Source organism: Eublepharis macularius, chromosome 5, assembly GCF_028583425.1.
Source record: "Eublepharis macularius isolate TG4126 chromosome 5, MPM_Emac_v1.0, whole genome shotgun sequence".
In the NCBI taxonomy this organism is placed as follows: Eukaryota; Metazoa; Chordata; class Lepidosauria; order Squamata; family Eublepharidae; genus Eublepharis; species Eublepharis macularius.
Genome location: NC_072794.1, coordinates 81600467 through 81744645, shown reverse-complemented (window position 1 = coordinate 81744645; position 144179 = coordinate 81600467). Strand labels below are relative to the sequence as shown.

The 144179-nt window shown below is 42.3% G+C and overlaps 2 pseudogenes; one reads left to right on the top strand and one right to left on the bottom strand.

Annotated features, from left to right (window-relative positions):
• Nucleotides 1-58576: 58576 nt before the first annotated feature.
• LOC129330357 (procathepsin L-like) lies at nucleotides 58577-102703 on the bottom strand (annotated as a pseudogene).
• A 34283-nt stretch (nucleotides 102704-136986) lies between these two features.
• The window catches only part of LOC129330356 (galectin-12-like), a 12281-nt pseudogene continuing 5088 nt past the window's right edge, over nucleotides 136987-144179 (top strand).

Below are 144179 nucleotides of genomic sequence, written 5' to 3'. Positions count from 1 at the left end.
ACTTCAGCCCGGCAGTGGGGCGCCCAGCAGGCACAGCGGACGCTTGGCGCCGCAGCGCAAGCGGCTCCAGTGGGCAGGGCCAGCCAGCCCTTTGCTTCGCCCAGGAGGTGGAGGACTGGGCGGAGCAGGGCGGGACTGCGAGCCGCGCACTGCACCCAGAGGAGGAGAGAGACGCAGACGAGGCAAGGCGAGGATGGGGGGAGGAACCGGAAAGGGGGAATAAAAGGGCCAAACGCTGAGAGCAGGGTGGTGGTGGTGGTGTGTGTGGGTGTGCGCACGGTGGTGGATGGAAAGGGGAGGGGAGGTCCAGGGTCTTTAGAGTGAAGCAGGGTAAGTGAACAGGGAAAGATTGAGAGGAAGCTGATGCCAGCTCTGGCAAGAGACACTGGGCGAGTGAACAGGGAGAGAGAGAGAGGAGAAGCGGACGCAAGCTCTGGCGAGAGAAGCAGGGCAAGTGAACAGGGAAAGATTGAGAGGAAGCCAACGCCAGCTCTGGCAAGAGACGCAGGGTGAGTGAACAGGGAGAGAGAGAGAGGAGAAGTGGACGCCAGCTCTGGCAAGAGACGCAGGGTGAGTGAACAGGGAGAGAGAGAGAGGAGAAGTGGACGCAAGCTCTGGCGAGAGAAGCAGGGCAAGGGAGCAGGGAAAGATTGAGAGGAAGCCGACGCCAGCTCTGGCAAGAGACGCAGGGCGAGTGAACAGGGAGAGAGAGAGAGAGGAGAGGCGGACGCAAGCTCTGGCAAGAGAAGCAGGGCAAGCAAACAGGGAAAGTTTGGGAGGAAGCCAACGCCAGCTCTGGCAAGAGACGCAGGGCAAGTGAACAGGGAGAGAGAGAGAGGGGAAGCGGACGCAAGCTCTGGCGAGAGAAGCAGGGCAAGTGAACAGGGAAAGATTGAGAGGAAGCCGATGCCAGCTCTGGCAAGAGAAGCAGGGCGAGTGAACAGGGAGTGAGAGAGAGAGGGAAGCGGGTGCAGCAGACCCCCCTCCTCTTTAGAGCAGCAGGGTAGGGCTGCAGGGGCACAAAAGGGGGGGTGACTGCTTAACCCCCTTTCCCGCCCGAAGGAGGCAGCCCCAGGCCCGGGCCCCGTGGCATCAGCCAGCCAGGAGGGACCACGCTGGCAACAGCGCCCCCTGCAGGCCCTGGCGACCTCAAAGGGGATCCCCACAAAGTGGTGGCCCGTACGGGGAGTGAGGGACGCCCGCTGCCACGGTTACCCACCCCTGTAGGGTGGACGCCACGCTACCTGAGGCTTGGCCCAGCTAGGTTGCTCCCCCCCTCAGGGGGACCCCCAAGGGACACAGAGGCTACGGCCACGGACCGCACCAGCCCGACCGGCCCTGGTATCGGCGCTATGGATCTGATGCAGTTTGGCCAGTGGCTCGCGGAGCGGCAGGAGCGCCTAATGTGGGACGTGGTCACCCAGCAGCAAGAGGCCCAGGCCTCTATAGTCAGGGACCCCTGCCGGTCCTGGGAGGTGTCCCAGGCTGACGCAGGGGCAGCTGGGCCCCAGGGCCTGCCCCCGCGAGCTCCCCCTTTTTCTCTCACGAAGTTGGGGCCCGAGGAGGATGTTGAGGCCTACTTAGAGATCTTTGAGAGGACGGCCGGGATGGACCAGTGGCCTAGGGCCCAGTGGCCCTATATTATCGGGCCCTACCTTACCGGAGGGGCCCAGGCAGCACTGAGAGCCCTACCAAAGGACCAGGCAGCCGACTATGCTACCCTGAAGACGGCCATTTTAGACCGCTACGAGATTACCAAGGAGACCTTTAGGCAGCGGTTTCGCTCGCATCCTTGGAGGAAGGGGGACCGGCCCCGATTAGTGGCCGCCGAGCTGGCAGAGTTGGCCACCCGGTGGCTGAAGCCCGCCAACCCTGGAGAGGTGGCTCTAATGGAAAAGGTGGTGGCAGAGCAGCTGGTCCAAATCATACCCCCGGAGGTCCGGGTGTGGGCCCTCCACAGCAAACCCGGGGACCTCAAGGAGCTCGTACGCCTCCTGGAGAATTTCCTGGCCGCCAAAGCCACTGGCCGGGTGGGGGAGGCAGGAGCCTCCGGCTCAGCGGGGCCTCGGTGCAGCCGGGTTCCCAAGGCCACCCACGAGGGACCACACGCTGGGCCTTCCCCCATAGGGGGGAGGCCTCGCACCGTGGCCCGAGAGTAGCCCCTGGTGCCGACATTTCGCTGGAGCCCCCCCCCTTTCCAAGGCCCCCGGGACCAGGGACCAGGGGCATGGGGGGAGGCCCTGCCCTGGGCCCGTCGGCACCAGAGCGGAGCCCCGGCATGGAGAAGGGCCCCTGCTTATCCTGCGGACAGCGGGGGCATTTCAAAAGGGAGTGCCCACTGATGGAGTGTGACTCAGGCTGGGAGATGGCTATGCCTGCGGGGGAGGGCCACATCCGCCCAGCCATAATGCTTGCAGGGGTCAGGCTTGGGGGCCGCTACCTACGCGCCCTTCTGGACTCGGGGAGCACGATCTCGATGGCCAGGGCCAGTCTGCTACCAGCCAGCCTGCCTGTGCGGCGCTGGACCCACGTGGCCTGCGTCTACCGCCACGCCCACAAATGGCCCATTGTGGGCATCGAGCTGGAGTACCGAGGGTCCTGGCACCCCCTGGAGGTGGCCCGGGTACCCGACCTGCCTTACCCTGTGCTGCTGGATCGGGATGCCCCGGAGTTCTCTCAGCTGATGAGAGAGGCGCTGGACTGGAACATCACCTGTTGGGGGGAAGCAGCGGAGACCACAGGGGCCTCCTGGGCTACTACAGCCGGTTCATTCCCCACTACGCCTCTAGGGCAGCTCCCCTTACCGACTGCTTAAAGAAAGGGGAACCCACCCCGGTACGATGGACGGGAGGCCGGGAGGCTGCCTTCCAGGACCTCAAGGGAGCCCTGTCCATGAGTACGACCCTCTGGAACCCCAACTTCGACAGGCCATTCACCCTAGCCACTGACGCGTCGGCCACCGGCCTGAGAGCCGTCCTCACCCAGGACCGAGATGGGGGAGCTGCCCCGGTGCTATTCCTGAGCCGCAAGTTGCAACCCCCTGAGCAGCGGTACGCCACTGTGGAGCGCGAGGTCCTCGCCATTAAGTGGGCCATAGGCGCACTCCAGTACTACCTGTCGAATAACCCCTTCACCCTGTTGATGGACCACGCTCCCCTCCAGTGGCTGCATAGAATGAAAGACCACAACCCCCGGGTCTTACGCTGGTATCTCTCCCTCCTCCCCTTTAGGTTCTCTATCCAGTACAGGGCCGGGCCCCGGCACATGGACGCCGATTTTATGTCGCGGATCTTCGAGCAGGACCGGCCCGATGACATCCCAGCACCAAGGGGGAAGGTGTGTCGGGACAAGGCTGGGCTCACCCCGCCTTACGCACCTGCAATGACAGAGGAGACACTTCGGCACAGCGGACGCTTGGCGCCGCAGTGCAAGCGGCTCCAGTGGGCAGGGCCAGCCAGCCCTTTGCTTCGCCCAGGAGGTGGAGGACTGGGCGGAGCAGGGCGGGACTGCGAGCCGCGCACTGCACCCAGAGGAGGAGAGAGACGCCCATCAGCAGACAAGGTGAGGCGAGGATGGGGGGAGGAACAGGAAAGGGAGAATAAAAGGGCCGAACGCCGAGAGCAGGGTGGTGGTGGTGGTGTGTGTGGGTGTGCGCGCGGCGGTGGATGGAAAGGGGAGGGGAGGTCCAGGGTCTTTAGAGCGAAGCAGGGTAAGTGAACAGGGAAAGATTGAGAGGAAGCTGACGCCAGCTCTGGCAAGAGACACAGGGCGAGTGAACAGGGAGAGAGAGAGAGGAGAAGCAGATGCAAGCTCTGGCGAGAGAAGCAGGGCAAGTGAACAGGGAAAGATTGAGAGGAAGCCGACGCCAGCTCTGGCAAGAGACGCAGGGCGAGTGAACAGGGAGAGAGAGAGAGGGGAAGCGGACGCAAGCTCTGGCGAGAGAAGCAGGGCAAGTGAACAGGGAAAGATTGAGAGGAAGCCGACGCCAGCTCTGGCAAGAGACGCAGGGCGAGTGAACAGGGAGTGTGAGAGAGAGGGAAGCGGGTGCAGCAGACCCCCCTCCTCTTTAGAGCAGCAGGGTAGGGCTGCAGGGGCACAAAAGGGGGGGTTGACTGCTTAACCCCCTTTCCCGCCCGAAGGAGGCAGCCCCAGGCCCGGGCCCCGTGGCATCAGCCAGCCGGGAGGGACCACGCTGGCGACAGCGCCCCCTGCAGGCCCTGGCGACCTCAAAGGGGATCCCCACAATATTGTATAAATTATCTTAAATGTGTTTTAAATCATTGTAATCCAGCCTGAGCCTGCTATGCAAGGAGGGTGGAATAAAAATCTAAAATGAATGAATGAATGAAGAGAAGATAAAAAGTGCAAACATACAGAAAACCAAACACAGCACACATACTAACTAAGAAAATCGAAGAGGAAAGAGGGAGAAAATGGCTGATTGACTGACACCCCTCTATGCCCCAGAGACAGACACACATAACTTAAAACAATCAGGCTCCCAGGAAACTCCTGACTTGTATTGTCAACTTCTAATCTCATTCCCTGTCACCCATCTACTCTAATCAAAGCTATTCAGCAAACCTGGTAGCTTTTCCAGTTCAGTGCTAAAAGGGTCATAATGCACCTTTCACATCTATTGTCCATTTTAGGAAACTTCTCCCAACTCCATGGTCTGCCTCTGGGGACAAACCACTAACTACTAGTGCAAATGCTGCACTAGCTAGACGGGGAAATAATATTTTCCCCAGCAACGTCATGTGTCAGGTTTAAATAATTAGGTAGCATTTGCTCTTAAAAAAAAAAGTGAATTTCCATAAAAGATGCCCCACACTTTGGAGTAAAACGTCTAAACATAAGCTTTGAGTGTGAAGGTCAAGAGACACACTTGCAACAAAATATAATTGTCTGAGTGATAAGAAAATGTGATTTTTCTGAAACAGATATTCTAACTGATAGTAAAATTGAGTAAAATATCTGAGTAACTATACTGATTGTCTGAAAATATCCTAAATAGCTGTACAAACGATTATTGTGTTTATGTGGTGGTGATTATAGAGCATCTTGCACAGAAAAAATTGGACAGATTTCCAGGAGTTGTGAATGCTTTTGATGGATAGTGATTAGATTCTAGTGAAAACAGAAGAGAAAATCCAAACAGCATTTCAGTTGCAGGAATAAATTAAATGATGATTAAAATATATGTTCCATTTCACGTAACAAACCTTGAATCATAAAGGAAATGTGCCACATGTCCCTTTTCCCATTATGAATAGGTTTGCCTGAGTAACTATGACAAGAATGCTGGTGAGAGTATAGCTAATGGAAATGTATTGACTGCAGGGCTGCCACAGCCAGCTGCTTTTAAAAACTGATGTCACCAGTGGCTTAGAACAAAATCTTCATTCTGGATGATGCACAAAAGCCAGATCTGCATCCTGTTTAAACCATGTTTATCTGATTTAGGCTTCTCTCATGAACCTGGAGCCTGGGATCTGCAATGTGTCCTGTGTATCGTCATCTCCAGAAAAGTCTCAAGAACTCTTTTTGAAAGGTCTCTTAATTGCTCAATTGGGAACTGTATAAAAACCTTCTGTATTGTATCTTCTACTTATGTATTCTACTGATTTCTCTTCCACTTATGCCTATAAACCTTCTTAAATGGTGAACTTAAACAAGTTCTACATCTTGGTACTTCTTATTTATTTACTGTATTTATATCCCACCTTTCTCCTCAAGGGAGACCCAAAGTGGCTTACATAATTCTCCTGTCCTCCATGTTATCCCTATAACAATCCTATGAGGTAGATTAGGCTGAGTGTGTGACTGGCCAAAGGTCAACCAGCAAGCTTCATGGCAGAGAGGGGATTTCAGCCTGTTTCTCCCAGATCCTATTATGATGCTCTAACCTCTATATCATGCTGGCATCACCAGCACTGACTAAACTGAACCTCAATTATTCAATAGCACTGAACCTTAATGCATAAGAATGTTGTCTTGACCTTGAATTCCTTCCTGTGGTCATCACCTAGAGGCATCTTGGAAAGCATAATCACTGCTTCTATTACTTTCCTGTTCTAGTCCTTGGGACTCACATAGCTGTTCAAGCTTTTATTAATTAAAAATCACAACATATTTGCCAGCCACAATTTAAGAGATTTTGAGGTCTAATTACATAATACACGAATATAACAAACAAATGTAAACATATAGCATGGATTTGGTTTACTGTCTACAACTCTATTACCACTTTGACATGCATACAATATTTCTTACACTTCATGGAATTAGCCAAAGGGCCTGTGATAGACTCCTATAAATCAACTGAGAGGACATACAATCTCTGAAGACCTTGTAGAACTGGGCTCTTTCAAAAGAGAATCTTCTTCTCAGTTGTTTCCCTCAGTTATAAGGTATAGTTGAGAATAACCAGGGCTTTTTTTCAGCTGGAATGCGGTGGAACGGAGTTCTGGCACATGGCTGGTGGCCCCGCTCCCTGATCTCCAGACAGAGGGGAGTTGAGATTGCCCTCCGCACTGCTGGTTCCAGCTGAACCAAACTCCAACTCCCCCCTTGTTCCAGCTGATCCAAAGTGATATCATTGTGCGGTCCTGGGAGCGTGCGCACACTTTCCGCACACACATGTGGTACCAGGGGCACCACCTCCTGCCAGGAGTTGCCCCCCACCCTGTGCTGGCAATCCACTGAGTTCCACCACCTCTTTTCCCAGAAAAAAAGTCCTGAGAGTAACTGGTATAAAAGATTTTAGTTCACTGCCATGAGGTAAATTTTGTTGTGAGCAAGGTGAACCTGGATATGACAGAGGCTGGAGTTGCATAAAATAATAAAGAAGTTTTATATACGTACAGGTTGTTTTTAGAGAAGAGTTCAGCCACACAGGTCTCCAGACAGTCATAGGAGAAGTCTGGTTGAGGAAAATAAACTTAAGCTAGTTATAGCTTCAGGCTGTGATTTAAATTTCCTTTAACATTTACAATTTCAAACAGGCTTTCACTGCCTAGCCACCAAGTTGGATCTTTTCTTGCGCTCATGCATGCACACACACACAGAGGATTTTGCCCAAACCAGCCTGCTCTTTCCTAAGAGTCAGACTAAACATTGCCAGGGCTGTTCATCACAAGAGACAGGTCTCACAACCAGGTGCTCTCCCAGAGGTAGAGTTAAACCACTCTGCTGTGCTGCCTGGCAAAGCTAACCTTTAAACTGATTGCTCTGAGACTTTCAGTCATAGAGCCCTTCAATCAAAGTAATCCAGTGAGGATTTCATGACATGTGGAAGTCTTCTAATAGCCTCTGCATTCCTGTGTGGCTTAATTAACATCTGATCCTCCTCCTTCTTCAGCATCATGACAAACTCATATCTGGCCTTCTAAATCAACATGGATCCAGTGCCAAATGTTTTGTTGTTCATGCTCACCTAGCATATCTTTGGTTGCTGTTTAGATCACAGTTGTAAAGCCATATTAGAAGCACGATTCTTTACTTAGACAGTTGTGGTTTCAAAAGACAGTGTGAAGTTTAACAATAGGCTTTACTTAAGAATGGCCTCCAGTTTGTACAATGTTGCACATATTATTTACAGCAGAAGAGTACAAAATATAATTCATCTTGGTTGAATAATACACTCAAAGTGAATATCCATTAGTAAGGCCGATTACACCCCAGAGCACCTCATTAAATCTTTGACTCTCTGGCATCATCCTAATCAAGACAATTGTGCATTATTGTAATGCTTTTCAACTATGACACCATAAACCACTCTTGAAAGAGGCCAGTTCTCGAAAACTTCAAAAGGTGTTGATCTCCGAGTAACTGGATCAAAAAAAAAATATGGGGGGATGTTCCATATCTTTCAATGTCTTTAAAGAATGGCTTTAAAAAAACACATATATGCAATTACTTGTATGTCTTATAATTGCATTTATGAAGGACAAAGGCACACACAGTTCCTTCAGAAATAATAAAACCAAGGAGAATCTCTTTGTCTACCTTTGCATACATTTTAAAAATTGTTAATCTTTCTGTATTTCATGCATGCAACATAAAAGGTCTTTAGATTACTGAAAGTAAAAATTCCTGTAAATGTGTGTGCCAATTCAGATTTCTCCATTTAATAAAGATGCAGTAGGGTGGCTTGTATATTTGGATACTGCAACATTTATTTCTAAAAGGTAGGAATGCCCTCAAGAAGTATGTCTTAACGGTAAATATTTTTCTCTGCTTTTTAAAAGATGACAACTTTTCTTGCTTACATGTATTATGATTATACATATATGAATCTGAACACCAGTTTGAAAGAATAAATTTGCTATTTTATAACAAATTATCACATTTATACTCATTTAATCTCTTTCCCCAAACTAATGATAGACCAGAAATAGGCTGCAACATTATTTGCTAGCCTTCCCCTCTCCTTCTTACAGTGCCATCGCACTCTTCTGTTGAAATCAATGGCCTTAGAATGGTATAACTCTGCTTCAGGTGGCAATGTTATCCTTCAACCTTGTAACCTCTTCCTCAGTATCTTATTTTCACCCTCTGTTGGTAACCATTGGCTGACTGTTCTGATGACACAGTGAATTTGGGAAACCTGGAATCAGTGTTGTGGCACTTGACATTTTAAGATACGTGATTTACTTTTGTTTACCTGTATCACCATTGCCTACCTGCAATCATTTTTTGAATGACATCCTGGTATGGATGGCTGAATGGTTTTGGAGCCTTACGTAATTAAACAATTTGGTTTCAAATGATGCCAACAGCACTGTTAGCTGGGCACTACTCTAAAATACCTCTGGCCCTTCGCTGTTGCATTTGTGGAGCCTGAGTTCTAGAAGATTTACCACACTATTTATTATCCTGTACTCTTTATGCAGAGCCAAGGAATAAATTCCTCACAGAGCTGTTAACAGTCTAAACTTTTCCTCAGATACAGAGAAGCTGCTTTTTCTTCACAGAGATACTAATCCATTTGTTTCTTATAGAGTGTCACTTTGGCATTAGTAGCCAAAAAAATCAGGCAAGAGCTGTATCTAGAGAAAGTAATGTTTTTATTTGGTCAGTACTTCCTGGTTAGATCATTTTAATCATTGATACTTGTATATATGATTCACTTATTTATGTCAGATTGTTGACAGCCTTTGGCCGCAGACAATAAACTACAACTACAACTATATATGTATGTGTTTTTGATTACTGAAAATCCTGAAACTGAACTTGAAAGAAAAACACCCAAACATTCCTACTTCTAAAAACACCATTAAAAAAACCCATCAGTATCTTGCATTTTTAACTAAGCCATGCTTTTGAGAACATGACTATTCAGTTAAAGAACATCACTAAAATAAATAGATGTGTTTTAGAAGAAGGTGGATGAAAGTGTGAACAGCATCAATATTAATCAATGGTGTGATAAAGATCTCATTAAACTTCCTCATTTAAGAAGCATGAAATTTAAAGTAACTGGATTTTAGCCAATTGTACAGCACATTCAGGACAGTTGTTCAGTGTTAATCATATTGATTTCAACTTGACATTTGATACATCAGTTTATATTCTTAAGCATTAAATAGGATTGTCTAAATCTAAGTGGTTTTTTTCATTCTTAATTCATGGAAAATCAAAAAAGAAGCATTGAAGCACACTGTTCTTGGTTGCATGCCCCCTCAGCCAGATGTACAGGGCATGGCAAATGCTACTGAGTTATGCTACTGAGTTATGCTAATGAGTTCCTGCAGCTCTTTTTCTACAAAATGACCCCTGCATACTATATATACTATATATACTCATAACCATCAACAGCTGGATCTAACATCAATAAATATAATAACAATAAGTATCAATAAATATTGAATATGACAAAGAACAGCATACAATATTGTTGCAGGACAAATGAAAAATAGGTGGGCTTGAAGTCTTCACCTGTCTAACTAGATGATGAATGAATACATGGATAGCTAAAGGCAACGTCCTCCCATCAGTGTAATGGTGCTTCTGTAAATCCTGCTTACTCAATATACACTGGAACAAACATACAAAAGTGTCTGTGATGGCTCTGTGCTATGTCCTGGCAGGGAAGTAGGTAGCTGATAGGTATAATATAATATCAATAACAATAACAACATTTGATTTATATACCACCCTTCAGGACAACTTAACATCCCCTCAGAGCAGTTTACAAAGTATTTTATTATTATCCCCACAACAATCACCCTAGGAGGTGGATGGGGCTGAGAGAGCTCCAAAGAACTGTGACTAGCCCAAGGTCACCCAGCTGGCTTCAAGTGGAGGAGTGGGGAATCAAACCCGGCTCTCCAGATTAGAGTCCCGTTGCTCTTAACCACTACACCAAACTGGCTATCTCATGTATGTCATGTATGTCATGTTAACCTCTGAAAATTTGTGTTGACAGGTGCAGCAGAAAGCAGAGGACCCAGTTGGACTGTGAAATGTCACAAAGCTGTCCAAACCCGCTCTCCAGGGGAATAAAGAATCAACCAAAGTTCATCCAACAGGCTGCTAGCTCAAATCCTGTTTCGTTCTTTGTCAAGGAAGTTATACATCCATATCTGTTCAATTCATCATCGTCATCTGTCAACATTCATGGCAATTTGCTCTATGATGTAAGTGGTCAATCAGAGTCTTGTGTGTGCTACCCACTAGATATATTGTGTTCATTGGTACTCCACCAGGGACTATTATTCCTAGTAGTTTGTTTGTTTATATCCATGGTGGCCTCTGGTTGATTTAAGGGGCTGGCCGCCTCTGTGGGAGTGAGGGTGTGAGGGTGTTGACAATAAGAAGTTGCCAGTGCCATACTGAGTAAGACCATTCATCTACTAGGTTTAATATTTATTATGAATAGCAACAGGTCCCTAAATTCTCAGGCAGAGAAAAGTGTTTTTGAACAAAATAGAAAAGAGTCCAGTAGCACCTTTAAGACTAACCAACTTTACTGTAGCATAAGCTTTCGAGAATCACAGTTCTCTTGGAAGGTGATTCTTGAAAGCTTATGCTACAGTAAAGTTGGTTAGTCTTAAAGGTGCTACTGGACTCTTTTCCATTTTGCTGCTCCATTTTGCTACTCCATTTTGCTAACGCCTCTGGATCTATGTTTTTGAACACTTGCTGTATGTTTTTACAAGCAGATGTAAGGGGCTGAACCTTGGGCCATTTGTGTACCAGGCTGCTGGATTAAATTGGCTCCATCCCTTGCACAATAGTGTATATTGCTTTAATAAAGAAATGAAATTACAAAAATTGCAAAAGGAGTTTTTTTTAAAAAAAACCATAGGTTTACATCATTTGTGGATAGTTTATTTCATGACAGACTCCTGCAATATCATGTCTGCCTCACAGATCAATCCTCTATAAAATATAGGGAATTTCTTGCTAGCTTGAAAGGTATACAGCAGGAATAGCTCAAAAGTTTCAGGAATACAATAAGCTACCGTACGCTCAGAAATAAAATTAAAAGACAAATCTATATCTGGGTTTCCTCACAGAAGGGAACTTGGTTGGTTTCATAACACATAATTAAATGCCATTCATACCTTTTATGAGGTGCAGAAGCTTGATCCATTTTTATAATAAAGCACTAAGAACATTTTTTTATTTAACAACATGAAGTTGATTCATCACTCAGATCAGAGAATGACAGCATAATTCATTCTAAAAGCAGAAAGTAGCACCGTCAGAACAAATTTAGATTCCCCCGACATCAACACTTGGTTCGCTCAAACTTTTGTTCACTGTTTCCCCAATGCTTGTTTATGTCTATTTTATCTTAAGTTGAAAGCATTCTTCAGTATTGGCTTATCTTATTATTGAGATAACATTGAGATTATTGATTATTGTTATTGAGATAACATTGAGGTTATAATTTGTTGCCAAACACAGACACAGACACAGACACACACAGAGACACACACACATCCCTAGGCAGCTTGGTTTAATAGTCTATCATATTAAACATTCTATCGGGGGTTAATATTAAAGGCAAATGCACTTACAATGTTACTGGTTTCAGACACCTGACCCTTATGAATAAATATGCACCAAATCTCATTTAACCTTCTAAACTGGAAAAAAATTCAAAAGGAGCACTATTCATAACATAGCTGAGCATTGTGAATCAGACAAATTCATATGTTGAACAAGTTAATTATTAATTTTGACACCTTGCTAATTGCTTGCATGATATGCTGAACAAACCACTAGAAAAACTAGATAGAGAACTGGTTAGAGGACCGTACCCAAAGAGTGGTGGTCAATGGCATTTCATCAGATTGGAGGGAGGTGTCCAGTGGGGTGCTGCAGTGTTCGGTTTTGGGCCCGGTACTTTTCAATATTTTTATTAATGATATGGATGAAGGGGTAAACGGGCTACTCCTTACATTTGCTGATGATACCAAATTGGGAGGAGTGGCAAACACCCAAGAAGACAGAGTTAAAATTCAACAAGACATGAATACTCTGGAGAAGTGGGCGGTTGTGAACAGGATGCAATTCAACATAGATAAGTGTACAGTATTACATCTGGGCCGCAAAAATGTGAAGCACAAATACTGGATGGGGGATACACTTCTGGGTAGTAGTGTATGTGAAAGAGATCTTGGAGTAAGAGTGGACTATAAATATGAGCAGTCAGTGTGATGTGGTGGCAAAAACGGCAGACTCAGTCTTGGGTTGTATCAAAAGGACCATTGCATCGAAATTCCAGGAGTCATAGTCCCTCTCTATACTACCTTGGTCAGGCCGCACCTGGAGTACTGGGTGCAGTTCTGGAGGCCTCAATACAAAAAGGATGCAGAGAAAATTGAGAGGGTGCAGAAATGAGAATGATCAAGGGTCTGGAGACTGAGCCCGACGAGGAAAGGCTGAGGGCCTTGGGTATGTTTAGTTTGGAGAAAAGGAGATTGAGGGGGACATGATTGCTCTCTTTAAATATTTGAAAGGCTGTCATTTGGAGGAGGGCAAGGAGCTGTTCCAGTTGGCAGCAAAGGATACCAGCTGGATATTAGGAAAAGCTTTTTCACCGTCAAAGTAGTTCAAAGGTAGAATCAGCTGCCTATAACAACAACAACATTCGATTTATATACCGCCCTTCAGGATAACTTAATGCCCACTCAGAGCGGTTTACAAAGTATGGCTGAATCCACACACTCTCGGAGTGTCCCGGCGTTGTGCTAAATGTTCGCTAAACACCAAGAAGTATAGCATCTTTCTAGCACGATTTCTGAACTGCGCTAGAAAGATGCTATACTTCCGGGTGTTCAGCAAACATTTAGTGTAACGCCAGGACGCTCCGAGGGCGTGTGGATTTGCCCCATGTTACTATTATCCCCACAACAAAACACCCTGTGAGGTAGGTGGGGCTGAGAGAGCTCCAGAGAGCCATGACTAGCCCAAGGTCACCCAGCTAGGTTCAAGTGGAGGAGTGGGGAATCAAACCCAGCTCTCCAGATTAGAGCCCTGCACTCTTAACCACAACACCAAACTGGCTCTAGGGAGGTGGTGAGCTCCCCTTCACTGGCAGTTTTCAAGAAGAGACTGGATGAATATTTGTCAGGGATGCTTTAGGCTCATCCTGCATTGGGCAGGGGGTTGGACTAGAAGATCTGTATGGCCCCTTTCAACTCTGTGATTCTGTGAAAAACCACATGAGTTTACACAGATAAAATCCAGCATGTGAGCAATCACAGAGGTAGTACCAGACACACAATTGAGTGACATGTAATAGAGGTCATGGGTTCAAAAATGCAATGTGGATCAGAACCAGAGATGCCAGATCTCCCACTCTGGCAGGAGACCTCCTGTCAGCAACCCTCTCTTCCTGCCACTGCTCTGTTGTGAGGCAGGAGAAAGAAATCTCCAGAGGATTGTGATTTTTCCATAGAGTTTCAGGTGGCTACTAGAGCAGTGTAACATCACTTCCGGTTTCCCCAGAAATAACATCATGGAATACACTCCCCCTCATGTCCTTGGTCTCCATTTCCCATAAGGTGCCTGCCATTGGCTAGCAAACCTAATCAGAACACATGATCTGATTTCTCAACTTTTAAAAAAATTAATTTGCATTAGAATATCATTGAGATATTTGACTCGAACAATCCTGGGAGGAAGGACTTTAATGTTCTCCATGTCATTTTCTTACCCCTAGAAGAGAGTTATTAGCCTCAGAGAGGACGAAGAAAACACGTGTACAATAGAGATGTATGGTTCCCTCTCCACCAGAACCCAAGCATTATTTTTTTTTAGCTCAGTGCAAACTTGTAGTACTGCCCACACACACACCAACACCACAGACCTTCATCCCATATATACAATTTCATGGTAGTGGAGAGTGCCGTCAAGTCAGAGTTGACTTATGGTGACCCCTGGTGGGGTTTTCATGGCAAGAGACTATCAAAGGTGGTTTGCCATTGCCTGCCTCTGCAGCCCTGTTTTTGTTAGAGGTCTCCCATCCAATTACTAACCAAGGTTGACCCTCCTTAGTTTCTGAGATCTGATGAGATCAGGCTCACCTGGGCTATCCAGGTCAGGGCATACAATCTCATAAACAATGGGGAAAGTTTGTTTAAACACTCAGATTACTGTTACATATTCTAAATTTCTGAAAAAGTCTGCTTTTGCTACTTTGGTTTAATAAAAACACAACAAACCAAAGGTGGGAACGGTCACAATTGAAAACCAAGCTGAAGTGAAAAAGGACCGTGAAAGGATGCAAATTCGTTTCCAAAATTCTTTTACTGGTTCATCTCAGGCAACGTGTTGTACATCCAATTTAGTAATAATCATACAGGGAGCAAACCCCCGCGAGCAGTTGGGGGTTTCTCCCGGCGGGAGAGTGGCAACGGGTGTGCCTGGCTAAGTATCCCGTTTCGCTATATACACGCTTCTTCAAAAGTCTCCATACATTTGCCTGGGAACACAAATTAAATGGATACAATTCAATGTATGTCCAAATACATGAATCTTAACAATTGCACTGGAGTTATAATGTAAAATGCAAAAGAGACCCACCGGTTCTATGTACTCACCGATGAAACCTATTTTTTTATATGAAGCAGGAGTCGTATAACATGTGAATTTCCTTATTTTAATCCTGGGCAAAACCTCAACTCCTCTTGAGGAGAGGAGATCGAGAAAGGATAGAGGTTTTGCCCAGGATTAAAATAAGGAAATTCACATGTTATATGACTCCTGCTTCATATAAAAAAATAGGTTTCATTGGTGAGTACATAGAACCGGTGGGTCTCTTTTGCATTTTACATTATAACTCCAGTGCAATTGTTAAGATTCATGTATTTGGACATACATTGAATTGTATCCATTTAATTTGTGTTCCCAGGCAAATGTATGGAGGCTTTTGAAGAAGCGTGTATATAGCGAAACGGGATACTTAGCTAGGCACACCCGTTGCCACTCTCCCGCTGGGAGAAACCCCCAACTGCTCGCGGGGGTTTGCTCCCTGTATGATTATTACTAAATTGGATGTACAACACGTTGCCTGAGATGAACCAGTAAAAGAATTTTGGAAACGAATTTGCGTCCTTTCACGGTCCTTTTTAATAAAAACACAGCCTAAGAATCTTACAAAGTTGCTAATTATTTTGTAACTGTGTAGTCATTAAAAAGAGATTATCTTGTCAATGGCTGATTCCGTACGGCTTACCTGAAGCTGGAACGTTGCGGAACATGCTGGCAAAAACGTGGAAGATCGCGTTTTCTCACACGAGTTTTGCGCGACATCGTGCAAAACTCGCACGAGAAAACGTGATCTTTCGCGTTTTTGCCGGCATGTTCCGCAACGTCCTGCAATGTTCTGGCTTCAGGTAAGCCGTGCGGAATCGGCCAATGTCTTGAGTCTTGACTTAAAAATTTGAATGGACCAATGGGGCCGAAAACATTAGGACAATTACCTGTAAAGCTTTATTTTTCTAGCCATTTTCATTGAAAAATCATGGCTTACCCCCCCCAACCCTCCACAAGTTCACACTAAATACACTGGATGGCTAGATGGCTTATCTATTCTTGCCCCAGTCCTTGTTTAAGTGCATAAGCACACTGTCTCTCGTATACAGAAGGGAGTTAGGCTGGGCCAGAAGACTCTGCAGTTCTAAATGTGGCTGTTCTAAGGCTGACTCTAGTATCTCTCTCAAGAGATCTGGACAATAGATGCATAGATACAAGGAAATAAGTTTCTGTAAACATCCTCAGGCATGATCCCCTGTTTAACCTCATTTTTTTCCTGATGGTAATAAGGATTGAAGCCTGAGCTGCCACCAAGGCCTTCTGGATCTCTGAACCACATTAAAGTGTACTTTTTCCACCCAGGTAGGAGTCCTCTGCAGAGTCCCTAAAAGATTTGAGGAAGGGTGACATTTAGAGCAGGAAAAAAAAACTTGGAAAGGGTTAAATATCCCCTCTCCCAGTACTACTATTCCAATTAGAACTAGAGTCTTCTTGCAGTTACTTTAAAGTTTAAAAAGTTGGGACAGCCAATCACAGAACTCCCATCTCACCTCTGTTCCTGACCTTAGTAATCATAAGATATCACAGTCCTTTTTGTAAAATTGTACCAAGAGAATGAGCAGTGAAAATCTTTTCCACCTTGGAATATAAGCTCTTCTCTTTAGGTATGACTGCCAAACCCAATAACAGGAAATTGAAAGTCAAATAACCTATATTAGTCTGTCAAAGGTTGATGAACCAGCATTCCATTTTTCTGCCATAAAAGATTTCTACCAGGTCTATGAAACAGCTTTAGAGAGAAATCTCAGCAGACTTCTTGCAGGAGCCATTTACAGTGACCTATGATAGTGCTGTATTAGTAACACACATCATTTATGATCTCAAGGAGATCATGGCAAATAATTTTATAACAGAGACACTGAAGTACTACATGGAAGGGAGTCTGAGCAATACCTAAGCAAATATGATCTTGATTATCTTTTCCCCCAAGATACTGAGATTCATATATAATGCAGTGGCAGCAGCATGCTGTTTAAAGCAGGAATTGAACTGTTCATAGTAGATGCTACTGCCCTCTTGTTCTTATCAGCTACATTTTATACTATCCAAATGTAAGTGATAAGAGGATATTTTGCTGTCTCATGAAAATGCCAACCGTCTCCTTGATAACAAGGTAACATATAAAAACAGAAAATTTAAAGAATATATGCAATAATACTTAGAATTTTAGAATGTTCATGGTACTTCATATCCTATCTCAGTACTACAACTATCCTGAAAGATAATTCAGTACTACTGTTCCTATAATGCAGATGGTTGGAGAGAGAGAACCATGCCTAAGGCCAACTAGTAATTTAATTGCAGAGGTAAAATTCGAACCAAAGATTCCCTATCACTTAGCTTAATTGGTTAGTGACTATTCTGTGGAAACTCACGTATTCATTAATGCCAAATGCCAAGAACCAAATGACTCTTCAACATTAACTGTACTTGCAACTAATATGGGGATGGAGGACTCTGGCTGTAAACTAGCCAGGCTTATTTCTCAATGGGATGGTCATTGTATTGTGGTACACATCTGAGCATACACAGCATTGCAAAAGCTATATGAAATGAGACCTATGTGGACAGCAAGGAACTTTTAAGTAAACATGCACCATATGCAAAGTGAGCATAAGTAACAGCTTTCCTACAATTTGCACACGGCACAGCCACACTTCTAAGGTGGCTTTTACTCCTTTCACAGTAGGAAGCAATTAAGATGTTATTTCCATTTGTGGCATTGCTAGGCAAGCTGTCAAGCCTTTTAGGACTAGTTTCCCATTTAACTTAAAAAGGATAGAAGGCACATTGCAGAAGAGCTCCATGAATAGAGAGCAACTAGCCTAAAATAACCCAATGAGGCTAATGGCTGAGTGAGGGTTTGGACCTAGCTTTCCCCTAGTGAGTCTTCTACTGCATTTGCATAAGTGATGGTTCCAGGTATGGTGTTTCATGGACCGCCCTCCTATGGCCTATCTCTACTTTCATTTTCACTGTCTCCACCACTCAGAGCTGTCCTTTAAAATGTATCTTAGATTATGCAGTATTGACTTTATTTAAGCTTATATTGAGTCCCAGTTTAGGGACAAATCACTTTCTGCACATTTCCCTTTTATGCCAGTAGTAGCTGTCAGAGATATCTTAACCAGTTTCTTTTTTAAAGAATTTATTATGAAGAAAATCATTTACACTGGAATAACTTTATTTAGGATTGCACTGAAACACACACTGCTGGCAGAAATCCTTCCCTCCTTTCCCTTTCTAATTTCCTAGACTTCATAACCTTATACTCTTCAGCATGTATGTGTGATTTCTCCAAGTACTGGCATTTCTTAAGTGTCTCTTCTTCTCCTCTGCAATTTTCTAACAGACACCTGTATTATTACAAATAAAGGGACGTAATGTTCACTCTAAATATTATCTATGCACTTAATACATCTAAATCATATACACAACTGCATGATGAAGTGATTTCACCACAGAATGTGTCAGAAATGAGATCTTCCACCAATGTAGTTTTACAAGCTCTTCAGAAAACAACCATTTTTGAGGGGGCATGGCTTCGGAACCAGAGAAGATGGAAGCCAACTGAACTTGCTCTCCAACCCTGAACCCTTAAACCTCAAAAACATCGCATCACACTCAGTCAATTTCGTGTACAATGGGAAAATCTGATTCAGAAAAAAGTAAACAATCTATTAAGACAGTAAGGAAAACTAAAAATCTATTTCAGTTACTAGACTTGCCAGAGACGGAGACCAGCTCTATCTCACTTCAAACTAAAATGGCAACCGCTCCTTTAACTGCCGTTTCACCACAGGATTTAACACCTGTGTCTCTAGACACTAAACTAGCAAGGCTAGAAAATAATATTTTGAATCAGATGTCACTAATTATCAAGCCCCTAGCAGATCAGATCGCTGAAATCCGACATGATTTACAGATAGTGAATTCAAAAGCTGATACAGCACTTAGTAAGAGCACTGTGGCAGAAAACGATCTGAGGGAGCAGCAGGCATCAGTTGATATGCTTAAAGAAAAAATGTTAAAATTAGACTTACTCTCCCGGCAGCGGAACATCAAGATTAGGGGCTTGAATGAGGAAGTTACACGTAATGTCTACCTTGCAGCCTTTATAGCCACATGACTCTCCCATCAACTCCAATAGGAGGTTTCACCAATAATAACAAAGGCTTACCGGATTGGCTGTCTTAAACACAAAAAAAGAAAGTCCAAGGGATGTGCTAATTGAAATCCCTGATCAAAGAGTACGAGTGAAAATCCTTAATGAAGCAAGAAAGAATGGCTCTATATCTTATAAAGGTACTCCACTCATCATTCTCACTGACCTTCCAGCTGAGATTTTAGAAAAAAGAAGAGCTTTGAAATCAATAACTGTGGCGCTGCGTGAGGCAAATATGAATTACAGATGGGTGAACTACACAAACCTGCTTGTCCAATCACAGGGAAAACATGTTATAATTGAAAATGAATTATCGGGGAAGCAATTCCTACAAACTCTGAACTTTGTTTCACCCATGGAGTATGACAGAGCTTCGCAGAAGTGCAAAATGCCTCCTTCATTATCACCTTCATCCATTAAATGGAGTAAAATCCCCATCAAACACATCTGACTCTTACTGAAGCTGTAGTAATCTTTGTTAATATACTTTTATAGATGTTATATGTATCTTTGTAAATTTAAATACTTCTTAGAGGTTATGGGATAGGGGTTGGGAGAACCAATTTAGAATAATTAGAATAGTTCTAAGCTCCTTTCACTAAGTAACAATTAAAGTAGTTAGTTTAGGCTGATAACTGTCTTGCTTAACCTGAGCACGACAGTTACGGATTGTTACTATTTTACCTTATTTAAGTCTCATTAACTTATAGAATAAGACGAAGGGGAGGGATTGGTGGGAGGGGGAGGTAAATTGGGGTGGGGTTATTTTTTTCTCTTCTGTTCAGTATCTCATAATTATTCTTTTATTTATCTAAAATTAAAATAAATAAATAAACATATAAATAACAAAAAGGGGACAAAATATTATTGAAGAGGAAATAGAAGGTTTGTCTGGATTTAGGGAGGGAACTCTACCTTCCCAAGAAGTCTTGCTGTGCGATTATTTCTCTATATTTATAAAATAGATTTTGACATAGTTACATTTCTACCCTCTGTCAATATAACTTCTAGTCATAACAATAATTCCTATTAATAATTAATTATCAATATTTTGGCAGTAGTAATATTTATTATTAATATTGTAATCGATAGGATTGCTCATTAATGTATTAGTAAACGTGGGGGGGGAAAAGAACTGGCAGGATAGGAACTTCACCTGGAATAATAGAATTTCCGTGGAATTCTAGGACAGTGTTTTCAGAGTGCAACTGCCAAGATTCTCTTATTTCTGAACAAGACATGGAATTTATGAGGCTCTATGACACGTAGTCGCTGATATTCACTGTAGCACCAAAGTATTTATTATTTTCTCACAAGTTACACAATTAAATTGTGCTCATTTTCATTGCAAAAAAAAAGAAATAAAAAAAAGAAAACAACCATTTTTGTAATCATAGCAGATGCAGCCTGAAAAATCAGTTACTTGGACTAGCCACAAAGAAGTCAAGGGTAGAGATGGGCACAAACAGCAATATGAACTTTAAAAAGCCACGAACAGCCCAATCAGCTGTTCGCGAAAAAGCTGTTCATGAGGCTCCATTCTAAATGAACAGGTGGTCATTGTAAACCCCATTCATTGCTGTTCGTTGCTGTTCATCAAGCCAGACAATCTGGCACCTGCAATCAATTCCCTTGGCAACCAGAGGCAGGGACTGCCTGAATTCTGTCTGAACTCCTGCTGTTGCCCTGGAAACCCCAATCTAAGCCCAATTTAGCTTGATAGGCAGGTCTTCCTTTCAAGTGTGGAGCTCCAAATTTGTTACAAGGAAGCAAAGAGCAGGGGGGAGGGGGGCTCCCAGCTCTGGTTTTGCAGACAGTAAGGGAGAGTCAGTTGCTGTTGGCATTTTGAGAGAGAGACAGGGAGAGTGCATTGGAGCTTGATTTTTGTGTGTGTGTGGTGCAATAGGGATCTACCTCTTCAAGTTCCAGGGCTGCTGCCAGGCTCTGGGCCAAGCTATTATTTATTACTGGTACCTTTCCTGTTGCTTGCTCAGGTAAGGTTTCTGGGAGTGGTGCGGTAGGGATCTACCCCTTCAGGTTCCAGGGCTGCTGCCAGGCTCTGGGGCCAAGCTATTATTTATTATCGGTATATTTCCTGCTGCCTGCTCAGGTAGGGTTTCTAGGAGTGGTGCAGTAGGGATCTTGATGGCTGGAGGAGAGCCTGCTGGCCCCCACGAACAACGAACATGTTCGTGACAGGATCATGTTCATCAGTGTTCATTGTTCACGGATGGCAATGAAAAATGAACACCATGTTTACTTGTTTTTCTGTTCATGCCCATGTCTAGTCAAGGGTAGCCCAATCTATGGAGGAACCATGGGGGAAGATATTGGGAATGGATGGTGGGGAGAAAAAACCAATATTGGTTTATTTCCGAGCTATTTACTATTTGTCTTGGTGCAGAATTCTAGTGAATTCTGAAAAATGTTTTATTAGAGTATCCTGAGAACTAACTGCATTATCTCTTGTATTAAGCTAGGCTGAATATACTTCACTAGCTTTGTTAAGTGAGTCATTAGAGTATTTCCAACCCCAAGATGTTTAAGCTTAAAATAACAAAATCATGAATCATATGGATTTAAAATGTAAAATTAGCCTTACAGCTAGGATTTCAATAGTAATCCAACTGAATGATATGCTGATTCAAATCTATTTTGAAGAACAATGGACTTCTATTTTCAGAGCCATACTGTCATTTAAAAATCTCTTGTCTATATAGTAGACAAACTAAAATGACAGTTGATCCCTTCTTTTTATCAGTCAAGAAGGTTTCTTTTATCATGTTTCTCCATAAAAACTTTAAAGTACTTTTGATGGTGATGAATTAATTTAAAATATATTTGATTAAAGGTCTTCAAACTGTTCTGTGAAAGTAATTTACTTTCTAAAAAAATACTTCCTTTAGGAAAGAAAATAGAAATAATAGTTTATTCTTAACAGAAACTTCTGACAAAGAATGAATGGAAATGCAATGCTTCTGTAATTAACATTTCAGTGGCAGACCTTTGAGAGCTATGCTTACCTGTGGATTTTTATGGAAGAGAATCTTTGTGGACAGAAGTGAATAGGCCATTTGTAGGGAGCCTCATTAACTGCAGAATGGCTTTCCCTACTGCTCTCATGATAAAATTGCAGTTTGTTCAAATGTCCAATGAAGTCAATGGGAAGCGAGCCCAAGCAGATTCTTCCTTAAAGCACTTTGCAGGCATAAGTCCTATTCAAGTGGTTGGGACATGCTCTGGCAAAAGGCCTTGGGGCTGAGATAATGGTTGGCAAGAAGGAAAATATCAGATGCTGAGTACAGCATGTTTAATTAATTATGAAAGCATTCCATTTTGTACAGCAATGACATTCACTGGGAGGTCTTCCTTTTATCCTCTTCCTGCAAACACCAGAGTGGGATTTCTTCGTGAGCTAAAGGGGTGTTCTAGCAAGAAATGTTCTTTTGCAGTGTTCTTTTGAAAATAGGGATGCCACGCCTCCTGAGTCTTGACTCATTGGGAAACTGCAGTGGGAGGGGGGCATACTTATGTCATTTCCAGTAAATAATGCGAGTGACATGGTGGACATTCTAGAATTTTACAAACCAGCAGTCTACACCAAGATTAAACCACAGAGTTGCTATGAATGTTAAAGCTCCTAAAGACATTGCTTCCATTTTTGTACCAGAAACGATAACAGCATGCTGGTGTCATGTTGGTGTGCTGGGCCTCGTCTACCCAATTCCTTCCAGAGTTTGCCAGCTGCAGCCTTGTAACCCTATTTGAAAGATACCCTTTTGCCATTTTATAGGCAGGATAGTGTAGCAAATGTGAAGGTCTGCTGGAAATTAGTGATGCATCCTTGGCCTCTGATCATTGTGACTTAGTCTATCCAACAGGCAAAATGTTAATACTCGATATTGCTTTTTAATGTCTGACCAAGCAGCCCTAGTCAGGACTAGAAGATGAGCTCCCTGCCCATCAGTTGAAGGGAGAAGGCCTCACGTGTGGATCTATGTGAGGACTGGAATAAGTGGGGAAGGGGAAGCAAGAACCATTGCTTTGTCTATAGCACTTAGAGGGTACATGCTCTCTCTCTCTCTCTCTCTCTCTCTCTCTCTCTCTCTCTCTGGGGAGTCAATCAGATGTGGAGTCGTGGATCTATTGCCATGAATCTATTGCATGGGTGCCTCTACCTGGGCCATACCTGTATATTTGTAAATAAAACAAATACTACAAAGGCACCACAAGTCTCAATTGCGCTCAGAATAAACACAAGACACTGAAACTTCTCATTGCTTGGAGAAGTGGGGCATGGGTAACAGTATTTAATGATGATGATGATGTCTGATCCATCCTCATCACTCATCTCCCTCACCACTCCTGTGTATACATGCATGAATGATTTAACCTCCCCTCCCCACCAAGTCTGTATAGCAAACAGGCTGCATCTGTCTTGGGAACAAAGCAATGCTTGTGTGAGAGTGTTGTCCATGCTATACCTTTGCCTCCTTTCTCTGCAGCAGGCAGACTTCCTATAAGGGGGGGGGGAGGGAGAAATGCAGACTAAATTTCCTTCTATCCCTGCCTCTGTCCTGCATTATGGCATAGAGAGCAAAAAATTTGCCCCAGCCTAGCAGCTCCAAGAAACGGAAATAGCTTATGCAAAAAAGAACTGAGATTATATAGAGTATCAGAAAGCTCCCCTGCCCCAAGCTGGTAAGTTTGTGCAATATTTGACTCTGTATGGAAGTGCTCTGCTCAGAAATTCCAGTCCTGTTTGATGGAAAGCTGATCTGGTTGGATGGTGCTCTTGTCAGGCATGGATCTGCTGAGTCACTCTCTCCACTCACTTCACCACCATACTCTCCTGCTTGGAAAAGTGGGAATGGACAATGAGAAGCCTGAATACATGATCAGATCAGATGGTTTCCAGTCACTCAAAGGTCAGAAATAATTCTGTTGGACTTCAGAACATTTAAGACTGGGTGTTGTTGGGCTGAATCTTGATCAGCAGATTACTGACTGCGCATTCCTAGTACATGCTTTTAACTACACCATTAAGCCAGTGTAGCTATGCCAGGTCAAAAAGCCAAAAGATCCAAACAAAGTAGGAAGCAAGATGGATCCTATAGGGAGAATGAACAAGCAGCAAAATATTTCAGCACAGTCTCATTTTCAAAAAGGCCTTTCAAAAATGTCTTTGTATTGCAGGTTGCTAATCACATTCTGAAAAGATATTTACAGTTACTTATAAATTTTTACAAGTCTATTTATTTTGTCATATATTATGACATTTTCTCAACAAGAATAGTGTGGCTTTGAATAAGTTGAAAAAAGACTAGGAAGTTATCTTCAGAATATAAAAGGTTATGCAGAAAATGATCACAGAAGATATTTGCTCATACTCAATGCTGCAGGATTTTGTCACCTCTAAGATACCTCATTAAATGTCAAAGCTTGGTCCATTACTTTAGTTTATGCTCTAGCGCTGAGCCTATAAATGTGACATGAAAAAAGTGAATGGCTAGTTTGTGGTTTTAATAATAAAAAGAGATGCAATAAGCTTATATTGGATCTTCACTAAGCAGGCAGGGGTGTGTGGGGGGGTATATTTCCTTCTGCAGTCTCAGGAGATTAACCTACACAGGAGCTGTGTCACACAGTACAATTTCATGGTATGGAAATGCAAAAGAGAGATAAAATTCCAGACATAAATTGTGACAACTGCCAATATTCTGTTTATCGGCTCACAGTGAGCACTGATGTTCACATGACTTTCATTGTGCTAGGAGTTGCAGCTCCATTAATTCATTATGAGCAGCGATATTTGGGATTATTTTTAGAACCTAAGGAGTACATAATATTTCCAAGCATTTAAACGGTCAGCTTTCATTTTTTTCTTTATAAAAGTGTTCAGTATTTCTAGACCCACCAAGGAAATATGCAGCATTTGACTAGAATAATTAGCATTCTTTAGTACCTTACTCCATCCTACACTTCTTTTTTGAGTTCAGCCATCTAGTGATATTTTCTGTTTTCCATCTCTATATTTTCACTGCCTTTCCCTTTCACATATATTAAGGTTCTGAAGAAATCAGGTAGGCCTAGCTTCTCTAGCCTATATTTATCTGTCTTGCATTCCTTTCTCCAAATATGAAGTATATTTAGTTCTAACATGAATGATCCCACCATTACATCACTGAGGTTTTGAAAAAAAGTCTCCTTCTCTTTATTTAATAGACCCTAATTATATACCTTGAAGTAATCATTACAAAGAATAGCTCCATAGTTCTGGGACACAATGGCTATCATCTGTCAACACCTCAGCAGAGACCCCAAATCACAACCCAACACTAGAAGCAGGCAGTGGAGAATTTTTCATAGTCAAAAGAATTTTTTAAGGACTCTAAGCACCATGTAGATTGATAAATATTTTATATCTTATTATTTTTATGTCTCAGAAAAATAATGAATTCATAAAGGTTTTTCAGGTTGTTGCTGCTTTTACTTATGGCAGGGGTCCCCATGCATTTTGAACCTGTGGATATTTTTGGAATTTGACACAGGGTGGTAGGCACAACCACAAAATGGCCATTGCAGGAAGTGGAACCAACAACAAAAGGCGGACCCACACATACAGAGGAAATGCAAGCACAAGAGAGAAGAGAGGCAATTTAAAAATACACTGGAAAATAAACTCCAGTGGCAGCTGCCACAGAAACAGTGTTATTTTTATCTGCTTAGCTGATCAGATCTTCAGTGGCAAGAACTCCACCTGGCCCCACCAACTTTCTAAAAATACATGGTGGGCACCAAGAAAGGTGCCACGGTGCCCATGAGAACCACATTGGGAACCACTGACATATTATGTAATGCTAAGGCAGAGTTATTGACCCTTTGGTACCTTAGACCAGTTTTGGCTCTGGGCAAATGAACTCTTAAATGGGTTATTCAAGAATCCCTATTATTTCTCTTGTATTTTCTTGCACCCTTCTTTATAAAGGCCATTTCCCCCGTACACTTTGCACTTAGTCTGGTTATTCCAACATCTCTTCACATGCATTGAATGGCTACCCATCATTTAGATCTCCAAAATGGTAAATACTGATGATTTAGTTATGACTGCTCTAGTAATTGAAGGTCATAAGGAATTACAGCTATCAGACAAACCCTTCCAGATAGTCCCGATATGACCACAGAGATGATCAAGGACACACTTTCAGAGTCTGATAAATCAAGTTAAAGAGCACCTTAAAATGTTCAGCTAGTTGCATCACTTGAATGGCTAAATAGTTTCACACATCTCTTGGTAAAAGATATTGGCTTGTTCAATGAAACAGATAATGGGCTATTTGGTAGGAACTGCTAAGGCTTTATGTTTGGAGCCCGTCTCCTTCAATGTCTTGGTAAACTCATTTATTTGATTGTTTATTTTTTCATGATTTTCCTTTTCCTTGAGGATGCAGTCTAAACAAGACAAAAGCTGGGTTTTTTCCCTCATAAAGGAACAGATCTCAAAGACAGGACCACTCCATAACCTGTTCAATGAGGCAATACTGAAACCAGAAAATGAAAGAAAAATATATATGCACCAAACACATTTCAATCACATAGACAGAAAGAGAGAACTGATCAAAACACGTTTCCTAAAGAACAAACAACAGCTTCTTCCCTATATTGTATAGGTAAACACTTCTGAAAGAGCTACAGAACCACGAAAGAGAGCTCTGTTTCAAAAATGTATGATTTTTCCAAGGCCAAAGCTTTTTTTCTAGGGAGGAAGGAGGGGATAGATGTATTTTACCAGAGGGCCAGGGCTTTCAGCATGAGCTGAAGGCTGATTATCATGATATGGTCTATTTATGTCATTTCAGAATTTCCCCCCTTAATTTATACGTCTATGCTGCCTCTCCAGAGAGCCTGCTCAATAGCTCATGAGATATTATTATGGACTAAGATCAATGAGGAGAGGAGGGAAGGAAGCCCTTGTTAACAAATTTGCCCAAGACCCAGCAAAATGACACTTGAGCCTTAGAGGACAGGAAAATGATGTAAGCTGTTTTGAGTTCCCACTGGGGAGAAAGGCAGGGTGTAAATGACATAAATAAAGAATTCTATCTATACAAGGAACAGAAAAAGCTCACCCTGCCAACCCCTCCTGCTAAAAGGAGTTGTCTTTAGTTTTTTTTAAAAACGCTTCTAATATGACATTTTAGCTCCCTAAACTAGAGCTAAAAGACTGAACGTAGACTTCAATAAAAAAAAGTTGCAGAGACCTGTATAAAATGGTAACAGTTGTATATTGTTTAATGCTGGTTGGTTTGCATGTTTTTGGGCTGATGTTACTATGAAACATCATCACTATTGTGTAGTTGCTTGTTCGCTACTGACTTAACTTGCACATTTGTAAAGGAAGCGGCTGACTTACCAGCAACCTGGGTTGGCACCTGGGGCCGGACGGAGTGGAGGCGGGACTGGAGCGGAGGTGGAGCGTCCATCCTATGAGGGTCCAGCCGCATGGTCAGCGCCATTGCTGTTTGAGCATCTGCCAGATCAACTTGCATCAGGTGAGGCAGGCAGATGCTCGGGTGGGATTCCTCCATCCCACTGCCTGGTGGGGGGGGGTTGAGCCTGGGGTCCCCCCCTTCCCCTCGTTCTCGGGAGAGGCCTGTGCCTCTCTGGGGGAGGGGGGTTGGGGGGAGTGAGGTGGTGTATGCCCCCTCTTCCTCCCTTCCACGCGGCCCCCGTGGTTCTCCCCCCCCATGGGCCTGGGGGGGAGGCTGGGTGGCAGGAGGGACTCGTGCCCATGGCCGCCGCAGGGGGGGCCCTCGCAGCTGCGGCGTGCCCTCCTCTGGACCCCCCTCTCCCCGGTCGGCGGATGCCAGCGACCGGCCAGCTCCCGGTTGGCCAGGCGCTCGCGGCCGGCCGCGTCGCGGCTCCGGCCCTGGCTGCTGGCCAGGTGCGCACAGCTGGCCGCGCTGCGGCCCCGGCCGCTGCCCGGCCGCTGCCCGGCCGCTGCCCGGCCGCCGCCGCGGCCATGGCCGGCCCGGCCTTCCTCGCAGGTGGCGCGGGTTGTGTAGTTGCTTGTTCGCTACTGACTTAACTTGCACATTTGTAAATAAACTCACTCCTCCAAACGCACCATAGATCTCTTGTGATCTTTCCATTTCCAAAGATGACAGGCCCTGTAATACATTGCCCTAAAATCCTGCTTGAAGATTGAAACAATACCTAATCCTACAGATTACCTTCCACCATGGCTGTCCAAGCAGAGCTAGGCCACCAAAATAAGCATGTATTGAATAATTCAGTATGACAAAAATGTCACAAAGTCCTTGCAGTATAGTTATGGGAAAATGTCTCCTTTCGATACAAAAAATACTCATGTGAGTACAACCTATCAGTGCATTTCAAGAGAAGCCATTGCATGCAAAAAGTTCCAGATTCAGATAATGGCATCTCCAGGTAAAGGATAATAAGCAGCAGAAAAAAGACCTTACTGTCTCTGAGATCTTGGATAGCTGTGGCTTGTTAGAGTAATGAATATTTTCATATACCCATGACTGTTTGTGTCACATCTGTACCCCTACATCCATGCCATAGTCTATGTGTTGAACCATTGCTAATGCTGTACCTTGATTTCATTTTGCAAATGCTCTAACCATTACTTTTGTTTCTCCCTCAAGCAGCCTGAGAACGCAGCTGTCTTATCTTTTTTTCTTTGAAGCTCACAGAAGTGACCTTGTACTGTCTGCAATGTTGCCATTGACTCTTATGCCACTTTGTCCTGTCTAGGTTGATGTATAAACTCCAGAAGTTCCCAGACCTTTTCTCACGCAAACCAGTGGTCTAAGTGGGAGTGGGGAAATGATTGAATATTTGGAGCTGTGCTTTCTTCAAGTTCCTATTCCTATCAAGGAAACATGTACTGCTTAGATGCTTTCTTGCCTCTGAGTAATTCTATGGACATATATATGGAAATGATTGGATTTCTGAATAAAACCATTTAACCAAGAGCTTGGACTTCTTGTTGCAGTGCTACAGGGACCTGATAGATAATAACAATAATGCAATTTTAATGAAAGTGCCAATGCAATGAGTGCAAAAAGTGCAAGGTAAGTATTCGAATATATATACTCCAAAACTACTAGGGACTATCCATCTTCACGCATGTAGCCCCAATGCACGGAATACAGTCCATACAACACATGTATAATAACATGCATATAAATACAAAGTTTGTCTTTCAAAATGTATGGTTCCAACAGGTTGTTTCTTCTTTCTTGCAGGCAAACCAGCCCATGAAGGGCGAAGAGGGTCTGACGGGAGCCAGAAGGTTGATAAGGAAGTTCCCGGGCTGTTGGCAATGGGTGCGCTAGCAATTTAGACAGCCCGTTTAAGACCAGCTGTCTTAAACGAAGGGCAGACCCTCTTCGCCCTTCATTGGCAGGTTTGCCTGCAAGAAAGAAGAAACAACCTGTTGGAACCATACATTCTGAAAGATTAACTTTGTATTTATATGCATGTTATTATACATGTGTTGTATGGACTGTATTCCATGCATTGGGGCTACATGCGTGAAGATGGATAGTCCCTACTAGTATTTTTGGAGTATATATATTGGAATACTTACCTTGCACTTTTTGCACTCATTGCATTGGAACTTTCATTAAAATTGCATTATTGTTATTATCTATCAGGTTTCTGTAGACCGTTTGGACCTTGTTTGGCAATATTTTGTTTGAAACCTCTCCCTACTTGTTTGTGATGCAATGGTACAGAGACCTGTCTACCATATCCTGTCATGCATAGCGTGACAGTTTGTTTGTTTTCCTTAAGCAACAATCATATTTAAGATAGTATTTGCAGGAAGTTTTTTCATAGGTCCATTCAATATATTAATATGCTTGCATTTCAGATGAATCCTTTTGATAGGTCATGGGTTGCTTGTGTAAGAAGAATATCATCATCACATAAAGGTGTAAATAATATATCCTCATGTTAGTAACCAAAGTTGTTTTCATTTCTTGCCCTGCAGTCATCATTAGTAAAAATTAAACATTCATAAATCAGTTCCTCACAAATGGCTGAATGTCATCAAAAGGAGACTTATTTTAATGAAATCGTTTGAAAGCCCATCTTTATTTTCCTCCTGAAAATATATTCACACACTTGACAAAGATATCATGAGATCTTACTGGGCAAAACTTGATGGACCAGTCATCTAATTTTCCCTCTGCCCCTCTAAGACAGGTTTATCCTGTGGTTCAACCATCCTCAGCAAAGGTTGCCAATTGTTGATACTGGGCATGCTAATAATCAAAAGGGCAATGGAGACAGTTAAGATAACAGAGCTTTGGCTGGCAGAAGCCTTTAATATACAAGGCAGTCAAGAGATAGTTCAGAATTTACATGAAAACATAATCTAATGTGTGCTAAAAGGAACTTTGTTAATACACAATTCCTAACCTGTACATAAATTCACAGAGGACAAATTCTGTGGACAGACGGAGAGCTATGTTTTAATTTTTTTTTCTTCTGGTGAGCAACTAACACAAAAGGAACAAAGAATCGACCTTTCTTCTGGCAAATCTTGCCTCTAGCAGCAGCAAAAGGAACACTTTCTATCGGCTTAAATAGCTGACCTCAAAGATTGAGTATAACAAGGCTATGCAAGTTTTACAGATTAAAAAAAATAACAAGAGAGTAGGAGGATAAGGTTTTTGACAACGGCATCCAAAAGCAAAAATCAATACACAGCATAACTGGAGAGAGTCAGGGCCACCCCACACATTGTCTACATGGGTAACACTTGTATGTGGCAAATTTCTTGTACCTGCATATTCTTAATCATATTCTTAATCACGCAGACATATCTAAGTAAGTTGTGTATTTTCTCAGTGAATAATAGTAAGTGGGGGATGTGGTAAAGGAGAACGAACATGAAGGAAATATTGAGACTAATAAAGGTGCTGGTCATCAGCTCTGGCTCAGGGGAACTGGATATGTGTTGTACTACCCTCCTTTCCTCTGAGGCATTGGAAAATAGCTCTAAGAACTGTCTTCTTTAGGCCAAGAGAGAGGGAGTGGCCACCCAATGAGCACTGGGCTCAATGGGGATTGGAGCTTGGGTCTCTCCAGTCCTAGTCTGACAATTTAATCACAAGTTCTGTTTTTGTACATATATGTGATGTTATCACACAGTCACCCCTGCTATTAGGGGTGTGCACTCGAAAAACATTCCTCCTCCTCCCATCAGCTGAAAAAAGTGATGGGGCATTTGAAAGCAGCAATACTTTCCTTGCTGCCCAAGAAAAATGTTGCTCCTTTTAAATGCCTGCCACATTTTTCAGCCAATTCAGGTCCCTCCTCCCCCTCACATTGGCTGAAAAAAGTGGCGGGCATTTGAAAGCAACATTTTTCTTGCTGCTGGCAAGTGGCAAGAAAAGTGTTGCTACAAAACTTCCTCCTCCCCCTCCTATCAAGTGAAAAAAGTGGCAGGGTGGGAAGTTTGAAACTTTTCTTGCTGTTTGCAAACGCAAACAGCTAGAAAAGTGCTATGGCTGCCGCCAATTTGCCTGAAGCTTTCCAAAGCAATACAAATCGCTTTGGGAAGCTTTGCTTCAGGATTACAGAATCGGCTCAGCAACTCTGGGGTCAGTTCAGGAATCCTGAATCTTTCCAAATTGGGACCAATTTGGGTTAAAAACCTGAACTGGAAACCTGAAGCACACACTCCTACCTGCTATTACAGGATCGGGAAGGGTCTATGGCAATGACAGGACTATCTGAGATCTTTTCAAGATAGGTGGGGTGGGAAAATTAGGCTCTGAGGCAACTTTTTTGCCCTTAACCAAAAACAGCATTGACTGTTAGTCCCCCTCCAAACCATCGATCCACTGAGTTTTCCCTCAAGCACAATAACACACACACAAGAACAACAACAGATCCATAGAAGATGAGTGTTGGTAGGCAGGGTAGGGGCAGCAGTAGTAGAAGAGCACTGGAGAGTAGGAGTGCAGTGCAGTAATACTAAAAAAAATCTTACTTCATGTTCACTTTTTTCTTTATATGAGGCCAATAACTTTTTATCTTTGCATTCTGCTGTTGCTGCTATGTTTTCTTGTGCTTTGTAGTTCTGCCCCCACAATGAGGGGCTAATCCAAATCCTTTCTTTTGATGCTCAGTGGTCCACTGCAAAACAGGGCATTCTTGGTACCAATCTTCTCCATCACCCAAGTGCAGGCTAGCAGGCAGAATCAGTTGAATTCTGCCATTCCCCACCCAAACAGCCTTATGTCTTTCCCATAAGTTTTCCTTTTGCTGTAGGGGCAGGCAGGATTGTTTTGGAGAGTGTGGATTAGGTACGTGTTTGCCATTTGACTCAGGAAAAGAGACAGCCCAAAAGAATATAGAAGCAATCCTAAACAGGTCTACTCAGATGTAAGTCCTATGTTATTCAATAGTGCTTCCGTCCAGGGAAGTATCTTTAGAATGACAACCAATGACTGAAGTTTCCTTTCAAATGTTTCCTAAGCTGATAGGAGGGGAGGGGGGCTCCCCTTGCGAGGACCTGACTGGCAGGGAGGCAGAGAATGCAATTTCCTGGGTAGCGGTGGGGTGTGTGTGTGGGGGGGGGAGATGCACTCATGGACATTAGTCTCATTCCCCCTCCCACCAATAGAGTTAATTAATAACATAAGATCTCTCTCTCCTTGGGATCTGATTTGTGGGCGCTGTTCAGGGAAATGAGATGCTGCCTTGCAAGGCGAGCCCAGCGCTTGCCTGCTGCTGGAAGGTACAAAATGAAACACAAACTTTTTGGTGGGAGGGACTCATTACAATTTAGTTTCCCGGATTTGGTTCATCTTTCCATAAGCTGCCTTAATGATCCAAACTAGCAATTTGTGTGCACTTTTGGCTCATTTTTTCCCATTATGCACACCCCTACTCTCAAGGTCTTTTGTGCAAACCTCACTTGTTGACATTCCTTAGTCTCTGTCTAGCTGTATTCTACATTCCACACATAGGCTAGAGCGCCACCTAGCTGCTGCATCCTCTAGATTCCACTAAGATCAGGTAACCATGCATTGGGGCTTAAAACAGTTTATTTTTCATTATGCTTCTTATTCTAGCCTCCTCCAGGAATATTCAAAGTCCTTTAAGTACTTAGCCTTGATCTTCAAAAGATAACATTTGTGCTTCTCAGAGGGCTACAGAGATGTAAAACGGCCTTCCCTAAAATAGAGAGAGAGAATGGAGATGGGGAAAGGATGACAGTTGACCAGGTATACTGTATGCTTAAGGTGACCTCAAGTGAAGGACTTTATGAATTGACTTTGAGCCACTCAGGACTCTATCTTTAATTATTTTAGAGCAGACCTTTGAGAATAAAAAGTCATGCCTTTTTGCCACATTTCTGCAGAGCTTAATATTTTATCTGAAAGCTGGGGTTTATTTTCAGCTCTTTGAAGCGCACAAATATTCATCCCAGCCATGTCTTTTCAGTCCTAATCACCTTGGAATGCTTTTGCCCATTTGCACACACCTCTTTTGTGTATTCCCATTTCTTCACAGACATTTACATATCAGAGGAGCCTAATCAAAACCTCCTTGATTTCCACATCAGACAGCTAATACGAGTATTTGAGTAATCAACAAGGCATACATAAAATCAAAATACAATTGTTTCCTTACACAAATTTATTATAACAATACAATTTTTTAAAAGAAAAAACTGGTTAGCATCCAAATTGACATGCTCACACGGGGATGTTGAAACTGGTGTGATTTATTTCACAATATTATAAAGCAAGGCACATAATCTTTGGTGCCATAATCTGCATAAGTAATTGACAGCTCATTAGGAATGAAAAACTTGAAGAAACACATGGAAAAAATCTTAAGGGGTTTGGGCTTAAACATGGACCTTGGGGAAATGACTGATGTTGGGAAATATTGCAAGAAACAGCCAGCTCCATAGAGAAGTTCTGCTCTGGCTAAATCTAAAGGACGGTAAATTAATTTTGCTTTAATTTCCATGCACTGATTTGAGTTGAAATATGAGCTTTGTCTTTGCTTAGGAGATGTCTGTAAACCATAATTTCGAAGCGTATGACATCCTTGAAGACACAGAAGAATGGAATTAAAAGATTCACTTAAGCACAGGGTGACCCCCCTCTTTGGCTTCACTAACCTATAGAGAGGCTCTTTTATTCAAAGAATGCTGAAGATCTGCTAATGCTCATTATTTAATAGAAAATTCCAATTTAAAGTGAAACAAACTCTAAAAAGAAAATATTATTTCAAGCAATGTGTCCCCAGATATTTGGAGTACAGTGTCACCAGTATACTATTTACAAAAAAACATTTTTTCCCCATCTAATTCCAGTCAGACAGTGAAGAGTCTTAACTGGTGATGACAAAGGGCTTGTTTGGAGGGAAAATAAACTGAAACATAATCCTTGGAAGAGGAAGTTCTGTTCTTACCACCTTCCTGCAAACACATGAACCTGCGTGTTCAGATTGACATGGGGAATTAGCTTCTGTGTTTGTGCAGGGTGCAAAAACAGACATCTTTTACCCAAGAGAGGCTGTGAGTACCTACAAGGAGTGCATTTCAGTAGGAAAAGGATGGCAGAGACCACATTTAAAGGTTTAAAAAAGAAATATAGGGGTTATTGAGGGATTTGTACAATATTAGGAAGGGGATAAATACCAGCAAATACTAAATCAAAGCAAATATTATAGTTCATCCTAAGCAAATACTAAATCAGAACAAAGATGAGTAGCACATTTGGAACAGAAATTATTTCCAAACTAGAGGTGTAAACGTGGGAAAAATGAGGAACAGGACAGAAGAGAAGTGAATATCTAGTCTTTCAGATATGAGATCCTAACTAGCAGATAGGAACAAAATGCCAGCTCAGTGTGGTGTATTGTGAGTTGGCAAATCAGAGGAGATAGGTTAGGATGGGGAGCAAAAGATATATCTTTGCTAAATGGCCTTCTACCATCCTGAGCCTTTGGGGGCTTCCTGGACCGTTCCTTCCAACATCCTATGCACCCTAAAATCTGCAGATGAATCCTCTACTCCCTCAGCCTTGGTGTTGAAGGCCAAAGTTATTAAGTAACATTTAAGGGTTTTGACTGCTAAACCCTGCTGGAGGCAGTGCAGCACCAGTACCCTGACCAGCCACATTACCCTTGGGTTATGGAAAGATTGACTATTTACCACATGTACCAGTGCAGCATTATCACACCAAAGAGGACCATCTGGTGTCTCCAAACATATACTGCAACTAGACATGGGCATGAATAAAAAATTTAACGAATCTGCGGTTTGTGGTTTGGTGCTGACGATGATCCCGAAGTTGCTAACCACAACGGACATTTCCCGTTGCTGAACCAGTTGGCGGTTCATGGTTCGTGGTGCTCAGAACAGCCCCCGTTGCACTTAGATAGCTCATATTCATAGGGAGTGTGTAGCAGGCTCTCCTCCAGCCAGCACCCAAGTTTGGTCAAGATTGCAATAGGGATCTTGGAGTGATACCCTCTCCAATCCGAGGCCCCCAGGAAACTCCCATAAAAACCCAAGCTCAATTATACTCTCTCTGTCTCTCCCCAAAGGCTAGCAAGTAGCAAGCAACAGCTCTCACACTCCACTGCTCGCTGAAAGTGAAAGCCAGCCAAGGAGCGCAGTGCTTTTTATAAGCTGAGGTCCCATAGAGCAACACAGGAGGTCTGTGTTTGGCCGTCAGAGCAGCTTATCAGGGTTTGCAGGGATAAGATTGGAGTGCCCATGGTTACAGAACCCCCCTCCCTCCCCCTCCCCCAGGTGTCTTCTCCCAACTTGTAACCACTTTGCAGCTCCATGGTTGGAAGGAAGACCTGCTGATCAAGGTAAGCTGGGCTTCGATTCGGGTTTCCAGGGCGACAGAAGGAGTGCAGACAGAGTTCAGGCATTCCCCCGGCTCTGTTTCCAGGGGAATTGATTGATGGCACCTGACTGTCTGGCTTCCCGAACCACGGCCAAACGCACCAAACCAGGCTTCTTCTGAACGCTGGTTCATTTGCCATGGACAATCATGTACTGCCGGATCACAATCATGCGATCGCCAATTTCATGGTTTTTTGAAGTTTGTAATGTGGTTCATGCCCATGTCTAACTGCAACTAATAAGAGAAAAATTCCCAGAAAATCATATCCTGCAATATGCTCTTGGATTAGGATTGCCTGGTATCTATCTTTTGGTGTCCCTTGCATGCACGCATGCTCCTGGCCTGCACAATGACATCACTTCCAGGAAGTGACATCATTGCACAGGCCACATGCTGCTCTGGGAACGTTCTGGCACTCTGCAAGGGGGCCAAATCAGGCACAAATCAGCCCCAATTGGGCCACTGCCGAGTGCTGAATCAGGCTGCTGTAGAGTGAAGGAGTGCTTCTGCGCTCTGCTGCAGCCTGATCCCAGCTGAATTGGGCTGCTGAAGTGCGCAGGAGCATGTTGTGCCACCCAGGAGTGTTCCCCTCCACCAGCTAGGTAAGTGGGGGCAGGGGCTGGAGAATGGGAGTGGGGAATCCCCCGCCCCCAGGGGGGACTAGCAACCCTACCTTGGATTTCCAGTCTTGTGGCCAATGCTGGATTCACCAGTGTCCTTGAAAGTACACCCCAAAACTATGCCCCCTGGCCATGTCCAAAAGGACCTGGGTGTAATGGTGAGCAAACACTCATGCTTCCAGGTGAAGCCCTTGCATTTACTCCAGTTGCAAGAGACCTTGGAACCATGAGGAGGGGTTGTGCATGCACTGTATTTCTCCTCTAGGCTACACCAGAAACACGGGGTGGGAGGATGGCCATGTTGCCAGACATTGAGCAGGAAGCCCACCGAGCACAGCCAAAATGGCAGGTGACAGCACTAAGCACCTGTGCACTTGCTCTGGCAAGCCTGCTAGCAAGGCGGAATGGCAGGCAAAGCCTTATACTGCTGGGGGAAAACTTTGGCACTCACATCAGCTGTGAAATAGATCCAGAGGCTGCTGAATTGGAATTCATATGCAAATTTGACTCTGTCAAGCTGGGACTGAATAGAGACTATGAATGGTTATCACATTATCACAGGTAACAGATTTCCTTTACAGAGGTGTGGTCTGGGGGAGCCCAGAGATGCCTGGTGTGGGCTTTGTTTGTCAATTATCTCAGCCTGAGTGCGTGTGGGCTTTCGGGGACCACAGTTCTCTTTGTCAGATTCAGCTGGCAGGGAGAGCTGTGGTTATCGAGGGCTTATACTACATAGGAATTGTATACGTTCACTGCGGCAAACTGACTCCACACCAAAAGGAGATGTTTACATTTACAAGCAAAGGAATGTTTTGATTGCCTTCACACTAATTGCATCCTGTCTTCTTGTGATATATGTCCCGTTCTTTCCCCTCCCCTCCTCGTCTGTATTTGACCAGTTTGGATCAGGCATCTGATGAAGAGAACTTGATTCTCGAAAGCTTATGCTACAATAAAATAAAATTGGTTAGTCTTAAAGGTGCTACTGGACTCTTTTTGAATCAGCTGTGAAAGTTTCTCAGGCACATGGCTGCAATCTGAGAAACCCAGTGCTGGTTAACCCATGTTCCCTTTCCTCTCTTTCCTTTCTCACTCACTCTCTTTTTATTTCCCCTCCTCGGCTCCCCATAAGCATATGGCTTCTAGTAGGGAAACCTGGAATTAGTAAGCTTGTGTTCTCTGCCTTCTATTCCCCTTTTTTACTCAGCAATCCATTTTCTCTCTCTTCATCTGCCCCTTCCCCTTTCCTTCTCTCAGAGCCAAGCTACAAGTGACGCCTGACACAGGTTGGACACTTGTCAGCTTCCCTCAAGTTTTGATGGGGAATGTAGGCATCCTGGTCTTGCAGCTGTAATGGAGAGCCAAGCTGTAAAACCAGGACTCCTACATTTCCCATCAAAACTTAAGGTAAGCTGACAAGTGTCCAACCTGTGTAAGGTGTCAATTGTAGCTTGGCTCTCATTGTTAGCTTGTAAAAGCTTCCCCAGCTGAGAGGGGGAGGCAAGTGGGAAGGGTAAGGGATAATTCAGGGCAAGGATAAATGAAAGCAGATTCCCATTTATCAACCCCCCTACTCACACACAATTCAAATATTCACTAAAAAAGTCACACTGCCCACATTCACTCCCTTAGACCCACTCATGGCAGTACAAAGCTACTTAGGTTCACTGAAGGTGCCATCAGGCATCTTCTCCATCAACTGCAATAGCAAAATGCCTGCCAAGCAGATGGTGCAGCATGGGAAGTAGCTCCTAATACCCCCCCCCCCTGATTGGCTGACCCTAATAGCTACCCCTCCAATGATGCCTTGTGCCATATCTGGGTTAAGGTGTGCTGAGGCAATCCGGTCCCATGGTCCTTAGGCCACAAACGCCACTTTGCATAGAAATCAGGAGGAAGAGATAGTGTGCTGGGAGCCTGTTGCTGTACACGCTGAGGCCCAGATCAGATGCAGTGTTTTCAGCCAGAGTAGCCCAACCTAGGTGCAGGTAGGATCCAGAAACCAGCTACAAATCTTTGGATGCTAAGAGGTAGCTTTTCTGTACCATTAGTCACACGGACTGGGTTCAGGCTAGAAACTTTTAATCTTATTAGAGGGTTTGAATTTTAGGGTAGTAAAAGGTAGAATGTTTTAGGCAGGTAACAATGCTGGTCTGTAGTAGAACAGCAGGATCTGAGCCCAGCGGCACCTTAGAGACCAACAAGTTTTTCAGAGTATAAGCTTTTGAGAGCCAGAGCTCTTTTCTTCAGTCACCTGAAGAAGGAAGCTCTGACTTTCAAAAGCTAATACCCTAAAAATCTTGTTGGTCTCTAAGGTGCCACTGGGCTCAGATCCTGAAGATAGAAAGAACTCCAAATATGAGCATGATTTAAAAGTATAGGGGAAGTCAACCTGGTGTACTTGGGTTACCTGAGAGCTGCTGAGGAGCTATGTTCCTGTCAGTGAGTCAGCTTTTCTGTTGCCTGCAGTCTAATCTCCCATACCAAACATGGATTCCCTCCCCTAATCTGAAGGCAGCATATGGCTTGAGAAGTCATAGAGGTGACAATAAATATGGCTTCCAACTTGGGCTGCTTTCAGAGTTACGTTATTCAACAAAACTGAAACCAATTCCATGTTAGTGTTTTGACAAGGTTGAACTGTCCTATGAAGTACCTGGTTGTCCATCTGAGAATGCACCTGGACCCTACACTTCTGCTTGAGAAACGTATAGTAAAGGAGTCCAGGAATATGGTCTACCAGTTTAGGCTGGCCCACCAGCTGAAACAATTTCTAGAAAAGGAAGACCTGGCCACACCATTCATACACTGGTAATATCTACACTGGAGTGCTGTGATATACTGTACTTGGGCCTGTCTTTGAAGCACATCCAGAAACTGTGGTTCATCCAAAATGCAGCACTGAATTTTCCTTTTGAAGTTCTTTTCTAGGAGAAAAGTGGCTTTTAGATGAGCAACAAAATGCCCTAGAAGATTAAAATCTTTACCCATTGGTTTTGGAGTACTGAGGTTTTTAAATAGCCTAGGTTAATTTTCTCCCACCAGCTCTGAAAATGGTCTTATCATTACAGATGCTCATGCAATTCTTTAATGCCAGGTTTAAATGTTTTCAATTACAATTCTTTTCTCTCTTATTTTAACACCTCCATAATATTATTTAATACATATTTAGTTATATAAGAGGCATTGACTCTTTCACCAGATACAATGCCAGAATACACAGAAGTTAGCAGGTGGTATCCCAAAAAAGCTAACACACATACACAAAACCTCAGTGTATGACTCCAGTGTTTATTTTGCTAAACACATATGAAATGTCATGGCAAACAACAGTAAAATATGTGCTGAAATACTTATTTTCTGGCAAAATGTTTAAAAAAACACCTTCTAAAAAGAGGAGTGGAAAGCTAGAGAAATGGAATGCCTATGCAAAGATGATCAGAGAAATGACAACTGGACAGAGTCAAGGGAATTTCTTCATCCCTACTTCTCACTTTCAGTTAGCCAACAAAACCAAATAAAGTGAAAATCAGTTTGCTACAGATAAATAACTGAAAACATTTCCACAATCTCTAAAATATGAAGTGCCTGTTCATCAGTTTGAACTTTGAGCAGCACAGCGGCATCACAATCACTGCATTCAGATATCATAACAAATCTGTTTGCTTATGACAAGCCTGAAAACAGCCTGTAGTTATGCTCACACACTAACATCCCCCTTACATTGCAGATACAAAGCTTCCTGGTTTTGGAAACCTTGAATTAAACTCCTATTTACCATAATGTCTGTGGTAATGGGGGTGGGTGGCATTTTTTTAACTTCTTACTTTTCCATGTCCCACCCCTTGGTTGCACTACCACTATAAGAAGAATGGGGTCATATATATTTCTTCATATTACCTTGTTTTATCCTTATCCTTAAAATACATTTTAAAAAATTATACCCTTGAAGCTTAGTTTATAGCACTGTAGTATAAACATATGCTGAGACAACAGAATAATAAGAACAACACACATAGGAATGTTCTCAGTTACTGTATTATTACTTTATTATTTTCTTTACTATTACTATAACCAGGGAAGATGGCAGTCCATATACTAATTTAATATGAACAGCCATTTACCCTTTCTCTAGTCTCCTCCTCAAGCTAGCACCCACAGGGCCTTGGTTGCACTGCTCTAAGGTTTCTCTTAAGGTCAGGTTCTTTCTTGGCATAGTACTTGTTAAGGGCTGATGATTTCTTCTTGATCACTGAAGACCCTGGAATAAGGAAACTAAGGCACTGCATCTGGGGAGAAAAATCACCTTTTCCACAGAGGACTCTTTCAAGCTCTTCTTCCTCTGGCCCCTGCTTAGTCAGTTCCCCTTGAGATCACAGGCATCTTTCCACAGACAGCTCTTCCTCTGCTTTCTTGTTCTTGGCTCCAAAAACAGCTCCTGAATCATCTCTCATTACACTCTGCCTGACTCTATTCAGGCTTAGGCTGGCCTTTTATTGTCTCCTGCCAGACCCTTCAACTAATTAAAATTGACCTCAGGTCCTCATCTCATCAGGTCCTCATCTCATTGGATCTGAACTAAAGTGGCTGAAACATCCACTAACCAACCAATCATAGACTTGACAAACAGGAATTGAAACACTTTAAATTCTTCTGTTCCATATAAATATGAGAGAGATTCATTGAAAACCTTAGAGAGAAAACCACTTCCTTGATACCAGAATTATACAGATCTGTACTATTTATGGTTGATAACTATCCACATGGGAGTCTAGTTGTTCCTCCAAAACATCTGTTAGAGGCACCTGATCATAGTGGAGTTTGTTTCTATTCCACAGACCATGATTTTAAACTGGGCTTGAGTCATGCTTTAGAACCTCAGTATGAGGAAAAGAATCAAACTCCTATTTGATCAGGCATTCACTTTAGGATGCAATAGAAAAAAATGGTTTGTTTTAAAGCATTCAAAACCAGGGAGCTTTCAATCACAATCCCAATATAAGACGAAGGAGAGGAGTATGCCAGCACAACAACAAGCTGCATTTGTGCCCATCATCAAGAAAAGAAAAGGTTTGTTGTAACATCTGTGGGGGTGGAAAGTGCCCTCAACTCGTAGCTGACTTATAGTGGCCCCTAGTGAGGTTTTCATGGCAAGAAACTAACAGAGGTAGTTTGCCATTGCAGGCCTGGTTTTTGTTGGAGGTCTCCCATCTAACCAAGGCAAACCCTACTTAGTTTCTGAGATCTGATATCAGGCTCACCTGGGCTATCCAGGTCAGGAAGACATCTAAATTCAACCAATGACTAGATGGGTTATTTGGTGTCATTCAAGGGTAAATTTGATTTCCCCCTTAATGTACTTATAAGACTTGAGTGGGTGTTAGTTAGGCTGTTTGTGGTTAGGAAGGATTGTTCCTCGTTTGTTCTAATGATAAGAGTGTTTCCTTTAGTTCTGTTAGTTCAGCTATAATGAATTTTTGTTCTATAGATGGAAGAGCCACATGGGAGGATAAGTGATTCTTTCCCTCAATTTCCATTAGATGATCAGCGTCAGGAATAATCTGTGCTGGGTTAACTTGAACAGGCTTAAAGCCAGGAGTGAGCTGAGGGTTGACAACAGGTTCCTCCTGTTTAATTAGATCTTCTGAGAAACATAAAGGTTCCTGCCTTATTAATTCACTATCAGAGCTATATGAATTTTCAGAACTTTTCACCATAGAACTTCTATTGAAAATGGCCAAGGGGTCTCTCTGGGTGTCAGCTCATGAAAGTATCAGATCATAATGACACAGCTTTCTTCAGTTCCTGAAAATAACCATCAGCACTTTTGTGCTTTTAAAGGTTAACCAATATTTTAAAAATAATTTTCTGCATGGGAAAATTGCAGATTCAATTAAGTCTATTTGGCTCTATGGCATTTTTAAGAGGCAGCTTAGATTCGGGTAGCTATTGTCTTTTTGCCCCAGTAGGGGAAAATTCCTTTATATGGAAAGATAGATAAAGTTAGTCTGAATGGCTATAAGACCAAATTACTCTAGACACCGAAAGACCAAATTACTCTAGACCAGATATGGGCACAGACCGAGAAAACTCCACAGACCACCAGCCTGTGATCTGTCAATTTTCATGGACCACAAACTTTTCATGGACCTGCCCTATTTATGGACTGGTTTGTATGTCCATGGTCTATCACTTCTGGCAGTCCTGGCTCTGCCCCTTCACACCCAGAGAGCCCAAACTCACAGAGAATCTTCAGCAGCCTCTCGTCCAGCTACACTCCAAGTTTGGTCAAGATTGCATTTTGGACATCTGAGTTACAGACCCCTAAAGTGGCCACCTCCAGGAAAATTCCAGTAGATACTAGGAGTCCCAGATGCCAATTGACTTGCATTGGCTAGCAGCACCAAAAAGTTGCAATGAGGCAAAATCAAATAGAAAAGGTTGGGGGAAGAGCCCCCTCATTCACCACACAAACACTTTCCCAGCCATTGCCTAGGGAATTAATTCTTGCTCCTTGCTTGCATAGAGAAGAATGGGAGCTCTCTGCTTGGCAGGCAGAGCTGCCTATCAAGGTTTTGAGGGCTAAGATTGGCTGCAGAACGTACACCCCTCCGTTGCCTAGGGAATTAATTCTTTCTCCTTGCTCCATAGAGCAAAATGGGAGCTCTCTGCTTGGCAGGTAGAGCTGCCTATCAAGTTGTTAAGGGCTGCAAAATGTCTGTGGATGTCCCCTCCATTGCCTAGGGAACTGATAGATTGGTGCCAGGATGTCTGGACTCATGGACCATGGACCAATGGACTGGCTCAAATGGACCAAAATTTGTGAAAATGTGAGTCCTATGAGTTGCATGTTCACAAACTACAAGCCGGGTGAGACCATGTCAAATTTAGATCCATTTTCCGGACCGTGCCCACCTCTACTCCAGACAACCTGAGATTGTTTCTGTGTTCTACTGAGGCTACCTTCAGGAATCACCTTTTCAGTTAGATGAAGGGACCTAGCAAGTAAAACAGTTAACTTCTCAAGTGTGGTCCATATACGATTTAACTGGTAATGAATATTTTGAACTGTTTCAACTATTAATACAGCTTGTTCTGATAACATGTTCTTCTCTGCCATTTGGACTCTCAGAGGAGGGAATGAGTCAGGAGGTAAGGCGGAGTTGAAACACTCCTTGAAGTTATTTGAAGATAGTGCTGTAGCATCAGAGCTAAGAGGATAAAAACTACTGCTAGTGGGGATAGCTGAAATTATTGAGTCAGCCTCACCACACGTAGGAGCAAAAAAGTCATCAATCCTACCTTGCTTTAGTGTAAGCATCAGCTAAAGTTCCCCTGGGCTATAAGTGGACTTTGATTTTCCAATTTCTAAAATAAGGACAAAGTTAAAATACCCTTAAAGCAGAGTTAAAACAGACTTGGCACATTCTTAAAAACAGACTCAACAGGAGCTTCCAAATAAAATCATGAACTAGTATAAATCTTGATACTCTAGAAGGTAAAGTAGGGAGCACAAATAACATTGAGACAGTAAATTCTATTTTCACCCTTGACTAGGGGTGTGTGATCTGGGTCCAGGAAAAGAACCCTGGATTTTAGCCATCTGACTAAATCCAACTTTTCCAAATCAGATCAAAGAATCCCAGATCAAATCCAGGAACCTGGATCCAGACCCCTGGATAAATCCAGTTTATCTGGGGAATGTTGCTTAAGCCTCAGGCTGGGTCCTGGGCTTCTTGCATGTTTTTTCCCAAGGTGGGAGGGAGAGTAAGGAGAAGGGAGTGGGGCAGAGGCATGAAGGAGGGGGAATGAATGGTCAATTTGTGCAGAAGCTCTCCTGTCTGCCTAGCTTGTGTGAGTGACACTATTTCAGTTGGGCTAAGTTGCAACAGTGTCTATTGCTTCAGTTTGGTTTAGCTGGGATTCTCTGTTTTGACATGATTCTCTGCTTTAATGTTGGTCCCCTTGCTTCACTTTGTTCTGGGGAGGATTCCATTCCTTTGCCTCAGTTTGTTTTGGATGGAATTTGTTGCTTTGACATGATTCTCTGGTTTAATGTTGATCCTCTTGCTTCTTTTTGGTTCTGAAGAGGATTCCATTACCTTGCTTCAGTTTGGTTTTGGTAGTCTCTGTTTTGACATGATTCTCTGGCTTGATATTGGTTCTGCTTCTCTTTGGTTCTGGTGGTGGTGGGGATTCCATTCTCTTGCTCCATTTTGGTTCTGTTGGTTCTGTAGAGATTGCATTTGGGACTGTGCTTCTGGCCAGTGGCAGCCTTGCCCTTCTGTGTTTCTCCCTGGGAGACAGCTGGGAAAATTTCCTGCCATAGCAAACAATGGAGAATGGCTGGGCAGCTTTCTCAATGGACATTTGGGTAGTGGGGGGGGGGTGCTTCTGTTTGGTTCTGTTCTGGCTTCCTGTTTGTTGAGCTTGCATTTGGGAGTGTACCTTGGCCATGGCAGTATTCCTCCAGTGTGTTTCTGCAGTGGGAGTCAAATTGGACTTTTTTCCCAATTGGAAACAATGAAGAGTGTTTGTGGTCACCTTGTTCAGGAGACCAGAGAATTGGACTCAGGATCCAATATTCATGAAATTTGGGGAAAGGTCTTCAGAAATCAGACAGGAATAGGTTCGCTACAAATGTTATATACAGTATATATACAACAGATCTTAATTATCTAAATTAGACAACAAACTAAAAGTTACCATCGAAAACCAGAAAGAGACAGAGAGGGAATATTTTGTCTCCACGTAGTAGCAGCTAACAGGTCCAAGCAGAAGATAATAAGGTTCCTAGAATATGTTGCAACCAGTGACAACAAGAGATCTCATCAGCATTGATGTCTTCTTACTTGCCTGCCATCACAATTGTAGTTAGAATGAAAACAACCATACATCTAGTTTTGTGTCTACAGGATGGTTTGGGCTAAAATTTCTTAAACAGCCAGGATAAGATTGATCAGTAAGAATATAAAAAACCCTTCCAGGCTAGGTCAGAATTTTAAGATTTTGAACCTCAGCTTTCAATGTTTACTCCTGAGGGAAGCTCAGTTTCAGAACTATAGTTTTGTGGCTTCCTTTAGAAACAAATTTTAAAAAGACTGATTCAGCTGTTTTTCGGCAAGGAAAAATGGATGAAAGAAGCTCCCTTGGTTTCAAATGCTTGCCTTTGTATAGCTCAATATACTTGATATAAGTGAGAGCCTATTATAGGCTCCGCTCACACCAGGGAGTTCTTTGTCTGCAATTACAGGGGAGGGCAGTAAAAAAGACACTGTCTCTGTCCAGACGTGGCCTGCACTGTGAGAAAGGTTGAGCTCCTGAGCTGCTGTTTGCTGTAGCTGTGATATTTTACTTTCAAATTGTGCCTTTCTAAAAGTAAGGCTTGCATTTCACAAGGAATGGAACTAAAATTCACCTTTGTGCAGAAGAGGTCATAACAAGTTGTACCAACTGTTAAAAACTTCATTCCTGAGCACTCAGTAAAGTGACTGAACTTCTTTGGTTGATGCAGTTCTATTCTGTTGTTTACTTACATCATGGAGCTAAGTGATAACTGTGTTCATAGTGCTAAACACTGGCATTAGCTGTACCTTCTTCTAGTTCAATAAATATCTTTTATTGTCTGTACAGCATGGATCAGTAAGGGAACGGGAAAAAAATCTTTAAAGGGATAAATGAGCAACAGGACTGGTTAAAAGGAGAGTTTAGCTCCAGCTCACTCCCTACAGCACCTACAGATAGAGCATCTGTCTGTGGTTCCTCCTTTAAACTGCAGAAAAACAGGTATTGGTTTTCTCTGGATTAAAGTTGAAAGCTCTAGGAATTGCATGAGTCACTCAGAATGGACACCACCACCACTTGTTACTGTTACTGTTACTGTTACTGTTACTGTTACTGTTACTGTTACTGTTACTGTTACTGTTACTGTTACTGTTACTGTTACTGTTACTGTATTGAAAAGATTAGTTACAACAGCTCTGGTCTGCTTCTGGGGCTGCTTTAAATAACCTGTAAGATGCTATGCTCTCTTAGCCACCCCCTTCCCCACTCATGTGACTGGGAAGTCCTGTGGATTGGAGGAAAGCTTTCATTGGCCTGGGCAAGTTCCTCCTGCCCTCATCCATCTGGAATTGTATTAAATGCCTTCCCTCTCCACTAGTCTGTTGAGCTTCCTCTTATTTCATAGCTTGCTTTTTATAGCCTGCTAGGTTGCTTCTTTTTTCCTGCAGCCAGGCCTGCATTTAATCTGGCTCCTTAATTAAATTTTAAAAACTGCCTAGAATATATTCTGTAAAGCAGATTTTTCATTTCTTGAGATATTCTCTTTTCCTGCTGGGCCTTAAAGGTCACAATGCACAATTTGTGAAATTATCTCTTTTTCAAGTAACCATGATGTCACAAATGGAGGATTAGTATGATTTCAAGGAAAGACGGAGTAGTAGTGGCCAATGAACTTGTAAGCAATCAAAAGAGGCAAAAGTTCCATCAAAGGTAAACCCAAGAGAAAGAGAACAGAAATGTGTAAAATGATGTCTAGATAGACTATGTTGAGAGCTGAGGAAAGTGTTTGGGTATTCAGACTTTGAAATGGAAGTTCAGAATAACACTTGGTCAGTAGGGGTGGGCATAAGGGAAAAAAAGACCAGAAACACACCCAGAAATTGCTGTTCCGTTTTGTTAAAGCTGCTTCCTGAACACTGAACTAAATCCTGTAGAAATAAATTGTAACAAGTCTCTCCCATGAAACAGTTTATGTGTTTCATTTTGGTTTGTACCTTGCAGCAGCAGGCAGGCACTGGGCTTGGCTCACTGGGCAGCATGTTGTTTTCCTGAACAGCATTCACCAACTGGATCCCAAGGGGAGAGAACCCTTACATTATTAATTAACCCTGTTGGTGGGAAGGGGGAATGAGAGCAATGCATGTGAGTATATCACCTCTCCCTCCAGTTGCTATCTCAGAAACTGCATTGTCTCCCTACTAATCAGGTCCTTGCAAGAGGAGATCTCTCCCCTCCCTGCCTATCACCTTAGAAAATGTTTGGGAGTGTTCAATCATAGGCTGCAATTCAAAAGACACTTCCCTGGAAGTTAGCACTAGCTAATAACATAGGATTTCTATCTGAGTAGACCTTTTGGGGTGCATCTTGGTTCATTTTGAGGTGCTACCAGGAATCAGTCTGTCTCCCCCAATACCATCAGGGCACTTGGATGGTTAGTTACTGTGAGGAAAAGTTCCAGGGGGCAGAGTGCAAGTGGTCTGTTCAAGCAATCAAACGATAAAAGCCCTAGAAGACTTCAATCAATTCTAAACACACTTCTAAGTGCAATTCTAAACACACTTCTCTGGGAGTAAGCACAAGTAGGGATGTGCGCTTTGGGTTTCAGAAACCCGAAGCAAACCCGAATCAACCCCAATTCGTGTTGATCTGTGATTTCCAAATCAGTCCCAGCAGAGCTGGCCCGATTTGGGAAACCTGAAGCAGAGCAACCTGAAGCAATTTGGGTTGCTTCGGGAAGCTCTGTGAAGCCTTTATCCCTTGCCAAGGCAAGAGGAAAAAAGCTTCAAGAAGCTCTCTTCCTGTGGCTTTCGATTGATGGGGGAAGAGGGGAGTGAGAGAGGAAGAAGAGGGAGGGGGAGAGGGGGGTGATCAGGGAAGGGAGACTGGCTGAGAGAAAGAGCCAGTCGCTGCAGCAGCAAGCAGCTCTTCCCCATTGCTGGATTCTCTGGGAGGACAGTATTTTTTTTAAACAAAATGTTTCAAGGTGGGACTGTGATTTGAACATGCTATTAATGCTGTTCCCAGAAATCCAAGAAATGAAATTTTTAAAAATTATTTTTGTTGTGTTTTTGGTTCTCTTTTTGGAGTGTTTTTTATTCTCTGGTGTGATGGTGGGGGTTGATTTAATCTAGGATTGTATATTGTGATTTAACAGTGATATGATGTTTTTAATTTATTGCTGTTACCAAGAAATAATTTTTTAAAATTGATTTTTGTGTGAGTGTGAATCTTTGTTGTGATGGTTGGTCCCATAGGGAAGCATGGCTGGCCAGAGAGTTCTGGAGGTGCTGGATAATTTTGAGGAGTTTGTCTTTGGTTTTGTTGGGCTGTTGGTGGGTTTATTGAGGGGTTTCTGCCTGTTAGTTGGGAAAGACACACTACATCATTTTCTTCTAACCATGTCTCTGTTATGCAAGCCAGATCAATTTCCTCTTTCTGTAACTTCCTGGAGAGTCATGCAGTTTTATGCCTCACTGATCTGGTATAGAAAAAAGGTGAGGAAAAGATGCTACAGAAATTAGATGGGCAGAGAGAATTCTTGCCAGATACTGGGCATCTTTGAAAAATCTCACTCCCGTCTCCCACATGCCCATTGAAATAGCCCATTCATCAAACATCCTGTTTGATGAGCCACAAGCCAGGAGCCCACAGCCCTTGTGTTCTCACCCTTCATAGGCACCAGGTTGTTCATTAGTTCACTTCTAGTTGCTCACTCACTTGCTTCATATGGATTTTCATCAATTTTTTCTTATTGTGATTCTGTGTTCTGAAGTTAGTCCTCATAGGGAATAATGCAGCTGGGGGACCTTCTTTGGGGTCCCCGAAGTCCAATCTCCTTGAAACTTGGGTGGCCATGAGAGGAGAGTTGGGAGAGGGTCCCCTGAAAATGCGATGTTATTAGGAAAGAAAATGACCCCCCGCCCAGGCCCCTGGATAGCCGGGAGCAGCATTTCCCATTGGAAACAATGGACAAATCTTCCCTAATAACCCCCCTGCAGATTTGCTTTCAAAATGCCACCCTCAGCCTCCTGGGAACCTTCTCCTCGATTTTTTGCATAGGAAGCAATGGAGATAGGTGGTGGCTGGGGGGACCTTATGGCCCTCCAAAGTCCAATCTCCCTGAAACTTGGGCGGCCATGAGAGGAGGGTTGGGAGAGGGTCCCCTGAAAATGTGGTGTTATTAGGGAAGAAAATGACACCCCCAAGCCCCCAGATAGCTGGGAGCAGCATTTCCCATTGGAAAAAATGGCCGAATCTTCCCAAATAATCCTGAATCGGTTTAAATACCCAAACCAACTTGCCACTTCAGGTTTCAGGTTTACCTCAATTTTTTTCCTGCTCTGGGTGAACCAGAAGCAGGAAACCCGAATCTTTTGGGGTTGCACACCCCTAAGCACAAGGAAACATGGCACCAAAGGTAATAATTTATTGGCACTTTAGAAAAAAAAATGAACATAAAGCAGGATTTTTAAAATACAGCTGCTCCAGCCTGTTTTCCATTAGCCATCCAGTTTCTCACCATGTGCACCAACACATGCCTTCTTCAGGGTCTGTTGTTGCAATTTTGGTGCTGTTCAGTGCAAAACAGCTGCTCAAAGAACTTAAAAACCCACATTGCAAAGAACAGGGCCAAAACTTATGATAACAAAAACCCCTAAATGGATTAGATCAGGGACAGCAATGCCCCAACTGGAAAAAAATAATAATACACTGTTAGTTCAGAACCCCCAGATCTGAAACTGAAACAGAATTGTTTCCAGTGCATACCCTTATTGGTTGGACATTCCTGGAAGTGCTGTGCACAGTAATAACACCTTTCCAATGTGTCTACAGTTTGCCTTTCCTGAGTGGTTTACAAATGTTAAAGGGTGGGAAAGAGGGGACGGGGGTGGGGGGCAGCATGTGTTTTATGCTGTAATCATTCTGGCAAGTTTTGTAACTCATATGTACTATATATACTATTCAATGGTAGAAGGCATGAACTTTAATGCAGATAAGAATAATCTATTCAGAGGCAAAAATACGTTCTATTAAAAGAAGATATAGTGATGCAACTGTGTATTTGTTTCACTGATACTACTTGCCATTTTAGGTATATTTTTAGCCAGCACTCCGGTGGCCACTGTGATTGTTTTCCATGGAAGGAACCTACCATATAACAGGAACATATATGCTTCATACAGAGAGTGGGAAGAGCTCAAATTGCATACCAATGGTGTTCATTGTAGCCTAACACCACCAGTTGTACAGGACTGCAATAATTCAGAGTACAATGGATGACAGTAATTTTATTTTCACCCAAGTACTATCATTCTAAAAATGTAACACAGCAACCATGGCTGAGGCTTCCTGGCCACAGTCAGCAGCAGCCAAGAGGAAAATGAAACAGGGAATAAAGGCATAACAGCTGCAGCACCACAAGCACCTGGCCCTAGAAATATGCTGGGTGAGTGACAGACACACCCACCAGCCTAAGTCATTAGATACAACATATGGCAGGCTGTTGTTTGTGCTGTTGTGCTGCGACTGGATGGTTTTCACCATAGGTATGGCTAAATTAAGACAGCGAATCAGTTTGTAGACATGTACCAATTATCATACAACATATAATTATGTAGAGCATAAAGGCCACATGGATTTCATTGTCAAAATCATTAAAATAATTCCAGCTTCCTCTATTTCTCCATCATGCTCTGCAAAATCCTGAACTTTTTCTGTTCTTGTAGAATTCTTTTACATTTGTTGAGTCCATATTCTCCCCTAATTTCTTTTTTTAAATATCTCAAATTTGGTTATTTCTTTCAAAATTACTTAACAACTGTTTTATAGCAGTTTTCATACTGATTGGATGGTATTCAACTTTTCAGTTACAAATGATATGTGATTTTTCTTTGTCTGGCGTTGTTCTTCTCCAATTATTCTTATTGTTCAAAACCATGAGGCACTTCAGCAGTTACCTTAACAGTTATCAGTCCAGGTCTTACGTTAAAAAGTTATTATTTTTGAGACCCCAACAGCATGGCTTTTGGTTCCCTTCAGACAAGAGAGCACTTGAATCTTATGCTGTTTATTTACAAATATAAAAGTAGAGCCTCTTTGTAAGGCTTGGATCCACTACAACATTTCTATGGATTGAAGGATCTCCAGATGCAGAGCATGACTTTCTCACCTTGCCTAACTGCAGATCTCCAACTACCCCTCATGCTGTTTCTGGGAGCACCCCATCCCCCAGGAGAAGTATTTGGGTGGTCTTGTGGGCTGCAGTGGCAGGGGAAGGTGAGAAAGTTATTCTCTACATCTGGAAATCCATCTATTGGGAGAAATCATTTTGTCCACAGAAAAATACCAGTGAATCCAAGCCTAAATTTGCTGGTCCTTCACAGCCATTCATACCTCTCCCTTCCCTTGAACAGAGAAGGGTCACCTTCTCCAAGCTTTTGGATAACAAAGAGTTATCTTCTAGCAATTAACATCAGCCAACCATTCTGAGACATCAACATAAGAAAGGAATGGTCAACCAGCAGCTACAACACGGGGGGGGAAAAATAAGCAAAAATCTTGTGACACCTTAGGGACTAACAATATTTTATCTTAGCACAAACTTTTGTGGCTTAGAGCCCACTTCTTTAGTGGATCCTCACTGTGTGTGTGTGTGTATGTTTGTGTGTGTGTGTGTGTGTAGGAGGTCTGCACAGTGAGGATACATTCATACAGTCTGAAGAAGGGGCCTTAGTCCACAAATAGTTTATACTGGAATAAAATGTTATTAGTCTTCTGTTTATTTTTGCAGCAACAAACTAACATGGCTTCTGAAATTATTAAGGGGAAAATACTTTTAAAGTCCAAACCATAAACAAAAGTTACCAATTTCATGAAATTTTTTCTGTCAAATTTTGATAATAATTTTGTTAATGTGACTTGTATAAATTTTTATCCCAAATATGCAGAAATCACAAAAGAAACCTTTACTTTTCAGTTATAAAGTTTGATTGTGTGTACATGTGTGTATACGTGTGTGTGTGCCATCAAGTTGCAGTCAACTTATGGGGACCCCTTAGGGTTTTCAAGGAAAGAGATATTGAGAGGTAGTTTGCCATTGTCTGCCTCTGTGTAGCAACCTTGGCCTTCCTACATTCACCATAGAGAAAAGTTACCTTGAACTAGTACATCTGTAGGGAATTAATTGTCATCATATGATGGTGCAATGTGCATTCAAACAATGACAAGGAGGAAATGCAAGAGACAAGGAAACAGTGCTACATTGCCCCTCCCAAGACATGTGGTTTGTCCCTTTAAGAGGTCTGAAATAGGGCAACATCTTGTACGTACCATTTGCCCCATTGAAATGCTCTACGAAGCAGGGCATGTTTCTCAACACATGTTCCAATGCTCTGTATTTTAGAGATATTCTGATATCACATTACTTTGCCTCCTTTACTGGCTACAGCAGAGCATGAGAAGTAGAGATTTGATAACAGGATCATTGGATAACTGAATGATAGAAAGCAGAAAGGACACGGGATTCAAATAAGACTGAACAAACCTAGTGTTACAAAAATGGTTGCTGAAATGTTTAAGGATAGATTCTTACTGTGGAGCAAAATAAGATATTTTACTGGTTTCTATTGAAAATATAGAAATTGACAATTATTCTATTGTAAAAGCTCTTGTAAACAATGTAGAGATGTGATTACACCATTCATAGAGAAAAATGGGAATATGTAAATTTTATGGCTTGGATCCCTCCTAGATTTCCTCAGATGTGAGGCTGGGGCATTTAATCAATGTCTTCCTCCCAAATAGTTGTAGTGGGACCAATGGGGGGGGCGGGGTCAGCATCACATAATGCCACATCATTACTTTCAGCTAGGAACAGTATCGCTGCAACACAGCATCTGTAATGTTTTGCCACACAAATAGATAGTGTTTTGTTTGTTCTGGTTAATGTGTGTGTGTTTTTTTAAAATTGTTCCTGTGGTTAAAAATGCAGGTCTTTAAAATAAGAAGGAGCGGGGCTGGATAAGTGAATGAAGCGTGTTGTTACAGGACAGAAACTGTACCCTAGAGGGTGAAGTGAACTGTAATTTTTAGAGTGCTGAGGGAAAGTGTTCAGTCTGTCAGGTTCAATGAGTCTGTATGCAAAAGCCTGAGTGAAACTGTCTGAGTGGGTGAGGGGAGTGTTTATTCTGTTAGTAGGGTTGCCAAGTGCCTGTTGGTTTGGCAATCACTTGTGATTGGTGGGAAGAGGCAATCCACCCAGAGATCGCCCACCACCAGCCGGCAGTCCATGCCCTGCTGTGATGACATCAGTTCCAGAAGTGATGTAGTCATGTGGGGGCAGGAGTGTGCATGCTTCATGCCTGGGCACTTCTTTAGGAATCAGCATAAAACATAGCCTTCCTTAAGAATTGGCCCTAGCATGAAGTATGTGCTTCTGTCCCCCATATGACAACATCACTTCCAGAACTGATGTCATCATGGTGGAATGTGGAGGCATGTGCACAAAAACTGTGCACTTAAGGATTACCAAGGTAAGTACTGCACCCACACACCTCCCTGTCTCCGCCAGGTGCCAGAGAGACTTGGCAACACTATCTGTTAGTGAAATGCTGAGGGAAATAAATCTGTGAGTCTGTTTCTTATTTCTAGCCTAAGTGGCAACTGTGTGGAAAACTAGGCATTGTGACTGGTTCTGTGAGTAAACATTTAAGAATCTATTCTATACCTAATTTGAAACCACCAAGCTTATGAACCTAATCTAAAACCATTTATTAATACTCTACAACCATTACATATACGTACTTCTAAATAAATTCTATTCATGGTTAAGCAAAATGCCTGTTTCATCTGGAATACAGTATCCCTTTTTTTTAACCTCACAGCCCCTCGTGTGCTGACTGTTCTTTCATACTGCTACCTATAACTAAGCCTTCCTATAATACAGGACACACTGAAGAGATCTAAGGCCAAGACCTTTACTAACAGTGAAAACCATTTTGAAACACTAAGAAAAGCAGAGAGGCAGTAAATACAGGCCGTTTCAGAGCCTTATAGCTGGTCACATAAAGGAGGCAAAACACCACAGCGATGCTGCAAGATTTCCCCTTATGTCTAAGGTAAAAACCATAAAGATCAGGAAAATTCCTACAGTGTCACTCTTCATGCCAGCATCAATTCCAGGTTCCAGGTGGGAGTGACATTGTAGCGCTGTGTGATACTGTTTCCCCCCTATCCCCCACCCCACTGCTCAACTGAGAGCAGGCAGGGGATGGGAAATGCTGGTGAGGGTTTGCCTGATGTAATTGGAAAATAGCAACCCTACCTCAAAATTCTGCTCCTGGAGGGGGGCATTTCTGGGAGTAGCCTGGGGAGGATGTCTCCCATTGGAGTGGAATTGGTAAAAATCGCCCCCTTTGCATCAACAGAAATGTAGGTGGGTTCAAAATCTATGATTCCAGCACTGCCAAAATATGAATTACACATTCATGTTTCATTAGAATTCATTGACATTTCATGAATAAATATCATAAAATATAAGGAAAGAACTCCAAGGAATCACAATAGCAATGACTTCTCATTCAGCTGCCTATAGAATTACACCAGCGCTAGTGTCAGGACTGCAAAGGTGGCTGAACACCTTTCTTAATAAGGTATTATGATTTATGAAGGACTAATTTATCTTAATAATAAATTTACTAAATGATCATTTCCTATCTTTCCTCTATAAATTTGTAGTTTGAATAATTATAAGTGGTGTTTAATCTTGCACAGCAAGCTATCAAATGAATTCAAACAATATTAGATGTTCTTTGTTGTCCAGTTAAACAAAGAGGAATTGTCAATAGTGATAAAAAAGGTCAGAGAAAGAAGTGATAACCCTCCTTCAAAGGGAAGAAGTCCATGATGATATTTAAAAGCAAAAAAACCCAAAACGTATATTGTATAGGTACATTTGAAAGATAAAGGTGTGTGCTGTAGTTTTTGAAATTATTACTATTTTCAAAAGAAGACAGCAGGGAAAAATAAGTATGTCTACAACTACAGCATAAGTGGCTTGAAAATGTAGCACCCAGTAGTTTTTACAGTACAAGTTAACTGGATCTACCACTACAATCATCTCAATGATGCTCATATTTCATTATACAGTTCTTCAATTTTTGAAGATTCTGGAGATTTATTGAGACTACCAATTGGGGTATGTCTGAACTAGTTCATTTTTCATTATACCTGAAGGTACCATGAATAGTTTGTAAGTCTATATGTCATCCGGTGCCCTTGCGTTTTATTTCTAAGTTTCTTAGTATCAACACTGATATCTCATTAAACAGTTATTCACAACAATGTCCATTACATTTGTTTGGACAACTCTCATACAATGTTTCTCTTACTTTTCAAAAATCCAATTTTGCTGCAATCTCCATCAATGTACATCTCATTTTTTCTCATCTCTGTTTGCATATACATATGTTTGTTTTTCTTTGTAGCATAAATTTATTCATATCCATAGGAATTCACAGATGGTTGTGCATATATATGGCATTATCAAGAAAACAAAAAGAACAGACCACCGTCTTGGCAACCCCTCGCCTCTCCCATGTATGAATATATAACAAACTGAGCTGGCATTATGTCCATGTAGGAGGCACTTTCACTGGATGGGTGGAGTGTTGGGTGGTTGGATGGAGGACATTAGTCCAGGAGACAATCCCTCAGATTTTCCTGCACAAGTACTCTTGAAATGTACATTGTCCATTCACTTTTTGTTTGTGTTGGGAAACATTCTAAAGAAATAATGTTGACTGAGTAGGATGTTAGTCTCTAGCAGCAAAATAGAACAGGAATCCAGTAGTACATTAGAGATTCCCAGATTATATTTCAGCATACTTTTTGTCCAAAGACGGAGAGCTCTCCTTCTCAGTCCTTACTAGCCCCGATGGAGGAACACGCAGTGAAGGCCAGGGAGGAAGCAGGCATCCTGGTCCTTTCTGCAATCTCAGGGCAAGCCCCTATAGCATCAACCAAAGACCCACTGGTGGAAGGGAGCTCACAACAGTGAGATGGGGCCGTGACTGATGCCTTGGCTCTCCACTCAACTGCCAACTGGTTCTGACTCCCAGCCTACTCACCTGGGATAGGGAGTGGGACAAACTGGCCAGAAGCTACAGATGCCACTGCAGCTGCAAGCCCAGAGAGCAGACCAGACCAGGGAAGGGAAAGTGTGGCAACAAAGCCACAGAGCTGGGAGGGGGTTGGTCAGCCCTACTCTGAGGCTGGCCTTTATAGGGTGGGAGGAGAGCAGTGAGATGGGAAAGCCCAAGGGGCCAGCCCTGGCCATGTCAATCAGCCAGAGGGTATGGCTTCTCTCGGAAACTAATGGAGACTGGGGTGGGGTGGGGCTCTTAACAGGGTGAACCTTAAAAGAGTAATGCTGGCAGGAGGTCGAGGAAGAGGCTGCCAGCCATGCTGTAACCACAGGTGTGGAGGCATGGCCAGAGCAGGGGTGGAGAGTGGGGAAGAAGACATCTCCTTTCTACACTCCACATCTGAAGCTTCAAAGGGAAGAGCAGCTGCCAAAGGGAAAACCCTGGAGGAGTGCTCCCCAGGCTCCACCACCTCCAGGGGTGGAGCCTGACTCTTTCATGAGTCAAAACTCACTTGAATATTTGATGGAAGATGAAGTTTTGCCAAACAATCCTTTTTACCAAAAATGATTATTGTTTTCATCTGGCTAATGGATGGTTATATTTGTGTTAAATGATTGTTTTATATGTTATATCTATTGGTAGGTAGTTTATGATAGTTTAATTAATGTTTTAAATATTTAAGATGTGGTAGGTAATTTTTAGATTAATGGATTAATGTGTTATGTTTATTTACGTAAATTTATTATATCTGTATTTTACAGGTTAAATAAAAATTTTAAAAACTCACTTCATCAGGTGCAACAATAGAATGGAACTCTGACTCATGAAAGCTAATGATAGAATAGATTTTGTTAATCTCTATGGTTCCACAGATCTCCTATTTTATCCTACAGAAATTAGCCTTCCGTCATTTTCTATATTATGGTAGGTGTCTTATTCATGAAATCCAGAAACCACCTAAAGTATCAGTCGCTGAAAATTTTCAACAAACATTTATTCCATTTATGAGCTGACTTTCTGCAAAGTTATGTAGACATGCTTGTGGGCTACAGCCTGATCAAAAAGAATTGACCCGATACCTGGCAGAAATGAGATTGTCTCTTTCTGAGTTGCTTGGAGACAAAGAAATATAGGCAACATATGTCAGTGCTAAGAGCCTTAACAAAGGGATTTGTTCAAAGCAGCTTTGGTCCTATAAAGCCTCTTCTAAATCAATATACATCTTTATACTTGTTTCTTTTTTGTCATTCTTATTACTATTCTTACCACCATTCGGGTATAACATATGAATACCTCATATAATGAAGGACAGATGCAGTTTCTTTATCTTCATTTTCTACATACTCATTCTACATACATTGGTAAACATATTATTATTAGGGGTTGTTAGTTTAACCACCGGCTCTGTTTTACAATCTAAATTTTATGCAACAGGAACTGTCTCTGAAGTATAGACATCTGCATGGTTATTATCAATATTTCTATCTTTTGGACTTCACAATCAAAATCTAGAACAGCATAGCCCTTACAAAATTGCCTTCATATAAACAAATGGCTAGTTAATGGAAAATATTTTCCCAGGCAGTTTTAAATGAAATGTCACATGCACATTGTGAAAGGTCTTTTCTTTAAACTGAGGGAACCCTTAAAGCCTCCTGTAATTTTAGGAACTAGGTTTGTTTTGAAATGGAAACTTTCTGTTCATTTGCTTGGTGTTCTTAAGGTAGCAAGTGTAAAGGCTTTGGGTTTGCTTTTGTGAGATAATTTTTGTATTGTGCCCAAAGATTAAAGAGATCACTGAAACAGGGGTTCGATGAAACAATAAAAAATAATTTATGTACAGGTAGTTTGAAAGAACAGAATAGCAGCCCTTGAGGTCTTTCACACTCGGTCATTCCATCGTCTCAGTACCTGGTTCTCATCCCATGTTTTCAGTGGTTTCAGACTACCGAGGTAGTCACAGGACACGACCACACTCTTTGTCTGCTCTTCTGCCCTGTGCACATAGTGCAACTTTAATTTTGAATCAGCTGTCCATTCACGCTTGTTGCAATCAATGTCAGTATGAATGCCTCTTTCGCTTTTCTCCCCCCTCTCCTCTTTCTTGCCTTTTGATTGGTCATTGCGGACCCCAAAGTCACTCTGCAAGTTCAGAAGCTGATTGTATTATAAACCAAAAATTGTTAATAGCAAAAATTAGAATAAAATGAAAAAAACCCTAAAACAATCATAGTGCCAAAATACAATCTATATAACATTACTGAAGATTTTAAAGAACATGTAAAGAACAGATTTGCACTACTAAATTCAACTGAATATGAACTGGAAGAACTGTGGGTTGAAACCAGTGATATTATCAAAGAATAATGTGCAAATACTATTCAATCATCAACCAAAAGAGAGACTGCAATGAAGAAATTAGAAGGAGATTGGGATTTAGAAGGGCAGCCATGAGGGAATTAGAAAAGATCCTTAAGTGTAAGAAAGTGTTGCTGGGAGCCAAGATCAACATAATTCATACTACAGTATTCCCTGTTACTATGTATGTATGTGAAAGTTGAACAATGGAAAAAGCTGACAGGAAGAAAATTGATTCACTTGAAATGTGATGATGAAAGAGAATTTTATTGATACCATGGACTGCCAAAAAGACAAATAAGTGGGTTCTAGATCAAATCAAGCCTGATTTCCCCCTAGAAGCTAAATGCCTGAACAGAGGCTACCTTACTTTGGTCACATTATGAGAAGATAAGCCTCACTAGAAAACACAATGATGCTGGGAAAAGTGGAAGACAGTATGAAAAGAGAAAGACCCAAAAAGAGATGGCTTGAGTCAGTAAAAGAAGCCACAGTCTCCTGTTTGCAAGATCTGAGCAAGGCTGCTAATGATTGGATTTTTTAAGGGCATTCATTCATAGGCTTGCCATAAGGCAGGAGAACATAGCACGTGTGTGCACACAAACAGAGCCATCTCAGGTGTAACTTTTGCAGCCATCTGGTTTTTTTTATTAGACCATCAATGATATCCTAAGCAGAGTTACACCCTTCTAAGCCCATTGAAATCAATCAGCTTTGAAGAGTTTAACTTTTCCTAGGACTCTTCTATTGTATATTACTTATTTAAAGCCTTCTGCTTTGGAACGAGTTCTTAATTGCTGGCTTCATTCCTGAGATCTGCAGCCCAACATGTCTCATTGTACAGCCAGAATTGCCTCTGCACTTTTCTTGTTTTCAATTTTGAGATTGCAGTGTGAGCTTCAATAGGTGTAATGATGCCTAGAGGTATCTGCTGCCTCCTATTCCAAAAAGACCATATGGACATGATGTGTGGGTAACAATAGTACCTCTAGTAGAAATTATGTAGCATCACTAATCCAACTTTAAAATGGATTCGCTTTTGGAAACAGAACAGTAAATCTGAAACCCACAAACAAATATTGCTAAATAGCTCCATTGACCTCAGGGGGAGAGAAGCATAATTTCTCATGTTAGTAGATTGACTCTGCAGTGAGTAGGTTGAAAAATGAACCTTCCAAAGTTCTGGCTTCTTTGAACTAAAAAGAATGGTGTGTATTTGAAATATATAAAGCAACCATTATTCTTCCCACTCTTTTTTACTCTCTATAGGATATTTTGACCGAGCAAGATCAAATATGAACTCATTTACCTTAGCTTAGCTCACATGAGTAGATCAGTATGAGGCATAAGTCCCTCCCACATAATAACTATTGTTATCACTTCATGTCATCACTGCAAATAAAAAGCCTCAAAAGCCTGTAGTGGTAAGTTTTTAGACCTGGCTTTCACATTGAAGAATGCCACTAAATATATTAAAAGCCTCATGTTACCTACTTTTTCTGAAGTAGCTTACATGTGCAAAGTGTACTACAGCAAAACTGAAATTTTTTCTTTCAAATAAGTAAAAGCCACTATTTCATGAGACGTAAAACAACTTGTAATTCAAAGCCCTCAGCCACTACCTACAATTTCTTATTGCTATGTTAAACAGCAATTGTTCCTTGACTTAATTGTAGAAAGATATAAACATATCTAACTATTTAGGATCAGTACATTTATTACATTTTTATTTTCTTACTTATTTCATTTATACCCAGTGGGTGCCCAAAGCAGCTCATATTATTCTCCTCCCCTCCACTTCATCCTCACAACTACCCTGTGTGGTATGTTAGGCTGAGAGAGTATGTCTGGCCTGAGGTCACCCAGCGAATTTCCATGGCAGAGGGGGATTTGAACTTGGTCTCCCGGATCCTAGTCCTACATTCTAACCACTACACCACACCATTTCCCCAAAGAGTTATGTTCACTGCCAATGTATGTACATTTACTCAGAGCTGTGCATTACAAAATTCAATTAGGTTTACATCTAGGTAAATATACAGGTATAGGGCTGGACTCTTAGTTCTTAACATCAATCTCAGAAGGTTATGTATATACTAGTGACACCCAGTGGCTCAGGAGATGCACATAGTTCTTTGACATGCCATCTGTGGCTCTTCTGAGCACTATTTCCCAGTGTGGTGCCTGCCCCATGTTTCAGAAAAGTAAGAAAGGCCTTGCCAACTGAGTTCCCAGCCTGAAATAGCTGCCTCCAGAGGAACAGGTAAGCTGTGAGTCTCTCTGAGATACAGGTCTCACACCTGGGATGGAAGTAAATTCGGCTCTTCTGGCTGATAGTAATTGTGAAGGTGGTTCTCCATGAACTGCAGAGTACCAGTTTATAGCAACTCAAGTGAATGGTGACTATGCAGCTTCAGGAGATCTTGAAGATGGATTATCTAGATACATTTTAATCTAGATTCATGCCTGGCTTTGGGACAGAAATGGCTTTGGTTGCCCTGACTGATGACCTTCATGGGGAATGACAGGGGGAGTGTATCCTCATTGTTTCTCCTGGATCTCTCAGTGGCTTTTGATACCCTCAACCATGACATCCTTCTGGAGAGGCTGGCTGGGCTAGGAATAGAGGGCACTGTGTTTCAGTGTTTCTTCTCTTACTTGACCAACCAATTCTAGAAGATGGTGTTGGGGACTGCTGCCTGTCTCTGTGGCATTTATGTTGGGGTTCCTGTAGGGTTCCATCTCTTCCCTCATGTTATTTAATGTCTACACGAAACTACTGGGAGAAGTCATCTGGGGATTTGGAGTGAGTGCTACCAATATGCAGGCAATACCCAGCAATATTTCTCCTTAACAGCTAAGCCAGGTGGGTCTATGGAAAGCCTGTAAAGATCTGAATAGGTGCTTAGAGAAAGTAATAGGATAAACTCAAGTTCAGTCCAGACAGTACTGAGGTGCTGTTGATCAACAGAGAAGCTGCTTGGGACCCAGCCTGATCTGTAGGGGGTTGCACTTCCCCTATAGAGACAGGTTTGTAGCTTGGGGTTCTACTAGATTCAGGCCTATGGTTAGAGGCTCAGGTCTCCTCTGTTGCATGTAGCACCTTTTATCAGCTCTGGCTGGTTCACCAACTATGGCTGTTTCTTAAAAAGCATGATATGGCCACAGTAATGTATGCTCAAGTCACACCCAAATTAGATTATTATAACATACTGCATGTGGAACTGCCTTTGAAAACAGTTTGGAAACTTCAGTTGCTCCAATATGTGACAGTGAGGATATTGTCAGAGGCTGGTTACAGGGATTATATCACCCCTGTGCTGAAATTGCTGCACAGGTTGCCCATTCATTTCCAAGCACAATTCAAAGTGCTAGTTCTTACCTTTAAGGCCCTAAATGGCTTGGGTCAGGGTACTTGAAGGATTGTCTCCTCCTGTGCTATCCAGCCCACAAGATCTGCCTCTCAAGCTCTGCTGTCTCTGCACCTGCCCTCAGAAATGAGGTGAGTGGCAACTAGAGACAGGGCATTTTGTGTGGTGGCACTTTGCCTTTTAAAGGATATTGTCATTGATATAGCTAGATCTATAATAAAAGGTAAAGGTGCAAGCACCAAGTCATTACTGACCCATATACTGCCCTTCAGGACAACTTAACACCCACTCAGAGACCTGCGAAGTGCGTGGGGGCTGAAAGATCTCTGAGAAGCTGTGACTGATCCAATGCTACCCAGCTGACTTCAAGTGGAGGAGTGAGGAATCAAACCCAGTTCTCCAGATTAGAGTCATACAGCTCTTAACCACTACACCAAACTGGATAGAACTATATAGCTAGAACTGTAAGGGAACAGCTGCTGCATATGACCAAGAAAGTCATTCAAGATACCTTTGCACACAGAAACAGAGTTAGCCTGGCCCCATAACTAGAAAGGCCACAAAGGGAATCTAGAGGCATAGAATCTAACATTGGAGAGAAGCATAAAATAATGGAGTTACACCATTGTATTGTCACGTGTATATTAGAAGAACCACCGGACATATTAATATACACAATGTACCATGGCCCAGGAGCAGGGCGTATCTAAGAATGGCAGAAATGTCTAACTTCATAGAGGCTGGCGATATTATTCAAGGATAGATATATTGGTGGAAGGCCAAAAGATGTTCAGATGTATGAAAAACTTGCCTGAGAAACTTGCCTAATCACTAAAGTTACATAGACTTTATTAAGATAAGAAGTAACAAGAATGAACTAACTATTGTCATGTGTTTCAGGAAGATGTTTAAAATATGGATAACCTTGTCTGGTGTATGAAGGTGTAAGATAATAAGCTAGCCAAGCAGTTAAGTTTTTGAAGCGGGATAGACAGGCATTGTTAAGAGAAGGTTCTGAAACCCCATAAATATGACAAACTAAACTGATAAACAGCTGCTTCTTAGAAGGGGCTCCTTGCCTGTGAGTTTTATATCTTTTTGGACTCATGTAATTATTCTCCTTTACTGATCAGTGTAATTATAATTAGACATGGGCATGAACAGCATTAGGAACAGAAAAAAAACCACGAACAGCCTAATCTGCTGTTCTCAAACAAGCTGTTCGTGAGGCCCCATCCTAGACGAACAGGTGGTCATTGCAAGCCTCATTCGTTGCCTTCGGCAGCCGTTCGTCAAGCCAGACACTGTGGCCCCTGCAATCAATTCCTTTAGCAACTGGAGGCAGGGAGGGACTGAACTCCGTCTGAACTCCTTCTGGCTTTCCTTCTGGCTTTAACCCTTCAAAGTACTTCCAGCAGAGAGTCCCATTTTTGCCACTGTGAAGAGAAAATTACAGCTGACGGGGAGACCCGTGGATCATGCCTTTCCTGGGATGCAATCTCTCTGAAACTTGGGAAGTCTTCAGAGGACAGTGAGGACTATATCCCCTGCAAATTTGGTGGGTATTGGACATTGGACAGGTCAGTTGGTTACCCCTCAAATTAGCTGCCAGCAGACACTGCTGTTTTTGCCAGGACAGGGCCCTTTAAACTATCAGCTGGCAGGCGGGATCTTTAAAGGGCCAGGTAAGTGGGTTTGAAGGGAGGAGGGCTAAGTGGGAGGGGGTTTGGGGGTGAGGTGGTTCTGGCCTCCACAAACAACGAACAATGAACATGTCCGGGAACAGTTCATGTTCGTCCATGTTCATTGTTCGTGGATGGCAACGAATGACAAACAGGATGTTTGGGGTTTTTTTTCTGTTCGTGCCCATGTCTAGTTATAATGGATGGTATGATTTTCTGTGGCTTTGATGTGGACTGTTCTCCAGTCAGAAACAAAATAACATGGAAATTAGCTATTCACTAAACGTAGTCAATAAACTTATTGTCTCCCATTACCACAGGCAGGCATGTTCTTCAGTCTTAGAAACTATCAAGCATGTGGCTCACATAATGGCTCTGAGATTTCTATTTGCCACCTTGAGGCCCTGATAAGGTTGCCAACCTCCAGGTGGGGCCTGGAAGTCACTCGAATTACACCTGATCTCAGTCTACATATCTCCAAGAATTTCCCAACCTGGAGTTGGCAACCCTGGGCCCAAAGTCAACCAGCAAGGAAAACCAAAGTCAGAATATTGTAATCTAATTTTTATCTCCATATCAAACTTGCTTGCTTCATCCCAGAAGATTCACTTTCATTAGGCAATTCAAAATTGCTATATTTTATAATTTTGAAATTGAATATATGCACAGCATTAGCTTCCTTATTTCAAGATGTGAAATGGGATCAATGACAGCAACATCTAACCATCAAATGATAAATTTCAGTGCACTGAAACTAATTTTGTGAGATCTCTCCTCACATTATCATCAGTGGGCTGCTGAACAATGGAGTCTCCAGCTGGAGTTTCAGCACAGATTGTTAGTGAGCCTGTGCCGGACTGAGTTCCCTTGTGCACTCATCTCAGCACAGGATTGGCAGAAATCTGCACTTGTGATGAATCAGCTTAGATAGCCACTTTGCCAGCAGTGCAACTAGGTCTCTGCTATTAACCAAGCTTGTGATATATGAAGATAGTTGTGCATTTGCCCAAGATGTTCAGGATTCTTAAAATAAAAGAAATACATTTGGTAAATAAAATCCTATAAAAGAGGTTTCTGCAGTTAGTCACACTCATAGAAACAGAGTAGAAGTTACATACTCAGGAGCCATTAAAATTGGGTTAATCTCTGATAAAACTATAGAATACAGAGGGTACGCAAATTGGATTAAGAAGGCCTCTCCAGCAACATATGATAAAGGTTCCAGAACCTGCCAGCCCATCCCAATAATTTTGGAGGATTAATGTCTATAATTGCCCGGATATGAAAGGCAAGGTACCCTCTTAGACTTCTACAGGATGTGTCCCCCCCCCACCCATGTATTTTCATGTAGATTAAAGGAGCTAACAACGAGTAATTAGTTGTTAGAAAGATGCTATACTTTCCAATTTGCTCTTTGTTATCTCTGTGGGCCACTAAATGGAAGCCCTTCTCTTCTCCATCTATGCTTCTTACTCCGATCCAAGCCAGATTCTATGCTTTTCCTGCTGCATCCCTCAGTTTCAGTTTTTCTTATCACCTGTTTACAAGACTAAACATGGAATGTGTGGAGTGTTTTCTCTGTGACAGGTGCTTTTAGGAGCTTCTTACATTTCTTGTCATCCAGTCTTAAACACAAGTTAGGTTCAAACAAACAGGACAAAGAACTTGCATGGTGTCCATCCATAAAATTCAAACTGCAGGATCATATAGACTTAATTTACCTTACCTCATACAAGGAAGAATTTAGCCCTGTTCACATGTTACAGACATGTACATGCAGGTACATGCAAAAATCTGTTTGTAAGAAAGAGTTTATGTGAATTCACTTTTCAGATGAGACCAGGGACTATATCTGGATAAATGTGGGTTTAAATCACAGGTTGAGCTGTAGATGCATTCAACATAATATGAGAATTACTCAATGCATGTATAAAGAAAACAGGTGTAAACTGTACACGGACAGTGAATACATTCACTGTAATTTGTGAAGAGGGATAGTGTTTTATTTTTCATCCTCCATTTATTTTCACAATTCGAAACTAAGATCCCTAGCTTTACTTTTACCATTTTAAAGGGGAAAAGACACACCCTTTAAAAACACTTCTTTTAAAATGCTAATAGCTGAGCAGAGCAACTTTCAAATAAAAAAATTGATATTGAAGGATTAAATACTCTCTCCCTTCTTTGTATGTTGTGAAGCAAATTGAAGCCACAGGACCCCGTAGTTTGCATTTTATATATAAGCCCTTAATTCTCTGAGAATTTATGTAATCTGTACTCTGAGACAATACTCTGGGACAAGCCTTGCCCGGACTCTTTTCTCACACGTCTACAGAAAATATGCAATCTTTTAAGTTCTGAACCAAATCTGTGACATAGAATCTAATACATATTAATATTGGCTTGGATCCAGAACAGTATTTCCATTGGGCACAAGGATTTCTGCCCATGTAGCACACCCCCTCCCCTCCCACAACAGCCCAGAATGCCTGGGGGCACACTGCCGTAGATGACATGTGGTGGAAAATTGTATTTCATGGGCAAAAATACTGTTCTGGATGCAAGCCACTAATTCCTACATTTCCAATGTAATGTTAGTTGCTATACTCAGAATGTGGAAAGCTGATGTCTTCACAAGCCCCAGAATGTAACGTAATTATTATATACAATGCCATGAATGTACAGGAGAACACACACACACAATTATTACTACATATGACTTCTGTCAGCAAACTGCTGATGAATGGATGGATATGTATGTATGTATGTATGTATGTATGTATGTATGTATGTATGTATGTATGTATGTATGTATGATTTCTATCAGCGAACAGTCATGGAAACTTTTACATTATTCAAAAATGTTCACTCTGTGTATACAGCCTTCCTATAAAATTAGTGGGCTTTTATAGCTACAGCTCCTATGATACAAACAGCACCCTAAAAATCTGCATGGTTTCATTTCTGCAGACCTGCCATCTTGCATACTTTACTCCAGTCCATTTCCCCAACTCCATTTCTCCTTCTTTCAGCTCCCCTCCCCAGGCAATGCAGACTGCCATCTTATTAAAACAATGTCTATGAAGTTCTGGGGGTGGAGGAACCCACTCAGCTCCTCTCAGTTCTATTCACATTTCTTCCCTGCTTCTTGCTTCCATTTGTCTCAGCTTTCTCTTTTGGATTATACTAATTCTGCTGTCTGGCGATGCTGCTTAAGTACAGTGGACAATTTTTATCTTTGAGGCATAAATAATAAGCTCTACTATAAGAATACTGTCTCTGTCTCTTCATACTGATGAAACCTCAGCTCCCTGGCCAGCTCCAGTGATCTCTTGGCTTTCTGATTTCCCTTTTGCATTTGTCAATAAAATATAATAAGTCTTTGCCAATTAAAATACCCTTTCCTGCCCTAATCATCTCCCACAATTCTCTCAACGTTTGGAATTAACATTCTATTGTTCCACTGCATTCTTGATATTTGAATAAAGTTTATATATTCCATAGCTAAAGTAAATCAGAACTCATTGACATATTATTTGGACTTATTAACAAGCACAGAAATGCTATACTGCAGTAAACATCATTTTTCTGTGGTTCTTCACCCCATTTAGAACAGCAGACACAGTGGCAAAATCCTGACAGCCATGTGTATTTCCTGAGCAACTACTTTAGACACAATTAAATATCATTTTCAATATTCCAGCTCCTAAATCCAGTCTACACAAATAACTCATACTATATAACTGGTTGTAGAGTCTTTCCCTTCAGATTCCAGGTGATAGGAATCACACGGCTGCATGTTGTGCTATGTCAGTAAATCCCTAGACAGATAAACAACCATATCAGGAAAAAGGATAGGTTTTAGCCTTTCCCTTGATATACTAGCTTTCTATGTGCAAAGAATATTTTTTAATATGGGGTGGTATTCAGTCATGTGATCTCACACCTGCAGCCTGAAATGGAACAGCTGAGGAACAGTGGACTGTAACCATGAGATATATTATGAGTGGAAGAGGAGGAGGCCAACATGTTTGCTTGATAACTACCAAATCAAAGGTAGTCTATCAGAAGTCTATGCAAAGAGCCATAGACTGTCGAGCTATGTGGTTTCAAGGACAACCTGTAAAAAGATTTATAAACACCACATTAGTTCAATGAAAACATTATATAAGAAATTACAGTATGAGAAAAAAAGCAGAGCATAATTCACAGTCTAGCTCATATCCAAAAGGCAAATTGTAGATGTTATGTGCACATAGCACGAATTGTTTTTTGGGTCTCTAGTACAGAAATGCATTTCATTTAATATGTTTAAAACTTACAGTTCATTTCAATTGTTAGAATTCATTGTCTATCTATAAATGTTCATACCAATCTTCCTATAAGTGTAAGGTCATTCATGACCGATGAAGATTGAAACCAGAACATTTATCTTTTGAAGTTACAACACACTACATACCACCTGTTAGCTTGTGAATTTTTGTATTCAAAATTACTTGCACAAAGTTGCTTATGACTGAGGAAGATTTACACATCAAAAGAGGTATATAGCCGCATCCTGTCTTGTGTGTTCTTTGTAGCTTTGTCAATTCTTCACTGTATATGTTCCATTGAAGGTAATTTTCTTTTTGTCTTTGTATGTCTTTGTAGCTAGTCAATTCCTCATTGTATATATCTAATTATAGTATGATGTAGCGGTGTGCACACCAGAAAGATTAGGTTTTCCCGCTTCATAATTTCCAAAGCAGAAAAAAGAGTTGGAAATAAGCAATTTTTGAAGCGGCAAGCCCAGTTGGTTATTTCACCTCTTCTCCCTCCCATTGGGTGAAATAAGTGGGGGAGGTGCTTCCCATGCTTCAGCTGGGAACGGGGGACTCCCCTGCCTCCCAACTGAAGATTCCCCAACTTCCGCTGGGAGGTGGAAATCCCGTTCAAGTGTCCATTTGGATGTTAAAGTGCCTATTTGGGACTCCCCTGCCTCCCAGCTGAAATTTAAGGCCCCTTTCAGGTACTTTAAATTCAAACCCTGAGGCTGGTTCCAGCTGACCAGCAGAGGACGGAATTCCCCTGCCAGTCAGCTGAAAACAGCCATGAGGTTTGAAAGCATTCCAAAGCTTTCTGAAGTGACCCTAATAGCTTTGGGAAGCTTTGATTTGGCATTTCCAAATCAGGGCCAGCATGCTGGGCCCAATTTGGAAATCCTGAATCTTTACAAATTGGGTCTGATTTGAGTATTTATCCTGAATCAGAAACTCGAATCACACACCCCTGGTATGATGTTTTTTATAAATTTGTAAATATATCGTTGTGCTATTTTGCATTACAAGCATATTCTTTTCTGACCTCTAGTATTTAGTACCTCTTTTTTCTGACCTAAAGTGGCTTACATCATTCTCCTCTCCTTCATTTTATCCTCAGAAAAACCCTGTGACATAGGTTAGGCTGAGAGAGTACAACTGGCTGAGAGAGTACAACTGGCCCAAGGTCACCCAGCAAGCTTCCCTGGCAGAGTGGCAATCTGGGGTCTCCCAGATCCTAATCAGACATTCTAACTACTACATCACATTGGCTCTACTAGTTGCTACCAGGTATTCATTAAAGAAAAAATGCTCAGTTCAAATAGCATAAACTTTGGTCTTATTGCCACAAATGTCAATAGAAGTTAAAATATATTGGTTATCAGTACTGGTGAATACAGCTAACAAAGTGGCACAATTATCAATGGTAGTGAAGTAAGCTATCATGAAAAAGATTGTGCCTTAGTGATAAGTAGCTTGTGTATACAAGCATAAAGCTATGCCAACCTCCAGGTGGGGCTGTCCAGGGACAAACACCACAAGTGCCCCAGATTTGCCACAGATCCCCTGCCTGAGGACTGATGACACCCTGGCTGCAGGCACAGAGAGCCCAAGGGAGGCAACTCAGCCCTAGCTGTCAGGGAGTGAAGGGGAAACGGAGCCAGCCGAGGCGGCAGGCCAGGCCACAGATGATCCCTGCTAGCCCCATCCTGCAAGAAAGGATAGGAGAACAGGGGGGACCTGGAATGAGAGGAGGAACACCTGAGAACATCTCCAGCTGGATGGCATCATGAGCAATCTGCCCAGGGCTGGGAGGCTGCCCAGTGATAGGAGAGAATCTGGGAGGAAGGGAGGGGGAAGTTGGAAGAAGCCCTATAAAAGCAGGCTCAGTAGAGAGGTTGTGGTGGGTTGTGTAGGAGTGGTTAGAGACAGGGACAGGGACAGGGACAGGGACAGGGACAGGGACAGGGACAGGGACAGGGACAGGGACAGGGACAGGGACAGGGACAGGGACAGGGACGGGGGACGGGGGACGGGGGACGGGGGACGGGGGACGGGGGACGGGGAGGGGGGGACGGGGAGGGGGGACGGGGGAGGGGGGAGGGGGAGGGGGGATGGGGGAGGGGGAGGGGGGAGGGGGAGGGGGAGGGGAGGGGGAGGAGGAGGAGGAGGATCCCAAGCCTGCTCTTGCCCAAGGCCCTTCCCACAGATACTCACGCTCAGAGCTCCATCTGCTACCATGGTGGAACCTGACAGGGGCCTGGAGATCTCCCAGAATTACATCTCTTCTCCAGACTAAAGAGGTCAGTTCCCCTGGAGAAAATGGTTGCTCTGGAGGATGGACTGTATGGTATTATACGTCACTGAAGTCCCTCCCCTCCCCAAATCCTCCCCTCCCCAGGTTCCACCCCCAAATCTCCAGAAAATTCCAGATCCAGAGCTGGCAAACCTAGCATAAATTGACGAGGGGAAACTGTTGTCATAACACCATTATAACATATATAATCTTCAGAAAAACCTGAAGATAAAAAATGTAATGAATGGTCCTGTGATTAGAAAGGGAAATATACTGCCAGTAATATTATCTTGCTGTTGGCAATGTGTACTCATACAGCTGAGGACAAATGAATCTTCATGGAATCTCAAGTACACTCTCCCTTCCATGGCACAGTATCTGCATGGAATAATGCAGGTGCAGAAAGCAGAGCAGATGAGGCCATTTCACACTTGTACCTTCCCCCAAATAAAAAATCCAAACCAAGCATCATTGGAAGTGTAAACATGGATGCTTGGGCATAGCTGATTAATAATCCCTGATTACCTGGCAATTTGTGAACAACAAATGTGATGCAATTTAGCTTTAACTGTTCACCCTGCAGAATTTCATAGATGTTGCAAGACTATTGTCTATTTTCTAACCTTCTTAGAAAATAGGGACATGTCGTAGTGTCAAATAGGAGCACAATTTAATAACTCAGATTCTTTTTCAGCGTGGAGCAGTGCTGGAAGTGGACTACAGTCTGAAACACTGGCCAGGATTAAAGGAACAGAGCTCTCAAAATACCACAGTCACTACATGCATTTCCCCTCCTAGAGAAATGCTCTTATTCCCATGGAGGGACCATGTGTGTGCAAGTGTAATGTTGACCAACCCTGTGGATTTTTTCAGAAGAATTCATTAACAGAACACTAGATTCCTGTCAGGCATAAGACCATCCAAAAAACCCAAGGTGGATAGATTAACCCATTTGAACATGGATTTCAGCCATTAACCAACAAAATATCCTGTAGAAACAATTAGATCAAAAGGACCAGATATGGAAATATTACTTTCTTTTTGCCCTGCTGGGAGAATCTACAAAGAACAGCAGTGCATTCAAGATGAACACTAAATTGATTCATTTTTATAATGGAGCTTCCTGCCTTAAAACAAGTGTGCTTGAGTTTGTGAGAAAACTAGCAGGTTTAAGGAGAGCAAAATGGGGAATTTGGTCCCATGCAAATAAGCCTGAAGTCAATATATTGTCAAAGGCTTTCACGACTGGAGAACGATGGTTGTTGTGGATTTTCCGGGCTGTATAGCCGTGGTCTTGGCATTGTAGTTCCTGACTACAATGCCAAGACTACGGCTATACAGCCCGGAAAATCCACAACAACCAAGCCTGAAGTAATTTCCGCAGAAGCATCCATCTAATCTGCTCTAACTTTGTTTTTAAAAATCTGAATATTTTGATGACATTTGGAAAACGTTTGCTATTACTACTTTCTCCAAAGAAACTTTCTGCTTTTCTCAAAGCTTCAGCAAAAAAAAGTGTTCCATCTGCTTGCTGGATAAAACAAGCTGCAGAACATAAATAATTTACCAACAATTCTAAGTCAAGCATGGCATGTTTGTTACAGACTAAAGGACAGAGGACAGTAGGTTGAGGAGAATGAGTCATATTTCCAGTCATTATCTATAAGACAAAACTAAAAAGCTAAACATCTTCGGAAGGGGAGTAAGATTAGAAAAATTGTACAAAGACCTACAAGTAGAGTTTCCAGTTTCCAGGTGAGGTCTGGAAATACTTTGAAATTGTAACAGATCTCCAGAGATCAGTTCCTCTAGAGAATATAGCTGCTTTGGAGGGTGAACTCTGTGCTATAATACCATGATGAAGTCTCTCCCCTCCCCAAAACCCACACTCCCCACACTCCACTCCTGAATCTCCAGGAATTTCACAACCTGAAGCTGGCAATCATAGCTACATTTGCTCAAAGGATTTTTATTCAATAGAAAATTCTGTTTAATAAAGCTGTATTATATATATGCTGCTTTTACTGCAACATTGTTAGATTTAGTGTATATTGTATTTTATTAACATTTATTTATTGTGTAAAACAACTTGAAAGCTAGGCAGTAAAGCAAGAAAAATATTGTTTTCTGATATTTTATGTAATTTTTATAGTGACTTGTTTGCTGTTTTAGATTCTTGTATGCCATTAAAGGTATTTCAGTGATTGATTGATTGATTGATTGATTGATTGATTGATTGATTGATTCATTGATTGAATAGTCTGGAAATGCCTTGTATTGATTTTATTGTTGAAGTTAAAAAGGCCTGACCCTGCCCATTTCTCAAATGGAAAGATTACCAGAGTCCTATTTCTACTTTAAGCTTATACTGTGCAAAAGTCAAATACAAAGGTTTTAGAAGTTCTTTTTAAAATGATGCAGAAAGCTTCATCTGACTATGATATATGAAGATAATGCATAGACAAAGAAGTAACAATATAATACTGAATCCCAATCCAGAGTACAATAATTTTGCTAGCCTATTGTAGACTCTAATGCTATCAAAAGACAGTATGTGGAGGAATTTAATTATATAATTATTATATTTATTATAATTAATGTTATAATTATGTATATTTATAACATTCGATTTATATCCCACCCTTCAGGACAATTTAACACCCACTCAGAGCGGTTTACAAAGTATGTTATTATTATCCCCACAACAATAACCAGCCTGTGAGGTGGGTGGGTGGGGGTGAGAGAGCTCTGGAAGAGCTGTGGCTGATCCAAGGTCACCCAGCTGGCTTCAAGTGGAGGAGTGGGGAATCAAACCTGATACTCCATATTAGAGTCCCACTACTCTTAACCACTACACCAAACTGGATCAAGCAAGCACCAAATTTGCAAGGAAACTACTCCTGACTATCCTCTAAAGACCCCCAAGTTTCATGAAGAGAGGAGAGTTTGGCTATCTGTGTGGTGTACCGACCACCTAGCACACCAACAGATACTCTGTCATGCCTGTTAGAGGTGGTAGCGGGGTGGGCTTTGGAGCACCCAAGACTGGTAGTGTTGGGAGACTTCAATGTCCATGCCAATGATGCCGCCTCTACTCAGGCTGCGGAACTGGTGTCCTCCATTGCCGCACTGGGACTGTCCCAGATTGTTTCGACTCCCATACATCAAGCAGGACACATGCTAGATTTGATCTTTGGGATGGGGTAAATGTGGATCTGGAAGCAGTTGAACAGGTACCATGGTCAGACCACTCGGTTCTGAAGGCTTGGCTAGATATCCCGCCCCCCCCGCCCCCCGGAAGAGTGGTTAGCTTATTTATGCTCGCTGGTGGAGATTCATGGATCCAATTGGTTTCCAGAATGATCTGCAGGATTTGATACTCCCTGGCGGTTCATTGGATGAGTTGGTGGAAGACTGGCTAATCCGTCTCTCCAAAGCCATTGATGAAATACGCCCCCCCCCCGGTCACCCTCTCTGCCCCTGTGCCAGACTGGCACGGGTGGTGGTGGAGCAGCTACAGGGTTTCCTGAATGATTTCTCATCCTTAGATCCCTTCCAGTCTGGTTTCTGCCCGGGACACAGGACGGAGATGCTGCTGGTCACCCTCACTGACGATCTTTGCTGGCAGCTGGATCGTGGCGGATCGGCACTGCTGATATTATTGGATTTGTCAGCAGCATTCAACATGGTCGATTACAATCTACTGACCCACTGCCTTGCCAACGTGGGGATATGAGGGACTGCCTTACAGTAGCTCATCTCTTTTCTCCACAATCAGGGTCAGATGGTGGTGCTTGGGGAGAAATTGTCATTCTGCCACCTGTTGGTGTGCGGTGTCCCTCAGGGGGCAATACTCTCCCAATTACTGTTTAATGTTTATATGCACCCCCTTGCCCAGTTGGTGCAGAGTTTCAGACTTGGGTGTCATCAATATGCTGATGACACCCAATTATATCTAATGATGGAAGGACGGCCCGACTCTGCCCCAGATGTCTTGAAGTGTGCCTTCGAAGCTGTGACTGGGTGGTTGAAGCAGAGTCAGTTGTAACTAAATCCCACAAAGATGGGATTTAGATGCATGTGGGTTGGGGCAGTTGCCCAGTTTTCATTTTTCTATCTAAGACAAGCCCAGCAACTTGTCCCCTACCTGTCGACCCATGACCTAATGGCAGTGATCCAAGCAACTGTCACCTCTAGATTAGACTATTGCAACTTGCTCTATGCAGAGCTTCCTCTGGGCCTGATCTGGAGGCTACAGCTGGTTCAAAATGCAGCTGCATGAGCGACTGAAAGAGTCCCAACTGGGGAACATGTAACACCTATATTACGCCAGCTGCATTGGTTACCAGTTGAGTACCGGGACTGGTTCAAGGTTTTGGTGTTGACCTATAAAGCCCTATGCGGACTGGGCCCAGCATATCTGCGGGACCGCGTCTCCCTATATGTACCCCAGAGGACACTTTGTTATACAAATAAACAACTTTTGGTGGTCCTTGGCCCAAGGGAGGCACGCCTGGCCTCAACCAGAGCCAGGGCCTTTTAGGTCCTGGCATTGGCCTGGTGGAACTCTCTGTCTGATTAAACCAGAGCCCGGCAGGATTTATTATCTTTCCGCCATCCCTGTAAGACAGAGATGTTCCACCAGGCACATGAAGGAGGCTAGGCTGGCTCCCTGCCAGCCATATTGAAAAGATCTTTCCACCACCCTATATACATATGGGCCATGCCTGAAATGCAGTATTTTACCGTCGCCATCTTGAGAAGAAGTTTTATTGTATACAGTTGTTTTAATTTTACTGTAATGTTTATCTGTTTAAAATTGTATTTTATGTAAACTGGAATGTTGTACTCCGCCCTTAATCCACCTGGTGGGGAGGGCGGACTAAAAATCTAAACAAACAAACAAACAAATAAATAAATAAGATTCGACCCCAGCAGCCAAGTTTATGGGTCCCCAAATAAGGTGCCCCTAGCCCTCCATAAAGAAGGTGCGCCCAGCCACTCTCCATTATTTCCTATGGGAAAACTATCTGGGGGTTATCCAGGGGGCTGAGGTGGCATTTTGCAAGAAAACCTCATCATATTTGCAGAAACCCTTCTCCTGACTGTCCTCCAAAGACCAGCTAAGTTTCAGGTATATTGGAACCCAGGATCCAATTTTGTGGGCCCTGAATAAGGTGCCTCCAGACACACCATTGTTTCCTATGGGAAAAAATTCAAAGCTATCTCTCACTGCAGAAACACACTGGGTAAAGATTGCTGTGGTCAAGGCACAGTCCCAATTGCAAGCTACACACACAGAAAGCCCAACAGAAACAAACTGAAGCCCCTTCCACACTAAGTGCCCCTGAATAAGTAGCCCACAGCCACCTGCCATTCTTCCGTATGATGCTAAAGTTTCCAAAGCTGGTTCTCAGGTCACAAATACACAAGCATAATGATGCCAGTGGCCAGATCACATTCTCAACGCAAGCTCAATGCACAGAAAGTCTAAAAGAACCAATCTGACACCTCCCCCCCCCAAAAACCCCAAGTGCCTCTTGAGCAAGCTGCCCAGCCACTCTCCAGTGCTCCCTATAACAGGACGTTTCCAAGCTGGTTTTGGGGGGCACAAACATTTTGAGAAGCCCAGATTTTTTGTAAATCCCCGAATCCCACTACCAGATTTCCTGGATTTTTTTGTTTCGTTTTGTTTTTGTTTTGGTGCATACCCTAGCCAACTATGTATCGTTATTATATTTTTTTTGGCTGGAGCATTGACGGCTCAGATATAATCTATTTGGGTTTTTTTTTTCCTTATCATGTTATCCTTTGGCAAAAGGATAGTGGGATGGTGGCAGCATCATTTAAACAATCCTGCTTTATCTTCATTTTCTTTTTCTGTAGTTCTGATCAATTATTGCCTTTGGGACCATGTTGCCTTGCACCTACTCCCAAGGAAGTGTCTTTAGAACTGCAGCCTATGATGGAAGTTTTCCAGGGCTTTTATTAAGTCTGATTGATTGAACCCCACCCCCTCAGCAGCACTTTTCCTCACAGAATTAAATCCCCATTCTACCTTAATAACATAATATTAATAACATTTGATTTATATACCGCCCTTCAGGATGACTTAACACCCACTCAGAGAGGTTTACAAAGTATGTTATTATTATCAACAACAACAACAACAACAACAACAACAACAATAACAAATCAGCCTGTGAGGTGGGTGGGGCTGAGAGAGCTCCTAGAGGCTGTGACTGACCCAAGGTCACCCAGCTGGTTTCAAGAGGAGGAGCGGGAAATCAAACCCAGTTCCCCAGATTAGAGTCCCACACTCTTATCCACTACACCAAACTGGCCCAAAAAAATCAGTCCCATATTATTCAATAGTGCTTACCCCCAAGGAAGTCTTTCAAATTGCAGCATATGAAGTCTGCACATTCCCCTTCTAAGCATTTCCTTGTGAGGATCCTATTGACAGGGAATTTCTGAACCCAGAGCTGGCAACCCTACATTCACACTCTTTGTGCCTACATAAACATTTTCTTTTACCATATATCACAAGACCCAGAGTTGCCTGGCTTTTATCGGGAACTTTCACCAGGTGCATTACCATAGAAGAAAACTGAAAATTACACAGTTTAATGGCCCATTTGACCTGTGCTTGAATAATTAGGTCTATTATAATTTTGTAATGAATGACAGTTCTTTGAATTACAACAGGTTAGCATAATAATTCCTTGAATACTCTCTTGACATTTCATTGTAAGATTTGTACATATTATTAAGTTGAAGAAATATATTGTCAGTAAAGGGTTTTTTCCCACCCGTACTAAACTATTTTATATTATATTTCAGTTTCAGTCCCATTCTTCAACTGAACTTCTGAGAGATGTGGTGAAAGAAAATGTTGAGGAAATAAAGTAGATTATAGTGGCTCTGGTTCCTATAACATAGGGTCCCAGTCAACAATAACAAATGAATTCTTCCAGCTGTAGTTTATATATTATCTAGTTTCACTGTCGTTTATATATTATCTAGACCTTCCCAACCTTCCTTCAACACTTCAGTGCATTATCACTCTCTTTTATTGGCATATTATCAGTCATTGTATTGTGCAGTGTGCATTAAGCTCATTCTCATGATACAGTCATCATTATTTCTGCCTTTTAGCTGTACCAAATTATAACATGAAGATATGTTCATCTTCTAGCATTGTTTCATGCATCGTGAGCTCTGTTGGTAAGGATGTCAGATTCATTACTTATGAGGTGAACCAAGCTGATATTGAGGGCTGCTTCACACAAACAGGACTTCCTTAAACACAAATAGCTTCAATAATGAAATTGTATGAATTCTGTTAAGAAGTTAATCATTTGTGAGAAATGCTTATGTCCATGTAATTATGAACAAAGATGACAAAATATATAGCAAGATATAAGGACACCATGCCATTTCATATTTCCTGATTAGCAAAGAAAGCATTTACAACAACTTTCAAACTTACAGCCAGATAATCTCAATATACAAATAAGGGGAAAAATATGAAATTCCACTCAAAGGAAATTTACACAATCACAGCCAATTAGCACTGGTATTAGAATCCCCTCTTAGTATCTTTTCCAATTTTATGAGAAAACAACAAAAATTAATGAGTTTTGATTCCTCTGTTTTTGCTTGTTATAGTGGCAATGAATAGGTTGGATCAATGTATATTGTTGAGTAAGAGCGTAAATGATCCAGTTCAGCTAGGTAGAGCTAGAACTCATGTGTCTCTTTAGTTAACTTCCTGTTCCTGAAACAAATGTTTTGTTGCAGGTTCCTTTTTGCCCGGTTGTGCTTTTGTTGCTGCAGAAAAGCCTTGTTGAAATGCAACTCTGAGACTCCTGTATTGTAATGACTGCTCTACGACTGCTTGATTACTCCTGTACTGTAATGTGAGAAGATAGACTCAAGGATCTTCCTTGAATGAAGTGACATTCAGGAGCCCCAGATGGCTTCTAGAACTCACATATCTCACTTTAAGAGAGATCTACAACCCATGTTACAAGTGATGCAGGCAGTGATAGAACAGAATTTATTTATACTTTTTCTGTGGCTTCTACAAGGGCCTCTGGAAATGATCTGGGAAGACCACTGGAGGGAGCATAACGTGACTTACTTATGCTCCTAAGATGATTTAAAAGGAGCACAAGACATCTGTTGTTTTGCCCCTACATTGCTTCTTCTACCAAGAAATGAAAGATTGTCCTAGAAACCCACAAGATGTTGCCAGGGATGCTGGGCCCATTGAAATGGGAGACTGGAGGAGGAGTGATTCTCTTGTGCTCTACTCTACTCCCTTCATTGCCACTAGGTATTTTTGTCATTGAGGAATAGGAGATTGACCCAGCAATACCAGTTAGAGCCAGGCCATCTGATGCTACTGTTTATAGCATGAGGAATGGCTTTTACAAAAACTCAAAAACACTTATTTCTCATTGTATATCAGGGCCCTCAGTTTATGCCCTTCAGTACAGAAAAACCAAACCAAACATATCTCCAAAGAGGTATAGAAGGCACGAACTGACATGACATTAGGAACTGGGTAATGCTTCAGTTCCAAGTTCTGAATGTTTCTACAAACAGTGTGAACTGTTGTAAATGCACATGGAATAGGTGGGACCACTGCACACAAATATGGAAGACAAACTCTGTACACAACGCAACAATCTGTGTTGATTATCAGGTAGCCTGATTTAGTGGATCCTTCATAAGACCATATATGTTTCTACTCATGGTAACAATTTTGTGATAATTGTTTCATGCAATCAAGCTTTTACACAATGAGAAATGTCAGCTCATCATATCACATAAACTTTGCTGTCAGACTGTAGTAATTAAAAAACAACATAGTATTCCCTCCACCCAAACATACAAGTGTCTTACTGATATTAGGAATCATTAAAACAAATACAACCCTCCCAGCACTGTACAGTAAAAGATATCAAATTACCTTAGTTTTTCAGAAAAAAGCAAATCTGTTTCCAGTCATGAAGACTAGGCCCACTTCAAAGTCACCACGTCATGGTCACTATTTAAAATAAATAAATACAAGTCAGCAAGCAGTTTTTTAAAAAGTACTTTACATTGGTTTGGTTGGGTTGGTGGTAGTACATATTAAGTGCTGCATGTTAAGTAGTACATGTTAAGTGTTGATGTTAATAAACTACTCTAAGAACAACCTACCTGGTCACTTAGAGCTAGCCTCCATGGCACATGACAAGAAATCTCTGTTTGTGACAGCGATATGCTCGGAGCCACCATAACTCTCTCAGACTAAAACTTCCTCTGGCCCCTTATACCATGCAGACCCAACCTTCACATCATATGAAAGCAAATCACACAACTTGCCCAAGCCTCAGAAATTGCCTCAGAAATTTGTTCCCCGGTGTCTCCTGTTGGCAGACTGAATTCAGTCATCTCCTTAATGTATATGACATAGTCAGTTTTCACAGACACATGACTGGGAGTGGTCCTCTATGCTGACATTTATTCATTTAAAAATGTATTTGCCACCTTTTCAGTACAACAGAACAACAGAAAACAATAAAATAAAATAATAAAAAGCAACAATGTAAGAATTAAAAACATACCATAAAAACAAGCTTGGACATAAAACCAACATAAAACTATTCAGTTGTCTTAAATAATATTAATAAAACAGTCCTTAGACAAAAAGCAGGCCAAAAAAATTGCTTTAAAAGATGGAATGCTTCAGTTAAAAACATGGATAAAATACTTTGGCCAGGAACCTAACCAAAAGCATGGTAAGTGCCAAGAGAGATTCATGAAGGAGGGCATTCCAAAATCCGAATCGGCATGCCCCGAATCGATTCGGGGCGATTCGGGGCAGCATTTTGCTTGCTTTTCAATGGGAAAAAGCCTCCCCAGGCTTCTCTGAAGCCTGGGGGAGGCATTTTCCCACTGAATCAAGCCAAAATTGGTGGGGACCTTCCTCTAACTCCCCTCTAACAACCCCCCAAGATTCAGACCGATTGGACTTTGGGGGGGCCATGTTATGACCCCCCAAACTAGGTCCCCTATCCTCGCCTATAAAAGGGCACAGCTTTAGGTTGCTGCTGCTAATCTCCTATTTTGTGCTTGCTGCTGCTGATCTCCATTATTTCCTATGGGGGGGGAAATGAAGAGGCAGGCTTCCTTTGCCAGGGGTGGCATTTTGCATGCAAAATGCCCCCCAACCCTCAGGGACCCTTCTCCCACCTTTCCTCCCACCCCCACCAAGGCTCAGCCTGCTCCCACTTGGGGCGGCATTTCATGGCCTCCCTAAGTAGGTGCTCTTTTCTCTACTACTTACAGCTGGGGGAGGCTTGTCTTGCCAGGGGTGGCATTTTGCATGCAAAATGCCCCCCAACCCTCAGGGGCCCACCTTTCCTCCCACCCTCACCAAGGTTCAGCCAGCTCCCACTTGGGGGGGCATTTCATGGCCTCCCCAAGTAGGTGCTCTCAGCCCCCAAAGTCCACCCCCTACAGCCCCACACAAACCCAATTCCCCCCCAGCTGCCACACACAGACCCAAATCCCCACATTAGCCCCTCACAGACCTAAATCCACCCCCAGCAGCCCTACACCCATAACCCCAGGAACAGGCTGGCCAGCCCTCTCCCTTTGCTCCCTATGCTGGGAACTTCTAAACTCTCTTTCCCAGGGCAATTCCGCACAGCCCAGGGGTGCCAGAATGGTGGGCACACTTCTGAGTGCCAACTTGTCCCTGGGAAAGAGCACCTGACCTGACACACAGACAACCACCCCCTGACACCCCCACCTCCTACAGAGATGGCTGGCCAGCCTCCCCATTGTTCCCTATGATGGGAACCAACTGCACAACAAAGAATAAAACACGAACAATACAAAATACAGTTTTTTAAAAAAATATTTTCTCCCTTTCAAAGTACAAGTAGGCAAAACATTATGACACATTACACCAGCAGTCCCCCACACAGAAAAATAACACAACTCTCACTTAACATCAGAGAATCACAAAAACACAATTCCTGTCAAAAACACTTTATTTCTTGAACTGCTTTAGGTTACACAGTAGGAGGGCATAACAGGGCATGATAGCAGTGTACTACACAAAATAATACAACCCACTTCACCGTTTTTGACAGCAATTGTGTTTGGGTGATTCTCTGATGTGAAGTGAGTTGTTTCCCGAATCGCCCCGAATCGCCATTCCCGAATTGGCTTGCCGATTCGGGGACAGCGATTCCTGAATCGGCTTCTCGATTCAGGTATACCCGAATCGGGAAAGCCGAACCACTGTGCCTTTGCACACCCCTAGCCTTAAATCTTAGAACCACTAGTCTGAATTTGCCTAGGCAGCCAGGACAGATCTTGTAGAGCAGGAAATAATACTACCCCTCTACCTAGAACCAAGCAACAGGCTAGCTGACACATTTTAGACCAACTGAAATTTCTGGACAGTTTTGATTAAAGTGTCAAGTGTCAGTAAGACTAATCCAAACTGTATGGTATAGCAGAAGACTTCCTAGCAGCAGCTCCTGACTCCTGCCACCATCCCACCAATAGTGCAAAACTCATCATTATATCAATACTGTCAACTGGAAACCCTAATGGACCACCATAGCCAAAGCATGCTGTTCAAGGAAGAGCCATTGCAGAAGTATCAGCTGAAGCCAATAAAGGGTGCCATGTGCCACAGAAGAGAGCTGAGCCTCCAGCCATAGGCCAGGATCCAGTAGTACCTCCAAACTAAAAACCTGTTCCTCCAAGACAGGCTGATTCCTCAGTCAGCTTTGTCATTAGCCAACTACACCTCATTTTTTTCTGGAATGAGCCTCAGTTTATTGCATTAACATAGCTGTGCTAACAAGAATACTACTGGAAACCTTTGCAGCGTTTGCAAATACCCTGGGTTATTATAAACACTTTTAAATCAGGTAAGTATTTAGCTGCCTCCATCAAAAGAAACACACATTTTTCTCAGTGCAAAATGAACATTTACTTATTAGTTTAAGGGGTTAATTACTTTAGGGAACAAATTTAACATCTGAATAAATTTGGAGTTGTCACTGTGGAAATATATGTCAGATCTATTTACTCCAAAAAGTGACTGTAGGTAAACAAACTTGCTAACAAATTTTTATCCACCTAAATAAATGCTTTATATGGGCCTTTCTCTTTTCCTCTGTGCCTCTGTGCATATTTGACATCCATGAAGGACTATGTGACTAGCCATGCAATCCTAAACAGAGTTATTCCAGTTAATGGGCTTAGACTGGAGTAACCCTTTTTAGGCTGGCAATGTAAGAAACTTAAGTATGTTTTCCAAGTGATGGTTTCAGGAACTGAGCATATCACAATTTTGATTGGTTGTACAGCATCTTGATATCATTGAATTTACTGCATTACTGTCTGGGATAACACTAAATTGAAACAAAGGCACAGTTCACTCTGGCACTGCAAAATGTTTATTTTTAGTGTGAGAAAAAGTAAGTTATTTGTCCTCAGTGAAGGTTTTTTGGTGGGGTTGTGTCTTTTTGTCTCAGTAGAAATGCAGTTTACTCTGAATGCCATGAATTTGGTTGAGTCTCTAATAGAGATGGGCATAAACTAGGAAAATTCTGAACCATACAATTCATGGTACATCACGTTTCACGAACCATAAACTTTCATGAACTTGCCCCGGTTTATGAACCGGTTTGTTTGGTTTATGAAAACGTCACTTCTGGGTCAACAGAAGGTCTGCAGAGAGCCCATCCCCCCCTGTTGCCTAGGAAAATCACTGATTGTGCCAGGCTGTCTGCAGTGATGAATCAAAATATGAATCAAACGAACCAGACTAAAATTCATCATGGTTCATGAGAAATGAGCTCCCATGAACCACCGGTTCACGAACCATGAACTAGCCCAGTTTGTGATGAACTTCAGTTTGTATTTTGTTCATGCCTACCTCTAGTCTCTAACATATAGTGTCACCAAGATGGCTTTCACACATGTTGGATAATGCACTTTCAATGCACTTTCACAATTGTTTGCAAGTGGATTTTCCTGTTTTAGAAACTCCATTTGCAAACAATTGTGAAAATGCACTGGAAGTGTATTATTCAACATGTGTGAAGGCAAGTGATCCAGTACAGAAGTACATTAGAATTACTCATCCACAACTAGAAGAGGTCAGGGCAGCATAGTAATTTATTTATTAAAAATATCAAGATCATCTTTTATTACACTGTATGAGGAAGTAAATAATGCAGTGACATAGCCAACATCCCCTCTACAAATGGGTATTTTGGACTCTCAGCAACTTTTACTGAGGCATGTACTGAGGCAAACTAGGTGTGTCTTGTATCTGACACAGGGAGCTTATACGTATTTAAATCAAAAAGAGTCCAGTAGCACCTTTAAGACTAACCAATTTTATTATAGCATAAGCTTTCGAGAATCAAGTTCTCTTCGTCAGATGCCTGATCAAAACTGGGCAGATACAGAAGAGGAGGGGGAAAGAGAGAGAAAAAAGGGAGGGGGCAAAGGGAACTCAATAAAATATTAAAAACACTCCCCATGGACATACAAGAATGCATCCATACAGACACACCCCAGGAACCACGACCAGGAAGATTCTACCTACTACCCAAAATCCACAAAGCGGGTAACCCAGGACGCCCAATTGTTGCAGGAAAATGCACCATCACAGTAGGAGTCTCGGGATACATGGACTCTATCCTCAGGCCCTATGCCACCAGCACACCCAGCTATTTACGGGACACCACTGACTTCCTCAGGAAAATACAATCCATTGACAACCTACCAGATGACACCATCCTAGCAACCATGGATGTGGAGGCCTTGTACACCAATATCCCACATGCAGATGGATTGCAAGCCATACGGAATATTATCCCGGACAAAACCACAGCAAACCTCGCCACTGAACTTTGTCACTTCGTGCTCACTCACAATTACTTCGAATTTGGTGACAACTTATATCTACAGGTTAATGGCACAGCCATGGGCACACGCATGGCACCACAATATGCTAACATATTCATGGCGGACTTAGAGCAACGCTTCCTCAGCTCCCATCCACTGGAACCACTACTATACTTAAGATTCCTGGATGACATCTTCATCATTTGGACCCATGGGAAGGAAGCCCTTGAGAGATTTCATCAGGACTTCAATAACTTTCACCCTACTATCAACTTAAGCCTGGACCACTCTACACAACAGGTACACTTCCTGGACACCACTGTACAACTACATAATGGACGAATAAATACCACCTTATACCGGAAACCAACAGACCGATACTCATATCTACATGCCTCCAGCTTCCACCCTAAACATACCACTCGGTCTATTGTCTACAGCCAAGCCTTACGTTACAACCGTATCTGCTCCAATGCTCTCGACCGAGACTCACACTTAAGAGATTTACAACAAGCATTTTTGGGACTACAGTACCCACCAAATGAAGTGAAGAAACAAATTAACAGGGCCAGACTAGTACCCAGAAACAGTCTGCTCCAGGACAAACCTAAAGGAACTAACAACAGAACACCACTGGTTGTCACCTATAGCTCCCAGCTCAAACCGATCCAACGTATCATCAGTGAGCTACAACCCATCCTGGAAAATGATACCTCTCTCTCAGAAGCCCTGGGTGGAAGACCTTTCCTTGCCTACAGACAGCCCCCCAATCTTAAACGACTTCTCACTTACAATCATGAATCGGCCAGCAGAGTCACCAGCACAGGTACCAAGCCCTGCAACAGACCCAGATGCCAGCTCTGCCCCTATATCTACCCAGGGAATACAATTACAGGACCCAATGGCATCAACTACACTGTCTCTGGCTCTTACAGCTGCTCATCCTCCAACCTGATATATGCCCTCATGTGCCAACAATGTCCCTCTGCTCTGTACATTGGACAAACCAGCCAACCTCTACGCAAAAGAATAAATGGACACAAATCTGACATTAGAAATGGAAACGTCCAGAAACCAGTGGGAGAACACTTCAATCTACCAGGACATTCCACCAAAGACTTAAAGGTCGCTGTGGTTCAACAGAAACCTTTCAAAAACAAAATCCAACGGGAGGCTGCTGAATTGGAATTCATATGCAAATTTGACTCTGTCAAGCGGGGACTGAATAGAGACTATGAATGGTTATCACATTACCACAGGTAACAGATTCTCTTTACAGAGGCGTGATCTGGGGGAGCCCAGTGACGCCTGGTGTGGGCTTTCGGGGACCACAGTTCTCTTTGTCAGATGCAGCTGGCAGGGAGAGCTGTGGTCATCGAAGGCTTATACTACATAGGAATTGGATACCTTCACTGCTACAAACTGACTGCACACCAAAAGGAAATGTTTACATTTCCAAGCAAAGGAATGTTTTGATAGCCTCCATGCTAATTGCATTCTGCCTTCTTGTGATTTATGCCCCCTCCCTTTTTTCTCTCTCTTTCCCCCTCCTCTTCTGTATCTGCCCAGTTTTGATCAGGCATCTGACGAAGAGAACTTGATTCTCGAAAGCTTATGCTATAATAAAATTGGTTAGTCTTAAAGGTGCTACTGGACTCTTTTTGATTTTGCTACTACAGACTAACACGGCTAACTCCTCTGGATATACGTATTTAACAACAGCTTATGCTAGTACAATTGATTATATAGCCCTTTCCCGCACTCTATTAGATCAAGTGTATTACTTTGAAGTGGGTGAAAGTATAGCAAGTGATCACTGCCCATTAAAGCTAGTATTAAATTTTAGCAACAGAATTTTTTTGAGGCCAATATCTGAAAATTATGATATGCAGCCCGCTGCCAGGAGACACTGATGGTCAGAACAGCTACAAAATGATGTAGCAATAGCTCTAAGGAACTCCACTCTAGAAGCAGAACGACAAGCCTTGCTTGTTTCAGATCAGAATACGATTCAACATTATGAAGAGATAATTCAATCTCTTAAACCACTACTTGTCAACAGCAAACCTCCAAATCAAAAACTGCACCCTAGCAACAGCTGGTTTGATCAGGAATGTAGAGCATTCAAAGCTAAAATATCTAAGTTCATGAAGATCACACGAGGTAGCACAGAAACTTCTAGAGTTCAGCATTTAGCTAAATTAAGATATCAGTATAAAATCTTGCTTAAAAGCAAGAAGGCTGCTCATGCCAAGCAATCATGGAATGAGCTGGCTCAGGCTGTTGCTGAAAGAGTTAGTCTTATTTGGTATGGGTAGATCTCTTTATCAAATAGAAGCCCAAATTCCTGGGAATGTTTGGTATGAACATTTTATGAAAATATACCAATCCTCACTACTTCCAGCTAAGCAGAAATTAAGGAACTGGTCATTTGCCATAGAAGTACAGATGCTACTGGAATGGCCTGTTGTGACAGCAGCTGAAGCTGGAAATCTTATAGCTTCCTTAGCCTCGGGAAAATCTCCAGGGGGCGATCTGATCCCAGCAGACCTGATAAAAACATTTTCCAGCTGGTGGTCCCCGATACTTGCAAAACTGTTTTCCTATTTGAACAACACAGGTGTTTTTCCAGCAGGATGGAAGACTAGCATAGTGGTCCCTATCTACAAAAAGGGAGATAAGTCAGACCCAAACAATTACCAGCCTATTAGCCTTTTAGACACAGTCTCCAAATTATATGGTAAATATCTTCTCCAAAAATTGGAGGATTGGATAAGGAACAACAACATACTACACCCCAATCAAGCAGGCTTCAGAAGAGGCCATTGCACGACAGATCACTGTCAAACACTTCTCCAGATGGCTTATGCAGGTATGAATAACCCAACCAAATCCTTATATGTGGCATTTGTTGATCTGGCCACAGCTTTCGATTCTATAGACAGAGGATGGCTTTGGGAGAAGATTGCACAGACTAACATAGATAAGAGACTGTTGCTTCTTATACATGAGCTATATTAAGATACATTCGCAAGAATCAGGGTTGGTATATCAGGTTCCCTAACTAAGGAGATCCCAACAGAGAGGGGAGTAAAGCAAGGGTGTGTCCTATCCCCTCTACTCTTTAATCTATTCATAAATGATATTGTCATGAAACTATCTGGACCAGAATTTGTTGCGCCGACCTTAGGCCACCGGAAAGTGTCAGTATTGTTATACACTGACGATATGGTCCTAATTTCTCTAACTAGGATTGGATTAAAGAGACTGTTAGACCATCTGGGTGAATAATGTAAAGAAGAACAATTAACAATTAATTACACAAAAACAAAAACAATGGTATTTAGTAAGATACAAAAAAAGTATCATTGGAGTATACAAGACACCCCAATTGAACAGTGTAGGACCTACAAGTATCTAGGTCTAACTTTTAGTGAGACCCTGAAATGGGATGCCCGTATAAAGCTTATAAAAGCCTCAGCGCTCAAGACAATAGGAGCAATAATGAGATTCTACTACTCTAAAGGTGGTTTCTTGATAGCACCAGCCATAAAGCTTTTTGTTTCTAAAGTCATTGCTCATTTACTGTATGGAATTGAGATCTGGGGGTGGAAGGAACCAACATTTAGCAATTTGGAAATAATTCAAAATTGTTTCATGAGACATGTTCTAGCCCTGCCAAAAGGGACACCAGCTACCTTGCCATGGGCAGAACTCATTCTCCCTTCAAGCAGAGCATGTGCCCATTTAGTGATTCTCAAACTGCAGAAAAAATACCAACTAACGGACCCTGGTTCCTTCAGTAATTTGAGTTACTTGAGCTATCACAAGCTGCAAAACAAGGATAAAACCCGGTCGGCCTTCCCTAATGGTGTTGCATCTTGATATACCATCCCATTACTCCAACCTTCGGGAGGCAATGTTGACTTAAGGGAATGGGTATACAAAGAGGATGGTCTAATTGACAAATTTTTAATCTGTAAAACAAAATTTGTTCCATGGTATAAAACCATCAAAAAAGACCACATTAGAGCATGTTATCTGACTGATATTACAGTCTATAAGCTTAGGGTAGCATTTACGTCATTACGCTTCCAGTCTATGCCAACTGAGATGCTACTCGGGCAATTAAAAAAAAAACAACACCATCGATCAGTGTATATGTGTCTGTGGAACCTCAATTGAGGACTTACAACACTATGTTTTAAACTGTCCCTTATACCAGGAACCAAGGGAAAATTTCTCGCGAATATTTTATCTGGCTTCCATCTTCTGTCTGACTTTGATAAACTAAATTTTATACTTTCAGATACAGACCATTTTATTTCGAATAGGATGGCCCAATATGCCCTGGCTGCTAGGAAAATAAGGGCAAATGTGGTAACCAGGAGAGTAAACACCTGATATAGATTATTGTTTTATAAGCTGCTAGAAACCATTCGGTTTTAATATTGTTTAATGTTTACATTTTAGGTAAAATGTATTTTATAGTAATTTTATTGATATGCATGTGATTATATCTGTATTCTTGTATTTTTTTGTTTTTTAATGAATGATTTTGGATTGTGAAGGCCTATAGCCACATACAATAAATTCGCACACACACAATCTCAAAGGCATATCCTGGAAATCTTGTTTTAAGGTGCTACTGGATCTGAATCTTGCTGTTCTACTGCAGACCAACTTGGCTACCCACCAGAAACTAGGTTTTTCTTGAGGCACATGAGTGTGCCTCAGCTCACAGAAAAATACTGATCTAACCAGGGCTGAGTATATGTTGGTGTGTGTGTGTGGGGGGGGGGGGGTGCTGCTGCTGATTTTTACAAATAGTATCAGCATTTTAGAAGAGCTTGAAGACAGATGCAAAATGGAATGAAATTCAGAGAGCCAGCTTGGTATAGTGGTTAAGAGCGGCTGGACTCTAATCTGGAGAACCAGGTTTGATTTCCCACTCCTCCACTTGAAGCCAGCTGGGTAACCTTGGGTCAATCACAGCACTTTCAGAGCTCTCTCAGCCCCACCCACCTCACAAGGTGATTGTTGTGGGGATAATAACAACATACTTTGTAAACCGCTCTGTCAAGTTGTCCTGAAGGGCAGTTTATAAACTGAATGATATTACTGAATGTTATTATTATTCACTTATTTAGGACACACTACTCTAAATAGGCTTTGTTTATCCTTGGTGATATAATAACTCTCACTATGCAATGTAAGATTGCCAAACCAAGAGTCACTTTGAGGGCTCCTCACCAGTGATGAGGTGATATCACTTCCAGCATGACACAGAAGTGACATAATTGCATAAGGGTGACATTCTAGCATTTGCCCCAAACTCTATGATTTAACTATAAAGTTTTGGGAGAAAGCTAAAGCTCACCCAACACAATGGAAGTGACATCATGGCACTGGTGCAACACCATTCCCCCCCCCCCATTTCCCCAGCAGTTTCCCTCCACTGCCCAGCTGAACTGTGGTGGACAGAGCTAGGGTGGAGGAGGTTTCCTAAGACCTGGCCTTCCTAATGCAATCTTTGATGAGCTAGAATAACTCATGTGACCAATGCAGGAAGCATCGCTCTCAGCAACAACACAGAGCCAACTCTGACTGGCTACACAACCATGATATTATCATATTTGTTACATTATGTTTCTAGGATCTAAGATCACTCTAGAAAGAAGAAAGAAGGCTTAATCAGGAAAAATGGAGTGAAGCAGCAGGAAACAACGGCAGCAAACAGTACACAAGGATCAGGTGGGGAAGATATTTGTACTCACTTCTGAACTACTTTGGACATAAACTTTTAAACAGGTGAATATTTAGTGAGCGAACCTTAAATTTAGCCCACATGTACCTCTTTGTACCTCTCTTTTTACTTTTCTTTGTAACTTACACTAAAGGGGCAAAGCCCAAGAAAATAAGTAGCTATTAGTAGCAGATCCAGCATATGCAAACTCTCCCATTAGCATGTGTCCTTATCGTATGTACTACTCATCATTTGCTTCCTGCAAAAAGTTCATTATATTTTCAAACTTAGCATGCAGTCCAGTTAGGGTGTTACAGTTGTGCTGGGTGTGTGGCTACACATGAATATGAGAGATAGTGGAGGATGGGGCCAGGCCTGCTGGTAACCACAACTTGCCAGCAACCACCAGACAACATGACTTGTATGACTCACCCAGGACTGGCTGCTTACTATAGTTCTGTAGCATGCTCACCCTCAAGACAATGTTGTGTAGTGGTTAAGAGTTTCAAATTGAGCTCTTGAATCCCCAATTCTGCCACGGAAACTCACTGGGTGACCTTCAGCCAATCACACATTCTCAGCCTAATTTACCTCATAGGCAAGGGCAGTCTAGCCATTAAAAGCATGAATGTATCTCCGAGTGGGCCAACGGCCCCCTACCTGTGCCTGGACAGCCCTGTAACAGAAGGGCTGAGCCCAGTCTGCCGGGGCCCCATGCAAGGGAGGGGAGGTGTTGTCCAGCCTTACCAAGTCCTGTGTGAGAAAAGGGCATTCAGCTCAGCCTGTGTGAGATGAGGTGAGGAAAGGGAGGCAGTGGTGTCCAGATCAGCCTGTACAGACAAGGGAAGCAGTGGTGCCCAGTTCAGTCTGTGATGGCACTTGGCCTGGCCTATGTAAGGCAGAGGGAGATGGCGCAAAGTGAGAGAGGCAGTGCCTGGCTCAGACTACCTGAACTCTCTACAAGGCAAGACCCACTTGTACAAGCTCCTGGCCCACCCAAATCCTGTGCAAAACTAGGCAATCAGCAGCTGGCCTAACTGAACCCCATGTGAGGTAAGGAGCTCAGCCAATTGGTTTGGCAAGCTGCATATTCCTTTCTCCCTCCTTCTTTTTGAGAGGCTGAACCAACTGAAGGAGGGGCCTTTTCTAGGGTTTTCACTCCCTGTCTAACCCTGCTCACACCTCCCCCTTTCTGAGGATAGAATGGAGGGAAGGAGAATTATGTAAACAGCTTTGAATCCCAATGGTGATAAAGGTGGAGTATAAATGAAGTAAACAATAAATTACTGAAGATGGGAAAACAGGTGTTGCAAGGAGGAGGGAAAGAGGCAGTAGTGTGGGGAAGGTGATATATGAGGTGCCCCTTGTGTGCAACTGAGCCCAGCCCAGCAATTGGCAGTGTACAACTGGGCCATCGATTTCCAAGGCAGAGGCTGCCAGGGGTAAGGAAGGTGGGAATATTGAAAACAGGGAAAACTGAAAACTGGGAAAGCTGAAGACAGGTGGGTGGGAAATAAAGGTAGGTTGGGTGGTGAGTGGGAAAGAAAAAGAGGCAGAAGAAGGGGATAAGCTACATGGGCTTTCAGGCAAGGAAAAGAAAAAATATGCCTTCCACAAGTCCTTGATGGTCCCCTGCTTCTCTTTTATATTTCGCATATCTCAGGCTTAAGAGAGTTACTTCTCTACCCCTAGATTGCTGGGAAATATTATTGTGTTTCTGCTGCTGCTGTTAATTTTTGTGTAGTGTGTGGTAGACAGTGTTTGCTTACTCAGATCTGTGCTTGAAATATATTTCTTTCTTGCTCCTTCTCTGGCATACTTGTGGAGGTATGCTAATATGTTAACTGTGGCACATCATGCAAGAACACAGAATAGAACTTCCAACTCAATCCTCTCCCCCACTCCACTCCCATGCGCATACACACTTTATGGTTTTATGACTCCATGCAGCAGCCATAACACACTCTAGACAGCCTATTTCAAAGGGATTATACTGCTCTCCTCAGGTAGTTAAAGTCACTGAGCCTTTTGACCTTGTGTCTCCTAAGAATCCTGGAGACATAATGATCCAAGAATGCACCACTTCTCATGCATGTCATATTTCTGAAATAAAAAGGTCAGCCACCCAGCAACCTGATCAGTAGCACCAGATTCATTTGGCAAATATCATGATGAGAAAATAACAAACTTAATAAGCTACACTGTTAATTAGTGTATTGTCTCACTGGGGAGCTGAGGTACATAAATAAAATTAAGAATGATTAAAGTGGGGCAGGAAGAGGAGGAGGAGATGCTAAACTGGAATAAAAGGCATTTTTCAGGTCCACAGGTTTAAACACATACACTTCATGTTAAGAAAATGCTTACATAAGAAAAGTAAATCTAAGACTACTAGGCATCCAGAGGCACTCAAGCTGGTAATGACAGCCAATGGACTACTGTTTTGTTTTTTCAGTGATTGAGGCCAAGCTTACTGCACTAGGTCAATGGCCCATCTCCTGCTTATGGCTGTTTTCACACATCTCGGCATAGCATTAAACTCATGGAACAAGGGTGTCTTCATCACGCAATTTCTGATATCATCGCACCATAATTCCGTTTTTGTGGCGCGATGATGTCAGAAATTGTGCAATGAAGACTCCCTCATTCTGTGAGTTTAGTACTATGCTGAGACATGTGAAAACAGCCTAAGTCTTTTTGCTTACTCGAGTTGTATGGTGATAATATAATTTGAAGGTAGATGTCAGAGTATTATAGTGGACAACCTGTATCTTATCAAATAAATTTAGGCAGATATTGTTACTACTCATTCAATAAAAATGAATCTCATAGCCAAACTAGCAACTTGTTGTGGGCTCTGAGTCCTCAGAGGATGAAGACCTCAGGGAGGATGACAGGGGAGAGAGTATGCCAAGCCCCTCCAGAGTCAGCCACTTGGAAGACCAGCAGGGAGGAGAACAGCCGGAACCCTTGCCAGAGCAGGCTGAGGAATCCAAGGCAGACTCAGAGACAGAGGCTGTTCCCCTACCTGCACCAGCAGTTGAGACCAGGGCAACATCTCCACCCAGCTCCCCTGAGCCTGAAAGGCAGCGTAGGGTGTGGCAGCGTCTTGCTGCACAGGAAAGGAGACAAAGTGCAAGGCTTCAGGCACTCCAACAGCGGCGTAGTGACCTTGAGTCTTAGCAGGATGCAGCACTGCCCTGGAGGTGATTGCTCTTAAGCCGGGACGCCCTTCCCCTCATTGCAGACACACCTGTGCACAGATCTGCCCAGTTCTACTGCGACCCAGCTCTGCTCTGACTGCTCTCTTGGCTCTGACCTTTGAATTCGGCTCCCTGGACTACACTCCCTGCTTGCTCCCTGGTCGGCTTGGTTGTACTCCGGACTCTTAGAGAAGCTTGAGGCAGACTCCCCGCCTGCATTCCAGCACACAACTCTATGCCAATTCCTGGGGACAGTGCAGGGTCTTTGGGTACAGCAAATTCCAGCATGGTATAGTGTTTAGAATGTTGGACTACTCTCTGAGAGAACCAGAGTTGAATCCCCATTCAGCCATGGAAGCTTGCTGGTTGACCTTGGGCCAGTCATACACTCTTAGCCCAATCTACCTCACAGGTATCTAATGAAAGGAGCTTTGACTCTCAAAAGCAAATACCCTGAAAATCTTGTTGGTCTCCAAGGTACTACTGGATTTGAATCTTGCTGCTCTACCTTATGGGGTTGTTGTAGAGATAAAAAGGAGGAGAAGAGAATTATGTAAACCATCTTCAGTCTCCATTGGGGCAAAAGGTGAAGGAGCGAATGAACGACATAAAGAAAGGTGGCAGCAAACTCTACACAATGTTATTTTGGGAATAATCTTCCTAAATTTAGCATTAATTAAAGTGGCAGAGTGGTATAATTTCTTGGAGCTATGTCCCATTCCCCTAAAGCATAATGGAATGCCCAATTACCAACAAATACAAAAGAAATATTTGCAGAACTCTTATTCATTGCTTTAAGATTATGAATCAGACATTTGGTCCTCATCATGGCTACTTATTTCTGGAACAATCAGGCTCTTAAGAGGGCCCTGTTTCCTGGACCATGCTCAGGGCCCTCTTAAGATCCTGATTGTCCCTTTGCACCCTTTTAAGAAGGGAGGCAGTTCTGGGTTACCCTTATCTGCCTCCTGACTCTAGGGTTGCCAACTGGCCTAGAGAAAACTGCTTGGTCCCTTTAACAGCATATTAATTTGTGAAAATGGGCAGTTGAAACATTTCATTGAATGTAGGTGAATAACACCACTTCGAAAATAACATGCCATTAAGCCTCTATGAAAGGGACAGGCCCTTTGGCAATTTGACCTGACTTGGCTCCTCCTGGAGATAGATCCACCATATCCTCCTCAGCCTTCTTCCTCCCCTATTATGAGGGTGGCATATAACAGGTGCAGGCTTCCAGAGTATCACCCAACTCCTCTCACACTGCACCCATTAGGCTACTGCCAAACTAGAGATGGGCACGAATTGAATTAAGACCCAAAAAAATGCACAAACCAGGCCAGTTTGTGGTTCGCGAACCAGTGGTTCGTGGAAGCTCATTTCCACAAACTTCCACGAACTGGTCTACTGGTTTGTTTGGGTCGTAAAGGGGCAGTCCCTGGGGAAATGGCCATATACACTTTTCCTGTGGCTTGCAAGCAGCAGGTCCCTTTAAACTATCAGCCGGCAGACAGCAGGGGGCTGCTGTGCGTGCCCGCAGGGCAGCGGAGGAGGCTGAAAATGGCCTTCCTGCCTCTCAAAAGGCCTCCGTGGTGGCCATTTGAGGGGTAGGAAGGCTGTTTTCAACCTCCGCCGCCGCCCTGTGAGCCCATGCAGCGGCAAAAGAGGCAAAAAACGGCCTTCCCGCCCCTTGCGGGAGGAGGAGGAGGATGCCACAGGCCCACAGGGAAAGGTAAGTATGAGGCTGGGGCTGGGGCTGGGGCTGGGGGGGCTGGGGTTTGGGCAGTTTAAAGGGCCGTGCCACTTGCAAGCGGCAGGTCCCTTTAAACTATCAGCTGGCAGGTGGGGGAATCCCGCCTGCCAGCTGATAGTTTAAAGGGACCTGCTACTTGCAAGGCAGGAAAAGGCCCTTTAAACTGTTAAACGCCTCTTTCCCTGCTGCTGCTAAATGGCCAGAAAGGGGCATTTAAATCCCACGAACCATGAACTGGTTCGTAAACTGGCCCCAGTTTGTGCCAGTTCGTGGTTACTGGTTCATGAAAAACCACGAACCTCATGGTTCAGTTTTTTTGTGGTTCATGCCCATCTCTATGCCAAACTGCTGCTCTGAAAAGGACCCAAAACTCCCTGTCAGCAGTGAGTCAGGTGTTACCTTGAAGTACTACTGTTTGAACTGCGAGTCAGGCTGCACTTGAAAGGGCGTGCTCCTCATGGCAGCCACCCCAACAGGTGGCATCATCATCATTTTTATTTTATTATTATTTATTTAACTTATAGTCCACTCTCCTTGTGAGTGGGCTTAGAGCAGATGACGACAAAGTTTAAGTCAACATCGAAATTTCCATTTAAAAACCATAAAAAACATACCATTCAGCAGTAAAAAAAAACAGCACTAAACAGTGGCCCACATTATCTAGCCCCAGTAAACATTTCTAAAATGTTTCTTTGGATGGGAGGTAAGGGACAGCAATGACTTTTCTGTTCTTGGGGGCTGTGGCTGAAGATAAAAATGTAATTTTTAAAAAATATACATATATTTTAGAAAAGCTGGGTTTCTTAGAATTCTAAAAGGATATCTCAATTTAGAGATAAGGCCATTTAGAGTATCTCATTATGTGACCTATTACATGCTTTTATACCTAAAGCAGTAGAAGCAAACGGGTACAGTAAAAGCATACAGCATTCCTGGTATTTGACATTGCCTGGCCATTTTAAAATATGGGGTTATATGTTCATTTTATGTCACTTTATTCCCTCCTACCCATTTCACTGGCCAGTTAAGAGCTCTTGGTAAATATCATTTCCTTTTCTCATTTTTAATCCCGCATGTAGCACGCAACTCATAACCTGCCTTTAGTTGTATTATCACATCAAACAGCAATAGTGTTCTCAGAATGATGTTTCCCATTTAATGAAAATTAGGGAAAGTGAAATAAAATAAAACAATAAAGAGCATTTTTAACAGCTTTCTAAATTTTACACGTGTGTTGGAAAGCCATATAAGTCTCCAGGATGGATCAAGTGAGAAAAATGCTCAAATCCTGTAACTGAGTTGTGGTTGTGGTTTGAGTGTGTGTGAAGGGAATATAATTATTTGTTGTGATGTTCTTCAGCTGTTATAGTTGAAAAGAGAACCCTGCTGTTCTTTCTCTTTATTCCCGCAGAAAATGCATCATTGGAGTTACTGTACAGATTCATTACTCCAGCTTCATGTAAAACATTAATTTGCATTAATATTTAGAATATGAAAAAGCTTTACTTTCTATTGTATTTGTTTTAATAGTCTTTAAACTATTAAACTTTCTTTTGCAACTCCTGTTCATGGCTGGTCATTTTCCACTCTCTGACCACAAAAAAGTGGGATGTCTCCAATAACAAGAACCCAACCGGAGCGGATCACCACAAGAAGACTGAAACCACTACCCGGTGTTATCCAAAGTAAATATATTACACTGCTTTTGTTGTCCAAAGTAAATTATATTACACTGTTATCCAAATATTCATAAGCTCCTAAAGTCCTATTTCCTATTGTGAAAAGTCAGTCCGTAATTGCAATAGCATTATAGTTCTTATTTCTTTCAGGCAGATGTTAATGCTGTGTCTTCATGGAGCCAGGCCACTCCCAATGCTGAAGCGTGGTAGCCACAGGGCTCCTGGTAGTTGGCAACGAGCCCGCTGGCTTGTAGACTTGCTCGTTTCAAAGTCTCGTCTTCCCGGCCAATAATTTCTATTAGTATAATTATACATACATCAAAACATCCTTAACTTTTAATTAATAAAACATGTTACATATTATGCATAACGGACTTACATTATTCTTCAAAGTTTATGCGTTCCGTACCACATGGTAGCCATCCAATTTCCTGTCGTGTGTGGCCCCAATACACCGCACCACATTTAACAACATGCTCATTACACATACATTTTCATTTAAAGGGATCTACATACATTATTTAACATCAAGGTTGGAAGAGGTAACATTCCACTGAAAGTTCAAACATTTGCCAAGGCTGCAGGAGGAGTTACAACTGCACAACACCAATTTATTCACAAAAATACTGTGAAGTCTATTTCATTATTTAGCCCTTTAGGCGCAAGACTGTCCATTCTCTATATTCACTGTGCCTCTGCCTGATTTAATCTTCTGGCTAAGTCATCAGCTGGTTCCATAACCTCCAACACTGAAAATTTAAATTCACGTTCCTTTGTATGAGGAGTCTCGAAGTGCTGTACTAAAGGTGCCTCTCTACTTTTGGTTCGAATTTTGGATAGGTGTTCCTGTATTCGTGTCCTTTCCCATTTTATCTTCCAGCTCTCTTTAGGTCATCTAGCTCCATTGTAAATCAGTCACTAACTGAAGGCTCCTTTCCTTGGCCACTACGTTAAAAAACATCCCTAAACAAAAATTATGTGGCCAATTATTTTCCAGTCTCTAATTTGCCATTTATAGGCAAAGTGATTGAGAAAGCTGTAGCAGACCAACTCTAGGTCTTTTTGGATAACTCTGGTACTCTGGACCCTTTTCAGTCTGATTTCAGGCCAGGCTATGGGATGGAGATAGCTCTGGTGGCTTCAGTTGATGACCTCTATCTGAATTTAGTCAAAGGCCATGCTTCTTTTTTTCCTCTTTAGCTCATAATTATCAGGAGCTAGGCAAAGCAGACATATTACTCCTGTTCTGCAGTCACTCAAATGGCTTCCCATCAATTAACAGGCTTAATTCAAAGCCCTTCATCGTCTTGGTCCCTCATATCTATAGAACTGCCTCTGTCCCTATGCCTTACCATGGCAGGTGTGCTCATCTGAACAAGGGCCTCCTGCTGGTGTCACCCTGCACATAGGCAAAATCAACAGCTGTCCATATACATGCATTCTCTGTGGTGGCCTGCCACATTATGGAATAGCCTGCCTAAAGAGATCAGGAATTCTCCCACTGACTTGGCATTCCATAAATTACGCAAAACTAAATTATTTTTACACAGGTAATAAGACTGTGGTGAAATGATTCAGAGAGAATGGAATAAGGACTTGTCTAGCAGAGCCACAGTAAGCCTATTTGCCTACATTGGTTCAGGCTCCTAAGTTCTTATAGGCCCAGTTTTCGCCTGACACCCTAGGAGTGGAATGTGCAGCTCAGTAATTAATTGCACCTGGAGCTGTTGTCTAGGGAAGGTGTCCTCGAGAGACAAGGGAATTTTGGCTCTGCACGTACGCCTTCTCAGCCTAGCAATGCTGATTAAAAGGTGCCTCTGATTGGCTGGCAATCTTAGAAAAGGGTGGCTCCTCACTGTTCAAGAAACGCGCAACCACGCTACACACACCCACTGAGATGTTCATGAACTATTCCATGCTATGTTAGCATGTGAGAGACTTTGCTCCAGGTCAGGCCTGAGATGACTACCGGCCTGGCATGGTTTATGGATTTGTGAGTATGAGCCTCAAGACTCTTCAGAAATGCAAGTTAGCAAGCTTATGTTTTCAGTTAGTTAGCTATAGTAAAGTCTAGCTGTTTGTTGTTTTAATGCCTCTTGTTGGTGCCTTAAAGGGAGTGGTTCCTTCTGCCTACATACACTCCTCCGAGTTAATAAAACATCTGTTTGTTCAAGTCTTGTGTTTGAGTGTCTGACCATTCGTATGCAAAAGCTTCCAGACTGAGAACCCAAGCAAATAAGGGTGTTCAACCATCTCCAGGAGCTGCCAGAGCTTGAGGGCTGTGGTAACACTTGGAACAGTAGCCAAAGCAGGGGGTGAACTCCCTGATAGGACTGTAGATTATGTAGATAGGACTGTGTACTGTCTGTTGCTGTAAATATGTTCCCATTGGATAGTTCTACATTGTGTAATATGTCACCTCACATTGCCTATGTTTTGGTTCAGCATTTCCCCTCTACCTCTGTATCAGATTTCTACTTGTTTTGAAATTTCTCCAGTCCACTCCTTACCCTATTGTATTGTTTGTTGAAAGACCCAGCTGCTGATCATATTGACCTACTCTATGTAATTTGCCTTAAGCCTCAGTGAAAAAGGTGGACTATAAATAATGTAAAAAAAAATTAAACAGGATAGAGATCATGGATCTCCCACTGTCTTTTGAAAGAGTTTTGTAAGTGTACACAGTTTTGCCACTGAAACAAAAATAGGCACACTGTCCCTATCTCCTAGTAATTTGCCAGAGAAAATGATTTTTGTGGGGCCTATAGTTGTTGAGAATTTCATTTTCAGTTGGATGTAGGCAAAACAGTTACACCCAGAAGTGTGTTTTGCGCTGAAACTAATGGAACAGTACATATAATAACAGTGTTGAATAGGCTTAATATTGATAATAAACAAAATGAACTGGGGCAACAGCACAGAAAATGACCTAAACTAGAAAACTATGTTTTGCAAACTCTGAATAACCAACACATCAAAAAAATAACAGAACAAAATTAATGCTTTTAAAAGAAATGAAAACTAAAAAGAAAAAAATCTCTAATATGCAATTCATCATAAATTACTTTTATTGAGTAACATGTGGTGCATATAAATGTTATATTTATTACTTTTCTGAAAAAATTATTTTGAATATTTAGCAAGTGGGAGGAATAGTAATGCTGGTAACATATGGCCCTAACAAGGAGTTACAGTAAGAAGTCCCAAAGGGCACACATATTGCTACTGATACACGTGTGTGTGTGTGTGTGTGTGTTATTATGTGCCATCAAGTCGCTTCCAACTTATGGCAACTCTATGAATGGAAGACCTCCAAAACGTCTTGTTATATACCCTGCAGTAATCAAAGGACCACTAGAGATGTTCTATGTACTGATTTTGCAGTGACCTCCTTGGTAAATAAGGGCCACATGAATTAACTCTTAGGATCACAAGGAAGTAGAATGTACAACTTCCATTAACTAGCTAATGGCTCCTATTTTCTACTATCAGTGGTTTCAAAAGAGTGATTACTGTGGGTAATGTTAACACTTAGAAAATTACCTTTCCCACTATCTTATAAATGTGCTGGCAATTGTAATGAAAAACCTAAGCAGTCTGGTTTCTGAAGGCACAACTGAGAAAATAATGAGCAACTAAATCAAATCTCATGGTAGGGAGAGGACAACAGTGATCCTGTTTTCATGTATAGTTTCATATCTTTACATACTTATATATATATATACATATACATGTAGATATAAATATACCATTTTTTTCATATATGTAGTTGAACTTATGTATGCAGGCTTGCCATCTCCCCACCCAGGGCAGGGAAATCCTTGCCCTCACCTACTGTCCCCCAGTCCCACGCATTTGGCTGGAAAGGGGGAAAGACACAGGGGTGGGGAGAAGCATGTGCACATGCTCCCTCACTCCCCCATTGCACTGGTGACAGAGGAATCACAGCGCTCTCTGAATCTGAGCTCTGTGAAACTGCCCCTTTGGAGGCGGTTTTTACTGAGCTCCACTTCAGTGTGCTCAGTGACTCCTTCATCACACTCATTTTCAATGCGACAGAGGAGTTGTGGTGCATGCTGAAGTGGAGCTCGGTGAAAGCCACCTCCAGACGGGCAGTTTTCACAGAGTTCGGCTTCAACACACACCACGATTCCTCCATCATGCTGGAAAATGATGTCATTTTCTGGTGCAATAGGGGAGCACAGGAGGGTGGTACCACACTGCCTCCCACCCCCCAGCACACCCTTTTTTGGGGGGATGTTGAAATGTCAGTGTTAATTTTTTAAAAGCAATGCTTTTTGTGCAAGTTTGCCACTTAAAAACAAAATAAAAAAGAATATCTTTTAGCGGGGCTATAAGCTAGTGTATATGCAATATTTACATTAAATTAAAAATTAAGTACACTGCCATCAAGTAAACTTCAAAGAGTACAAGATAAAAAAATACAGATTCATATCTTGGAATAAACAATACAGTCACATGTATTACCAACATGTGTTTAAGTCAGTTGAAAAATCATCCTGGTGCTGGAATACTGAGGAACCCTGCAAGTTTGGTCAAAAGCCAGCAAACCAGAAAGGATAATCCAGTTCTTCCTCTAGCAGAAGAGGAACAAATTGCAGTGGGTGTTCCAGTGACTCTTCCTTCTGCATAATAATACTAGTGGAGAGCTAGCTGCAGTAGCTATTCCACAGTGGTTCTTTCTGTCTTTAGCCATGTAGATGTATCCTTTGTCACCCCACTTTTCACTCCAGCTGTTTTTAACAATCCAGTACTTCTTCCCATCAGCATCTGCTCCCTGAAAGCCATAACCAACTACATGAACACTATGATGCAGGTCTTCACTACTGCACTGTGGTTCATAAGAAATATACAACTCATAAAACTGGAATGAGGAGTGACCAGCATCAATAGCCACAGAGACTGGCCCCACAGCAGCTGCTGCCTTCATGAGGATCCTTTCATGCCCTTCTGGGATGTCAACATAACTAGTGTCATTAGCAGCATTGTATTCGGCCTTATACAAACAATATTCATCATCCTTTGAGATGCATGGATAGGATTCCTCTGAGTCAATGCCTCCATTGTATTTTATGTAATGGAAAGCATGATCCATGAGGCCCCCATTACACCCCTAATTTCCTTCAGGCTGAGAGCAGTCCATGAAGTTTTGTTCACTCAGAGAAACCAGCTTGCCAGTTTTGTGGAAGTGTTGGCCTTCAAGGGCTCCAGTGGTGCTGAAGGCCCAGCAAGAGCCACACTCTCCTTGGTTCTTCATGGGAGTTACATATCCTTTCTCTCTCCAGTCAACAGATCTTGGTGCCTCAAAGAAGTTTGGTTCAAGAAACTGTGATCCTGTATATTTCTTTTTTGATTTGGTGTATTTGAATCCATTCATCACCTGCCTGAATTCTTCATTAGTCATGTCCCCAAAAACGATTGATTTCCAGTCTGTAGCTCTGTTTTCCCATGTGGTGGTCAAGGTTGTGCAATTCAATCATTTATAGGTCCTTCTCTCAGACCAGTCTCCTCCACCCTTCCTCCTTCTCATGGTATTTTTCGCTCTGCCATGTCTTCCACATTTGCCAGTGATCGTCCAAAGCCGGATCTAGGCCTAGAGCAACAAAAGATGCTCTCCGGCTTAGGGCCAATAGACACAGATATAACGTCATATTGAAGCTGGCCACAACAGCTCTGAGCCCTCTGCACTCCTGCTTTGGTCCCTAGAGCACCTGGCAACCCTAGATTTATGGTATCCCAAACAAGTATGAAATACCAGAAAGCTTAAAGAGAACCCAAGCATGGAAATGAATAGAGTAATTAGAAAGTACAAACAGAACTATCCAGTTTTAGGAAATGAAAGACTAACTAAGCTAGAGCTGTTTGGAAGGAGCAATGTCATTGTCTGGAGCCACTGGTTTCTGCATCACCCTTTCCAATTTTTCAGCATCAGGCATCCTTGCCAGGCCCTGTGCCACTCACCTCCCACCACCATGTGCAGCAACTTAGGGATAGACTTACCTCCTCCCAAGGAGGGCAGAGGGCATGGCTCAGGAGGCCTCCCGTGGTCTGAGTCTGGAGAAAGCAAGCCTTACATGCGTGCAGCAGCCTTGGGATTAAGGGCAGTATTACTTCCTCCCAAGGAAGGTAGCAAGCATGGTCAAAGAACAGCGTCCAACAGCTTGAGCCCAAGAAAATAGGTCCCAGAACAGCAGGCAAGCCAGGCATGGGGACTGGCGGGCCAATCAGAGACTGATAAGGCAAACCAGCTCTGGATGAACTGGAAGGGGAGGAGCCAGGAGGGCTAAAGGCTGACTCAGTACTTCTAGCTCTTAGGCTGAGAAGAGAGTCAGCTGGGAACACTAGTATGGTTCCCAGTTGCCTGCCAGTGGCAGGCAATCTCTAAGGAGTTTGCCCCATTACCTGCCAATCCCTAGTGATCAGCAGGAGGTGGCAAACTGCCCAGCAATCACCCACTACCAGCAGCGAAATTGGCCAAGCACACAATTGGGTATCCTCCCAGGAGGGCACGACAACATCACTTCTTCAAGCGCCATCATTGCACTGGTAGCAGGCATGCTCCTGCTCTTTATAGGGGCCATTTTTTGCCCCAAATGGCCTGAGTTGACTCTGCACAAAATGTCAGAGCATATACGCTTCTGGCACGATGACATCACTTAAGGAAGGAGCAAGCTGGAGCACATGAGCAAGGATGTACCTTCCGGTACGTGCCAGATTCCACCCCTCCCATTGGGAGGGTATAGGGACCTGGCAATCCTAGACACCAGTGAAGGAGGAGCTTCACAAGCACATAAATGAAACAATATACTTCCTTTAGAAAAATGGTTAGGAAATCATAACAGGCATGCTTCAACCAAATTTAAATTTAATTTAGTTTTGAAAAAATCTGGATTCCTGTATTTTTCCCTTACAGCCAAAATTAAGGTATCAAATTAAAACTGTGAAAATCCAGAATTAAATCCCCATTCTCCTTTAATAACGTAATAATAATAACATTTGATTTATATACCACCCTTCAGGACAACTTAACTCCCACTTAGAGCAGTTTACAAAGTATGTTATTATTATCCCCACAACAAATCAGCCTGTGAGGTGGGTGGGGCTGAGAGAGCTCCGAGACGCTGCAACTGACCCAAGGTCACCCAGCTGGCTTCAAGTGGAGAAGTAGGGAATCAAACCTGGTTCTTCAGAATAGAGTCCCATATTCTTAACCACTACACCAAACTGGTTCTCTTTGGGCAACCTTGAACCAGACATTGTTTGTGAGGATAAAATAATGGAAGGCAGAACCATGTATGGTCGGTGGATGGGCAAAACTGCATTAATAGATAAAATTGTGTTGATAGATAGATGGCTTATTAATGCAAGCTGAAATTCTTTTAGTTAAAAAATTAGCTGTTCCAGTATTTTTGTTTAAAAGCAGCTTTCTCGCCATCTTTAGAGTGAAAAACATTCTGATCACTTGATTTACCCTAGCCTATGACCTGAGGATACTTCATAATGGTTTGAGCATTTTTCTTATATACTGAATGCAACTTCAAAATTACCTACATTATCAACACTTTAAAAATTAAAACTAGCTATTTTGTTGACCGTGAAATGAGGGCAGAAGAACAAGGTGACATTTTACAGGCAGGAGAGCTAAATAGATATTGTAAAACACTGTATGCATTAGAAGTGCTATATAAATGATTGATCAAAATATAATAAAATATCTTATTTGTTATTCATGACCTAGTTTGGCACTTAAAGCAAAGATATCTGATTTGAACTCAAAAGAATAGTTTTGGATAGAAGGGACTAGAAAGATCTTCCTTTCCTTGATGGTGAATTAATGTTTTTTGAAATAACTGACTTTCTTTTTCTTTTCTTTTTTGAATTTTTTTTTATTTTTTAATTACTAGAACTACAAAAAGGAAAAAAGTGGGAAGAGGGAGAAGGGGAAGAAACAGCACATAACAACACAAACACTACATCTACAAGTAATGCATTCCCTTCATATTGGAATTATTTAACATTAGAACTTTGTAAAATGCTGTTAGATAGGTAGATCTTATAAAATACAAACTACAATCAGGATTAGGACTTCTTCCCCCCTCTGGGTCTCGGTCGCAATTCTCTCTGAACAGCTACAGTCACTGTGCTCGTTCCCTCCTCCCCTCCCCCTTCAGGCTTGAAATCCTCTTCTTCTTGCTGAAAATCTTGGTGTTTACACACAAAGTCCCTTAGCTGATCTTCTGATGTTATCTTGTGAGCTTGATCTTTATAGCTAAACCAAATACCTTCCGGAAATAACCATTTGTATTTTATTTCACGTTTCCTCAGAAGAGCTGCAAACCTTTTATATTTAAATCTTCTTTTCCGAGCTAAAAATGGAACGTCCTTCAATATCTTGACCTTATTGCCCAGAAAGCCCAAGTCCGCATTGTATGAATTATATAGGATGGTGTCCCGGATCTTCTTAGATGAAAAGTCAATAATAATCTTGCAAGGCAGCTGACGCTTCGTTGCATATTTTGAAGAAGCCCGACGGACTTCCAAAATGGCGCTTTTTAACTCTTCTTTAGTTGCCTTTGCGGGTATCGCCAAAAGTTCCGACACCAGATCCTTTAAATTCCCATTTTCCTCCTCCTTCACATTCTGGAGACGCAATATAGTCTGAGCATGATCCACTTGCAACCCGATCAGTTGGTTCTCCAACAGCTTTAGGTCTTTGTTTGTTGCCCTCATGAGTGCTGCGTTTTCCCGAGCAGACTTTTCCACCCCCCCCCGCTGCTTCCTTAATGGTTTTCACTTCACTCTCAATTAAGCCAACCCTTTGATCAGTTTCGTTTAACTTGTCAACAAAGGGCTTTATGGCTTCGATGACCGACCGCTTTACTAGCTCCTCCAGAGACTCTCCTTTCCCCTGCAAAGCAGCCGAGATAGATTTGCCCATAGCGGGTCTCTGCTTTTTCGTCGCCATCTTGGGGGAAGGAATCCGCCAGCCCAATTTCGATACTCAGTGAGGGGGAAGAAATCCGAGCCTTCTTAGCTTCAAATCCCACCAATCCTTCGCATATGCTTGTAGTAACAGAAGGGATTCGCTACTTACAGGTTTTCACCTTAGATCTGCTTTTTGCCTTTCTCCATGGCCCGGCAGCACGCAAAGTGCTGCGCAAGTCTGCCGGCCTCCATAGGAGCAAACGGGCAATTTACCCCCCGCATCGATTTCGGGGGGGGGTTCTTCCCGTCGCGCTCCGGACCCTGACACCCTCATTGGGAGTCTTGGGGGATAAACTTTGCAGGTCAGCCGCCCAGTCAGGCTGCTCAGGCGCTTCCTCCCGGACCTGCAGAGAGGAGCGTCCGACATGGCTGAGAAAATGAAACCGAATCACTGACTTTATTTTTCAACTGCAGGCATTCTTATTACATGAGGGCAAACCGGTGTTTGCCACAAAGTATACACTTATCAGGGAGTTTAGCAAATTGTCTGAAAAGCAGGATGGAAATATAGCAAATTAATCAAAAGGTCCAAAAGATGCTACATTTTTAAAAAATGAAAAAAATTCTCTCCATCTGAGACGAAAGGTTCACCTTGTAAAATTTTGATGTGTTTTTATTCCCACATTTATTTATCTGCAATATTGTAACCAAGACATCCTATCACATATTAACATGACAGTAACTGCCCAAAAAAATTTAAAATACCAACCTCTAAAAGTATTATTCTCCCAGCCCAATGTCTATTAGGTTAATAGTAGAGGTGGGCACAAATCACAATACGAGGAAAGAAATGCACGAACTAGGCTTGCAAGCGATGCGGGGAACTTTGTTCCCTTCAAACTTTCCCTCTTTCCAGCTGGCTGAAGGAACTGGTAAAAGTTCGTGGAAGTTCTTGGTTCCTGGTTCGTGGAATAGCAACGAACCACGAATCAGGTCTTTTTTTTTTGTTCATGCCCATGTCTAGTTAATAGTCTAAAAGACTGGAGGTACAGTTCTTGGTTGATGCCTAGAAAGAAGGTAAACTTGGCACTAGGTGTCTACCTGTAGGGATAGAGTTCAACAATATGGTTACCATTATTGACACAGCCCTATATCTGGTGCATACCCACCTAACTTTAGCATATGAGGACACACACAACAAAGATGAGGTCAGGGGAGGGCAGTTACATACAGGAAAAGACCAGGATTCCATCATGTATCCTTGTATAGGGCTTTACAGTTCAGCACCAGGGCTCAGAAGAAAATCAGTAGTGTAGAACTTCAAAAGCTGGTGAGATGTTCTTCCTAAAAGATATACTGGCAACCTGTCAAGCTGTCCCATTTTGGACCAGTTGAAGCTACTGAACCTTCATAAACAGATTCACAGATTACATTGTTAGTAGTCAAACCTTGATGTAATCCAAGAATAGTAATTTGCCAAATCTTGCCTTTCAATAGGAATGTGCTAGAAAACCATCCAAAGCTGTGTCAAGGCTCTTTGTAGATAAGATTTCTGCCTCTATCCATAGATCTGGATCAAAAAGAACCCCCAAGGTGGGAGTGCAACCTCATCTAGGTATGTTCTGAAAACCTTAACAGGTTTATCAACTAGCAGTACATTAATCTTAGCTGGATTAAATTTCAGTTTGTTGGCCATCACCCAGCTAATTATCGTCTCCATGGCCAATTTAGGATATACACTGTCTCACCTGATTCAAATAAAAAAAGAGAAACACAGGTATGTTTTATCCACATATTGATGACACCCCAGTCTAATTTTCTGGATGATCTCTCCCAACAGTTTCATGTAGATGTTAAACAGAATGGGGTGGGGGGGTGGAGGGGGAGAGGGGTTGGTGGAACCATATGGAACCACAAATTTCAAATGCTAAGAGGTGTAGAAGTTGTTCTAAAACAGATCTACCAGGTAGGTTTGGAACACTGAAACGGTGTTCCTGATCCCTCTTCTTGCCAACCAATCCAGAAGAACATGATAATTGTTAGTACTAAAAGCCAGTGGTAGGTACAGAAGTATCAACATGGTCTCCTTCTCCCTATCACTTCCAGCAAAGGTAACCAAGGAAGTTTCTGTCCCATAACTAGGCCTGAAACCAGTTTGAAATTGGTGTAATAATCTGTTTCCTCCAAGAAAGCCTGGAGTTTCACAACTGCTACTCCATGCAATGTCAAAAAGTTGGTGTGTACATCAGCCACATAATCTGCATGACCATAATAAGAAAGAAAAATCTCCACGTTGGAAAAAGTAACATGTGAAAAGTGTTTTTCCTTACTTCAGAAAGATGCTATGGCAGGAATACAGGAAAACGGTCTCATAGTTCTCTAGGTAATTATCATGCTACAGAAAGCTTTTATAATCCTTGCCTGAAATACACAGCTGGAGAATCCCTAGCTTCCATAACATCTACTGCTCACGAGAACATTTTTATAAAGTGAGTATGTCAGGATTTAAAGAGATAAACCAAGGAATCAATATTCTCAATCATACTCAACATCCTTTCCTTTCCTTTCCTTTCCTTTCCTTTCCTTTCCTTTCCTTTCCTTTCCTTTCCTTTCCTTTCCTTTCCTTTCCTTTCCTTTCCTACAGGTTTCTCCAGGACCCAAAGGAAGGATTGTGAAGTTTCATATTTGTTAAGTTCTCATAAATGATCTCTAGATCTATAGTATCCTTTCTAACATCATTCACCTTTCTGCATTATTTCTGGCAGTAGAATGGCATGTACCTTCATTTCTTAGGAAAAGCAATGGTATGTACTGAGCTTCAAGGGTGACATGCATTAATGATGCTTTTATTAGAAGATAATGTGCTTCCATTAGCACATGGAGGGCACATATGGTGTTTCATTTTTTAAAAAAAACCTCCCAGCCTTATCTCTTCCCCCCCCCCCCACATTTCCTTTCTATATGATGTTCCAGCAAAAAAATTACTTGTAATATGAAACAGAAAAAAATTCAAGCTTGGTTGAAATAGTATGTGAAGGAAGGTAAAGCATTAAGAAAGCATTACCATTTTCAGGTGATTTAAATCATTGTTTTTCATTACATGCAGTTTCTCTTAATATATTTTTTATTTAGACATGGACAATTTCTTTCCCACTAGTGTAAATCAGGAAGATTTCACTTGGGTCATGAGAGATGTGTCATATAATCAGAAAATTCTAAACTAAACATTTATTTATTTTTGTTTGTGTCCTGAAGACCTGAGACGGCATACAATAGCACTGTTATTAAAAGGCAAGTTCTCTCTTCAAAGAAGATAGTTTCAAGTGAGTAGTCATGTTGGTCTGCAGCCAAAGAGTAAGATCCAGGACCAATAGCACTTTAAAGACCAGTTAGATTTACAAGGTAAAAGATCATACCTTGGAAATCTAGTTGGTCTTTAAGGTGCTACTGGACCTGGAAAATAATTCACAGTCTAAAGTAGACTTTAGCTGGTTAGAGGGACTGTGAAGCCAATATGGTATATAGACGTCTTGAGAATTGGGACTTGAACATGATAGCCAGAAGATCTTATCTTGCTTAGTTAAATAAGCTTGTGATACACTTTGACATTCATCTCAAACATATCAAATGTTGAGAAGGTTTGTGTTGAGCATATCATGTGTTGAGCCTGCACTGTAGCCTCTTGTGATACAGACTAAGATCATTGCAACATATGGCTGCTTTTGTCCCATCCAAGAGATAAATCATCTCATTTACCAGGGAACAATTAAGTTCCTTCAGGTTAATGGGAAGGTTGACCAAACTGTATTATAAGCACCATATCACTGGCAGTTCATCCCCTCTTGGTGCCTGTGCAGTCAGATGCATCCTTCAAATGGTAATTAATATGAAGTTAAATGATAACATCATTTATTAAATTATATTTAATAAATTGCATGGCTTGCAGTCATCAGAACATGATTGCAAGAAATGATCTCAAGATTAGCTGAGTTCATGGGCAAACATCAAAGGTGCACAGACACATCTAAATAATTAGTCTTAACTCCCAAATTTCAAATTGTTTTTTGTTTGTTTATGTTACACAAATGGGGAGGTCTCCTTGCAAGTTGTGGGAATTAGCATACAAGGAAAAGCAATAAGAGGGGGTAACTACGAGGATCATTCCTCTAGAGAACTCTTAATGAAAACAAGCGGATGTTCAACAAGAATGGTTTTTATTAAAGGGGTAGCAAAAGCAAACACACAGAAAATTGCACACAGAGCTAACTAGAAAATGGAGTGTAAATGGCGAGGAGTATAGGGTCAAGTAATATTTACCAGTCTGGAAGGCAGGGGGCATATGTGAGAGAGTAGCTTTGAGTGACCAGCACTTTGTGGCAGGAAAAGAGAGGCTCAGACATGCGTCTAAGGGTGGGTGTTAGATCCAAGAACACTCACATGGAACTATGATGGAGAGTAGCCCATCTATAATGTGGAACATACCCTCATGCAAGAAGGTGTTTTCTGTCCCCAAAACAATCGCTTAACGGCGATCTCTGGAAGTGAGACAATAAAATGAAAAAAATGTTTGAGTAAACCTTCCTCAGTGTTATTCAAGGTAAGAAAATGCTTGATAACTCACAATGGCTGGATAGGTGGGGTTTATAAGATCCCTCAATACCCCAGATTGGGAGTGTGGATAAGGGACAAACCGAAATATGAACCAAATGAACTGGGCTAAAATTAGTCATGGTTCATGATGAGCTCCCACAAAATGCCGATTCGTGAACCACGAATCGGCCTAGTTCGTGACGAACTTCAGTTCATATTTCTTTTAGTGTTTCTCTTCAGTTTTATTCTAATTTTTGATATTAGCAACTCATGATTTGTATCACAATCAGCTCTTGGTCTTGTTTTAGCAGAGAGAATAGAGCTTCTCCATTTTCTGCTTCCAATTATGTAATCTATTTGGTTCTTTTATTGGTCACCCAGTGATTTCCATGTACACAATCATCTTTTGGATTGCCTGAAGCATGTGTTAGCAATGAACAAGTTGTTGGCTTCGCAAAATTTTATGAGTCGCTTTCCTGCTTCATTTTGTGATACTAGTCCAAATATATTTGATTCTAATTTGTTTCCTACTTTTGCATTCCCATCACCTATGATTATCAGCATATCTTGTTTAGATGTATGATTAATTTCTTCTTGGATACTTGGGTAAAAGTTTCAATTTCTTCCTCCTCAGCACCTATAGTTTGGGCATAAACCTGAATGATGGTTATGTTAACAGGCCTTCCATGAAGTCTGAATGATATTAATCAGTCAGACTTTGTGTTGTAGCACTTGACTGCTTGTGTCTTGCCTCACTATTAGAGCAATACCATTTCTTCTGAGTTTGTCATTGCCACAGTAAAACACTTTGTGGTCTTCTGACTGAAAACGTCCTGAGTTGGTCCACATTAGTTCAGTCACATCCAGCACTCCAATGTTTAAATGTTCCATTTCTTGTTTTGAAAAATATGAAAAAAACCAATATATATCCAAAGATTCTTGATCAATTCCAGTAATCCAATAGTCCAGGAATCTTTCTCTGTTCCTAAAAGTCCAATGACCTTTCCAAAGCCATAAAGATAAGACCGTGTGTTAATATGGATAAATGCCAGCTAAAAATCCAATAAAACCTCTTCTTTCTTCTTTTTTACAAAGTCAAATCTTAATTTATCACCATATTTAGGATGTACTAAGTCATGTCTTTTATTGCACCTTAGATCCAAAGAGCTAGTTTCTTCTCCCTCCCCTTAAGTATTTAAGCCAAGTTGCCAGCTTATGGTTTTGCAATGGAAAGGCAAGAAACGCGAAAAAGAAAAAGAGAAAGGAAAGGGGAGGGGGTTTAAACTTTCCTTAAGTTGATAGCCGTTTCAAACAGTTTGAAAAAAAAAGAGTTGATCTCACCCAGCTAAGGGAAACACATCAACAGAGTTCGCTGCTGCAGATCTTATCATTGTGGTGCTTGTCAGTTTCACTCACACTGTTTCTAGAAGCTTGGAGTTCCCAGCTAATGAGCCATTAAAGGCCTCCTCTTCGTCTTCCTGCCAAACGAGCTAGCCAGGAGTCTTCAAGCTGAGCCGCCACTCTGCCTGTGGCCCCCTGCTGTGCTCCAGCTTTTGCCACCCTCTCCGGGGGGGGGGGTAGAGTCTCGGATCCCGGAGACTCATGGAAGATTAGAGGATCAAGGTCCTGAGCTCTCGCTCACCAGACCTGACCACGCTGCGCCATTCTGGTGATCTGGTAAAAGTTTTCAATTTCTTCCTCCTCAGCATCTATAGTTTGGGCATAAACCTGAATGATGGTTATGTTAACAGGCCTTCCATGAAGTCTGAATGATATTAATCAGTCAGACTTTGCGTTGTAGCACTTGACTGCTTGTGTCTTGCCTCACTATTAGAGCAACACCATTTCTTCTGAGTTTGTCATTGCCACAGTAAAACACTTTGTGGCCTTCTGACTGAAAATGTCCTGAGTTGGTCCACATTAGTTCAGTCACATCCAGCACTCCAACGTTTAAATGTTCCATTTCTTGTTTTATGATTTCTAGCTTACCTGGTTTCATACTTCTTACATTCCATGTTCCTATTATGTGTGTCACACAGCTTTGGATGTTCTTTTTGCATCTATTCGTATCAGCAACTGGATGTCCTTTCAGTTTTAATCCAGTCCCATCATTAAGAACAGCACTATTCGTACTTGTTCTCAGCTCTTCCCCAGTAGCCAATTGAGTGCCATCCGACCTGGGGGTCCTGTCTTCCAGCATTATATCTTCTCTCATTTGGATTGTCTCATCATAGGGTTTCAAGATAAGAAGTCAGCAGAAGTGTTTTACCATTGCCTTCTTCTGCACAGTACTAACCAGGATTTGCTGAAGTGATACTGCCATTGTCTGTGAAAGTGTCACCTTCCACTATTGCTGCTGCCCAGTAGCTAGCCTTCAAGAATTCCTCCGCTCTCATCATCTTTGGAACAGTCAATTCTCTTCTGCTGATGTGACCGTTGATTCCTGAAGGGGGTGGATGTATCTTAGTGTAGTATCTCAGTTTTGACCCACCTTAAGTGACTCTTCCAGGATTTTAGACTCTTGACCAAGCCTCCACTTTTCATAGTGTTGCTCTCAGCTTCACTTACATACTCAACGTCCCTCACCACGTTAAGGTGTGTAGCCGGATATAATGTAGTGCATGACTTCAAATTTTTGGTCAGCCATGAGGTCAATTGAATGGCTTTTGGCATGTTACTGTTGATAAGGTTATGAATGTTGTTGGTAAAGTTATGAATGTTACCCTAAATTATATGGAAGAAGGAAATATTCAAACAATTTGTGAGTTAGAGCCTACCAGCTTTTGTGCTAGTACATATCAGAATCAGCCAAAGATTTCATCCAGTATTTAATGGAAAAGGGATCCCAAGAAGTGCTTCACCAGTGAGCAGGCACTTCAGCATCCATGGTAAGGAAGAATCCATTAGTCATCATGAGCTAATAAGAAAGGAACTGTAGAGTATTAGTGCTGGACTGCAATTAGTGAAAACTTGAGTTCAAATTTCCACTCAGTCATGAAGCTCACTGGGTGACATTAGACTAATTCCTCTCTCACAGTCGAACTTATCTCACAGAGTTGTTATATGAGGATAAAATAGAGGAGGGGAAGGAGAATGATGACTGCCCGCTAGGTTCCTCAGAGGCCAGATGAGGGTACAAATCTGTGATCTAAACCCCAGATGAATTCATTTGAGTGGCTGTGGGCAACCCTGTCTCTCAGTTTGGTTACAAAGTGAAATAAAACTGGGGCAACTAAAAAGGATATGGGCAATTGAGTCAACTTGATCTTTACAATAAGTAGAGAAATGTTTCTCAGAAGGAGTTTTACTAAAACAGCCCTTCATTTCAATGGAAGGTAACACATTACATCTAAGTAACAGGAAAGAGCAATGATACTTTGGAGTTGGTAAATAAAAAAAAGTATTTAGACAGCTCAAAGATTGTCTGATAAGATAAAGGGAAGTAAATAGGAGAGCATTTCCAGTCTGCTTGGAGTTTTAGCATAGCCCAATCTTTTTTAAGTAATTGATTTCAAACAGTTAACAGAAATTTTCTCAGAGAGTCCCTGGAATTTAGGCTCAAGTTTAGTATAGCAAGCTTTGAGTCAATTTGGCTAAGCCAAGTTCCCAACCAGGAGTCAGTTGTTGTTACTAATTGCAGCAAGGATGGTAGAGCATTAGGTTCACAAAGTGATAATCTAAACTTGATAGTATGGTACCATGCTATTATTGAAATCTGAGGGAGACACGGCAATATCGGTTTCATCGCTCAAATTTGTCCATTTGCGGGGAGGTTGGATTTTCATCACTCACCTATCCCCAGGAAAACTGAATCTTTATCACTCTCTCATTCAGATGCCAACGCTTCTTCCCTTCCTCCTGTTTGGCAGAAAAGGTATTACAAGCTAACCCTCAGCCCTAAGTATTGTAGCTGGTTTGGAATTCCTCCAATCACCCCAACTTCATTGTTGGCCTCTCTCGAACCTCCATTGCTGAGCTTTCTCCTTTTGCCTGGTCAACTTCCAAGCTCTGACACTGCCTCACTGCTGCCAAAAAATCTTTCCCCCTTCCTTGCCAAAACCCAGCTTGTATCATGACTTTAGTTCTCCTCTTTTAGTTTCCCTTACAGGAAGATAGCTATTAGGGAAATGTTTTTTGGGTTTGTTATTTCAAAACTCCCCCTTCCTCATTGTCATAATAGCTATTTAATTCAGTCTCTGTGTGGTAATTCAATAATACCCTTTTCTTATATAGGACACTTATTCCCCCTTGTTCTTCCAGGTGTTGTACAGAATTTGGACCTCACTATACGCTGGTTTAAGATATCAAGTATCGTTTAAACATCCTGAGGTACACATGCTTATTCCCTGTCAGAAAAAAGGGATGCTTTTGCTGATTACAGGGCCTTCCTGTGATTTGGGTAATAGTGTGCAAGTACATGTTTATTTGTGACTTCTACTGGGGAAACTGCACACTGTGGAAATGTTAATTTTCCTCATTCCAGAATTGCTGCTGCTCCAACATTAAAGTACATTTTTGTAAAGTCAATCATGGAACATTGTGTAATTGGCACCTTGCCCCTCAGGTTTAAACTACTGAAATGGTGCCTGCCCCCATAGATAATCTATGTGAAATCTAAAGGTTTGGAAAAGAATTGTTTTAGTTTACCTTCTGAGCATTGTCTCCGGTAGTTAGCCTTGTTTGTCTGTAGTAGGACAGCAGGATCTGAGTCCAGTAGGAAACAGATCGACAAAGCCAGAATGATATTAAGGGATAACCTGCTACAAGACAGGCCCAAACGAAACAGCAACAGAAAACCCCTGGTGGCCACATACAACTCTCAGCTCAAACCAGCACAATGCATCATTAATGACTTGCAACCTATTCTGGACCATGACACTCAGACACAATGGAATCCCCAAGGCTGAATGGAGACATAAAATTACAACACAAGGTTGCTGAAATTAAGTTTATTTGTAAATTTGGAACAATGGATCCTCCAGGTTGTATTGGAGCAGACATCTTGCAGTATGGATGCTAATTTTCTGCATTTTGGAGCCCTGCTCTATTAAGCTAATCACAATTACAGCTAGCTTCTAGACACTATCTGTAAGGCGCTGCTGGTCTCAAATCCTGCTCTTCTGAGCATTGGCAGATTACAAGTTAAACAGTATTCTAGGTTTCCAAACAGTTGTAGATCAAGTTTTTCTAGATAGCTCTTAGTCTTCCATGGCGAGGGGAATGGCAATCGATTCTGGTAGCTGACTGAATAAAGAGGGTTTGTTCACACAAAATCAGCGGACTGACAAGAACTTTTTGGATTCAAGAGACAGGAATTTCCCACCAGACAATAGGCAGTGGGATCTGATGGGCATAAAAGAAAGAGGAATCCCTTTGCAAAGGCTCTTGCTTAGAATGCCGGAAATATCAGTCGTGCACCTCAGAGAGAAAGGAGGGGGAAATGTTGCCTTTGACACTTACTGGAAGAAAGAGAGATGAGGAGGCCTAGATGAAAGAAGCATGCAGCTGCTAATATAAGCTATACTTCGTCATCTCTTTGTAATTACATTTCATGGAAATTTGTATTTACTTTTCACCCCACAGCAAGCATTAAAAACTGGACTTACTGTGTAGGGCTGTTAATCCAGCTGGTATTCAGCTCTCCAAATTAAAGCTCATATAAAAAAAAATTGTCAGTTTTTAAAGTTCCACTGGATTTTAGTCTTATTTATTTTTTTAAAGTTAAGCCAGGACTATCATTGGACTAAACTAGCCAAATCCAAGTATGCTTTTTTAAAAAGTGGCTCATAATAACCCAAGTATTTTAGATGTTTTAACTTCCCTGTTGCAAATACTGTCTATGTGATTTCATAGAAAAGGTGATAGAAGACTGAATTCAGACTAATTATATCAATGGTTTTTAACTTTTAAGTACACTACCATCCACCAAACATGCAACATTATCACTGCATCCCCACTACAAGCCGCAAGTAGAAAACTAGTACATAGAATCAGCCTTTCAGACAAGGCAACTCTGTTTATGTGGGTATATTTATGATAATGCAAGAAGCAATTGCAAGTGGTGCTATTTAAATGCCCAAACGCTTCCCTCTATTTTTTCCAAAATTCGGACTCCCCAAAGGTTGTCAAAGAAGCCTATGGCCCCCATTATATATCACTGGCCTAGTGTCTTCTTTTAAAGTACATTATTTACATAACTCACAACAATGTCCATTATGGGCCTTATTTGTGGCATTATTTGAACATTTTTTTAAAAAAAATTACAACGTCAAGTATTCATATTGATATTTTTAAACACATTCTTTCCTTGCCATTTTATTTCTGCAACATCTGTAGCTTCAATGCAGCTTCAAATCCCAGCTAGAAAATAAACATCAAAATAATGAGCTTTCCTTATTGAATTCACCAAATTGGCACAGTAAGCTAATGTTTAAACAAAAAAATAAAAGGGGAACTTGCTGCTGTGCCAGAACAGCAGCACGATCAATTTTAATTAGCATTCCTCATTGTGGGAAATGATAAGGTATCAGTCATAGTAATTGGTGGTGTTGACAATTAGTCAAAGTCATTAACATTGCAAAACATAGAACAAAAAGAGGGTTTGCAGAAATTATACAAAACTAGAGAAGAGAAAGGGTTTTCCACATGGTTTTTTTCCAGTCGGTTCTGGTCCATACTGCTTTGATTTACCTCTTAGTTCCTCATGCAATTTTTTCCTTTAGTTTTTGTTTCAAGTTTTTTTGTTCTTTCTCCCCCCCCCCCCCATTTCTTTTGAGACCACTTTTACTCTAATATTTTTCTGGAAGCTGATTTTGATTCAATTTTTTCCCTTCCTTGTAATGTTTCTTTTAGGGGTTTTTTTTGTCCCACCTATTTCCACTAGGGTTGCCAGGTGTCTGGTTTTCCCCCATACAGTCCATTTTTTTCTTTGACTGTCCAGGAGAAATAGAATCAAAATATTGGACATATAAATGTTCAGTATCAGCCATTCACAAAAGACGTGAGATGCAAAAGCCTGAAGCCTACATTGTTTTGCTGATGCTGGATGAGAACTCTCCCCTCCCAATCCTGCCTTCCCCAGCGTCTACTGCCAAATCTCCAGGAATTTTCTAACCTGGGGTTCACAACCCTAGACTAGTAGCTACCAGAGGAAATGGTGATCCGAGGGAGGAAGGGGTGGCTACTTCTAGCCCCAGAAAAAGCAGCATGGTTTGAAAAGCATGTAGCAACTACTGTCTCCATCACAACAGAGGTTGGTTTGGGGGTGCCAGCTTCCACCCCCTGGGTCAGAGTCAACCTGGGCAGGGTCCTCTGGTTTGGATGGTGGGTACTTAGGTATGAGTGGTGGAGCCAATTTCAGTGGTATTTATTTCTGAATCTTCAGGCTTTGTTTTGAGCCTGACTCCTTCACAGATTACATGGTAGATAATCAAGTTTTCTGTTGTTTCCAGTCACAGCTTCCTGCTGTACATATCTGTATAATACATAATAATATATAATACATAATATAAAACATAATACATGTTTGTAAACATGCTTGTCATGTACATACATTTTTTATGTGAATGAATAAACAATGCATGCATAAACAATTAGTTCATAATCTCTTAAAAAGGGAAAGGTGTAAAACCTTACTTAAAGATTAATGTGTGCTTCTCCAATCTTCACTCTGGCCAATACAAATATGTGCTCTATGTGCTTTTATATGTGTATTTCAGTTTTGGTTTTAATTGTTTTTATTATGATTTTTTCTAATGTTTGTAAGGTTTTTAATGATACTTCTTTTTACTGTTAGCCCTCTACTGCTCTGGGGCAGAAAGGTAGGTACAATTTTTTAAAAATAAATAAAATAAAGATAAATAAAACATCAAAAATAGAGGGAAGAGCATGCTGTCCATTTTTTCACTGATAACTACTGCAGTGAACACTGGGGAAAAATTCCATTTCAGTATCGGATCTGGGAGTTCTGAACCGACTATGCATTGTTACTTTTTTTTTTTCAGGTGAGGCACTGCTGGCTCAGATCTAATCTGTTTGTTTTTTTCTGTCATCATGAGTAGAGATGGGCATGAACAGAAAAAAGAAAACAAACATGATGTTCGTTGTTCATTGCCATCCACAAACAGGGACTCACAAACAACCACGAACATGACCCTATTCATGAACATGTTCATGGTTGGCTTTGTAGGGGCCAGCAGGCTCTCCTCCAGCCATCATTCAAGTTTGGTCAAGATCCCTGCTGCACCACTCCCAGAAACCTGACCTGAGCAGGCAGCAGGAAAGGTACCAAAAGTTAATAATAGCTTGGCACCAGAGCCTAGCAGCAGCCCTGGAACCTAAAGGGGTAGATCCATATCCCACCACACACAAAGAAAACTCAAACTCCAATGCACTCTCCCTGTCTCTCTATCAAAATGTCAACAGCAACTGTCTTTCCCTCTCCACTGTCTGCAAAGACTAGCCAGAGCTGGGAGCCCCCACTCCCCCATGGTCTTTGTTCTCTTGTGACAAATTTGGAGCTCCACACTTGGAAGGAAGACCTGCCTATCAAGCTAAATTGGGCTTAGATTGGGGTTTCCAGGGCAACAGCAGGAGTTCAGACAGAGTTCAGACAATCCCTGCCTACATTGCCAAGGGAATTGATTGCAGGTGCCAGACTGTCTGGCATGACGAACAGCAACGAACGAGGCTTGCAATGACCACCTGTTCATTTAGAATGGGGCCTCATGAGCAGCTTGTTCTCAAACAGCAGATTGGGCTGTTCATGGCTTTTTTTTGTTCGTATTGTGTTTGTGCCCATCTTTAATCATGAGTTTTGGCCCTGCTGTTTGCAATGAGGGCTTCTAGACTCTTTGGGGCATCTTTTTTTTTGTACTGAATGGCACCAAAATTGCAAAGAACAAAGGCTTTCCTCTTAACCACCGACCCACTGAGTTTTTGCTCAGTTACACTACACAAGCAACAACAACAAAGGATCCTAAAGAAGGCAAAGGCAAGTATCAACAGGTGCACATGGTGAGAAACTGGTTAAAGGAAAGCTGGGTTGAGATCTTGGCATTAAAACAATACTGCTTTTTGTTCATTTTTTTCTTTTTCTATAGCCAATAAATTATTGCTTTTGGTGCCATGTTTCCTTGTGCTTCCTCCCTGGGAAGTGTCTTTAGAACTGCAGTGTATGATTGAAGTCTTCCAGGGCTTTTATCACGTTTGTTTGATTGAACAGGCTATCTCCTCCCCCACAGCACTTTTCCTCATAACAATTTTCCAAGGGCCCTGATTGTCAGGGGGAGACAGCCCAGTGCCTGGGTAGTGCTGTAAAACAAACCAAGATGCACCCCAGAAGGTGTACCTAGATGTAAGCCCCATGTTATTCAATAGATCTTACTCTCAGGGAAGTGTCTTTTGAATTGCAGCATATAACTGAAATCTCCCTTCCAAACTTTTCCAAAGCTGATAGGTGGGAGGGGAGAGGGTCTCACCTTATGAAGACCTGATTGGCTGGGAGATGATGCCATTTCCCGGGTATCAAGTTGCAACAGGGGAGGGATGTCCTCATGCATATTGCATTTATTCCCCTTCCTTCCAACAGAATTAATTAAAAATGCAAAGGCTCTCTCCCCTTGGGAACAGATTGGTTAATCCTGTTCAGGAAAACAAGCTGCTGCTTGTGAGGTGAACCCTCACCTTTCTCTTGCTGTAAGATGTAAAACAAAACAAAACACACAAAGTTTTTGGTGGAAGGGACTTGTTGCAGTTTAGTTTCCTGGAGTTGGTTCAGCTTTCTGGAAGGTTCTTTAACAAAACAAAACAATGATATCCGGGTGTATTTTCAGCTCAATTGTTTTCATTTTGCACACCTCTAATAACCACTATCTGCAGCAGCTAGCCTCTGAGGCTTTCATCCAAGTATGTGCTTTGATTGATAATCTACTCTTGGTGTTCACTGTTTGGCAAGAACAGAGAAAGCCTGCATTTGGGGAGCACATTTGTGGTTTCCAAACAATAAGGGACGACAAGAGTCAAGAAGCTCTCTAATATATTGGAACTACTGAATCAACTTAAAAAAAATCTGTACCAGATTGAAAAATCATCACAGCAAACAGAAAATAAACAATTAATATGCATTACCATGTAAGGCAGAATGTATAATTATTACTTAAACAACTACTGCCTATGACTGGATTTTAGCCAAGAGTTATTATGGCTTAATTCTAATAAGTCTGTTTTGTATGCCAAGTGTTGGTCTTAAAAGAAGCAATAATAAAAAGAAGAACCTTGAATATTATAAAGAAGACCTCTAATTTTCTTCACAGCAACAAGAGTTAGGATTAGAGGATATTAGAAGTTAAGCCCAAGCCTTACATATCAGAAACTAGGGCCAAGCACCTTCCACTTATTAAATTCTACATTTAAAGTCACAATGGTTTACCCAGGTTAGTATCCAGATAAATTGTTGCATGATTACAACTAGCCAAGAGGTATACAGTCTGTCTATCCCTTTATACAGAAATGTAATTGAGACATCCACAGGACAACTGCTTAGTTTACAAAAAATAAGTTTCTTAAAGAACAAGCAATCCTAATATAACAGATGCTCAATCACTGCAATGCAATACAGATGTACGTTACAGGCAATAACATGAAGTTTTAATGCAACTAAAAGTCTCCTTGATAGTAATCCACAACCCAAAGACTTTTGAAAATCTGTACATGTTCTGTCTGTTGATTTAACAGAAGTAAGGTTTTACATATTTGTAGACATTATGCTCTCCATCATCAATGGCCTTTCCGCACACTTCTCAAACTATTGTTTTTTTCTTCAATTCACCATGCACTAGGCTCACTTTCCAAACCCAGCCAGATCTAGTTAGGCACTTGCTGGGCTGAGTGGATCAGGAATTGCTCCCAGCTGAAAGAAATGCATTCAGTTAGTGAGCTGGAACAAGTCCAAATCCAATCTGCTCCCCCGCTGGAAAATAGGCCTTTATGTGCACAGACCTTGATGTGGAAGTCATCCGTGTAACTGAATGAGCATCAGTAACTACAGCACTCCGATACGGCCTGGGCCACTTCTCTTCATGGCTGACATTGGCAATTCCTCCAGATTACTGGAAGCTCTGATGCAATTCAAAGCTGAATAATAACTTACACCCCCCCCCCCTAAACAGAAAGATAGGAATTTTCCCTTTTATGTTTCTTACCACAGCCTCACTCAACCGACAATGACTAGTTTCACTTGCTGATTTAGGCGTCTAACTTCACACAAGGATTGTACACAGAGATAAAAAGGTTGCATTGATCTCCATGTACTATATAGGCATTTGTGGCTAATCTGTGAATGATGTGGCGTAATATGAATGTACAGAGTATTCGGCCAAAGTGTTAAGGTGGCAAATCCAAGAGAGAATGGAGGAATGTTAATTATAACCCACCCACCCTCAAAGAGCAAGGACATCACCCTACCCTGTTATTCAAATGGTGATCTTGACAAACATTTGCCATATACACAGTAAAAGTAGCTTGCAGACTATTTTATGCACTTTTTAAGGCTGCGAAGTGATTGCTTTATATTATTTTATGCCCCAGTTTGTCTTTAATGGCTTGTTGTTAATATTGATAATGTATGTTGCAGGTTTTCTGATTTAATGGTGTAGTTTTTACTTGACAGGTGCCTTAAAACAAACAAATAACCAAGTGAAGATGAGTATATGCCAGCTTTGACTATTGTGTCTTTTTATAAGGGATACATGAACTATGAGCAGGGCTTTTTTCTGGGAAAAGAGATGGTGGAACTCTCTATTATTATATGTATGCATGCAAAGCATGCGGGCTCCCAGAAATACATGATGACGTCACTCCTGGAAGTGACACCACTTCCCAGAACCAAGCACAATGCATTATGACAAGATAAATGTTAGTAAGCTTGGAAAATTACACAATTAGGAGAAAGGGTTTCTTTCCTTTCTGTTTCCTCTACAAAAAGTGAAATCTTCCATTCCTTTCCCCAAACATTTAATTTTTCGGAGTCATATTTTAAAATATGCAAGAAGGAGGGGGCCTCTAAAGAGCCAAAACCCATCTCACAAATCGAAATTCGAACAGATTCCCTCTGCTAGCATAGGAAAAAATTCTAAAACTCTCTCAAAATTCCACAGAGTCTGAAATTCCTAATCTAATGAATATTGAATTTTCAAATTTTCAGGGAGGGTTTTGCTTTACTGGAGCAATTCAAAATTAGATACTCAACTTTAGCTGCATTAGAGTTATACTTAGTTTAAAATGGCTTTTTGTTGTTTTTGTTGCCTTCCAACTCTACCTTACTTTGCTCAGTGGCAGGATCCACACCACTATTTAAACTGTGTGCCTGTTATATACTGCAAAGGGTTGTGAAGATTATAAGGTGGAGGTTGATCATACTAACCCTTTTTTTGTACTTTAAGTACAAGGAAGAAGGAATGAAAGTAAGTAAATGAGTTGTTAAATCTATTGTGCGGTTATTATAATATCCTTCAACTGTGAAGAACTTTGACCCACTAATAGGAGGTTGCTGCACATGAGACGCAGCTACCAGAAGTGTCATAGCAGTTCTGACTTTGACATGCCTTCAAATTAGATTAACCAAGCTGTAATTTACACTAGGAGGAGGATATGCTAAATTACTGCAAATTGTAATCAACTAATCTATGTGGCTGAAAAATGTGAGGGATTTATAATCTATTTTAAGTTTGAAAAAAAATCAGTTATTTAATTTAATTTTTGTTCCATTTTTCAGACAGAGTAAATAACAACTTTAAAAACAGAACACAATTGTAATTCCCCTTCCCAAAGAAAATCCAGAATATTTTTAAAGTTAATATTACAAAAACACCAAGTGACTGTACCATGTATCTGCTAGCCCAAACAGAGAAAGTCTGCAGTATTTCTAACTAGATTCTAGTGAAAAGGAGTCATCCCCCCTATATGTGGTATTCTCCTCTTTGTATTATTCTGACAATTAAGAGGGTTCTTCAGGTGTATACATATCTCATCATGGTGGTTTAGGAATGTGGATTCCACTTTGTTTACATTTTATATGTTACTTTGCATTATGCATAAAAGAAACTGAAAACCAATGCAGATGGTGGAACACGTATGTAAGGTGGTGATGGTAACTCACAAGCTGGGTGGCACTTTCTCTCACAAAAGAACCCTCTAGGTTCAATGTTGTTGCTAGTTTCACATTTGAAGGGATGAAAATGGTCAGTTTTCTCACTATGCTCAGGTGATGAAAAGCATTCATGGACACCAGTGGATTAAGTAAAACAAAACTGAACACACAAGGGGAAATCTGTCAAAATCACTGCAGATTTTAGAAAATTCATTCTGAGTGGTTAGCAGTAAAAAGCAATATACATTTTAGACTGGTATTATGAATTGTGTCAAGAAGATCCAAATAACAGTGATTTGTGATGCCTTTGCAATTATTATTTAATGCAGGTGGTTACATTGGTTAACCTCAGAGAATTAAAAAAACATTTTAACTCATAAATTTTTTGGAATTTTTTTTGGAAAGCTAAAGTAGAACACTTTAATGGGCAACCTAATTTCTAATCCTCCAGAACCATAATATGGCATTAAACACCTCCTTATATATTATATAGAAAGGCTTAAATATGAACTGTAGAGAAATTCACTTAACCAATTCATTTCTTTTTAAGTTAAAATATCTTTCTCAAAAGCCTTTTTTCCTTTTAGGAGATTGGGGCTGGTCAGCACTGTCTATTCTGACCAGATAAGAGGTCATGAGTAGAGATGGGCACGAACCGCATTATGGACTTCAAAAACCCACGAAAATGGCAATCGCACGATCGCAATCCGGTGGTTCATTATCGGCCACGGCCAACGAACCAGCGGTCGGTAAAAGCCTGGTTCGTTGCGTTCGGACGCGGTTCAGGAAGCCAGACAGTCAGGCGCCAGCAATCAATTCCCCTGGAAACGGAGCCAGGGGAATGCCTGAACTCTGTCTGCGCTCCTTCTGTCGCCCTGGAAACCCGAATGGAAGCCCAGCTTACCTTGATCGGCAGGTCTTCCTTCCAACCACGGAGCTGCAAAGTGGTTACAAGTTGGGAGAAGGCACCCAGGGGAGGGAGGGGGAAGGGGGTGTCCTGTAGCCATAGGCACTTCAATCTCATCCCTGCAAACCCTGATAGGCAGCTCTGATGGCAAAACACAGACCTCCTGCATTGCTTTCAGCGAGCAGTGGAGTGGGACAGAGCTCTTGCTTGCCACTTGCTAGCCTTTGGGGAGAGAGACTGAGAGTATAATTCAGCTTGGATTTAGGAGATAGGGATCTATCTCCTCTGGTTCCAGGGCTGCTGCCTGGCTCTGGGGCCAAACTCAGTGGGCACCTTGGCTGAGGGCTCACATTGATTATTGATCAGTGTCTGATAGGGTCAGGTCTGTGGGAGTGGTGGGCTAGGGCTCTAGTTCCTCTTTCCCTCTGGTGCCAGGGTTGCTGCCAGGCCCTGGGGCCAAGCTTGGTGGGTACCTCGGCTGAGGGGTCACATTAGTGCCTGATCAGGTCTGTGGGAGTGGTGGGCTAGGGCTCTAGTCCCTCCCTCCCTCTGGTGCCAGGGCTGCTGCCAGGCCCTGGGGCCAAGCTCAGTGGGTACCTCAGCTGAGGGCTCACATTAGTGCCTGATCTGTTCAGGTCTGTGGAAGTGGTGGGCTAGGGCTCTAGTCCCTCCCTCCCTCTGGTGCCAGGGCTGCTGCCGGGCCCAGGGGCCAAGCTCGGTGGGTACCTCAGCTGAAGTCTCACATTAGTGCCTGATCTGTTCAGGTCTGTGGGAGTGGTGGGCTAGGGCTCTAGTCCCTCCCTCCCTCCCTCTGGTGCCAGGGCAGCTGCCAGGCCCTGGGGCCAAGCTCGGTTGGTACCTCGGCTGAGGGCTAACATTACTGCCTGATCTGTTCAGGTCTGTGAGAGTGTTGGGCTAGGGCTCTAGTTCTTCCCTCCCTCTGGTGCCAAGGCTGCTGCCAGGCCCTGGGGCCAAGCTCGGTGGGTACCTTGGCTGAGGGCTCACATTAGTGCCTGATCTGTTCAGGTATGTGGGAGTGGTGAGCTAGGGCTCTAGTCCCTCCCTCCCTCTGGTGCAAGGGCTGCTGCTGGGCCCTGGGACCAAGCTCGGTGGGGGAAGTTGTTCCATCAGGGTTGGGGGTGGCTCTGCTGAAAAGGGTGAGGTCAATGGGTCAGGAGGCAGGCATTCATGTGGTGGCTCATACGATTGCCCTGCAAGGCTTCCCCCTATCAGTCGTGGAGGGCATGGGCTTCCAACTGCTGCTCCAGCCCTTTGCCCCATGGTTCTCCATGCCGTCAAGGTGCACCGTTGGGCGTTGAGTTGTGACTGCCATGTACGATGCAGTGCGAGACATGGTGTGCAGAGACCTGTCGGCCACCCAAGGCAGAACAGTGCACTTCACGGCCAACCTGTGGAGCGGCTGCCATCATGGGTACCTTGCCATTACCGCTCACTGGTGGCAACCAGAGGACCTCCACCTCCCAAGGCCAAGATCTGTCAGCCGTAAAAAGGTGCCCAGCTTGACATTGGGCTACAGGGCGGATCTTCTTCAGGCCCGGGGGATGGACGAGGCCCACACCGGGAAGAACATTGCCGCCACCATCAAGGCGGCTCTGAGGGAGTGGACGTCCAAAGTGGAAGGGTTTGTCCGTGGCTTCATATTTCATGGACGCAGGAGCCAACATGTTGGCAGCCCTGAAAGAGGCATCCCTTCCGGCCTGGTGTGCATGGCACACAAGCTGCACCTCATGATGCGGGACATGCTCGGGCTGGGAAGCAAGCAGAGGGACAGCTGGGACGAGGGAACCTTGCGGACGCGCAATCTGCTGGACAGCTGCCGTTGCATCACTTCCCACTTCTCCCGCAGCATAAACTCTTCCAGGACCTGCCCACCTGCTGGAACACCACCTACGACATGATATGTCGTCTGGTGGAGCAGAAGGGTGCGTTGGAAGACATCCTGTCCTCTTTGGATGTGCTGAGGGAGGGGAGGGGAGTTGAGCCTCAGCTCCATGGACTGGAGAGTTCTTGCCCAGATGTCCCGGATCCTGAAACCCTTCAAGGATGCCACGGAGCTCTTGGGCTCCTACCAGGCCAGCATGGGTCAGGTCCTCCCTCTGATCCACGGCCTAGACCAGTTTCTGGCCCAGGAGCTCCAGCAAGGGCAAGAGCTGTTCCCCAAGGTCCGGGACTTTGTCCAGAGGATCCAGGCCTGTGTCGCTGAACACCTGCATCCTCTATGCTGCGAGGCACCACACCAACTGGCCTCTCTCTGTGACCCCCGCATCAAGGGCAGCATTGCCACACAGGCGGTTCAGATGCAGCACTGGAAAAATGAGCTCCACAGAGCAGTACTCCATTTCCAGAGACAGAGGGCAGGAGAGAAGGAACCGAGCAGCGGTGAGGGGCAGGCAGTGGAGGAGGAGGAGGGGGAGGGGGAGGAGGTGGGAAGAGAGCCACGCCAAGGAAGAGCCACCCCAATGGACACATTCGATCTCTGGGCGTCATCGGTGGTCTGTGAGGTTGGCCGCTGCAGGGCGGGTGTGTCCCTCTCAGTGGAGGACGGCGGGGGCCATGGTGCGTGAGTACCTTTCTGAGCCCACTGAGCCCCCCCATGCCAATCCGTTGCAGTATTGGGTGAGGAAATCTGACCGATGGCCAGACCTGTCCATCATAGCAACAAACATCCTGTCCTGCCCTCCCACCAGCATGCAGAGCGAGCAGGTGTTCTCCCACCTGGGAGACCTCCTCCGTCCCCACCGTCCATGTCTGCACCCGGACCTGGTGGACATGTTGACGTTCATCAAGGTGAACCTCAACCTACTGGGGCACCCTCCCATGGACCTGGACCTACCCAGGCTCTGAGGCATCCTGGGGTTGTAGCCGGCCCAGCTTGTCCACAGTGGGCTCAAGCCTTCCTCAGTTCTCGGGGCTGCTTCCATGGCTGGTGACCCTTTTCCCTCCTCTCCCAGACAAGTTCCCATTCCCTCTTCACACTTCTCCCTCTCTGGATCTGCTCAGATGCCTCCTAACCTCTCCTGTCTTTTCCATCCTGTCCTTTCCATGAAGGCAGGAAGGTGTGGTGCTGCCAGCTGATGCCGCTTTTGGGCACAAGGAACAGCTCTGCTGCTGTTGCCGATGTGAGAGTGGCACCGTATGGTACCCCCCCTTTCCATGGGCACCTGGTGTCCCCTCTGAGCAGGGGGGAATGGGTCCCTTCCACCCTTTCCACGAAGGCAGGAAGTAGGGTGCTGTCTGCTGCCGCCGCTTTGGACCCCAAGGTGCAGCTCAGAAGCTTTTGCTGAGCTTGACAGGTTTGAGCTGCACGGTGCACTCCATCCATGTGTACCTGCTGTCCTCTCTGTTCATGGGGGGAATGGGACCCACGTGTCCTTTCCACGAAGGCAGGAATGTGATTGAGGTCTGCTGCTGCTGCTTTTGAGCACAAGGGGCCGCTCAGGAGCTGTTGCTGGTGTTAGTGTGGCGCCACACGGTACCCCCCCCTTTCCATGGGCACCTGCTGCCCCCTCTGAGCAGGGGGGAATGGGTCCCTCGTCCTCACACCCTTTCCATGAAGGCTGGATGGTGGGTGCTGTATGAAGCTTCAGCTTTGGGCCATGAGGGACAGATCAACTTCTGTAGCGCATAAAATTGCATGTCACGGTGGCCCCTGCCAACAGCAGCGGCGGTCCCCTCTGGGCAGGGGTGAATGGGTAATGCCGCCATGACCAGTCATGTCCTTTCCACAAAGGCAGGAAGGTGAGTGATGCTGGCTACAGCCTCCATTGTGACACAGGGGGAGCGGACAAGCCTCTGCCACAGCAGTCTACGCACTCCTTCAGGGTGGATGTGGGATCCCTCCATCCTGGTCCTGCAGCGCAATGTGGCCAGGAAGCCTCGGGCTTGGCCCTCCTCTCCCACAGAAGTACACGGTCCCTCTTTTTACCTCGCCCTCTGCGGAACACTCAGTCCCCTCCCAACGACCTCTCCAGCCCTGTCCTATTCCATCCTTTCCGCAAAGGCAAGAAGGTGGTTGATGCTGGCTGCTGCTGCAGAGTTCCTCAGTGGGATCCTCAGAGGAGGCCTCGCAGCTGTTAGGATCTTCCGACTTCACAGACCCTCTTTTAACTGTCCCTCTCTGGAGCACTCCGACCCCTCCAAATGACATCTCTCCCTCCTGTCCTTCCATGGGGGGTGCTGCTGGCGAGTGGCCAGACCCCTCACCCCCTAAAGGGGAGGTGGCTCCCCTTTAGGGGAGAAGTAAGGGACCTATGCACAAGAATCTGAGTTATCTTGACTGTATTTGCCGTAACCTCACATGCAAAAGGAGAACTGTTCCATTTTGCGTGCCTATTCCAACATCAAAACATTTCTGTTCAAGATAGTAGGGTGTGTTTATTATTTTCAACACATATATACATCTTTTAATTGTTAGCACCTCTCTCTTCTTTTAGTTCATGTATTCTTTCCACTGCTCTGTGCAGATCATCCCTTCATACACAATCCTCGCTTATGAAGCTTATTTCTATTTTTCAGCAACATCCTATAAAGAATCAGATATTTTTAGCCTTCAGTCTAAACAGAGAATTCAGTCAAAACAACAACGGCAACAAAAACAAAAGACCTCTTAGTGACACCAAGGATTGAAAATAAATACTTGAAAGTAACTCTGTTACCCACAAGGCAAGACCTACCAAATCCAAAAGTCATAAGGCATCAGTCAAATTAAAGACAAGACTGATCAGATCAACATATATCCATCAGATATGCAAAAAATAACCTGTGCTAAGCAGAATCATAGTAAAACTCATTTGGGAAGCTTTCCTCATACTTTAAGAGCAATGGAAATGGATCTTTCCCACCTACTCTTTACTGATGGATCTCACTGCATTCCCTAAAATGCTGTCTCGGAGTTGGAGGATTTTAAGGAATTGCTCAGGGCATGACATGGGGAAGTTTTCAGTGTGAATCCGTAAAAACTGGAACTGTGGAAATAGTTTAACTTTTGAACTTTTCCTCCACATTATCCCATTTGTTTTCTGAATGGTCTAGTTCTTCCAGCATCTTTTGCTTATCTTGCACAAATAGCCACATTTCTTTCCATGTCAAAGCACATCCTTGAAAGAAACCCCAGGATAACCACCTCATACTCCAAACAAAGAAATTGTGACATCAGTCGCTACCTCAAACGGCTGCCTCAGGCAAAATCTTCAATAAATAAGAAAGACTTGGAGGTGTTTCTCAAAGATTAACACATTTTCAAGGTCAATTTCTTAAAGCTGTTTTTTCATTGCACATCACTTTCTGCCCAATTTCATGTTACCAGTATGCATTGATTTATTCTTTCCTTTGTATGCCCTTACTTTGCACCTCATTTGAAGGTGTGAGGATAAGAGGGGGGTTTCATAGACTCATAATATAAGAAGAACAAATTCTGCTAGGGTACAATTGACTAAACCAAATATTCAATAAGGTGCTCTGTCAGGATCTAAACACAATATAGGAATTTCCCTGCTTTTTCAGACATCATCAGCTTTACTGTGTTTGGTGCAATATCTTTTGTTTGTTTTAAATATTGTTCAAAGTTGCAGTTAATGTTCTATTTTTCTGAGACTGGTGGTCTCTACCACATGCTTGTTTGAAGATCAGATTAAAGTTGACAGGGATGAAATTTGGCTGGCCCACTTCCTTAAGATTGCTTCAGGGCCTTGAATCTGCATGCCTTCATGATGTGAGCACATGTTCCCATCATCGCTACATCCATCTGCATCACTCTGAATGTTAATTACATGCAAACTCTATTTCCTTCATGTGTCTATTACTTACTGTTCATTAAAGTTACCAAACTTGACAAGAGCCCCAAATAAGCATAACATTCTCCTATATTCCATAGCTATGTGGTATCTCAGATTAAAGCCTCAGGGTTTAGTATTTTAAATATGCAAATCATAATCTTACAGGGCATCCATTAGAGGTTTCTGTAAAAGGCTGCTTCAGTACAGAATGAAAATGTATTGAATATGTATTCTTTTAGAAATCCTGATCAGCAAATTTGATTCTATCCCTGTGCAACTATTTAAGTTTGTGCTTCAATGAGCTGACAAACTATATATACTGAAGGATGAACAGAAACACTTTCACACAGACAGAAAACCCACTTAATTTTTCATCATGCTATGTAGCAGCACACCAGTTTTATTCATCTTAACGGTTAAGAGAGAGCACCAAACACCAGTTTCGGGGGGGGGGGGGGGTTACATTTAAATTTAGGTAATTTTCACAGGATTTCTCCTCTCCCTCATCTGAGAAAGAGAGAGAGAAGGACACTAAAAATGTGTATAACCAACCATTCCAGTTAATAACAGGGCTGAACCAAAACTTTCCCATTTTTGTGCCAATTTTCACAGTACGTTTCAGTATTCTTCCCAAATAAGGATATCTATAATATTCTTTGATGTCCTCTGAGGTTCAGGAGTAAAGGAGAATCATTTACAAAGACATCTTGTTACTCTGCTTAGGACTCAGACAGCAGTAAATTCTCCTTGTAAAGAAAGACTTCCAAGAACTAAAAACCTGATGGGCCCCAGAAGAATACTTAAACATATTTTCTCTTCATCTAAGTTCACAAGCAGCCTCAGAGGAGGCTAAAAAACTACTCATGTGCTTAAAGGTAAGTGTCTGACAAACAGCCTTGCTCAATAACAATATAGATGCAGTTCCAGGGTGATTTTATATGCTTTATTAGGAAACAGCTTAATTTATTCAAATCAATGGCAAAATAAACATTACTACCTTTTGTGCATTTTTAATCCATCTTAATTTCTTCCAGTTTCCCCTCAAACTCTTGCCAAAATTCATAACCCATTGATGTCTCTGGTGTAGTGTTACAATCTCCAAAGGATCTGATGAGTGAAATATTCAGTCAGATCATTCTAGTGTCAGAATAACGAAGGCTTTGGGGGGACTTGATTCCTAAATATACTTTTTTTTAATAGAATGGCTTAAATAAAGCGAAAGACAGGAAATAATATTCAGTTCTTGTGAAAAACAAGATTATTCCCACATATCAGAAGATGACACCTGTTGGCATCTGAATGCTAATTTGAAGTCAGATTCTGGGTTGAAAATTATGCATCAAGAAAGCCATAAATAGAATTTCTTCACAGCTGTGCACAAGGAAAAGAAATCTGTTAAGAAGAGAAATTACAGATGTCTATTATCCATTATTCAAATAGAACCATGTTGAAATTACAAATTTGCTATCTTCAAAAATATTAATTTGCATTTTGGAGCTGCTGGATAAATAATACAAATAACACAGAAAAGAAAGACCCCCCCTTTTTGCCATATAGTCCAGTCTTATGAGTTGACATATATGCAACATAGAGATGATATGTCCTGTGTGAAGCCATACTGGTGCAGTAGTGACATGCATCATAGTTCTGATGCTCGCTTCCTGACTTTGCTCCAGCATGGAGCAGTGTAGGAAGTAAGGAAGAGGGGAGGGGGTTGGCATGAATGTCAGTGTCCCCTTAGCCCTCCTTTGCAAATCCTATTGACTTCCTAGAAAGCAAAAGCTGCATTCATCCAAGAGCATAAGAGCTGCTTCCCTGTGGGGCAGTCCTCTGTGTATGTTTTGGATAAGCCCAGACTCAGCTCAAGAATGAATATGCAGAGGGAGGAGGATTCTATCTGGCATTACCCAGACCCAGAAGGCTCTTTCTTTTTGCTAGTTATATTCTGATAACTGGTACAGCACAAAAGATTGCTTACATTGCTACAGGTGCAATGTATGAATATAATCAGGAAGGCAAGGCCATAATCCTTGGAGAGAGACTGTTATCTCACAGGGCTGTCGCTCTGCTTTTCTTATAAGCACTTCCTTCATAGTATGTTCTCACAAAGCAAATATCAAAGAGAGATGAGAGTCAGTGATGTGTAGTGGCTAGAGCACTGGATTTGGAATGATGATGGAAATGCAGGTGCAAATCCCTACTCACCCATGAAGCACAATGGGTGACCTTGGGCAAATCATTCTCTCTCAGCCTAACTTACATCAGAGACATATTTGGTGGATAAAATGAGATAACTCTATGTATGCCATCCAGCGCTATTTGCAAGAACAGCAGAATACAAATGTGATAAATACTTAGTATGGGTTATGAGTTTATTATGATTGCATACTGTAACACATATACTGTAACAACAACACACTCGTCCCTTCACATACTTATTTTGGGAATTCATACTTACCTATGAACTTGGGAATAAGTTTCACTGAACTCTATGGGATTTACATCCAACTAAACTTGCACATGATTAAAGTATCAAGTAAATAGGGTAAGGGTAATTTTATAACCTGAGATTGCTAGATTGGAGCAAAAAATAGAACATCCGTTGTGGCTACTTTGTATCTCATTTGCATGCTAACTAACAGACTGCTAAATTGCCCAGATTAAAAAGCTTTCCAAGCAGATCATACAAGACTTTAGATCTGAGCTACCCAGCACATGCAATCATGCACCATTTCTCAATTAATTCTTACTTAGCACCAGGTGCAGAAAAATAGAAGGTGCAGAAAATAAGCCATTCTTAGACAAACTCAATAGAATAGTGTTCTAATTTACTCTTCAGCATCAAAGTTAAACAACATGAAATATCCTTGACATTTGTGCTTTAGTACACATTTAGAAATATGATCTGAATTAATGTACAAATCTGTTCTGATTTTCTTTTTTTAATTCTTGTTTAGGACTGTGCAAGACACCTCACCTGCAAACATTTTCATGGTGACACTGGGGCTTTTTTGGATGTACAAAATGTTTCCTGAACAGAACATCCTGTTCACTGAAACATTTCTACGTTTCTAGCAGTTGTTTCTCTTTCTCTGCTGTTGTTTTAGTTTTGTTTTTTCCCTCCCCCAGTCCTATTTCCTTGAATGCGATCTCAGACAATCAGTAATCAGGTAAGAAAAACAGTGTCATCACAATGTCATTTCTCTATCTGCTGACATCACCAAGCCACTTCAGACTGGTAAATATCACCCAACCCTTGAATCTCTTTTTCCCTGTTTTCCTGTGCATATGTGACGTGTTTGCTTTTTACTGCTCCTTTAATAAAAACCATTCCTGTTGAACACCCATCTGTTTATTCAAGAGTCCTCTAAGGGAATGATCATGGTATACATTGGTGAGGATCATGCTAGATACTCCTGCTCACTGCGTCTCCTTGTATGCTAACTCCCCCAACTTACAAAGAGCCCCCCCCCCTCATTTGGGTAACACTAACTTCAGCTGCTGCAAGCTCCCTTTAAGCATTCCCTTTCTGCTACTGGTCTGCTATTGGTCTTCCTAGAAACAGCAAAGTTGCTGCTTAGCCAATTAGATGTCACTGAGAGGTGACATAGGTCTCATCAATTATTTAATCACTAGACAGGCTACATGACAACATCACTTTTGGGAAGAAGAAGACAGATATATTTTAAATAGTGTGAAAGTTGCTGCTTACTGGAGCTCTGAATAGCAATGAACCATGGAGAAATGGTAGGGGAGAGTTTCAGGAACTGTTGTTCACCCAAATCTCCTTTTTTTGGAGATTTGGGTGAACATGGAAAAATTTAGCACAGTGGTAATTTGTATTAGTGAGACTTGTTAAATTATTTAGTTCTTGTTTATATATTCAACTTTTAAAATTGTACATGGAGCACAGTTATAATCGCAAAAAGATAACAGGACAACTAGAAATAAAACAAAATAATGCTAGTAAGTAGGGGGTATGCATAACAAAAAAAAGATAGAGTTAGAAATACACCCAGAAATCGCTGTTTCATTTTGTTCAAGCAGCTTCTGGAACACTGAACATAATCTGGGAAACAAAATTGTAACGTGTCCCTCCCAACAAAAGTGTGTGTGATTCATTTTGGTTTGTACCTTGCAGCAGCAGCAGCAGGCAGGCACTGGGCTTGCCTCACAGGGTAGCATCTTGTTTTCCTGTTTTCCTGAACAGCATTCACCAATCGAATCCCAAGGTGAAAGAGACCTTAAGTTATTAATTAACTCTGTTGGCATGAAGGGAGAATGAGCACAATGCATATGAGTGCATCCCCCCCTTGCTACCCAGGAAATGGCATTGGCATTGTCTCCCTGCCAACTGTGTCCTCACAAGGGGAGACCCCTCCCCTTCCTACCTATCAGCTTTGGAAAAGTTTGGAAGAGTTTGGATAGGAGACTTCAGTCATAGGCTCCAATTCAAAAGACACCTCCCTGGGAGCAAGCTCTATTGAACAACGTGGGACTTATCTGAGTAGACCTGTTGGGGTGTACCTTGGTTTGTTTTGCAGCACAAGAAAACATGGCACCAAAGGTAAAAATTTATTGGCACTATAGGAAAAAAAGTGAACATAAAATGAGATTGTTTTTAATGCCATTGCCTTCCTCTCTTTCCCTTAACCAGCCAGTTTCTCACTATGTGCATATGGCTTCTTCAGGGTCTATTGTTGTGTGTTTGTAGTTACTGTGCTCAGTTCAAGGTATTGCTTATCACTTACAAAACTCTTCATGGCCTGAGTCTGGCATACCTACAGGACCTCCTCCCTCCCTATACTCCTCCGCAGCAGCTTTGCTTTTTTGAACAGGATCTCCTGCAGGTGCCACCCGTTGACAGCAGCCCATACACAGGATTTCTCTGTGGTGGGCCCCACCCTGTGGAATGGCCTGTCTGTGGAGGTCAGGCGAGCCCCCCACTTTCCTGACTTTCCGCAAACAATGCAAAATTGAGTTATTCAAAAAGGATTTTTACTCAGATAGGAGGGCTGCATTGTATGGAGGGGATCTCATATGATCCGCTAATGAGTTAGGAACCATAGACCTCACCACTATGTTGTACTTGATTCTCTACTAATGCTACGTCTTTGTGAATTTGTATCTATTTACTCTATGGCATTGTTTCTGGAACTGTTCCTGATAGTGACAGTACTAATCTCACACTGTGTAATCTGCCTTGAGTCTCAGTGAGAAAAGTGACTATAAATGACATAAATAAAAATAAAATAAATAAACTGAGGGAAAACTTAGTGGACTGATGGTTTAGAGGGAAGACTGTGTGCTTTATGATTTTGGTGTCATTCAGTGCAAAAACAATGAGCCTGGAAGCTCACATTGTAAAGAATGGGGGCGAAACTCATGATAATAAAAAAACCCAGATTAGAGCCCTTCAGGTTCCCACCCAAACCGCAACCGGAAGTCACCTCCTGAGGGGGTTGGGGCCGGCCAGCCGGCCGGCCGATGGAGGCAGTGGCAGCTCCTGGGCTTGACTCCGGGCAGGATGCTGACCCTGCTGTGGCAGGCATTGTGGTGGCAGTGGCAGCTCCCTAGTGGGGCGCATGAGCCCCCTGTGATCGGGCGGGAGAGCCGCACCTGGAGCGCCGCTATGGCCATGGAGCAGGAATGGGTGCTCGAGGTCTATGACATAATTCAGACTATCCGTGATCCGGAGAAGCCCAACACTTTGGAAAAATTCGACTTGGTCATGGAAAATTGCGTGGAAGTGCACGAAATCCACGAAGAAGAGTTTTTGGTTATAATCAGGTTTACGCTGGCCGTACCTCATTGTTCTTTGGTCACGCTCATCAGGCTGTGCTTGAGGATCAAGCTTCAGAGAGAGAAGCAGATTAGATTCAAGCCAGCATCACCTTAGCTGGAAAAAAATCATAACGGTGTATAGTTAGTTCAGAACCCCCTGATCTGAAACTGAAATGGAATGTTTTTCAGTGTATACTGCTACTAGTAAACAAAATCATCTTCATAGTGATATCGTGCCAATCCAATATAGATTTTCTACATACAAATTACTCCCTTGGATCACATCTTAGGATGCAAAAACTTGTTCATCATACATTTATATTACACTCTATTTGCTACTGTGCAAATACAGTCAAAAAGATTGTGTGGTCTCTGCCAGCTCCAATAAACATAATGGGGGCTAGGTCACCAATTTCTAGCAACTTCTCCACTACAACAGGTGTTTGGCTCCTATTCCATCCTTAAATTCTTAATAAGAATACCTTATATAGCAATTCCTTAGATAGAAATTGTTCTTACCACCAGCTGTTATGGAATTCTACAGCTTGGTTGGCCAAACCAAACCAAATCACAACCTATTGATCCTCAAACTCTTCATGGAATCTGGCAGAGCTGTGCTCTGGGCCTGATGGTCTTATCCTTCCAGTCCAAATTCTAGGAGTGTCATCCCCCAGCCTCTGCTTCCTGCATCTGCTCACCTGCCAGAAGAGGGGGAGAAATTTCCAAGGGGGTGCACACATGCAAAGGGTGGATTTTAATTAAAACAATTTTAATTTCTCCCCCCCCCCAATCAGGATGACCCATGGCTTCTTGATCACGCTGGAAAATGACATCATTTTCCAGTGTGACAAGGAAGTGTGCATGAGAGAGGGTAAGTACTTTACTGTTCTCTGCTCCGCCCTTCCCCGGTTTGGCCCTTTGGGGACCTGACAACTTTGTAAACCACTCTGAGTTGGTGTTAAATTGTCCTGAAGGGTGGTACATAAATCAAATGTTGTTGCTGTTGTTGTTGTTACTAATTTTTTGTCTTTTATACATTGTTTGTGGGACCCTCAGTACACTGTGCCCTCTTTTCATTAGTCAGTGTTTTGAGTCAGGGTCCTAGATGATACCAACTCTAAATTATACCATTTGTATATTCCTTAATTTCTTTATATTTCTTTATTCTTCTTACTCTCACACCTATGCACTAAGCTTGTGTGTAACATATCACTCCAAAACACATTCATTACATGAAACAATTCACAATCCTGTTGGAAACATGTCTTATCATATGTTCTTAACACATATTCAGCTTAATTGCTTAACATACAGGCTTGAATCCCACCAAAATTCTCTGCTGACTAAAGGAATTCTGTCAGCTAAGTATGATTTCTCCACCTCCCCCACCTCCTGTAGTAGCCTAGGAATAGCATGAGGGGGAAGTTGGAGGTCTGCTGCAGGAGGTGGAAGTCAGCACCCACCAAACATAAATAACTGTCAGCATCCAACTCATGTTATTCCATTAAGGCATTATAAACGTCTATGTGGGAAATTCCCCGTTCCCAGGAAAAATAACCCATTCCCCCATAAAATAAATTTAAAATGAATTAAATACAAAAATCTAGCAGGAAGGCCCAGATCAATAATTTGTGAACAATCCTGCGAGTATATATTTTATCTTGTCCTTTCTGCTACACTTTTGCACTTAATTTATTTAAATTTATTTCCCTTCCATAATCTTCTCATCTTTTTCTTGGCCTGCACTGGCTCAAATGCTCTGTAGCCACAATGCCATTGTTCCTTGGACTCATTTTCTGACTAATTGCTTATTGTCTAAGTAGCTGGTATGGTGTATATTAAATGTTCATTACATTAAATGTTAATTACATAACTGAGTACTAGGATCATGTGGATTAGTTTTAACTTTGATAATTGTGTCTTATTAACAAATTATTTCCAGAAGTGATTAACCAATTGCTTACTGTAATTTATAGAGGTGAAATATTATATATGCATTTAGCATTAATACCTTGCAGACCAGATTTACCAGTACCATAATACCACTGATTAGATGCAAAATAAATTAAATCTCTGGATGCTGTGTAGGAAAATGAGTAACTGTGCATTATTCTGAACAGATATACTTGTCATGATGCAGCCTCTGCACTGTCAGTTTAAGATCCTGAACAAATATTGCCTTCTGAGAGATTACAGGAACATCTGGAGCATCAGGAAGGACTAACGAACGGATTGCAAAATAAGCAGCGGGGAAAAAACACACCAAAAACACACCTGCTGAGCTTTTCTGAGCTAACATGTCTTGGATCACATATGTAATTTGCCTTATCATATGAAATACTGATATCCTGGTTGCAGGTTTTATAATGACTGATATAATCATTATAGTGGCAAGTGGGGGAACTTGCAAAGACTTCTGGAGGAGTCATTTCATTCCCCATGATTCCCCTTCACCACATTACTTTCTTTCTTCCTGGTACTCCCCATAACCCCTCCCCTTTCCTTGCTTCCTTCTTTCCTTTCTACCCATGAAACTTCCCTGACCCTAGCCTTCAGCTTTGTTTATTACTTATTTCTTTTACATTCTGCTTTTCTCCCCAGTGGAGACACAAAATAGTTTATATCATTCTCTTCTACTCCACTTTATGATCACAATAACCCCGTAAGATAAGTTCCAAGGTGTTGGACTTTGCAATGATGGCAAAACTTATTTCATTGATTAGAGAAAAGACAGTAAGTTTGTTTATTGGTGACTGGAAATGCCTTATAGACTTTTTACATGAAATAGATAATAATGATTTAATAATAATGAGCCAGTTTCTTGTAGTGGTCAGAAGCGCACGACTCTAATCTGGAGAAATGGGTTTGATTCCCCAATCCTCCATTTGAAGCCAGCTTGGTGACCTTGAGTCAGTCACAGCTTCTAGGAGCTCTCTCAGCCCCACCCACCTCACAATAATAATAACTCACTTTGTAATGCTCTGAGTATGGCATTAAGTTGTCCTGAAGGGTGGTATATAAATGGAATGATGTTGCTGTCATTATTATTTAATGATCTGTGAGTCTGCAGAAGAAGGAATTTGGACATTGGAAATAAGAGAGCTTTTCTTTATAACACAGAGTAAGAGAAAAATTGATAATTATATTTGTCACGGGCAAAATCGGAATCCTCCTTTTAGTTACATAGTTTCTTTTTTGTCTGTTTTGCTAAATTTTTTTGTTAGTTGTCGTTCTTTATTTTGTTAGTTTCCATGTAGGGGTTTTGGGGGGGGGGGGGGTTAGGCTGTCATTTCCTTTATATACAATTCTTAATTTTTTTTAAAAAACCCTGTGAGAAAGGCTATGTTCAGAGTGACTGGCCCAAGGTCACCCATTCATTGCAGAGTGGGGATTTGAACCTGGGTTTCCCAGATTTTGGTTTGATATTCTTATCAGTATACCACACTGACTTTTGTGCAGTAGATACTGTTGAATATTAGTGAGAATTCAGCTCACCCGGCAGCAGCATAGCTGCTTGAGCCAGGAGCCAGCAGTTGCAGCCCCGCCCGGAGGAAGATGACAGGCTCCCTTCCTGGGCATCCGGGGCTTTGGCTGGGGGCGGAGCCAAGAGCCTTATGCAGGCAGCTCCGCTTTCCCTGGCTGTAGTTGTTTTGTGTGCTTGGCCCAGCCACCTCACCCTGTTTTAGTGCAGGATTAGCTGGCTGCTGTGTCCAGAGCCAGGTTGGAATTTTTTACCCCTTTGCCCTGATTGGCTCTTGGGAATGGTTTTTTTTTTGCCTACCTTGCACTAATGGCAGTGTTTTGAGGTATTGGCTGAGTGGTGCTGTTTGGCAGGAGAGTTTTGGGAATCGGGCGCGGGCCGGTGAGCACCCAGTAGCGCTTCCTCATGGGTGGGGAACAGGGTCTGCCATCAGTGCGGTATGCTTGTGATGGCTACCATAACATGGGCAGACACCTGCAGGGATCCCCAAAGACAAGGCCTTCCCTCATGCTGTACGGCTGGGGCATTAGGTGCTTGATGGGGGGATCCATTTGCCTGGCTGGCCAGGTTGCAGCCATTCCAGGGATGGCCTACATCGGGGGCTTTGGGGCTCGCCCATGCAGGTCAAGGCGGAGGTCTGGGATTGACCCTGTGGCTTGACCTGTACTGCTTAGTTGGCCCTTGCTGTGGTTTATGTTTATGGTCATGTTAATAAATGGCCCTTTAGTTCCAAGTTTAGTCTGTCTCTTCATTCCAACTGAGGTTGCAATGACATATTGAGAAATAGAGAGCCAGTTTGGTGTAGTGGTTAAGAGCATGGGACTCTAATCTGGAGAACCGGGTTTGATTCCCCACTCCTCCACTTGAAGCCAGCTGGGTGACCTTGGGCTAGTCACAGCCCTCTGGAGCTCTCTCAGCCCCATCCACCTCACAGGGTGTTTTGTTGTGGGGATAATAATGACATACTTTGTAAACCACTCTGAGTGGGCATTAAGTTGTCCTGAAGGGTGGTATATAAATCAAATGTTGTTGTTGTTGTTATTATTGACAGAAATGAGATTGGCTGTAGGCAGTAGCCCATTTCATTTCCTACATTCCTGGTGCTGTGACCGTGTGGAAAGAACAAATATAGGGCATATGATTCTTCCTATACATGCAATCCCTATTTCTTCTGAAAGGTGCCAGATTGTTTGGGGCCAGTATGCATGTTCCAAAGCTGGAACATATGTGTGTTGCCCCTTTCAGAAGAAACAGTGATCATATGTATTGGGAGGGTTGCATTTAGCATGTTTGGAGGTGTTGTAGGAGACTGAGTAAGAGCAGTTGTAGTTTCGTTCTCTATGACTTCTGTGTTGTACCAGGCTTATTGCTCGTGTAATGTTACATTCATGCCAGAAGTGGGAAGCAGGCTAGGAATACCTAAGATAACAACTAAGCACTACTCCTTGATGCTACTCAGGGTGGTGCCAGCATGGCTTGGCATTAGTTTATTTCTGAGTTGCACAGGAATATCTTGTTGTTATGCTAGCATACAGTTTAGTCAGCATTGTAAACCATTCAGAGATAAGATCAGGATTGTGCTGCAAGTCCCCTTTTACAGGAGATTCTTACAAAGTTTCATAAAGACAACTTTGCCTACAGTACTGAGGGATAACTTACTAGCCATGTCATCCTAAACTGAGTTATACACTTTAGTGCATAGACTTCAGTGGACTTAGAAGATAGTCAATCTATTTAGGACTGCATTGTAAAAAACGGAAAAAGGTGTTGTATGGGGAATTTTAATGAACAACAGGAAAATATATAATCTGAAAGCAACCAACTATCAACAGTAAATCTTGCCTTTTGCTTTTCTTTGTCAACATTTTGATCAGTGGGTGCTTTCTTTGTAAGGTTATTTATGCAGGAGGACCCACCACTAGCATTTTGTATTGATAACAAACTCTGGCAGAGAGCAAAGCTGAATGTAAGCTCTTTCATAAAAGGTCATACAGTATCTATTGAGAAATGCTAATGAGATGTTGCCCAAACAAATCAAAAGCACTGCTTACAGAAGGATAGGAAAACCACAATGGAAGTGCAGAGACTATGTGCCATATCTTTGGAAGTTTTATGCCAGTTCCCAAGAGGTGTTTCCTACATATAAATGAGCCCTTCTGTATGTTTTAATGCAACTGGATCTTGTGTCTATACATCAAAGCAGTACAGCACAGATGATGCAGAGCTAGACTAAATTAATTAAAATAATTTCATGTTCATACATAATCATTGTCAACATGCTTAGCTCTATCAAGTACCAGGGTTCAAGTTTCCATGTAGCACCACTGTTTTTGAGTTCTTGACAAGTTTTAGCAAAGAAGACAAAGAGGGATAAACCTCTAAAATCACAAAAAATGTACGAGAGGTTTCTGATTTGAAAAGAAGGTAAATTGTAGAAATTTCTTGTTTGATGAGTAAAATGAGTTAATAAAACAACTTTGGTTGACCAATATCATACAGTTTTTCATGAGATCCAGTAATTAATATAATTGTTCCACAAGCACAACCACACACTAGTAAAGAAATTAAGGCAGTATTGTGGTGGTTGCGATGGAGGTAATCCTATGCAACCTGCACTTTGGATATATGGCACAGAAGTGTTGTTACTGGATGTTTAAAGCTTTAAAAGGCAACTTCAGAACATTAAATTGCTCTCAGAAATGAAACAGAAACCAATGAAGTTGCATGAGCATAATGTGCTTGTAAGTTTTAACAATTAGCTTGGGTCAATAGTGAGGCTACCACATTTTCTGAAAGGGAGCTTCACACAAAGTCCATTACAGTAGCCTGTATGGAACTGGTAAGTAGCTGGTAAGTGGCCATTATGAACCTGGGTGTCACTGCAGCATCTCGATTGCAAATTTTGTCTTTCTAGGTGTATGTGATCCCATCCAGAACCATCCAGTACTTTTTATATATATAAATTTTTATTTCAGTTAATGAACTCACAAACATAAAACATAAACTACAATTTTACAGTAATCTAAATCATATGTCTACAATCATCCACTGCTACAATTGTCTCCATCTAAATCATACATAGAACATAAAACATAAAGTCCAATGATTTAAATCATATAGCTATCAGTCAAATCATATATCTATATAGAGTTTATATATGTTCTTAATTTTTAGTGCTTTCCAGTCCTTCTGTAAAACCCAAGCCAGAGTTAAGTTATGTTCAGTGGTCTTGCTTGCACAGGACTATTAATCAGCACATCTCTCTAATACATATGATGAACTGAGCTCTTATTCATGTATGTTTATGCTCAAATAAATGTTGTTAGCCTTTAAGGTGCTGCTGGACTCCTGTTTTATTTCACAATTAAACGGTACCTTCAAACCTTATTGTGTAAGCAAGCTAGTGCATTTCCTTTTCAATGAAAGAAAGCAGCAGTGATCCTGATAAATTGTATTTTCTCTATATCACTAGGGTGCCAATAAAGCTTTGAAATGCTTGGAGCATCAAGGGGAACTCCTTTCATGACTCTGTACAGGAAAAAAACTCATTCTAATTCTCCAGAGACATTTACTCTCTAATGGAGTGTGCTTGGAGGGAATTGATTTAATTTATGCATTTAACTCTTGATCTCCACCACTTCAGACTGCTTGTGTAACTAAAACCTTATTTGTGCTGTTAAGAAACAAAGGGTGTGGTTCTGAGCACATTTCTGCAAATTCACTTGGGTGTAAATCCCATTGAAAAATCATGTGTAGGAAGCTGTTAACTGGAATTAAGCTCTTTTGAAGTAGCTGAAATTTGTATCACCAGAGAAGAGTTTTTGACTGAAGTATTAACCCTGGCTGCTTCAACCCCATAGATGTGCCATCCTACATTAGAGCTAAAGATGTTCTTACCTGAAGAGGAATAGTAAAAATTTATCCTGTAGCTGTAGGTAGATACTTGCTAAATAGAATAGATCTCTTCAGATACAATGTATACTTCTGTTTTCAATTGTGCTTTTTGATATTTGCTATAATGTGAAAATAACTAATATTATTTTTCATCTAAGTTATACACTGTTTCCTATATTTATGTATTGTTGTTCAGTTCACATGATACCACCTGGAAGCCAAAAAAGGTAAAATTGTTTGTAAAAAATTAAACAGCAAAATCATCAATTAAACACAAATAAAAATCAGTGGCAGAACATCTCTTTATCAGCTCTACAGTTCCATCAGCTGGGTAGAACAGAATTTTTAAAAAACTATTATTGATAGAATGGACCTAGCAGGCATTCCTAAGGTGAGGGCTTCATATGGAATGAACCACCTGAGACAAGGCACTGTTTCTGACAGCCATCAATTTTGCCTCTCATGAGAATATGGCCCTCCCAGCCAGCAGCTTCCACTGATAAGGCTGGGGGCCGCTCTTTGGCTCCCTGGAAGGAGAAGGAGACAGAGCATTTCCATGGTATCTGGGTCTCAGGCCGGAGGGCGGAGAAAGGAGTCTTATGAGGCAACTCTG